Source organism: Oenanthe melanoleuca, chromosome 2 (genome assembly GCF_029582105.1).
Source record: "Oenanthe melanoleuca isolate GR-GAL-2019-014 chromosome 2, OMel1.0, whole genome shotgun sequence".
Classification (NCBI taxonomy): Eukaryota; Metazoa; Chordata; class Aves; order Passeriformes; family Muscicapidae; genus Oenanthe; species Oenanthe melanoleuca.
Window position 1 is genome coordinate 72,663,921 of NC_079335.1, and position 144,179 is coordinate 72,808,099.

General features: G+C 40.6%; 1 protein-coding gene and 1 long non-coding RNA gene across 2 annotated transcripts; both read right to left on the bottom strand.

Annotated features, from left to right (window-relative positions):
* Positions 1-467: 467 nt before the first annotated feature.
* ANKH (ANKH inorganic pyrophosphate transport regulator) lies at positions 468-96,800 on the bottom strand. Its single transcript, XM_056483256.1, has 12 exons — positions 96,202-96,800; positions 40,945-41,161; positions 32,922-33,040; positions 31,730-31,813; positions 29,168-29,338; positions 28,464-28,598; positions 25,677-25,769; positions 22,100-22,195; positions 4,875-5,004; positions 4,117-4,240; positions 3,422-3,521; positions 468-1,122 (listed from the first exon to the last, which is right to left on the bottom strand). The coding sequence occupies exons 1-12, from the start codon at positions 96,295-96,297 to the stop codon at positions 1,006-1,008; spliced, it is 1,482 nt and encodes a 493-aa protein (XP_056339231.1). The 5' UTR covers positions 96,298-96,800; the 3' UTR covers positions 468-1,005.
* LOC130248996 (uncharacterized) lies at positions 37,525-40,922 on the bottom strand. The gene is made up of 2 exons (XR_008839722.1): positions 40,038-40,922; positions 37,525-38,655 (listed from the first exon to the last, which is right to left on the bottom strand). It is a non-coding gene; the product is annotated as an uncharacterized LOC130248996 (long non-coding RNA).
* Positions 96,801-144,179: the final 47,379 nt, after the last annotated feature.

Sequence of the window (144,179 nt, forward strand, 5' to 3'; positions counted from 1 at the left end):
TTAAAGTTAGATCAGTGGACAAGAACTTTGGTAAAGCTTGTCAATATTTATTTTCGTTTTATTCAAATACAGTCAAAGTCTATCAGTTGCCATTACCCTCTTCACAAGAGGAAAGTGCATGTTTTTTTTTCTAAAGAAAATTATATGTAAGGTGGGACTTAATGATTCAAGAAAATTCTGAATTAAATGTTTATATTTTTCAAAAGATTACTATCTTTCAGATGGAATGAAAGTTAAATAGTTCTTGTCCTGTGTGCATTTTATTTATTATATGCATATATATATAAATATATATATATATGTGTATGTCTCTGTTCATGTACCTGTGTGTGTATATACACATCCACACACTTTCAACATGAGAGAGGAACCTGTTTTTCTCCACTTTTTATGGGGAGACTCCCACATTCCTCCCTGTCTTGTACCCTGTGCAGTATAAGCTCTAGTGATGAGGCCAAACAAAAAGATAAAGTTCACCATAGTATATTAGTTTATGTAGCAAAGTCATTTTCAAGCAAGTAAAATAAAGCTCTGTATTCCAAACTTCTTTTCCATTTCTCATAAAGAAAGGGAAGGAAAAGGAGGGAGGGGAGGAGTGGGGTTATGGCAGTAGCGTTGAGCCAGTGGCACTGGCGGTGTGCGTGTGCGAGGTCTGCACACACACAGGAGCACAGGAGCAGGGCTTTGGTTGACAAATGCAGATTGTCCAGAGAAGGTGGATGCATAAGTAAGGAAGACTCTACAGTGATGCAATTGTATCTTTTATGCTTGCATGGAGTGAGAAAAAAAAATTCAATTGAAAAAAAAAGAAGAAGCAAAGACCTCTTTTTAGGTCCCTCATCAGTGAGAGCATACTCAGTATGCTAGAGAATTTATCTGAAACCTTTTAAATCAAGGCCTCTTTATTACAAAAATAAAAACGAACAAACAAAAAAGTATGAGAGACGACGAGATGCTGAAGCGTCACTCCAATCGTCCCTGCAGAGAACAATTGCATCCCATTCATTATTCATTCTCTTCTCTCATTTCTACGATGTCTGTCATCTCCTCCGTGTGAGGCATGTCGGTCATTGCAGAGTCTTCACCTTCTGCAGCTGTCTCATTCTCATTCCTCTTCTTTTTCTAGATTGAAACAAGCAACCACAAACCTATCAGTAAGTTGTGCATGAACACACTCCTACCAACTCTGGACACTGGGAGAAGTGAGGTGAGAAAACTGCTTGTTTAGAGTAGGTTATTAAAAACTAGAGTATTTTTGTCATATTTGTGGCTTGCCTCTAATAACTTGGCTTAATTGAGGAGATTTCCATAGCTTTCTGGAGCTCAAGTTTTCTCCTTTCTAACATAAATGCAATCAGGCATTTCTTATGCTAAGCAACATCCAAAACAGGCTTCAGCATGACTGGAGGGAAGAGAGCATCTGGAATCTTTTACATCACAGACTTTTTATTTAAAAAAAAATATAAGGAAAACAAGATGTGAGAGAATAAAAGCTTCTCTAGGGAGGGAGGCGAGGTGGCAACCTAATTTCTCAAAGGTCAAACTTCAGGAATTTTACAGGATGTGAGCATTCTGGCCTTTCTTAATGCTGCTGATCCACTGTGATCCCTTGCCTCACCAAGGCCAAGTAATATTAGAGTATTTTTGGCTAGCAGGAGCAGGAGGTCATTCAAGAGTCCTATGATTCATCCAGGATGTCCTGGATTAGTAAAGCTAAGAAGAGTTCAGCTCTCTACAAAACAAGTTGAAGCATCTGTTCCTTATTACCCACTTCTCAGCAGGCTGACTAGTTTTACTGAAAACAATTGTACAGCTGACAAAATATCCCCCACAGGTATTATTGATTCAGCTAAGATGAGTGAATCAGAGATCCAAAATTTCAGAGGTATCTACACAACATTTGATCTGCAGCTCTCCAGCTGCAGGTGAGAATAACCTGGTGCTTAGAGCTACTGGTTGGCTCTGTCACTGTCACAATGAATAAAGAATAAATCAGGTTGGCACAGTTATTACTCCTACTACCTGCACTCCACTGAGGAAAATTAAGCACAATGTCCCTGGTCAGAAAGATTCTGTGAGCTACTATGGTAACAAACTTGCAATGAGGATGTGAAACCACAGGTCAAGACAAGCCATTTCAGTGTCTAGAAGTTTTACTCTTTGGTTCTCAAGGCAAACATGACAAATTAATCATGACAGAGATTATGATGCTTCTATTGTCTTATTCACTTTGTATACTTTGATCTCTTGCCATGGCCTGCACTGTCATGTCAACACGTATCAAAACTGATTCAGGTTGCTCCAATATAAGGCTTTTAGATATTCCATTTTATTTTCTTTTAGTTTTTGTTTTCTTTTTTTTTCTTTTCAAATACAGAAGTGGTGGGTATTTCCACTGTTCACTTAGTAAATGGTCTAATTAAAAAAAAAAAAAAAAAAGTCACTGCATAGATCATATTTTCTGTTCCCATCCACCAGATCCTTCTGTACTACAGAATGAGGTACACACCTTGCTGGATCTGCTTGGAGTTGGACCTAGTGCCCTACACAGTGCCTTGAACACATAACTGAAGGGAACAACACAGAGGTACTGCAATGTACCCAGTCACCCAGCCAATACTTATCCTGTTTTTGACTTAATTTAGTGGAATCTTCTTCAGCATCCATGTATCACTACTACTCCACACATGCAGGATTGTAGTGTTTAAATATGTTAAAATGCACCTGTTTAATTATTTATAAGCTCTTGTCAACTGCTGCAGGATTATGTCTTCTTTTAAAGCACTCCTCTAGTGTTCAGCAGAAAATCGACAAAAAGTACAAGTGCTTATGGTTTTATACAGAAATAAAAGTAGTTTCTGGTTTTATACAGAAATAAAAGTATATATACAGAGAGATATATATTACATATTGTATACATACAGATATAAATGTTTACACTATATAACCTACATAACACATTCCATGGGAGGGAGCTCCTTGTAACTTTAAGGTTTCTTCCAACCCAAACCATTCTATCACTCTGTGATTTTATGATTCTATATACATATAGATACGCATATTGTAAGCTTGGATGAGTAGCTCCTATGCCTACATAAAGATGCTACATTGTACTGCAGTAGCAAAGTACAGCACAAAACTGCTGGTGGTAAGGACAGGATATCCATGACACGTGTTTTGAGAAGCAAGAGGCTCTCTGACTGCAGACCAGCATGTCCCATGGCCTAGATGCCCATTAGCACCTTTTGGTTTTATTTCAAACCAAAGACTTTCCAAGATGCACACTCCTGAGACTCAACAAGGAAGCAAAATGAAGTGAGGATTCTGGGGAGTTACACTCCTAAAGTATAACTTAATCTGAACTAAAATCCCCTCTATTAATCACCTGCTTTCACCAGACCCCACAGAGACTAGCTCTTACCTGTTTCCTATAGACGTAACAGGCTGCTATTGCAACCATGGTGGATTCTCCTACAAAACCAGCAAGCAGGGATCCTACTCCAAGAGTGGCTCCATGAACTCTGTTGGAGGCACAGAAAGAAAGCAGTCATTGTTGTGTGAGAATGCATGATGCATGGTTACATTTTCACTGGCATATATAACCAATCTGCTGATAGAAATATTTTCTTCAAAGACACAATACACTGCCTAAGAGAATAACTGGTATTTTAAAGGACTCGCTTGTTTTTAATGGCTACACTGTTTAGTAAAAGAAGGATGCTGAATCAAATTATGGACTAAGAATTTAAAGTCTTGTACTTTCTACTTGTCAGAGTGCTGTAGAATAGATTATTAAACTTATAAACAAGATATTCTTCCATTAGCTTTCTTAACAGTGCGTTTAATCATATGGAAATAAACTCCCCTTAGGACACGTTTTTGCCTCTTTGACAATTGTGTATTTTTTCCAAAGGGACATCACTATTGTGCCTGTCTAGAGCAGTCACACTTGTAAATTTGTAAATGCTTCTTTTCCAGATAGTGACACTATTTAGGCTTTGTATCATGGTTAGTATTTGGAGAAAATGTTCTGATGCAAATTCAGCTATCAAGTGACAGGGAAGAGGAATGAAGAGGAAAGCAAACCCATGGGCTTTGTGAGGAATAATGATTTACCCTAAGTAAGGCAGCACGATGAGACTGGTGATGAGGACGATAATCCGCAGCACTGAGCTGGGTGCCAACACAAATGTCTTCTTCAGAGTCATCAGCCAGCCAGTCAAGTGTGCTCTGACAGTCACTGTTCATGAACAAGGGAGAAAAAGAGGCATAATATTAAAAAAAAAAAAAAAAATCAGTTGTCTCATAGGCAACTTTTCCATGCAGAGAGAACTGTTCAGAAATAACCACTGTGAAACTTACTGCTGGTAACTTTGCACCCTACTAGAAAGGAAGTGCATCTTATGTTCAAATTGCTTTAATATACTGATTTGGGAAAATGAGGAAACAAAAAAATTATAGGCAGCACTTGTTCCTAAGAGCTGCTCACTTAAAACCAATTTATTAGACAGTCCATTCTGTTTTCTTCATTAAAAACCCCCAAACTTAAAGAGAACCCTTCCTTAAAGAGAAGTTCTATCAAGGAAAATGTTCCATCTGGCTCCTGTGTGGCACATGGTCTAACAGTGAGGCACAAAAAAAGGTATTTACATGTACCTATTTTTGTATTTGTAGTTTACATTTATTAGGAAACTGTGTTGTCATATAAGCAGAAAATACTAAAAGATGTTGCATAGAAATTTGAAACATTTTGGTTACTGCTGTCCAGCTTGACTTGCTCTTTGATAGAAGTATTAACTTTTATTACATAATTCTTACGCTCTGAAAGAGCCACTGAGGTTACAGAACTTTTATTTTCCTTTAATTTTTTTTACCTGGAAGTGGAAAAAAGGAGAAGATGCGCAAAGGAACGACACACAGCTCTGCAAAAGCGAAGTCTACTCCAATTATGTCAACTAAAATCTTCTCTGACACGTTTGGTGTCCAAAACATCACAAAACAGAGCTAGAAAGAACAAAATTAAAAAAAAATATATATATATTTCAGAAGGGAAGCACAACAAAAGGTAGGCCCTCCTGGACCTACAAAATATTTTTTTACTGATGCGTAGATAAATCTACTAATGGTAAATAGACATACTATTTATATTTACATTTATATTTAGCTTGCATTCAAATACACATGTACATAAGAGAGATACTTTAACTTCAGAAGCAATTACTACTCTTAATTTTCCTCACATACCATGTGTGATGCATAAAGAAAGAATATTTATTTAGGTTTCTGTAAGTAGTTGTACTTGAATGTTCTGTTGTTACACAAACAGTAAAACCCCAGATTTTTACAGCACTTGATCTGGTTAAAACACTTATACTCCTGAACAGATTATCAAATGTTTTAGTAACTAAAGATTTGAAGTCCTCCAAGACCCAGAGATCTGACCTGAATCTAAGACCAGGGGTTTAAATTTTCTGCTGGAAAGAGTACTGCTGGTATGCAGTAAGTCTGATAGCAAGGCAAAAGTGTTTAGCACAGTCCTGCAGACCTGGCACTCTCAGGCTAAGTCATGTTATTTTCATTAAAGAGTTTGCTGTTTAGTCCATACAGGAAAGGAAGATTTCCATGAAAAACCCATGACAATTGGTACAGTGGTAGGACATGCTGTTTAATTCTTTGGTCAGTCCTGAGGCTTCCATCTGAGCTGAAGGGGCTGCTGGCAGCTGCAGGTCTGGATTCAGTTCAAGACACTCACTGAAGGACAGTCCTGACAGCAGCTAGCTCTTTTCTTTTTATCCAGCTGTCACACCCCTACATGCTCAGATGGCTTTCAAACTAGTCTTTGAAGTCCTACCACCTCTAAGACAGTTGGGATTTCACTCTCATTCTTTGGTAGGGTGTCAGGAATTGTCCTTTCTGTTTAGCCAGCACTCAGATGGCAGAAGCTTCCCAAAGCCTCTCACTGAGTGGCCTGTGGGAGATCCTGAGTTCTGACCCTCTGTGTGGTGAACAGAACATTTCACATTCCATCTTCAGTTTTCTTCTCCACTTCTTAGGGCAGGAATTACTATTTATTTGTTACAATTGCATCTTTTACTTGACTACTTTGATGGTGTCTTGCAGTGTATCTCCATTACCTCTACAGAGAATGGAAAGTGGAGGAAGGTAAGAGCAGAAGACAAAAGAACTGAGCACTTCTTGTGCCAATCTACTTGTACAGGGTATGACTGAAGCAGAGGGGACAATCTAGAGCAGAGGAGGTTGTGTGGTTGAAAATCAGTTATTAAAAAGCTACTGTACAACAACAGAGGGATTTTTTTTGTTGCTGGAGACACCCTAGGGCAGACTGCAGTCATTTGTATTCTCACTGCAAAAAGGAGAATAAAGCAGTCATACAGGGAATATTTTGTCAAATCTTTTTTCAAAGTCCAATAAATAAAGTAAGATACAAAGATGCCCACTCTCATTTATAATTTGCTGTTTTCATGAAAGCAAGGACCTTTACACTGCTTTCACTGCTCAGTGCCCTTTAGTGTCCTAGTGAGCAGTATAGCTGCTGCTGCTGCTGCCAGATTCCACACGTGTATGCCAACAGCAGAGCCTGCCCACTGCCAGCAAAAGGCAAAGAGAGCAGTCTTCCCCTCTTCAACAGCCACTTGAAAAAGTGTTGAACATGGTTAGACAGGCAAGCTAATGAGTGACCAAAGGCACTGTATTCAATTCTGCTCTGTAAAGGTTTCCTCCTGGCCCTAATAAGAATAGACTCAATCTCCTCCCAGCTCCCAGGAGTAAGGTCAGTTTGGCAGTCAGGGATAATGACTGACACCCAGGAGGTATGTGCTCCTTCCTCCTCAGCTGCTGCAAACTGCAGTCTTCCCCACCCCTGAGCAGCAGAGAGCTGTGCTGGTAAATGCCTTCAAAGAGCACTTCTACAGCAGCTGCTGGGTAAAGACTGCTAAGCTCAAGAATAAGCAGATTGAGGAGGTGAGGCACGGCAGCAGAAGGATCTTCTATTTCTGTCTCAGCATCCTTCCATCTTTTTGGCGGCAATACTGATAACTGGTTTCATTTTGCTAAGAGAGCCCTCTCCATCATCTTAAGAGATGATATCCTCAATGCCCACAGGGAACAAAGCCTCAGGAAAATAAATTAATGCTTTGCATCATTCAATTTAAATCTCAATTTAAATCTCTGCAATTTAAATCCTAGAGTGCTTGCAACTTTACTATTTCAAAGGCAAAATGTAGTGGAAAAAACCCAGGCTCTACTTCAGGCAAAGAATAACACTGAACATGCAAAGCAGGAAGGTATTTCAGCTGCTGATTTTGTTACAGATAGTGTATTCTGAAAATAGGATGAAGTTAGCTTTTTGTGATTCTAAGGAGTCTTTAGGATGTTTATCATTACCTTGGTAAAAGGTGATGCCTGACAGAAGACTGGAGAAGATGGTAACAGTAGTCCAGGAAAACATGGCACAGAATAAAATTAGAGATTGGCTCTACTGGAATAAGCAGTGCTAACTTCCTGCAACTCAGATCAGGAAAGATTTTAGGAAGTAGATTTACCCATAGAATGTTTCCTATCTTTCTCCGAATTTAACACTGTTTTCTCCCCTCACTTGCATTTCTATGCATGTCTGCAAGGTTAAAAACAGAATAAATGGCTTGGTTAGAGTTACAGGTATACCTTCATTTAATCTAATCAAGAGATGAAGACTGAACAGTGAAAGCTTCTGCAGAGGCAAGCAATGTGCATGCAGAGTGGCACTGCAGCTTCAGGCTGCAATTGCAGCTGGCTGTTGAGTGTTGTACTGGCAACTCTGCTGAGCCCAAAGCATTTCAGTGTTTTGGGAGTAAGGATTTGTATTGTAGAATTCTAGCAACAGAGCTTATTTGATTTTCTGTTGTCTTATGGTATGAGTGCAGCAAGATATGAAAGGATAGTTTTGATAAAGCCCTTGATCATTTAACTGGAACTGACCAGTGATGAGTGCTTTAAAAATACAGGAAGAAATGAAGGTGTAAACAGCAGAGTGGGATGCTACAGAGAATAAGCAGTTCTGCATAAAGACAGTAGTATGTATTATTAATTGTAGTATCAACAACAGTAACTTAAGCATTTCTGAAGATGTTTTTAGAAATTTCAATTGACCTGAAGGGTTTTGGGTTTTGGTATTGTGCCTTTAATTGTTGTACACTAGTAAAAATTGAAAAAACCTTTACAAAATATGTCAACAACTCACAGCACCATAAGAAAACTACTGTAGCCGTACTAGCTCAGATCAAAGCTCCAGCTAGATTAGTACTGTCTCCCTGCTAAAGGTCACTGGGAGTTGCCAAAGGGATGGGCATAAAAAAGCAGGGCAAGTGCAGTGTAAGAGATGCCTTTCCCAGTCTTCAGGCTTCAGAAGTTCAGTAATCCTGGTCCACCTTCATCCCATGCAGGTTATGCTCTGTTATCTAATATTAGTGATTTTTTTCTTCAATACAGTTGTGCATTAAAAGTAAGTAAAAAGTGCTCTCACTTGTGGCTTAGACACTCTCCTCAAAGAGGTGTGCCTATTGTGATGTGGAACCTGGCTATTTTCAGCTAACAAATTCACTGTCTAAGCATATTCAAAAGTTAAAATTAAAAACTTCTGAGAGAATGCACCAATTTTTTTTTTTCAATAGGGAAAGTACAGAACTGCTGGTGTTCAGTTCAATTTCTCTTTATTCTCTTAAGTACAATTATGGCATTTGACTTTCACAAATGATTGTGATGAAAGATTGTTCATGAGATTTTGTTTCAAAGGCTGCATGTGTGAGCCTGAATGCTTCTAGTTCTTGAAAAATAACAGTCTTTTCATAGGCCTTGCATCTCCTGGAAGCTATTTCCATTTATTCTGGTTGCTGACAGGGATTACTAAACCTCAGAGACCCACTACATAATGCATTATAATACATTATGCTAACAAAGGCTATTGTCATGTGTAGAGTAATCTGCAGGGTGCCAGACTGATTTGCTTTTCGGCACTTGTAGAAAACTGCCTGTCTTTTGAGATGTTCATTGATAAATATAAAGCACAAAATATTTTATTCCAGTGAGCTATGAACAACAGCACAGCTTTTCTAGACTTCATGCAGTCTTCTGTAAGAATAAACACTGGCAGATGACAGAGACATGGAATGGCTCTATGTTCCTCAGAAAGAAATCCAAAGGAATCCAAAATGGATGTTTTAAAAAATAGTTATACATATGCCAACCTGGAATGAGTCTGGAATAATAGATTTTATTGTGGAAGATGGTTAACTTGGTAAAGGTTATTCTGTGATGAAATGCAGTTCCTATTTTTCTCCTGCAAAAAACCTCTCAGCAGATGTTTTGTATCATTTGTTGAACCTGATACAATTGCAGAAGTATGTCTGTGCAAGATACTAAAGATACTAAAGATACTGTTCTATGTATGTATTGAGGATTGTACCTTAATTTAACCCATGCCTTGTTCGTTTCATACTACCATTTATGCTACATGGTGCCCAGTGAGGGAAGAGGAAACTGACTTTGAAAATCATTACACATCTCAGCTTTGAATAGCACCTCGGGTCCTTGGGATAGTATCAGCTAAGTTTATAACTTTTATTACTATGGAAGAATATAAATCACATGATTTAGCCTTTTGAACTGTGCAATAAACAAATCAAAATGTAGCGTCTCCATGGTCTCTCTCTCTCTGACATAAACAGAACTTCCACAATTGTCTCCTTTCAGAGCTTGTATCACACAAGATAAGCAGATTTCACAGCTATATTTTTGAAGTCAAGATAATATCTTGTTCTAACTAGCATCCATGTCAACTACTGGATTTCTCTCCTCTGTTCAATAATCTATTTTGTAAGATGTTGGAAAAAAAGTTGTTTAATTTGTTAGTGCTATTTTTAGGGCTATTTCAAATCCATACTTCCAACGACCTTCAAAATTTAGTTCTCCAAATGACTACACAGTACTGGAGCTTTTCACTCAAAATCTTACTCTAGCATGTTATTGTTAAAAGAAACAGCATTTCTGTATTTTTATGAAGAATAAAAGTAATGACAGCTTGTAACTATTAACTGCTTACTCTACTGAGACAACAGAAAAGTTAATAGTTACCCCTCTTTTCAGATTCCTGTTGAGGTGTGCTTCCGTGTTGAATAGAGGTGTGGCATAGAATACAAAGTCCTAATACCTCCTGAAGCTACCATGCACCTCTCAGGTAGTTGAAAAATGCAGAAAGAATTTAACAGAGCTCTTATGAAGGAGGGCGGTGCAGCTACTCATTCATTTACACAAAGAAGGGCTTTTGTGTTTTATTGTGGGCCAAGAAATTCTAGGTTTTATCATAAAGGCATTATTCTCTGTTGATGGGAAGTTGTATTTAACTTATCATGAAAATAGTCAAGTAAAAACCTTGTTGTCTTTGAAGACTTTAGGGCTTTGTTTTTTTTTTTTTTTTTCCAGTTAGGCTGGTTGTTGTTTTCTTTTCTTTTCTTTTCTTGAAGCACAGTTCTATAAACAATCATAAAGTTCTTTGGAATCTGTGGAGGAATTACTGGGTTTCATACAACACTAGAGACCAGCATCAGTGCCTGGCTACAGAAGCTTGCTGCATACCTTAACCTGGTCCTTGCCAGAACAAGCCTGCAGACTCCTGCTCTCTCTTCTGTATTTCATGCCAGGGAGCAGTCTTTGCAGAGCCACACCTGCAGTTTTGGCAGTTCTGAGGAATTTTTGATATACAGCAAATAACCTAAATTCATCATCCCAAATTGTTTGAGACTCTGAGGTGTTGTCACAGATCACAGAACATTCTGAGTTGTAAGGGACCCACAAGGATTATCAAGTCCAACTCTTACGTGAATGGCTCACACAGGGATTGACCCCACAACCTTAGTGTCATCAGCACTGTACTCTGACCAACTGAGCAAATCTCAGGGTCAAGGTTGCTGCAGTCTGATGCTCTGTTGAGACAAATTATGATGTGTGTCTACATGCCCTGTAACTCAGAAGAGGTCAGCAATTGGGTCCTTTTCCTGTGTGGGAAATGTGAAGTTTTCAGGAATAGACTGTCCAAAGCCCCAGGGAACTGTTCTGACTTCACAGCAGACAGTGCTTTGTGCAAAGGCTGGACCTGATGAACTCCTGAGGCTTTTCCAACCTAACAATTGTGAGGTGCCATGAAACAAGAAACCCTGGATATGTTAGCAGTAAAAATGTCAGACCGCATTCACATTTAAAACTGATTTATGATAACGCTGATGACTTGAATCACAAGGACATACTCTTACAATGATGCTCCCTCAGGCACATGCAAGGTAGTATAGATTTCTGTGAACTTTGTATTCTGTGCAGGGGGTGTAAAGCTGGAATCAGCCATCACAATGTTTTTCAAGCAGTGGGGGAACCAGAGCTTGTTTGTGGGAACACCCCCTAACTTTGCACATCCTCCTGAAATAATTGGTTTATACACATCTAAATGTCCCCCCACCTCCCCCAGCTTTCCAGAGTGACAGAGCACCACGTTCTTTAGAAATAAAGCCACGTCCAGGAGCTGCACAATTCACTGATGCTCTGATAGCATTAACACAATGCCACATCTGCTTTCTCCCCAGCTGCTGCTGAAAGTACTTAGGTGGTATTTTCCAGGCTGGGTTGGGTCACTCCATTGTTTAAGGTAGTCATTATATCTTCCCAACAAATTATGCTGCTTATATTCTTTTACAGAAAGAACATTTTGCTTCACTTCTACAAAGCTTCAATAATCCAAAGATGGCAGATATCTAGTCTCTTTTTGAAAACTGTCCATCTTTCAGCTCAGTAACTTTCTTCTGTCCCAAGTTTTCTGTGCCCCTTGCTGCTCTTCCTACTGTGAACACAGAGTATGAGCAGAAACTGCTGCAGGGACAATTTTTGATGCTTCCTCTTCTGCCTGCTCCAGCCACTCATGCAGAACAGACCCTTTGTGTGAAACCTGAACAATCATGAAGGAGACATTAATCTCCACCTCACTGGAGCAAACAAAAAAACCTCTGTTCCAGGACAAAGGCTCAATGCAGTACCATGGACAGGACAAGGCCCTCATGAGGATTTTATAGTCTGCCTCTGGTGGTCCTGTGCAGGCAGAAATGCTTCCATTTGTGTCTGAAACAATTTTTACTGAAATGGGAATTAATCCTGACCTTGAAAAGGTGAAGATCTTCTCAAGGAACTATCTGCCAATATGCCATTTCCCAATTGCTATTTTTTGTGCCAGTACCCTGAAGATTAAAAAAACAGTCTTGGATTTAAGAGATGGGCGAAATGAACGCAGTCAAAACAAATTGCTCCACTGGATGAGTGGTATTACTCTAAAAGTTGTCCTTGACCTTCATATGGTCTGCAACTTTAAAGTCAAAATAAAATGGATTTAGTCTTAAAAGTTAATGCTGCATTTTTAAAGTATGGATATTCTAGATAAGACTCGTGTGATCTTTTTAATACAATAAGGCTGTAATGAGACATTGGTGAAGTAAGATTTGAGAAAGTTGGGGAAGTTTGGAGAGTTCTACGTGTTTTTTACATTCTTTCTTTGTAAATTCACAAGAGATAAGGACACTGAACTCTGTCACCCACGGAATTTCAAATACTGGCATGGTCAGAAGCTGGGGTTGTGTCCTCTGAGAAGAACCAGATTCTTGTTGTGATTTTTATTCTTGTGGATTACTGTCACTCAGTCCAAATTTGCCATGACTTTAGTAGTAAAGCTGGGTTGTAACCTTGATAATAAAGCAAGGCAGAGATGCAAAACAAAGACAGCCAATAAAAGATAGGAAAAAAACGAACACAAATCCAATTGCCTCTGCAATGGCTTCAACTTCTGACACTGAATGTCACAGAATATATATATATATATATATATACACATATATATGGTGTATATATGATATGTGGTGATATTCTTAGTTGGAAGGGGCCCACAAGGATCATTGGGTCAGCAGTTAAGTGAATGACCCATACAGGGATTTAACCCACAACCTTGACATGATTAGCACTCAGACCAACTGAGTTCATTTTCTTTCATTTATCTTTAAACTCAGGAGGAAGAACTACAGAGAAAGCTAAATAAAGGTATACAGGACTTCAGTTCTGAAGAAAATATGGTTTGTACTGTTCCTTAAAGCCAGTTGCTAGCCATGACTAAGCTCTTCTTTGTTATAAATAGGTATTCCTGAAAGTAAGCAACAAGTACCAGGAATGGAGATACACCGCAGTAGCTACTCTGAGCTGGAAGGTCTTCAGGGGTAATTGATCATTCTCACAAGCAGAAAAGGAGGTATTCAGGAAAATTTCTAGCTCAGGAGAGCTGTAAGCATGACCTTGAACAGGGGAGGACTACTACTGCTTTAACCTGGATGAACTAGACAATATACTATAAAGTTTGACTGCTGTAAACTAGGTGAAAGGGGAATGAGGATTGGCAGTATTAATCTGCAATTTGATATTGTGGGATGCATTAAAAAAAACAATTATTATTAAAACTCCAAAGTTCTGCAGTGAGACTTAACTTCCACAGATTCCATCCCCCATCCCCCCCAAAAAATCATATAACCTTGGTCAACCTTAAAAAGCAGCAAAGGCTCACCCTCTTAATGCAGTAACACAAGCTGCTTTAAGAAAGCTGGCTCTTATGTAACCTTCCATTTATAACTTCTAGTGCAGTGCTTGGTAACTGACCTTCTGGAACTATGACACCACAAAACATAGTCCCAGGCCATGTTTATTAAAACACAAGCATTTCAAACACTGAAAGCATTATTGCCATCAGAAACTTTCTGCTCCAGAATTAAAATTTATAATTTCTACAGGGCAACTTTGTTACTGTGCAATGTTTTAGTTTGAGCACATGAACACTGATAAATCCACAGATTTCCTTGTTCACACGAAAGAATCATCATGATCCTGTTTTCCATGGTGTGGCAGAGCTATTTTTTCTGGTAAGGCAGAAATGCTACAGCAGCCAAATCCTCAAGACAGAACAGATTAATGAGGTTTCTAACTGGACACCATATTGCATTCCCCATTTGCAGGGAAGATGTTCAGTATCTGCAAAATGCCAAGCAACTTACATGTACAACTTGTCTTCTTCAGACAGTGATGGTATTCCCTGGATCATGAGTCAAAAATTTGTAAAAAAATGAGGCTTTGTGAACTTCAGTTCATTTTTACCTAGGTGTTCAGCCGCTCTTCTGCACCATCAATGCACAAAGACTACATCTTTGGCTCTCTCTTTGAAATATGCTCATATTTCACCACACACCCCTCCAGTACTGCCCCTTTTCTGAATTCAGACTTTGGTTCTTGTGGGCCATCTTCAGAATGCCTGTGATCTGTCATTTCTGTCTTATAAGAGCTGACAAGGAGAAGTGAGGAGGTTTCAGCATTGCACGCAGATTAGATGAAAAGCACAGAGAAGAAGGCCTAAGTTAAGGATCTCAGAAATCCCCACTTTGTTCAGATTTCAGCTTGTGAACTAAGAACCAGTATTAGCAGCCTGGAATGTTTATAGCTGCCAAAGCTATCCAAGTTGCAATTACTGGATGATATTTTCTGGTAGCAACCCTCTCAATACACTGAGGGAATACATGGCATCAGTCACAGGGAAACAGAAGCAGTTTTTTTTTTTTTGGGTTCCCTTTTTCAGCATCTGGGTCATTTACAAGTAAGGGGATGAGGCAGCAGGTACTTGGCTAAAGGACTTGTGAGAGTATAAGAGGAATACTGGAGTAAAAGCCCCAACAGTTTCTTGCATGGGTCAGAATTGCAAATCACTTTGCTCCTCTAGGCTGATCCTTACTAAACTTAATCAAACGAGCACACAAAATCCTTCTCCCCTGTTTGCTCAAATGCATGAAGGTGAGGGGATAAATAAAAGTATTTCTACATTTTCCTGCTACCTGAGAGTGTAATACTGATTTCACAGTAGTAGTGGTAACTGACCTTATTTTCTTTGGGAAAGGAGAAAAACAACTATGTCTTTGTGAAAACGTTCACATGTACTGCTTGTGGCAAGCCCTATTTTAAAACACTCCTTTGCATACCCTCTGGCTTCAGTGAAGCCGCCTAAGGCACCTAAAAATTAATCTTGGGTCAGGCCCTGAATACAATTTTTTGTCTCTTGGCCTTGCAGGTATTTCATTCCAAAGTTCTAAAGAAAGCAGAGTGTGTGATACTCCTCTAGCTGCTGCAGCTCAGGAAGTGCATTCATAGTGGCTAAATGCCATGGGACTGCTGGGAGCCAGGGGGAGCTGTCACTGCAGGGACCTGCCATGCAGTTATTTCATGCTATGGACACTCCTCCTCTACCTTCAAAAGATTTCAGTGAAATGGGAACATGCTCCTTGGCATTTTTCAACATGCAAGCCTAATTCATGTTATCCTGAGTGCAAACTAAGGGTACCTAGTAGGCCAGCAGTCAGGCTTGCTGCAGAGATACAATGAATTCTTTAACTTTTCTTCTTTAACTTCTTCCTTTAACTTCTGTCAAGAGTTGCTTTATGTCTCATAATTTAGCAGACAGCATAGTTGTAAACATCAAATACATCACTCTAATGCATGTAAGAGCTTCACACAGGACAGTTTATTAGGTGGAAAATGAACTTACTTGTAAGTGCAGAAAGGGATATGAAATTGTATAATTATTATACTACAGACTGAATATTTGAGAGCAAATGGGCCTATGAAAACTGTACAGTCTTTGGTGTCCCTCATGGGAAAAATCAGCTGCCAGACTTAAGGCTGGAAAATATGATTTGCTGAGTTCAACTGGAAATTAAACAACTATTGAGTATAGAGTGTTCACACAGCATCAGGGAATAAGTCAATAAGGCAATGCTATTGCAGTAATACACTGAGTTGGTATGAGTATCCTGTCTTTATTCATTCTGACTCTGATATTATCTGCCAGTGCTACATTTCACTGGCTGGTGGAGCCTTGCTGATCAACTGCACAGGAAAGTCAGCAGCCAGTACCCACTTGGCAGTTCCTAGCCTGGCATAACCAAATCCAAAGCAGAGAGCTAAAGCTCAGGCATCCCAAGTTGTCTTTTAAACAGACAAGGCTTTTCAGCCTGGATGAAACACAGCTGCTACTCTTCCACACTGTTTGACTCTTGCTCTGACAGAATTAAGCAGGAAGCAGCAACTACTGAGTCTTGTCTTCTGTGCTTCTCATTTTTTTGTGTAGGAAATTTTCCCTGTTACACTGGCTTCCTTGGTCTTGATCAAACTTTTCTTATCTCCTAGGTCCTTGATGATTAATTACAGAACTTAACCAAGCAGATGATGACTGAGAATTAGGAAAATGATGGGATTGCTTGCAGTAAACTGCTGTCAAATGGAACAAAGACTTTCCTCCTCCCCTCTTCAGTCTGAAACTGATCCCACCACAGGGATCCAGCAAGAGAAACCTTGTGACTCTGAACCTCACCCTGCTGTTCTCAGATGGAGATGGGGTCTCTCTATCCAATCTCGCAAGTCTATGGTTCCCAGCATCTGTCCCTCCTTTTTGCCCATGGTTGGGGGGAAATAAAAGATACACAAGCAAACATGTTAAATGCTGCAGCTTAAACCTTCTGATGGTTATAAGTTCCTAGGGGACTGATAACTACCAGCAAATGAAAAAACAACACCTCAAACTACAGATGCTCATCAGCAGGAGTCCACAGAGATCACTATTTTTTAATCCTCTGTCAAAAGCACAAGTTATGAATCTAGTACTACATTATATTTACAAAAAAAAGTAGCTTTTTATTTATAGAATCTAAGTGATTACTCAAAAAATAAAATAGAAAATAATTTTGCTAGTACTAGAAACATTTTAAAGTTATCATTAGACTCCTCAATTATAAGCAACATAATTGAGGAGTCAATAAACCAACCCTAACTGTAAAGTAGGTGACATTTTGAATTGTATTGACACACACACACTCAACTCTCAGGCTTAAACATATAAGCCAGTAAACTGACTAGGTGTCTGCAGAACTGAACATCTGGATTTTGTTTCTTAAGCAGTGTTTACTAATTAAGTATAAACCAGCATTCTATACAATCAGCTTCTCCCCTTAATCAGTTTATTCATGAAAACTGCTACCTTCCCCAATTGTCCACAACCATGTGTTCATTTAAAAAAAAAGCAAAGCAGCACTAAAATTCCTTTTAAATAGCTGGAATGAGCTTTGAGCTGTTTCTAATAGAACACATGTTAAAACTTAGAGGTAACTGTGCAGCTCTTCTGCTGTACATAAGCTTGGTGACAGATGGATGAACATGGTGTGCTGCACACAGCATGTCACCCTGGCACCTTGAATTATGGGGAAAGGAAAACCTGTTGTAATACACAGAACACTAGAGAACATGAAGGTAACTGGCCATGTGTCTTGCTGACACTTCAGCTAACATGAACGATGCACCAACAGGAGCTGGTGTTTGGAGCTGTATCCCAAAGACACTGTGGCCTGTCCCCGCTGAGGCTGCTGGAAGACAAAGCTGAACCAAATTGCACAGTCCTCAAACTCCTGCTGTAAGAACTGATTGCTCCTTCCCCGCTATAGATGAACAAGTAAGTACAGACTATTCAGGGTCACTTTCAGTGATGGGAGTTTTCACTGTGCAATCTGAGAAGTTCCTTCTCTGACCAGCATCCTGCATGTTCCTCAAGCAGTGATCTGGTGTGAGCCATGCTGAGCTGGCCATGCTTTTATCCCAGCAGCAGCTACTTAAACCAGGGTGCTCAGACCTCACGTTAACTTGCCTTCCAGTATGATTCTGAGATGTGAATGCTACTACTGCCAGTCCCCTGAGTGAGCTGACTGTGCCACCTTCCCTTGTGCTGCCTGCACAATCCATGGCTGCTCTCAGCTCAGGGCACACAGCCTCAGCAGCTGACCAGGGTTTGCACACAGACACAGAGCAGGCTGCAGTGGCTGCAGCACAGCAGCCTGAACAAAGGAGGCATCTCTTACTTTTACACAGCAGCACTAACAAATGATGTGGAACCAGCCTGCAAAGCCTTGCAGTTCAGTGGCAGATGACCAAACACTAACCACGTGGCTGCCAGCAGCTAACATTAGCCAGGGAAAAGGATCTTAACTGACTGCAGTTTCTGTGTCATCACAGAAGACTTAAAAAAGAGCTCAGCTGGGAAATGGAGAGAAAATGGAGGGGAAAAAAAAAAAAAAAAAAAAAAAAAAAAAAAAAAAAAAAGAAAGAGAGAAAGGTAATTTGGCAGTATCTGCACCTCATCACAGGCTGCTTGGAAAAATCCCTGAATTTTGCCCTCTGGTATCCAGGCTCAGAGACACTATTCCAAGAAAACCCCTTGCTAAAGCACAGCCTGTTTGCTATTATTCCTCCTGTATAGGGCAGGGTTCCTATGAGCAGCTTGCTCCTCACAGAGCCTGCCCCTCTATGCACAGCTCATATGTGAAGGAGTGCTCTCCCACAACAGAGCAAACCTTTGTTGCAGTTGAGGAATGCAGTAAATTAGCACCCAGACAAATTATTTTGGGATTTCCGCAGTGTACTGAGGCTGACACATCCCACAACCAAAGGGATATGGGCTACAGATGTACGGTTTTCTCTTGAGTCTGTGTCTTCCCTTAGTTTACAACTGTGCAGCAACCTCAGGGCTGATCTCCAGGGCCATCTAAACAGGTCTAGCATTGAAACAAAATGTTTATCTTTTCAACAGCCTGATCTGCAATGGCAGCAGCATTGGCATTTGGAGCAGTATCTCTGCTTCAGGAAGGAAGCATTTTTCCTAAAGTGCCTAATAGCAGTAAAGTAATAGATAATAGCAAACAGCATTATGGACACCCTTTAAATTGCATGTAAATTAGCAAGCATGACTTACTTTTTAAAGTTAGAATGGTCCTTTATTTGTATAGGAAAAAATCTACACCTGAGTCCCTTCCCTCTGCTATACAAATTTTACATTCAGTTGTACAGTCACAAAACATGGCTTTGGAAGGAATCCCCACTTATGACAAAAATCACATCAATGGGTCTAATAACAACAGCTGTCTTACCTATCAGGAGTTTAATGGCTTCCACTTACAGCCTTTAAATAAAACAGCTTGTCTACACACTTTTTACTGAGCAATACAACTAATTCCCATTTTTTGAAGAAGCATCTTTAATTCCCACCTGTTACTTCAAAGCCATGAGGCAGTACTTACAATCATACTTGACAGAACACATGTGCATGCTGCAGTTAGCCTGGAGAGGCTCAGGTGTAGCCTTTCAGATCCCATGAAGATTTAAACAAACCATGAAGTTATGATTCTTAACAAAACTATGCCTTTTTTTCTACTCTGACCTAATACTGCCACTACCAACAACAATGAAAAGGTGTTTCTGTTGCAGTAGTAGTATTGTAGTACTTCTTGTGCAGGCATGACTGGTCTGTGGAAGGTGGTAGGACATTTTTCTCCCACTTCTATTGAAATAGTATGTCTTTGATGACTGAAAGTTTCCCCAGGTTTTACATTGGGAAGGTACTTCCCTGCATGGCTGCTGCTTGTACTTAAAGATTCAGTTATTTTTTCAAGTGGTTAATGGACTGGATTTGTTTTGCCTTATCAGCCTGGGAGCCTTTCCCTCTGACCTGAAAGAACAAGATGTTACCAATTGTGATGCCACTAGTCTGCCTGCCATTTGCTGAAGTAGAGCCCCTGAATCACACCAATGGCCACAGGAGATCACCAGGCAACAACAGGGCAAATGTGTACTGTACAAAGGAACTATATTGTATTTGCACTGTACTTTTGTATTTGTATTGTACAAAGGAACTATATCTAGCTCCTTAGAGACTGTGGCACACATTAATGTGAGTCATCCCCACATCTGCTGAGTTTGTGTGCTGAAGCATTTGCAGGCTCATGTCTTTGAATCCAACTGAATCTTTAGAGCTCATGTCTATTTTTCTGTTCTGTCTGTTGACAAGCAATCCTAAGAATCTGTCACTAGAAGGCAAAAATAGAAATGGGACAGGAAAAGCTATGGACCTCAAAAGGTTTCTGGAATTTCAGTGCAGGCAAATCTCTCATGATGATCTCATGAAAGAACTGCCCTTGAAAGTAAAATGGAGAACTTTTGGATACAAAGTTCTAGAAAGTCACAAAACAAAAGTCTATTGAGGGGATTAAAAATTACTCTGCAGAAGATAGTGATGATAATGTGAAAAGCTCATAATCTGTCAAAACCAGAGTAACCTGATAAATACCATAGGGGATTAAGAATACAGTCAGTTCAGAGAAAAATCTGAGACTCAAATAGTATTTTCAGAACAATTTATGACAAGGAAATCTTTCCCTTTTGTGAGTCTGCAACAACACTGACAGACTTTGAGGGAGGCTCCAACTGTAGAGAACACAACTTTGGTCTAGAACAGGACACCAAAGAAAACCTCAAAGAGTGTGATGGTAGATAACATGAGAGCCAGGGTCTCATGGGAATCTCCAGACAATGGCCAATTCAGTGTTTCATGCTGTAGGAAATATAAGTTAGAGCAAGAGCTGTTGGTCTCTAAGCCACATGAAAAAAAGTCAAGCTTAAGGAAATTAAAAGACGGAAGAGATGTCACATTGTTTCTTGCAATTCTGTCTTTGATGGTAGCCAATTGTAGCTGTTTAGGGAAAAAGTATAGGAAACAAAGAGCAGAAGAAATGTAATTCAGCTAGGGATGGATTGAACTGCTTCATTTTCAACTGAAATAACACAGAGTTCTGTATCCCACATTCTCAGGTTGTGGCAAGGGCGTGGGGATGGTTACAATACTTCTGGCTTGTGTGCTGTAACATTTCCTTTGACATATATTAGCTTCTCTTCACACATAAGACATTTGCAACTCAGACATAAAGGTCCTACACTAAAATGAAAAGGAGAGAAATTCTGTCAGCATTCCTATACTCAATAGTAAATTTGTGAATGTAGGGAGAAGAGAGTTTCAAAGCAGCCAGCTACCCCATGGGAAGCATGCAATGCTGAAGGTAAACAGCAAACCTGTCTGGGGTAGGAGTAGATTTAATTGCAGGACTTTGAGCATTGTATCCTAAAATAATTGCCACATTTCCCAAGTACTTTTCTAGCATGATGAAGGACTTCTATGAAAATCCTATTTTCTAGATTCTCCTTTTCTTTTGTCCTTCTAGTGCAGGTACTGTGTAGAGATGATGTCCTAGCCCCAAGCACTAATATAAATCCATCCTTTATATAAAGAGATGTTGGATTTATCCTGGTCATCTACTCCATTATTTGCCAAGATCCCCACCAGCTGCAGTTTTCTTTCACAACTGCCTGTTTATTGCTAAGAAGACTGCAGAAACAGTGTTCTTGGGGAAAATGCACTGTATTTATGTGTGCAAATTGGTCATTTTGAAGCATGCAGGCTCAGCAAAATTTTTCCTTGAACGTCATCCCCATGCAATGCTTCCCAGCATGGACGCAGATTTAAATCCTTTAGACAGTGTCAGCACCATCTCCAAGATTGCTCTTTTTAGTCAATTTTGTGAGCAAACAAAACAAATGTGCATCAAAGTACTCCCATATGAAAACCCAGTGCCAGGAGAGGCAGCAAGGCACAGCTACTGAAGGGTCAACCCGTGCTGCCTTTCTCATCATTCACAGTAAGTGAAAGATGCTCAGGGACAGGCTCCCATCCCACTGCAGGTGACACAAATGCATTCTTTTGTTTTCTTGACACACTGGTTAACTGGAGTTCTGTTTATTTAAAAGAAGAAACAAAAAGAGATGAAAAGAAAAGACGGTGTCTGATATATTTTTGCATGGGAGGCTGATTTGAAATGAAAAGTAGTGAAAATAAAATGGTGTAACTCCAGCCTTTTAGATATCTAGCCTGGGCTAATGACAGCTGATTTCTTGATCAGCTATATACTATGATCAGACCCCCCTTCTCCAGATAAAAGCAATAGAGCTTCACAAGACAAGACAACTCACCTTTCTTGAACTGCTAGTGCTTTTAGCATTAGGTAGAGGAGACAGTTTTCTGGTTGAGAGGAAAACCACTGAATTGAACAAAGGTTCTTACCGTTAAGGACAATGCCATGCAAACAAAAGTGAACTTCTTGATATGTGTCGCTGTGACGGTGCTGTTGGTGTTCACCAGTTTATTGCTGGGGTTATTCTAGGGCAAGAGAAAGAGATAGTGAGCATTAGCCTGGCTCCAGACTACTGGGAACTGCTGGCACCAGGGTCATGTGCTGGACCTGGCTGTCTGTGCCTGTCCCTGTCTGACTTGGCTTGTTTGCTTTATAACCTAGAGCTTTCTGAGTACTCTGTACCACTACAGAACATTTTCTGCTTAAACTGGCAGCAATTGCTGCTATGATCACTGAGAGCTGAGTAATCTTCCTACTTTTCCAAGGAATAAGTCTTATTTAACAAATTCAACTTTGAAAAAGGTTGGTAGCTCCTTCTAAGAAAACACCACATGATTTTTTAAACCTTAGTCGGAAGTTTGTAGCATGTTTCCACAGGAAAAACAGGATCTTATTCCCTTTTACCACAAATTGGTACCAAATCAGCAATGCAAGCATCCTTACTGATCCAATTAGACAGGCAGGTAATATAAACAAAGCTTCTGGAACAGCTGGCTCCATTAATGCAGTTTAATGAACAGAACATAATTAGGACTATTAAATGTTCCACCTTGAACATGGTCTCTGTAGTCACATGGCAGCAAAGTTTTATTTAAAACAACAAAAGCCTTCTTCCAAATGTCTAATATAGCAAATGAAGCTGAAGATTTAAAATCGCCCTTGGGAAACACATAAAACCAAACTAAATGATCTGTGATAAGAGAGGAGGGGAAATCAAAGCAGGGTATCATTAGGATCCCTTAAGCAAGAGGCTCTTAGGTCACCTATTGCTTTACACTGGGACTATCTGAGATACACAAGTTTGTGTACCTGCTGATAAAACCTGTACCATGAGATGTTCATTTATGCACCCTTGATGTAACTTGGGTAGAGCAGGAGTACCTGTCACAGAGTTAGCCTCCTTTACTGGAGTTACTTGTAGAAGAAATAGAACTATTGCAGACACATTTGGGGAGTGGAGCACTGTGAAGAACACATCATTCCACACACATTCAGGTTCTTGAAGGAATTTTGCAATTTAAGGTTTTTGTTCTGATCAGTGCAGCAATTGCACCTAGACGGCCCCATGCTCCTGCCTAAATATCTGTTTGGAAGTTTGAGTGCTTGAAAATGTAGGCAAGCCAGACCCTAAAGCAGGAAGCCACTCCATCTGACCTTTTGGGGAACAGGTTATGAAAACTCTCTGTAAACACTTTATCATGCATCTATTACTATCAATTGTGTTTCTAAAGAAATACTTTGCTACTGTTAGTTTTACAGATGTGAGGATAAGCTTTGCTTACATCACTCACCAGTGTTTAAATGAACTTTTTGCTGCATGGCTCAACTTTCTAACAAGCCTAAAATAACAAAGAGGAAATAAAACACATCCAAACCAAGCCATCCAAAAGGGCTGCTAAGAAAAAGCTTTCTCATTCATTCCTACCCCACTGCTGCTATCCCTCCCCTTGCCATACTCTGTCCTTTGCTCCAACTCTTGACCACATACTCTTTGTTTGTAACTCTTACACACTATAACAAAACACTGTGGAGCAAAAAGAATTGCCATCTAGTCATCAGATAAATAGCATTCACAAATCTCACAATTGGTGTTGCTCTGAGCCAGGTGGCAGAGTCCATTAAGAGCAATGGCATTAGCACCATCTAAAACAGCACACAGAGCACAGAACTAGCATATGCCTGCTCTCTTCCAAAATGTCAGTAGTAACCCTTAACCTGAATGTAACTGCTAGACCATGGGGTTGCTTTGGACAGAAAGTCTCATAAAAGACTGAAGACCCTGCACCTCTCTTACAAATGGGAAGAGAGAAAATTATTTCCCTGTGAAGACAAGAATCTGACTTCTCCAGTGGAACCACTGAAGAAGGGCATCTCAAATCCCATCAGTTAGTGTGCTCCTGGTGGCCATTGAAAATGGGAGCTGGCATACAAACATACTGGTTTGACTTCTGAAAATCACAATGGACATCTTACAGGGCCCAAAAATAAGAAAGTGTTTCAATCTGGACTCTTCTGAGAAAGACTTAGCTTAAGGAAACAAAGCTTTTGAAAAGCACAAAGTTATACAAGGTGATGCATGACCAAGGGAAAAGCAATTCTCACAGCAATCTTAAAAACTCACTGTGGGTTTCAGTTTTGATATTTATTATCTGGAAAGTACAGTGAAGGCATTTACACACATGGTTGCCAGGATGAGATACCCTTTACACTGCTGCTACCTCATTTTTGCACATTTTATTACAAATTGCTCTTCAGACATGGAACTAAAATTCCCATTAGTACTTTTCCAGCAGTTATATAAACTGTACCTATCTGTGCCTTGCCCTAGCATTTTCTTCCTCGCATTGTCCCACAAGAGCCCTGTGAGAAGCCTTTAAACTGAAATAAACAAATGGACAAATCACAGTCTAATCCTGTCACCACTGCAGTTGTCAGCATATCTTTCACCAGCTAAATGAGACCTGAATTTAGGAGTCTTAATTGCTGCTACTATTGCTTGGCAATAGTGCATTTGATTGTGGCTTGCATCAAATGAGGTTAGCAGCTCCTGAGTTTCCTGTCCCAAACTATTTTTATCTTGCAGTTCACTGGGTTTGCATCTGCAGTTCCTTTTCAGCAGCATGGCCTCTAAGAAAGCCTACATGGGGTATTTTATCTGACAGGTCCATTTAGCTGTACACAGGCAGGTTAGGAGATTATGACTGATTTGACTTTGTGGGGGTTTTAAATTCTCCTTGGGAATATAGTGGGTGATATTAAACAGGGCTTGCTCAAGTTAAATGCATTCCAGAGAAAACAAACATTTTTTCATAAGTATTTGGAACCAGAAAGTTCAGTTACTGATTGGTAAATAAAGACAAGCAGAGGATCTGGCATTTGAATTCCAGTCACAGCACAGGACTGTTCTTTGCATAACATATGGACTAGTGAGTACCAGTTATAAATCAGAGCAAAAAGGAGACTAAACAAAATTAATTTTTGCTCTGTGCTCAGTTCCAGGAGCAGTCCTTGCATTCTTACAAAATAACATGGTTTACCAACAAAAATGTACATAGCCTTGGTCAGCTAAGTCAGTATTACTAAAACAATGTCTGTTATCTGTGTTAGTGTCAGTCTATGTACCCTTTGCAAAATATTAACATAAGCAAATGAACTCAGACCCACTTGAGAGATAAAATGCAAAGCAGAGACATGAGCTTGCTCATTCAGTGGTGACACTTTGTGAGAAATCTCTTCATTACCTAAGTAGCTACCTCATAGCGAGGACTTTTTTCAGTTCTTAAAAATACACCACCTATCTATTCAAAAGGCAGCTTAATACCTTCTTACACAGAGCTAAGGTAAAAATCAAAAGTCAGACAACAGCTTGAAGCCACTAAAACCCAATTAATTTTGACTAGATTTTAAGAAAACTTACCAGTGGAACAACAAACAGAGAGAACTAGGAGGACCACACAAGCAAAACCCCAGAGAGGTATTTATAACAGCCCTAACAGGGACACTCACCTTGTCAAAAGCAGGGTATACAGCTCTGATCTCTGTCAGCCAGCCATAAGGCATGTGTCCCACAGGATATGTAGCTGTCAAAATTGCCACTGCCTATGAACAGAGACAGAGAAACATGAACTTCAGGTCTTCAAACACAATAGTTAAACTAATGTAGGGAGCTACTGCCCACCACTCACCACACTGACCTTGACACAATGTGAAACCAGACAAGGGACTGGAAGCTTTTTGTTCCATGAAGACCATCAAAATGGCTGTCATCTGGCCTGGCACTTTAAGCTTATGAATTTTTTTTTGTGCCATGAAGTTACCTAAGGCAGCTTTGTCGTTTCACCACCACTCTGAAACTCTGAGATAATAGCTGAGCTGTGGTGCACCCCATACAAGCCCATATTGCTCCTGAGTTATTTTACCTACAGACACCTGAGCAGCAGAATGCCTTGCAGCTCACAGTAATTTTGGATCATACCCCATAATTTCAATCTATATACATTTTACTCAGTTATTCATAAATAAAGCAAGACAGACGGACTATAAATCATTGGACATCAGTGGCTGACTCAGTTTGGACATCAATCTGACTGCTTGGGGGCACAAGGCATTCATGAGACAAAATATCCACCTCTCTCCACTCTGGTGCTCATCAGTGAGCACCAGACAAAAATAATTCCAGATGAACATTTGTATGGGAAGAAACAATTCACTGCCTGAAGTTTTAAGACTTTTTAGGCCCTTTTACACTCCCACAAGTACAGACCAAGAGGTTTATTAAAGACAGGATCCTGCTCACACATTAATTTAGAATGCTTGGGTGCTTATTGTCTGCAGGTTCAGATCTGTTACAATCCACACATTTCTGATTCATTTTACATCCAGCAGGAGTAGTGTCAAGAAAGACCTTTTTTAATGACTGCTGTTTCTATTTCACCCCCAAACTTTCAAAATACATTTTCTTGATTGTCTGAGCCCATTTTCCCATTATAAATGTAACTGCTGTCTTTGCTTGGTTAAAACATCTATACAAACATGGGACCATGTGGCAAGCTAATTTGTTCCCTGTGCTGTTTAAAATGAGAGTGAAATGTAGTGATATCCATAGAGAGGAAGAGACTGGTATAGATCCTTCCCTGCTAATAATAGCTTTAATAATGTTTAATGTACCTTTAAAAAGTAATTGGTGCAAATAAAACTAATTGGAATTTTAAGATAGTACCCTTTTAAATTACACATCCTCCCATTATTGTATTTTCATCAGAATTTCTATCTGTATGAAACCTGACTGGGTTAAATTGAGTAAGGAATATAAAAGCTATTTTGCTTATTTTCATAGTTAAATCCAAAAAGACTGCAAAGACACAGTACCTGTTAAAGGAAAAAGAATTTCACTACCACATTTTGTATGCTAGATTCCACTTGGATGAAAATATTAAGTTTTTAGCAGTGGTTTTTTTCCCTGTATTTTTCCTCAATTAGTGTTATTCCAACATACATGCATGAAAGATTTCCCAAATGCCTAACACCTGTGTTTTACAGGTGAAAAAGGCCCTTATGAAAGCCACTATCAAAGAGGGAGCCCAATCACCACAACTGTGCTGGCAGTCCAAACAAAAGCCTAGTCCTTCAGAGAGACACAGTGAAAGCTGCTGCTATTATTGAACAGGGGACCTGTAAAACTCCTGTGGATACTGGAGTATGCTCCAGACACTGATGTTATCTGTGCTGCTAGCACCTCCCTTTTCAGAGGCAATTATTTCAGAAATCAGAGAAAGTTAGAATGTGACCATTACTGTTAGTGTAAAACTGCTAGTAAATCACCAGCTGTGACATGTATTTGGAGTCATCCTAATAGCAACAAAATGGAACTGGCTAGCCATGAAATGTGATGCATCTGAAATCAAAAGTCACCAAGAAATACAAAACTGATCTTTTCTAACCTCTGGCTCCCCTTGTACATATAGACTGATCCCTGAATCACACATGTAAAAGCATTAAGTTTCTTAAGCTCTCACAGCTGTTTATTTGCAGTCTCTGGCACCTCCTGAGTGAGTGGAATACACAGTATCATGTATGACAAAATTAACAGCAGTTCTTTGAATTATTTTTTTTTCATTTAGTAACTTACAGCTTTGCCTATCCTATGACAATATGCATCTAGATATCCTCGCACAAAGCTGACTGCAGAAGTCCCCCAGACTTCTTAAGAGAATGGGTCAGCTTGTGGTGAGCACTGGTAAAGGCTCTACAATACAATCAGAAATCTGTCTCCCAACAGCTGTAGGAGACTTACTGGAGTAATCTGAAAGTCCTCAAAAGAAACAGGGTGCATTTCATATCTCAACCAGGAGACAGATTTTTTTGTAATTATGTGCTTTTTTATGTCTCTACACTGTTCTGTGTGATGCACTGACTCCTAACAGTAGTTTCACTTCAGTTTGTACAGCCATGAAAGATACATGACAGGAAAGAGTAGGACATAGGACTACTGTCAACTGTCCTGAAATGTCTGGGATCTAAATGCTCCAGACTATATGTACCTATGTGTATAGCATGAAAACCTGGGATGCAGGCACTATTCAATGAAAAATTTCTACTAGTGTTGTTGAGGATGAGGTCCCATCAGACCTGGCAGAAGGGCTCATGGTGAGAGTCCAAGCAATCTTCTTATCAAGCATAAAAAGAGCACTAAAGAGAAATGTACTTAAGACAATTTTTTTCTTGCCAGCTTGACTGAGAGGTAATGCCATGGAAATGATCATTTGCAGTAATGGAGAGCACTGCCTTTCTTACCTCTGTGGCTGCAGAACTGCCACCAAGATCCCGGGAGACAAAGAGGTTGACAATGGGCCTACTTATTCGCTGAGTTGCCAAAATTAATGCCAAAGGCCACCAGAAACTCAGCATCTTCCTTATTGTAGCTTCTCCCTGCAACACAGAGTAAAAAAAATGAAGTGTGTTTGGAAAAAAATGTGCAGCACAGGACCAAAATCATGGAGAAAGGTTTTCTGCTTTTCCCATCCATTGTCAGTTTGGTACACACATTTCAATAATTTTCAATATGAGGAGCCTAAAATATTTTCACTCATGGTAGCAATACACTGATTCAAAAGAAGATGTGCCATGGATCTCAATAAATAATGCATAAGGTATCTATCTGCATAATGTGTTCTGACTATCAGACAAAGCTACATGAAAAACAATATTACATTTAAAGAAAAAGAGAAATTTTGATATCTTCTTCCATATGAACTAAGGTGTTCACTTAGCTCATGCTGTGCTGTCCTTACTGAGGTCCTTACTGACCATGGAAGGCAATGTGTCACATGTGCTGCTGCTGGAATAATTTCTACCATTCCTCCTTAACTGAAAATGTTTTTTCCTTCAGGACAGAGAGAAGGCCTTTCATGCACAGTGGTTTAATGCAGTATTGTAACACAAAAAACCCCAAGTAAAATGTTTACTGAGTTTGAAAAAGCACAAGTATGAAGACATACCCCCATTTCAGGCCCACTTCTGTCAGGAATAACATCATGTATGTTCCTGTAGTATCCGAGGCAGAGCGTGGTACATCGGACAAGTGCTCCCATGTATAAGGACAAGATTGGGATCAAGAGAGGCTCCCTGCACTCCAAGTGACTATGAAGCAAAATGGCTACAAAAACAACCTGCAGAGAAAACAAACAGATGATCAACAATTTGTCTGTGTGCTTCTCCAGGGCCAATGCATCTCCTGTCTGATTCCTACTAAGTCCATCTGAACCAACAACTTGCATGGCTACAGTATCTGTAGAAACTTTAGCCAGGATTTCTCAGTATTTGGTCATGTGCATGAGAAGAACAAGACTTAACTTCATACTATGTGAAACAGGACTTGAAGGTTGGGCAGGTGTCAGACTAGAACCCATAAATAGGAGAAGGTTGGCATGAGAGTCTGGCAAGGTCTGGCAGCAAGCATGTGGGTGAGAGTCACCCTTCCCAGGAGAATGTGCTATTCTGATACACACTGAGGCTGGAGACATGCTTCCAGGGTCAGCTTCTAAGCCCTACCATTCTTTTTTAAATTTTTTTTTTTTTGGCAGTGAGTAGGGTAGTGGCAATTGAAAAGCCAGATGTTTTAAAATATTCACTTCAACATTTAGGAGCAGGAAGTCTTATGTCAACCTAATTTTCAACTTTTTCAAGTGAAATTTCACTATTTAATTATTTGCTTTTCAGCTGAGTGCCACATTAATGTAAATTAAATGGAAACTTTCGGGCTAATGAACAGTTCATGATTCATCCTCTTACCACTAAATGCTCAATCCATAAAATGTAAAGGAACTGATTAGTATGATATTATTCTCTTTGTTAAGTACAGAGTGGATGAAATGCCTGATAAATTCCAAATGACTCTGGATAGGGGGCACAACTGGAATGCCAACTGTGTTTGGTGCTGTGAAGAGCAAAACCAAGACAATCCTGCCAGGACATGCTGGCATTCAATGAGTTACAAGAAATAAAATATACTCTGTTCAGGTGCAGGTTCTCTCCCTCATGTAAAAGTACTTAAACACCACTCACTCTCTGCAAATGTTCCTGAGGCAGACCCCAGTGCTTATGAGGGTTTTCAAACCCACAAAAACATGACTTTTCAGAAAACAGAAGCAAAGTCAGACACAAAGGATGCACACATGAAGCTACTGCCGTGCCCCTACTCCCTGTGTAGGGCACAGACGTAGGCGTGGAGCTCTGGGCTTTGACAGCCACAACTTTTTGTGTTCTGGATTTGCTCTTGCTCTGTGCAGTGTTCTGTTGAGAGAAGATGACAGGTGTCTTATTCTTCACAGCCCTGGCACCCCACTCACTGACTGCTGCGGAAAGGGCATGGCCAAAATAAGAATTTGTTTCTGTATTTAGCTGCGCGTGACCTGACACGCACCCAGGGTCAGGAAACTTTGTAGGTCACATCAGAACAAGAGCAGACCCTGAGGGTTAAGGTCATTTACAGTAATTGGTATTATCTCTGGGGATTTAGTGCAGCACTGTAATGGAGCAGACCTGACAAACAGAGAGTAGCAACTGATTGCATGGTTCAACCTGATTTATGGATTCCTTATGTTTAGTGGGAGGAAAATGCTATGAAAAATTGAACTGAGTGCCATTGACTTCATATTTCCTTTGATGTTGTACTGTTTTATTCTCTTTCTTATCCAGTCATTACACCATTCAGCTGATAATGGGGCAGTACAGCAACTGTTCACAGTTGCTGGGACTCTTCAATTCCTGATATTTTTATATGTTTTCCAAAGAGGGCTGTATATTGGTTCCTAAATGCTACAACACTGGTCATCATCAGTGTGTTTGGATGTTGTTTTTAGAGTGTGCCTAATACAAAGCAAAAGGACAGTTAACACCTCTCTTCTGAAAGTTCAAAAAACATTTGGCTTCTCTGAATCACCCACGGGTTATCATCACAGACCCCTTCTGGAGCACTTCTGAGCCTTCACCTTTTGGAACAGTAACAAGTACTCAGAAGGCAGCTTACACTGCATTTCCTTGGATTAGATACCAGGTGCAAAACTGACAGGCCAGCTGGAGAATCATGCCTTCACCTCCAGCTCAGGGTTTCCCTGGAAGTGCATGAAGTGCTAGGGAGAATGCACATTGAGAGAGAGATCTTTTTCAAAGTACTCTCTCAGCCTCAGGATTGGTAGCAGCCAGTGGTCTCTTTGCCTGACCTTTCTTTTCTCCAAATGTACACGTGTATATACAGAACTTGTTTCTCAGCCATTATGAAACAGGGCTGTAGAAGTTCTTCAGGACATGACCTTAAGCCAAACAGACCTGGGAACTGACTTGATCTAGTCAAGTGAGACTGTCCTAAGCCACAACGGCCTGCAAATAGCCTTCACACGATGAACAGTCAGAGGGCAGCACACAACATTTCTTCCTCTGGTGTCTTGCTCATGGAAGAGAGAGAAGGCACAGAGAGACTCTCTGGACAAGAGAATTCCTGTTTAGGAAAGCATCTGATCCATAACACAATGGGAACAGTGACTTCTCTGAGGAGCCTTTACCTGAGCTATGACATCTGAGATGGAGGCACATCCCACTAGGAAACTGTACTTGTGTTTCAGCAGAATCCCAGCATGGGTCCATGCCTGAAAAAGAGCCAGAGAAAAGTTTGGGAAGTGATTATATTGTGAATGATTTCAGGTCCAAAAATGCTGTTTTCTGGTTGTAACGTACACAAAAAATCTGCAGCAGTACTTGGTGTGAACCTGGGTCAGCATTAAGCCATAAATACAGAGAAAGCACTGTTGCACTTAGTTTCTCATTGCCAGGGTGGCAGGGAGAAAGGGCATAAATTTACAGATTGTATAGAAATTTCTGAGCACAACTAGTAAGAAAACAGCCCTTCACAAATCAGATGCTGCACAGGATAAATATGATAGTAAATAATCTAATAAATAATCATTCACCAGCTGGATGCACCTCTGCAGTGTAGTATTCATTGGTCCACTGAGTTATACTAAGTCCTGTCTGGAAAAGAAAACCAACTTCCTTTTAATGATCCAACTTCTTTTTATTGTCAGCGACTGTTTCAAACAGACACAGGGATGGGAGGGTGGTGGAGGCATTGGCATGAGAAGGTTCTCCTTTTCCAGTTTTACACAGAGGTAGAGGCATTAAAGAGAGTTGCCACATTTTCGTGTGCAGGCCTGGTGATGACAAGCAATGAGCCTGGTGATCTGGGAAGCAGCAGCTCTTCTCATGTGTGGCTCTCTTGCTCAACCAATTTGAGATATACTGGAGCTAGCTGCACTTGCAAAAACTGATTGTAAGAAACATCTTTTTGACAAATTTGCTTTGAGAAAATATTGATTTTATTCCTTGTGAGCTCTGCAGGTGATTTGGGAATGCATGGCAAATCTAAATCTTTCACCACAAATTAGAATGAGGTCACATACAGACAAGCAGTGCAGCTTATCACAGGATATCACACTGCTTTCTAACATGCATGTACTGTAACTTTGACAAGGCAGCTGAGGTTTTTGACATCTGTCATGATCTCTGGATGTTTGAAGTCACTCAGGTGCTTTCTCCATGTAGCAGGAGATGAGTCTAGGTATATACAGAATTACTGACTGCAAAGGACACACCTTACTTCTGCATACTTCAGTTTCCCATCAGGCAACAAAGTTTGTGAACTAAGCTCGCAAAAATATAACATTAACATTGAATTTCAGTTCTGAATCAGGCACTCACCATGGCATCCATAAAAGGGAAGGCAGCAAGATAAAGGAAGGCCCTCCGAGTTTTACTTCCCACTGATTCATCCACATGGTGCAGCTTATTAATAATGTAATACCCCAAATCACTATATGCTGTAGAGAAACAAGATAAGAATGAAAAACAAATATTGCATTTGGACTCTTGGGTGAGACATTCAGAAGTACCTGAAAGGCTGTGATGCTTTGGAGCTCAGACACACATCCACTTAGCAAACAGCTGCAAGGGCTTCAGATATTGCAGTCTCACCAGCTGCTGTTTATGACTAAGAAGTGCTCTCATGGTTCTTTTTAAAGTAACCTTTGGCAGAGGCGTGATAACAAATGGCTGGACTGGGAGATGAGTGTAGTGAGTGCCACATCTGTTTGCTAAACGAACACACTGGTACTCCAGATAATCTACTGCTCCTTCATAAAATCAAGGCTCTTTGTTAGAAAAGCTGTTTTCACCAGGCATTGTGTATTTCATGGGATACAGTGCCTTTTAAATGTTGAAACCATCTATTTTCATTGCATTCTCATGACATTACCTGTAAACCTGCCCGAAGCTGTAACAGGATATTGTGATTTGTGGGGCATGCAACAATCACACTTATTAAGCCTCTCCCTCACTCTGCCTAATGACCACCTCTGCCAGGACCTGTCAGGACACTCTGTGCTTTGCTGTGCAGTCCCTGGGCAGCCTTGGCCAGCCCCAGTTTCCTTCCTTTTCTAGACCCAGCACCTGCAGAGTCACAAGTCAGAACAGGGCACCTCTGGAAATCAGGGGATTCCCCCTTTTGACTGCCAGCATGTTACTTCACTGTCCTGCTTCAACCCAAGACAACTTCTATCTTGGACCACACTCTCTTTCCAGGCCTCTCTTCACAAAGGGTTGGGTTGAAGGCTGCACAGACAGAGGAAGTCTCCACACAGCTCTCTGCTTGCAGAATTGCTTGCAGTTCTGTTTGTACCCATGTCATCTAGCTGTTTTAAGAACCCCAGAGTCTTCCCAACAACCAGGGATAACAAAGGCTGTGACTGGAGTCTGAACTACAGAGACAAATACAATATGCAGAGGTAAATAATCCAGAGCAGTATTAACCTTTAATAAACTATGTTCAGGACCTGCACATCATTACTTGATTTCCTCTATACACTTGCAATAGTTATTAAAAGAATGATTAGGCTGTTAGACTGAAGTCCCCCGAAAGGCAAGTAATGGCAGAATTATTTGTGTCTGGGGAACCTTATTTCAGTTCTCTTCTACTTGTGTATTTTCTAAGTTAACTAGTTCAAATGTGAACATCTATCCAATCTTCCATTTATAACAACCCTATTATCTTTGTACAGATCTTTATATAGGGTATTTCAGGAAAGTGATCCTTTTCATGCATGAAGGTCTCATAACTGGATTGACAAATGCTAACATTAGTCATCAAATTAATTCTTCTTAGTCTAAAAGTGCCTCTCATAACTCGTAAACAGTATTTGGAAACAGTTAAAGAGGAGTTTAAGCTGTCATTGTTTCTTGATGGCTTAGAGATACAGCAGTTAAATTATTAACAGAACTGAAAGGGCTATTTGAGTCCAAATAAGGCAGAGTAAACAAGATAGTAAAATAAAAGAAGGTGGTATGACAGCACTATGAACAAGCACAAGCCTCATTCCAGATAACCAGGACTGCCCAAAACACACTAGAAATGTTAAAAACACCCCCCTTCCCTACGCTGGTCCCTATCTACATGTCTTTCCCTTGAACTATGACTGTTGGACTCAGCCTCCAAATTCACTCAGTAAATCCCAAGTTGTTTAGGAATTTTCCTGAGGCACTCCCAGCCTCATTTCCTTTGGAAGAGGGTCGAGGAAGAAATTTAAATCAGGACTCCAATGTTTCTTCATTTTGAAGAAGGAGGTTTAGTCCTTTAAGTGTTCAGGTGCTTGTTGCTGTTTAATCAAACATCAAGCACAGCCTCTTAATATTTTTGCATGAATAGCCATGCATCAATCTTGACACAGTGTTTCGAGAATTCTCTGCTATGAAGGGGTTTTTATGTGTTAAGTCCTTGTGGAAAGCTGCTTTTATGGCAGAGCATTTATGGATGGTCCTGAATCAACTTATTTCAATGAAGGAAAGAAATCTGGAAGTTTGTGAGGCAAACCATGTGTGAAGGTCAGATTCACTGAACTTTGTCTTAGGTTCCACTGACTGTGCTTTACACTTCTGCACAAAAACGTAAAAACCAGTGCAGGAAACACACCACCTTATCACGTAAGGACTGAGAATCATAGTCCATGCTGAGGAACCTGCTTCTGTGGAGGGGCCACCTCCAGCAGTGCAGTGCTAGAAGCACAGCATGCTGCAGAAGTCACCCCTCCCTGCTCTCCTGCCCTTCATCTGTTTGAAATGAGACTTTTTTAAAGTGTTTAGAATGTCAGTAAGAAGTAACATTTTTTGTCTCTAAAAGGCCATAACGGTTTTTTTTTTGTTTCTGTGGGGTTTTTTTTGTTTTGTTTTGTTTTGTTTTGTTTTTTTCCCCCTAAAGTTTACTACCACAGAAAAATTGACAGAATTAGAGGGTCAGAGGCTGAACTACTCCCACTTCTAAGAAAAGGACTGTAGATTGGCAGAGCACTCTCAAGGCACTTATACCATTACAACTCCTAACACCACATTTTTAAGATTTCTAGGGATATCACCACTGAGCTCTGGAAGCTTCAAAGATTTTGTTTTACCTCTCACCCATCAAAAAAAAAGTTTAACTGCACTTTTTAACGTGATTTTCATTTTAAATTTGCAATGGTTAAAGTTAAAACATTATTTTCAAAACAGTCAACTCTTTCATATGTCAGTGAAAGCACACAATCATTTTTGCTGATGTCCATGAATGTTTCCAACCTCACAAAGGACTCAGCAAGCTGAGGTTCACTGACAAACATACAGGCATGTGTCACTGAGCTGTGAATCCAGCAACTGCTGATGCAATTAGAGCTTAACCTTGGCCAACGTTACAAACCTATTATGAAGAATGGTACAAAATTAATAACATAGACCAAGCCAAAGAGTATTACATGAATCTGAAGCAGATGGTGCTTCCCACTTCTTGCATCATTTCAACTAAAACAGAGAAATCCAAGTCCAAGATGAGCTGCTTGTTTGCTCTTCTCTAATACCTCATTTGTTTTGCTATGTCTAAGGATCAGATTTGCTACAAAAGTTAAGCATTTTCTTCTTAACGTAAGTCAAGAATTCTTGCTTTTGGTTTTTCAGTTCAGTTTTAAGACCCAGAAGGTCAAGAAATGACAGTGAAAACTGTACACCTAATTGGATCTCCTAGTCCCTACACTGATTTCTCTAGCAAGCCAATTACTACCACACAAACTTCAGACACCCTTAAAACAACACACTCTTAATGATGCCAGCAGTCTCAGACAAATAGCTGTACTGCAGTTAGTTTGGAGCTGACTACTACTGTGCATGTCACACTTAAATCATAAAGAAAAAACTCCCAGAGGAAGTTTTCCCCATGTGAAAGCTCAGATGACCAGAGTGTTTAAGGTGGTGTGATTTCTTTTTCTTTGCTTATAGCAACACATGAATTAAAGAAAACCAAAACAGCTTAGAAGTATCTCAGTGAAGACTAATTACTGCAATCATATTTTTCTGTGCTGGAATCTAGTCCCAAAATTGCATTAGCTGATTTTCCCAGATCTATGAATGACTTTTAGTATCTGAAATATCTTCATATAAGCCAATGTTTCATAAGTTTCAACATTATCCTGTTTAAACTGAAATACAATTGCTGCTATCCAAAAGTGCTTTAGTCATAGGCTTTCTTCCTTTTTCCTGAGTACCTTGTTGAAAATAAACCACCCTCATGTGGGAAAAGGGTTGGGGTAGCCACAGAAGCATGTTACTGATTTGGCAATGACCATGCTGAAGTAGGACAAATTTTTAATGAATAACATTTTATTTTTATCTGGGGGAGGAGAGGGAAAGCAGCAATCCCAGATTATATTCTGATTTGTGTTCCTGTGCTGTCCCTTTTTTTCAGGGCAAAATGTTTCGTATACACCAGAACAGCAGTCTTGTCAGAACAAGACTGACTTTAAAAAAACCCCTTAGCTTGTCATACCCACTCTGTAACTTCTAGTCTCTGGAAAATCCCAGTAGTGTTACACTGGAATTGGTGGGTTACACCTATATCTCACTTCCTGTGGAGATTTTTAATGTGCATGCAGTGATCATGCATGTGGGAAGTTTAAAAGTATCAGTGGAATTGCTGGGAACTGCTGAAGTTCTCCCCTGTGCAATCTGTGGTCCACGCTCATCAGCCTGACAGAAATAAATGGACACAAAACAAATCACTTGCACGTCTTTGCCATCTAATCTGCTATAGATTACTGCAAAAGTTAACCTGCACTTAAGTTTACTGGTTACTAAAGTTCCATCCTTTTTCTCCTGGTGATGATAAAGACCTGTCATGTAGTTTTTAATCAGTAAAAAGCAAAGAGGATGTTTCCTCAAAGTAACTGCTGTCCTATCATTTCTAGAACTACTGAAATTATTCTAAAGGACACAAATTTTCTCAGTAAACTAGTGAAAAGTTGAACAAAGCTGTTTTATTGCCAAAGAAAATGTGCATACTCTTCATGAAACTGATGTTAAAAGATTCACTTAGTATGTAAGACTTACCAGCAACACTAAGAAATGCATTATGTTAGCATAATGTTATATAAATGACTTTTCTCCTCTGTCAAACTGGCAATTTAGTAAGATGTCAAAAATATGCAGACAGGCTTAGCATCTTGAATCCACCAAAAAGCCAATCTCTGAAATAATAAGACACTTTAGACGCTGGCTCCACAGTGAACTTCCCACCAGGGAAACTAATCGGTGGCAGTAGCTGCCCTCAAATTAGCCCACAGGAAGGAAGGCAGAATACTATACTCTATTTCCAGAGCACAACAGCCAATCCAGGAATACTGCACTGACAAGGTTTAGAGCAGCGTTGGAAGTGGGATGAGAATATGGTTTTGAATCCCTTTGGCCAACTTGGATCTCAGTTGTTACTGCTACCTGTAAAGGGAGTGACAGGAGATGCTTTGGACTTTGCAGACCTTCATAAGGATGTGGCTGGGTGCTGACTGAGGGACCCAGAGCTTGCAGCTGTGAGTTCAAGTGGTTTAGCTCAGCCAGTCACTGGCACAGAGGACTGTGTGAGCCCTGGTGGGGAAGCAGCAGTGGGGAGCTGGTGCTGAGGCAATGAAGCATGAGTCAGGTGTGTGAAACAGTCTGGTTTGATATTTCCCATGAGTAGAGGCCACTGTTTGTGAGGAGCTGTGTGTGTAGACTGCAAATAGTCTCTATCACAGTTGGAAATGTGGTGATTCATTGTGGTCACTGTGTTTCTACCATCACTTGTTTTCTTCCATTTGGTATTCCTTATTTCACTGGGCTTTTTGTTTTCTGTCTCTTCCTGGGATTTGACAATCCATGGCAGATAGACATGTCATCTTCCTTAGCCCTATATTTATGGCAGGTGGAAAAAATTCAGTCCCCTAAGTGTTATTTGCTTCTCTTTTTCATCCACCAAGCATCATTGACCTGTATTTGTGTCTCTTGTAGCTGGCTTGTGATAGGCTTGCAGCTGCTGAGGAGTACTCTCAGGTCCTAGGAGGCTGCCTGCCACTGGAATCCTTCTCTTCTTCCTGCTAGGCAGGCTGTGTATCTGTGGGTCAGAGCAAATTAATCAGGACTTGAAATAGGTTCAAAGGAAACTTGGAACATAAAATTTGGCAACATCATCCAGGCAATTGGTGCTAGAATCTGACTAACTCCATTCCCTCAGGCGCTCTGCCAGTCTCTGCTGTGGCCTTTGCATATTTTCAGGCATAGACAAGTTAAAATACCAAAAAATATTTTGCAGTCTGTCACCATAAAAAGATGAAAGATTGTGTGCAGTCCTTTAATTCAGGACTTTCAAGTATGGTAAGCACAGCCTCCTTTTTTTCCCAGTATCTGCAGAGTGCATTTCAGAGGTTCTGAACTCAGCAGGGCTCTATTTCCAGGCAAAGGCAAGAAATTTAGCAGACAGGTTTTCCAACCGTTTTTCCAAACACCTCCTTTCAATAAGAAGTCCCACATGGAAAGTCCAGTTATGTCTTTCACCTGGAAATCTGATAGTTATATTTAAAACTTTCTTAAAATCTATCCTAGCTTAAAATAAAACACTGTATGACTAGAAAATAACTTTTTATCCAGCTGGCAAAGGCAAAAACTTTGACCAGCATTGGCGGAAAAGCAAGTGAGCAACTAGAAGAGCAGCTCTGGGGGCTGAAGAAACATTCCAAGCAAAGAAATATGAGAGCCACATGTACAAATGGGCCAAAATTTATAACACTGACTCAATAAAATAGCCTCAAATGTAAACATGTTTAGGAAGTGACCAATGGAAATCAGCAAATTAAATTAACTTGTATGCATGGATTCAGCTTATAAAATCAGTGACATCTTATCCCTGGAACACAGTTGCCCTGGTTAGTGAGCCATTACTGTAAGCATTTTTTAATGACTGTAACATGGAGCAAAACTAAATAGCACAGGGCTCATGTACCAGTGGTAGAATATGATGGTCAAAACAAACTGTAGTGCTTGGGAGGCACATAGAGCTGGTGAATACAGCTGGCAGCCTGTTAAAGGGTAAGAGCTGGGGGCATTTGTATTCACCACATGGATCTTGTACCTACTCAGACAGGAACTGAAATAGCTCTATTCTATTCTATTCTATTCTATTCTATTCTATTCTATTCTATTCTATTCTATTCTATTCTATTCTATTCTATTCTATTCTATTCTATTCTATTCTATTCTAATGATGAACTGCAGCACGTGTTGTCCTTGAGATACTAACAGCCTGATAATAAATGCTGCCTCCCTTCAAGTCCACTCTCATATTTCACAGCAATTCAGGATACTGCCATTACACTTGCATTTCCCATTTTTTGTGATGGAATGACACCCTACTGGTGTGGATCTAATCCATCACATGCCTCCATAGGCTGTCACTCCTCCCTCCCACCCCTTACAACTCTCAGCTTTTTAGGATTTTACCTGTTCAATGCAGTGCACTCTGCTTCTTCCTCCAGCATCTCCTATTCCTTGTTGCTATGGTCCAGAGGTTTCAGCTCTGTAGAATGAGCCAGAAGGTGCAGAGAATCTCCTGGAGTTCTTGGAGAGGATGAAGTTTAAAGTCTTCCAAGTCAAACGGCTTCTATTGCTGTGGTTGATGCTTGAGTCGATATCCCATTTTTCTAGGCTCTCAAGAACTGGCAAATCCTGTGGCTGCCTTTTTTTTTTAATGTTCAGTTTGTATCTGCTTGTGTATTTTCTTTGTTTCAGAGTACACTCAGTGAGCTGGTCTCTGCTTGGTATAAATTGCTCTTGCTAACCTCTTCCTCACAGATTAATTATTCAACAGAAGTGGATGATGCCTAGCAGCAGTAGAGAGTTACTACCTGATATTTTAACAAGGATGCTGGCACCTGCCTGCTGAGACTTTTGTACTGTGAGATAAGTAGAAAAGGAAGTACATAGGGAGTACACCAACAATGCCACCAAGAACTGACAAGCAGCTCTACCAAGCACACCTTAAGTCCTGCCAAACCAACCCAGCAGATATTGCTAGCTGATCATCACTACCTAACAGTAACACTGTGCTATCAGCTTCAGGCAACCCGTCAACCTTAGCAAAGTTCTGCTCACACACCTGACTGAAAGAGATCAGTAGCATGTTTTGTTTCCAGGCAGGAGAGCCCTGTGCTTGGAATCTGCTCCATAGTAACCTGTTTAAAAAGCAATAAAACTTGTGTGGATGGGCATGATACCAGCCCAAGAGAGCTCATCTCCTCCTCATCTCCTGCTGTACTTACAAATAAAATATTAAGCCTACAGCTTAAGAACTTTGAAGAATGGGTGAGGGAAGCAAATTAAAAGTCATATTAACTAGATGTGACCTTACCTATTAAAGTATGAAATACAGCAGCTACAGCGCCAGCCACAACCATGCACAAAACTGCTTTGGTCCTGTCTCTCTTGCTGTTCACAAACACCAGACCTACATTTTTGAAGTCACTCATGGGACCCGTGAAGAACTTCATCAGGGAGTATGCCAGCCCATAGCTGGCCAACATTTCCACAGCATCTTCCTTGACAGCAGCAATGCCCCTATTCAAGGCCTGTGGAAACACAGAAAGAGCACATGATGTAGCACACGTGGAAGGGTACCAAACACAATCTCCTGCGTTAGGTTTATGAAGGAGCAAGCAAATTTAGCTGTCATTGCTTTCACCCCAAGCTGGACTTTATTTCAGCAGCAGTAACTTATGACACCAGCAAAATAATTTAATGCAGACTAAATTCAAGTCAAGTAAACTTGAAGATAAGGTATCTATTTCTGAAGTACATAATGGAACTTCTGCCATACCAGATGTCAGTCTCCATCTTTTTTAGAGTAATTTTATGACCTGCTAATAGTCATGGATAATACAAAACCACTGAAATACTGCTTTGAGGTTCCAGCCAAGATTTCAACACAACATAGTCCTTGTAGGTCATCTTTACAGGTAAAAGCTGTGACATATGCTCAAAGTCGAGGAGTGAAAAAATTTTTTCTGTGTAACAAGCTGTTCACAACACCCCATGTAATTGTGAATAGCTGATATTAGCCCGTGACTTTCACTATGAAATGTGAAATAATGCATGCAATTAAACATAACTGATCTCCTTTCATGTAGCTGACATAAACATATTTGTGTATATACATATTTGTGTGTTTGCATTTGATACCATATTAATTTCTATCCCCCTGTAGGAAATTCAAAAAGAACTACAGCACATATCTTTCAAGACACATTCAGGTACAACTACCTTACTAATTTATTCTAGGCCTATGTTTAGAAAATGTCTACTAATTAATCACAGAGAGCTAGATGGATTATTTTTACAACTAAGATGAGCTGTAAAAAAGATGTGTAACATTCCTTCAGATTCCAACTTGAACCAAAATGCTTCTAAAATATTGAATAAAAATGACAGAATGATAAATTTTATCTGCAGCGTGACAGCATCAATCATCTGGTACACCCAGCAAATGGCTAAAACAATATTAATTCAAAAAGCATGAAGGATGAAATACCACTTGTTTTAACAAGTATTTAGTTCCCATGGGTTACAGCTGATGTGTGCTGACAGGGCTGCAGCAATGAGGCCAACCAGGAACGTCTCACCAAGCCACCACATACTTATACCTCACTCACACTTATACAGTTCTAATACCACTTTATCTGAATGAACAAACCAGCTAGAGGTAATTGTGGTGAAGTCTTTCCATTTCAAGTGTAAGCATAAGCTTTTTGTTGCAGTTATTTGACTTTATTTTCCGTTCCAAAGATCATACAAGCAAGCAACTCCTTTTGACTTGAAAAGAACCTGCATCCCTGAAGTAGAAATGAGCAATTTTCCTACTGTTACTTTCCACTCTTTCTATAAGACATTCTTAATTATTGAAAATTAAGCTGCACTGTCAACATAGCAAAAATCTGTAGAAAATATCAACTTCTCCACCTTTGATGTCTGCCAAATCTCTCTTTTAATGTGCTCTGACCTCAATGCCTGAGACTCCAAATGTTTTCATCTGTCTTGCTCCAGTTTGTTTCTTCATGAAAACACCATACAGCACCATAATGCTAGATATGGAATAACTGCAGCAGCTAAGTGTAACTTTTCCTGGGATATAGATTATTCCATCTATTGCACTGATATCAGTTCAAATTATATTAAATCTGCTGATGCCAAAAGCACTAGTGTATGCACAAAATTGTATTCAAACAATCTGTGAAAGACTGTTGCCTCTGAAATAAATAGTCAAGTGTAGTTGACTTTTCTGATGGTACTTGTGATGGTAAAGAAATCAGTTTCAAGGTGTATAGAGTTACAACCTTCTAATTTAAACTTGCCAGAAATACACCAAATCTCCCAATTGCTGTTGCCAGTAATAGACAAATAGCCTCAAATTATGCCAAATAAAAGGTTCCTTGATCATGGCTCTTCCCCTCTTTTTTCTTCTGTCAAGAATGAAATATTTCTGGCAGCTTCAATTTAAAGAGAAACAGCTAGCTAATATCAGGCAGGCTAGTTTAAAAACTTCTCATCACATGTAAACAGCTGAATTATTTCCAGCAGTTTCACAAGCACAAGTGCTTCCTTCCTGCTTTGTACAACTACAGAATACCAGAGTGTGTGGAGGATGGTAATTTCTGACAAGGTCATGGGATAAACATGGCTTTAAGAAATAAATTTTTTGTCAAAAGGCATGGCACTATGATCCCTCTGCAGAGAGAGAAATCTTTGCCTAGCACAGACCTCGTGCCAGTGAAAACAGCTCCATATGACTCTGGCCCTGGGCTAAGTAAGTTTTTCCATCTAAGTAGGACAGACAGAAAGACTTGAGCACTCCTCTTTCTCTCCCTCTCTGGTTTTACTGATCCCTTTCAAATGAACAAATGACAGCCAAGTAGATAACTGTCTTCCCTAGAGACACACCCAGGAAAGGTAAACAGGCAAAATCCAAAAGGACTTTTGTAAGAGATATGCTGCCATTAATTTTTACTCCTGTGGAACGCGTGGCTGACAGGATGAAATACTCTGGAGGTTAGCTCTGAAAAAGCAATCCTTCTGAATGCTTTTTTGGAAAGATCCTTAGGAAAGGAACAGTCAATAGGGCTGTTTTTAGGGATGGTTTAAGCTTCTGTAGCCTTTTACTTTTTCACTTTAAGATGACAATATAAAAGACTCTTCATCCTCAATTTTCAAAGTCCTATGAAATCTTGCACAGCTTTTCAACCCTATGAAATTCCAAATATTTTTGCTGCTGAAGCTGTTGATGTCATATTTGATATCTTAAATTCACAAAAAATCCCAGATAACTGATAAAGCCGCTTTGGTGTGCAGTATGAAAGACACAGACACTTGATCTTTCATAGCATGCCAGCCATGCAGCTGGCAATTTTCCAGTCTAATTTCCTGTTAGATTTCCAATTAAATCTGTCATAAAGGAAGCAATATAAACCAGGGCAAGGCATCCATTTTTTAATCTGACTCTATTTTGAACATCTTTTGTGTGAACAGAAATCAATAATGAAAGTTCACCAGCAGCATCACAAGGAAGCATACTTTACAAAGATTTGTGTAGCTTGTGAGTGAAGTCACACACAACTAGGCAGCAATAATACCAATGGCAATATTTAACACATTTCACATTTCACACACATTTCAGGTGTCATCCTACTTTGAACTGGCTTATTCATACCATGTTTGATGGGATCACTAGGCAATCCAGATGCTGGAAGACACTGTTGGTGACATCACCTTCGCCTGAGTTCTTAATGTACCACTAATCTCACACAGTAGTAGGTGAAAATGTCACAGTACAGTGCAATTCACCAAATGTGATTAATACAAAGCCATAAACATAGCTGACCCTTCTTCTAGAAATAATAGAAAAAAGCCCACAGATCACTTCCAGGCAGAGCAGAGTCTAGTAGACACATGGACAGGTTAGCTGAAGGAAGTCATATTCCTAAAATACTTCTCAAAAAGGCAGGCACCAAGATACACAGTTACTTCTAGCAATTTCTTCTATAACACATTTGTTACCACTAGGAAAACGAAACCTTTACTAGAGTACCTGCTAACAACCTTTTGAACTCTTTTTTTAATGAATAATTGTGTGCTGTCTTTAATGTTCACTAAAATGAGAGAGGACTAGCATTTTTAATTTCCCATCCAAAATATTAAAGTCAGAGGGATATCAAATACATTTAACAACATTGCAAGTCAGTAACCACATCTTTACAATTGGGTACTGCAGCTGGCTCTAGCCTCTTCGAAGGAACCTATGAGACCTCTATCAAATTTCCAGGACATGCATAATGGATGAATCCAAAACAAATGTTTGCATGCAAAAGCAGTGATTTGAAAAGAAACAGTTGTGAGAAAAATGTCAAAGGTCTAACTTGTCCTATTTTGCATGAACTTTTAGCACTATTCACTAATGTTGGCAGAAAAGGTTTGGTTCCAGTCTAGGGCTACACACCTCTGTTGCCAAAAATTCAAAGGCTGTCTCTTAAGCTGGCTCAATAGTTTGACCATTATGCACATAATCCTCCCTTCCCAGAGACTACTGGATGACTGATATTTTACTTTGTACTGGTTTGGAGGTATAAAAAAACTTTAAAAATCCACCAAGACAGCAACATGTATTGTACAAGTTTTCTTCTGCTTTTAAAACTGATTATTACCTACACACTACCTACATTTCACAGTCTGTATCTAACTGTGCAACATTTTCTATTTAATTTGAAGTTAAATACTGATTCTCCAGTTACTACTTGACTCCAATGCTTGTGTTTTAAACAGGAGGACATAAAAGCCAAGAAATGTAATTTTTGTCAATGCTCAGTTTCGCTTATCCCAGAAAAGCAGAATGTGACATACTGAAAGCTGGCATGTTCCTATGGCTTGTCTGAAACAGGGATTCTGCCTGAGATGTTTTCAAATCTGTTCAGGCTAGTTATCTATTTACAGATGACATCAAAAACCTGCTCAATTTGGCAGTATCTTGACCAAATGTATGTTTGATTCAGCGAACATTTGTAATCTGTTACCCTTCTCTGCACATACCCTTCTTCCTACGTGGTATTCCCTAAGAGAAAGGAAGAGAACCAAAGTATCCAGTTAAAGAGCAAGCTAATATAGGGGGCAATCTATCTCCTGTGTCAAATAATTTCTCTCCTGATGACTCTTGGCTGAGTTTTCATTTACTAAACTCTGTCACATTGAAATCTTCAGCATTAAAAGTTCCAGCTGGCTCTGGCTGTTCTGCTCCCGTGGTCACTGCTGCGGGATCTGTGCTGCCAGAAGGACAGACACCTGACAGATCTGCTGCTCTGAAAGCATGGCAGAATTGCATCACTGTGTAGGTGCTACCTGAGAGCACTGCAGCTGCATCTCTGCTTCTAGATGGGTTTCTCATAAACACAGGAGCCCCCATAGGCAATCTGAGATAAACAGGCAGTGCTTTGACACAGGCCTGTGTAAGACTTCCATGGACACAGGTACAGAAGTGAGAGAAAACTGGGGAAAAATAGCACACACACATTTATTTGAGCTCAAGAAGATTGTCCAAAAAATACTGTATGAAGAGAGCCCTGCAAGAGTACAGGGAGTCAGACCTTGTGTCTTGAAAATTACGACTGAAGAGTATTCATTCTTTTTGGTCTTTTGGGGGGAGTTGATGTTTGCTGTGTTTTGCTCTGCAATGCTTTTACCCTAATTCAGTATCTCTAATTTTTGGGTCAGCATCTGTTGTACCTCATGTGTCAGATGTCTGAAATACCATCTGAGGCCAATTCCTATTAGCCTTTTATTAAAACACTTTACTTTCCTCCTGCTTCATTACTAAAGCTGGCTATGGGAGAACAGCCAGTCACCCCCATCCACATTGCTCTAAGTGCTGACATTGGCTCAACCCACAGAAACAAACCCAGTCCTCAGCAAGAGACCAGAGCTCTGAACCCCACCTGAAGGAAGACAAAATGCCTGTCCTGAGAGAGGAACACCTCAACATCCCTATGGTATGTGGGCTGTCCCTGGAGAGGATGTCCTTGGAAGAGCATTAGACTGACCTATAAAATGAGATATAAAATGAAATTCTTCTGTTGCTTGCTGCTTTTTAATTCATAGTGCAGGGCACGTGTCACATTTTATCTTTAAAAAAAGTTAGCATACAAAAAAACGTCAATTTGATTTACTCTGCCTGCTTACGTAATGAGAATATGGCCTAAAAGAAGAAAGCCCATATACCCTGTGAAACAAAAAACAAACCATGAAAACAAGAACACCATCAGTTTCAACAGAAACTAGAACACCATTGGTTGCAACTTTTCCCCCATTCCCCTTCCTGAGAAGCAAAGAAAAGCAAGAATGAACATTTTTGCAAGGTTCTTACTCTAACAGAAATGCCTGTTACTCTGTGACCATGATGAGGATCTCAGTTTTACTGAGATTTTTTTTTTTTTTTTACTTGTTGACATTAGCCATTTGCTGTCCAATGTCTAGGCTTTGTGTTGTGGGAGAAGTTTAAATAAATACCCTAAATCCAAAATAACATAGTTCTAGGGCACTTGCAGCTCTCACTTGACCTGGGATGCATCAGGGAACTGCACCTTTAAACAGGCACAGCCAGGAATTGCAGGAATAACTAGAGCAGCCGTGGCAAGAGTCACCTCAGTGACAATGGAAAATCCTTCCCACTGCAAAAATTAAGGCAGAGGAGGACATGTCTGTGAGCTGGAGGAGCAGCTATGGCACACTGCCCTAGGGCACCTACTGCCTGTGTGCAGATTAATGAACAACAGGTTACAGCACAATGAGGCAGAGAATAATACACAAACCACAGATGACAGTGGTGCAGGACCACAGGAAAGAAACCAGACTCAGTGAAGCTAAAAAGTGGCTCTTTTCAAATTACATTTGACAGAGTTCCAGAATATTTATGACAGGGAGCAATCCTGGAGAGGTGAATCAGCTGCTGCAGATGGTTGCCTCCCTGTGGGGTGTGGAGAACACCGATCCTGAAGCCAAGAGAGCTTTGAGCCATGACTGTGGGAAGCCCTTCAGGACACACACCCTTGTGGGGAACAGGGATGCCTGACACCAGCATGAATGAGACCTAAACCACTGCCATTTCCAATGATGTCTGCAGAGAAACCTGACTCCTGAGGTGAGACCATGAGCCTTAACTCTACTTGGCCTTTTTTTAGGGGAACAGGACAAAAGCAACATCAGAGATATTCCTCTGCACTGTGACTTTCCTGGTAGCCTCTGACTGATGCTAATCAATTGTCCAAAATGTATTCAAGGGGAAACATGCAAGGGAATGCTTTGTTCCAAAGCAATGTGCCAGCTTTTCATTCAGGTTTCCCTGGAGCTAGTCTGCAAAGGTGAGAAGCATTTGGGATTATGTTGCATAAGCATGGCAAACTCTAGGCTGAGGTTATTTGTCTTCAGATCTTCTTCATGCCAAAGACTCATTTTCCTCACAAAAGCCGTTTCTGTTTCTAAGTCTAGGAGTAGAGACAAATAAAATTGAGACATAAATTGAGATCCAGAAAACTAGGAGAAGGCTGGTTCCCTGTCTCTTCAGATTGCCCAGTGAAATAGCTTTTTTTTCTTCACCAAATTCCATTTTGATTACTTTTAAGTGCTAGAAAACACTGGGGAGGATATAAATGCATATCACATTTATCTACACACAAAGAATATTTGCCTTAATCACAAGAGATACAGTGATACAGCAGTGCTCCTTCTTTTGTTTTTAATTTCCCACAGAAATAGGCTCTGTTCACTTCCACACATTATATCCCCAAAGTGAAATGTAAGCTGATTTCCTATCGGTTGCACATTTCATAAAATCCCTTTTTCTCATGTTTATAAATTAAATCTCTGCAAGGATTATGACAAGACTTGTGTGCATGCCCATGGCAAATCTAATCCTCACAGGTCCCGCACCTGCCAGTCCCTCACACCTCTGGCATATTGCCTTTTTACCAGCACTGAGTCTGTGCTGAAATACTGCTCATGGCTCCCATCCTGAAATGGAGAGTGCCACCTTCTCCATGATTGCCCCTCACTAGGCTCCAGAGTGTATGGACAGGTTGGAAGGGGCCCTGGGGGCCAGCTCAGAGTGCTGGGAGATGTCCTGGAGACCCCACCCCTTCCCTAGACAGCCACCTGAGAGGCCACTCAGCCTGAACTTTATCATGTCACTAAAACTGGCATCTGAAGGCCCACATCGGCCCCCTTGCACATTCAGGTTTGCAAGCATCAGCCTAACTCCACTTCCCATGTGTTCCTGTCTTCTCCTGAAAGATCTTTTTTTTTCTTCATTTCTTACCTATGTTTCCACCTCATGGCAAGAAATTATTTAGCTCTACTTGTCTTCAAATTTTCACCTTCCCTGTTCAGTATTTTTCAGTAATTCAGATGTTGCGTTTCTTTCTTTTGTATTTCTATGTTCATACCCTGCATATGAAGCCAGCCCTCTGTTTTCACATGTTTTCACATAAACAGCTTTCTTGAGTCATATTTTTTCATACAAGGTCACCTGAAACTCACAATTACAAGATCGTGTATGTAGTGTAAATCTATTAAAAAAAAAACTCAAACAGGTAAAAAAAAATCCAAGCAAACAATTCAACATACCTGCAAGAGTACTTCTGCCAACTGAAGGATTATGGAAAATTAATGAGGTTTGTCCCTGGCTTAGTAGATCTTTTAAAACATTTTCCTTATATTTTTCAAGTTATAAAAAATCTTGATGCATAAAGCATTTGGTGAAAATTTCTGAAATCTAGCAAAAGCTATCAAAAATACCAAAACTTGGCCAAGAACCTGCAAAATATGAGTTCAGTACACAGGTTCAGTAAAACTTGTTAGACTACTTTAACTATGCAGAAATCTTGCCTGTGTTTCAGCTGTGCTGTGTGCTCCTGGCATCAAGCTTAGAGCAGTGAAAGTCAAGCATCAAGACCCAGCAGAGACCACACAGGAACCAGGAGACAAGAACACTACCTATATTTGCTTAAAGCAAAAGGCAAAGAATTTCTCTTTCCACAGACTGAAGCTGCAGTACCCTACTATAAATTCATTCTCTCAGGAATTGTGGGGTGATTGATTCTCCAATTTTGCCTCTTTTGCAAAGGACCCTAGAAGAAAGATCAGTAAAATTTACTTTTGTTGTTTAAATTCTTTTATTTCTATACACTTTCCCCTCTTTATTAATAATTCAAAGCCTATGTCCTCCTGTGTGGAAGACAAATAATTGACATATCCTCTCAATCTCCCTTCTGCATGGATTTTAAGGGATGTATTAATTACACCCAGCAAACTGTGAAAGCCAACAATCAAATTCAAGGCCATCAATACTACAACAAAACTTTTTATTATCACCACATGTACTATCCTACCAATTCATGGCTGCTCTAGAGATTATCCTACTGCTGCTGGTGTTTCAAATTACTGATTTTGCCAGAACTGGTAGTCATCTGGGAGAGCTGGATTGCTTCACTGGAATATGGTCATGCAAACACATATTTCGGGGTTTTGTGTAAAGAAGAATAAATTTGTTACTCAGAAGATGAAAGTGTGAGAATTAGGGGGAGCTATTTTTGTTACCTGCTCTTTGCTCCTTCCATCCCCTAATGTGGTTCAAATTCATCAGTAGCCAGCAGCAGACCAAAGTAAGTGTACCTCACAAACTGCTACTCCTCTGCTGTCAGTGGAGCTAGGCAAAATATGTAAAGCAACTGAGTTTCTGCTATTTAATGAACATTTCCTGCACATGTTGAAAGGGTAAAGCAAAACAAAGCAAGTCTGCAGGTTTTGCTCATTCAGCATGAGTAAATGTTCTCTCTCCCTGCCGACAGGAGAGGTAAGGAGCCTGCTGAGTAAATGCATAAATTCTTGTCTTGTCCAATGACTGAGCTTAGGAAGAAGCCTAAGTACTGCAGTATGACAAAAACCCTTGAACAATCCGTAAAATACACATCAAAGCTACTGTGATTACAAAAAAATACACATAACCATCAAACAAGGCTTCTGTGCCTGACTTTGGAAGCTGGAGCTTGACCAGCTGTTCCCAAACATGTCGTACAGCCCCACCTTTTCTGGTACTTAGTGCACCACGCAATTATCTGCTGTCCATTAGCTTACTCCTGAAGCATTTATCTGCCCATGTGGCCCAGCACAGACTCGTTACTTATGTTCCAGGGCTTTGCCCATCTTCAGCCATGCAGAGCATATCTGAGGTCTGATATTTTCCTCAGCTGTTGTGTCAGGAGTGGGGAGCACGGCTGGTTAAGGGCTGTCATTAAGCAGCTGCTCCCTCCAGCACACTCTCAGCTGGGCAAAGCACAGTTTGGGCTACACAAAGCTTATTTGTTAGGTGTGAGAGCCTGTGACTGCAAGTGTAGAACTGCCAGAATAGCTCATGTCTTAATTGCTTAGAAGCGACAAATAGAGGGTACCCAGACCACCAGGCTAAATACAAACTTGGTGTTTCCTCTGCTGGAAACACCCATCATAAATAAACTCCACAACAACAGAAGGAAAACCTTTCATTTGTATCTGTTTGGGTTTTTTTCCCCTTCCATTCTTATTCTTTATAACAGCTTTATTAGGATGAGATTAAAATTACAGTGGACTTAAAAACAAATTGTGGATAGTGGCTGTGGATTCATTTGTAAAGCTAGTGCAAAACACTAAAGTTCTTACAGAACTTTCCAATACTTCAGTATCTGCAGAAAGAGACAGTCTCATTAAACTCATTAAATTCTGCCACTAGAATTTAACTTAATGTATCCATTTAAAATAAATGGAAAGGAGGTGGTAAAGACATGCAGTGGAGGAAGACAGAAAGGAGAAGAGGCAGTCTTTCCCTAAAGTAAAATTTTCCCTCAGAAAAATCTATCCTTCTCTGTCCCCAGCCTAAGTTTTGAGGACCTTGGACTCCTTGCCCGGTTCCCGCAGGTGTTGTTGACAGCATTGGCCAACATTTCCTTTTAAAAATAGCTCGGCTGGTTCTCTCAGTGTCCAATGACACGAAGTCAACAAGTGAACCCACAATGAAATTACTGCACATGGGTTTTTCCAGACGGTGGCTATATGGAGCACAAGTAACAAACAAGTTTCTCTAGAAATCATGCACTCTTTTTAAAACACCCTGCCTTTCACAAGGGGAAGCAATAATAATATTTCTATACAAGCAAGGCTGAAATACCCTTCTGACCTAGAAGAGTGGGGTGTCATGGGAAAGCCTGATTACTGCTGCTTATGCTATCTCATGGCAGCTGGGAGCCAAATTGCTGCTCTTATAATAAATGGCTTTCTGTGACAATGGAAATAAGGTGAAATACCAGTTCATTTGAAATGCAATCAGGCTAGATATGCTCTGTCCTTACTTGATTCAGTGAAAAAGAGGAGAGGTGGAAAATGTATCAATGCTTCAAACTTTTCCTCTGTACTTCTTGGTAACATGAAAGTTTATAAAGGGAGTCAAAAAAGCATTCTTTCTGAATATACTGGGACACAGACCACAGAGACAGGGGTCCACTGGAGTAATCTTTAAATTCCTGGCAGTAATTAATTGCCTAATACCTTCAGCGTATCCCTGGCTAGTGCTTCTACTCAGCCTTAAGCAGTATTTAGTCAGTCTTCTCCACAGAGAAAGAGAGCCTTGGAAGCACCCATGGAGTTGTAGCAAGTCTCTTTAATTTCTATGTGTCCAGGAGGGCTGAGTCTTAATCAGAAGTGAAGTCAAAAGTCAGTTTGTAAGTGTTATTGATTATGCCAAATACATGCTATAGTTTATGCTTAATCTAATTTCAAAATTGTGACCAGACATGCTATGCTGCCACAATAATTCTTAAATTGGGTTTTGCTAACAGCATTTCTACAGACTCCTTCAGAATATTCACCACCATGACACCCCTGACAAACTCAATGCTCTTTTAGCCACCAAACTTAACTCCAAGTTTAAAACTATCTTTACCGACATCCTTTCTCATTCTTATATTCCTGATGCAGTGATCCTTTCTTGCTAGAAGTGATTTTTTCAATTGCAATGAACATTTTTCCACCACTCCGCTTAACTCCTCGACTTGAATTGCACAGGTAAAACTTACTCATTTTCATTTGTTTTATTCAGGCACTAGAGTCTGACTTTTTAAGTTCAGGAAAAACACTGAGAGATTCTCAAAGCTTAATTGAAACTGATCCTGCTACACCATAGTGCAACAAGTCATTTTGCCTAACAGCTTTTCTGTCTGAATCACTGGTTTTAAATAATGGGTGTCTTTACTCAGGGATTTCAAAAGTGGTAAGAAATGCAGTGAAGATAGACTATCTACCATGCTTTCACAGCACTACCCTACATTGTGCTGAGGTTTCATCAGAACACCTCCATTACAGCCCCCTGGCCCCCAGACCAGCCTTGTTCTACTTTCTGAGTCATTTACACACAAAGTCAAATGAGATACAATCTCTTTTCTATCTTCTTCATACGTGAGGTGTTTTGTCCTCTTGCTGATGAGCAGGGAAGTACAGAGGATGTAAAACATTAATTCAGAACTGCTATAATTTATCTCCGAGTTGCTCCAATTCAAAATACAAAATTGGCTTTGGATGGGCATCCTGCCAAGATTCTTAGGCAGGGAGAGAGAGCTAAGTGTCACACTATTGCCGTTATGGGGATTGAAAAATTGAGCTGGCTTGCTTTGATAGCATAGCACAGCCTGTAACCTGAGCGAATACTTCACTACATTTCTCTGTCTACAAGAAAAACAGGTTACTATTTATCCTTTCTGAATCTTGAATACCAAAAGATAAAATACAGCTGTTGGGCTTGCTTAGTCAAGGGCTGCAGGGCAGTTGGGCAAAAACATTAAATGCTCCCAAAACAGCTTCTGAAATGTGATGATGCTAAGGCCACCAACTTGCACTGCATACACCCTAGGGGTAAATAAAATGCTGAAGCTTTTGTAGGGGTGGTGTGTACTAGCAGAATCCAAACACTGCAGACACATGAATGAAGCCAGCAGCACACAGCAAACCCCACAGAACTCTGCTTTTCTACCTGCATGGCAGAAAAATTGAAATTGGGATACGCACAGCCCCTGGTGGAGCACTTCTGGGACCTAAGTGCCAGGAAGGCACTAAGACTACCAAATCTTCAAGTGCAGGTCAGGAATAAATTAGTCCATGCTGATCTTGACAAATAAATTCTTTCTAGCATCAGGGAAATGAGGTCCTGAAACAGACCTTGTAGAGTTGTAGCAGGAGCAAGCATCTGAAATATTTTGAAGCAGTCAATACTGGTTGTGTCTTACAACAAAAACTAGAAGGTATACTTGCAAAGAAAATGAAAATCTCTTTGAGATAGTGCCACATGATGGTTTTAGTAGCTACTCCCTTTGGTCATGTTCTTGCTTATAATCTATTATGTTTCTTCTGAGCAGTCTAGAAGAAACTTGCTCATACTAGTCACAGGTCCCAAAGGAAAACTTAAAACTGGATGAAATTTAAAACTAAATGAGGTTACAGTCAGCTGGAATTCAAGAAATGATCTAGCTTAGGAACTGCAGTTTAAGAGCTGTAGAAGTATTGTGGGATGATCCTCCAAAGGACTGTCATTTGGTGATTGTGATCCTAAAGAGGTGGATCTTCAAAACCAGCCTACTACAACTGTAAAAGCATAGTTTTCCACACAGTACTTACAGACTTTAGTGGTGCTGCACAGCATACATATTTTCTGAACTCTCTGTTTGGAACTCTTTGGCCCAAAGAGTCAAAACTATGACTGTGACAAGAGTAAAGTGAATGCAGGTGTCATGACACCTCTCTTGAATAGTCGAACTTGGGGTTCAGATGATCCAAAAAGGAGACTTTCTCTCAGATCACCCCAGATTTACCACAGGCAGTGAATTCTCTGAAATTGGTGACTCTACCGTGATGACAACGTAGGGCAGGACTCCTAACCCCAGTGAGCTCTGGGGCCCAATCCCCAGGAACACAGATGTCTCTGCCTGCCCTGGTGAGTAACCTACAAACCACAAGGGGTTTGTCGCTGGTGGCTCAATCTAACAGCAACTTCAGCCTCCTTTAGGTCCTCATGCACTTTTATAAAGAGCTCTAAATGGCATCACAGAAAACAGCTTTCACTGCTGCTCACTGTCACAGATGCTTCAGATCTTCACACTTCCCTCCTCTCACCTTCTCCATCCTCGGATGCATCCCTGGCAGCTCTCTCTCTCAGGCCTGGGGCAGGTCTGTACACACTCCCTGTCTGCCATCTGAGCCAGAACGTGGTGGATTCCAGCTGTCCTCACATCTTGGGTCTTATCACAGATAGCTGAACTGGCTTTAAAAGCCCAGAAAATTGCCTCCCGTGGGGTAAGACCAAATTGCCTTAAACATAAGGACTGTATTTTCATAAACTTAGAAGTAGAGGCAATTATTGTATCTCTTTGTACATATTTCACTGTCTATGAGGCAACTGCTTTACAACTACTGTGTTCTCTTTTTGGAAGACCTGATTTTATGTTTTAAATTCCTTTTATAAGTGTTTGATATTGGAGAAAAACCTTTGTTGAGGTTACACTGGAGCAGAACTGTTGCCATCACTGCAAATTTAAGCAACAGTGTGACTGATTTCTCAACTTCAGGCAAGTGTGCCAAACCCCCTCTTTTATAGTAGGAACTAATACGCAATAATTCCGTAACTCAACAATCTCTTCAACAAATACAGCTCAAATCTGGGTGACGAATTTGATTTCTTTTGTTAGCTATATGACTTATTTCACTTTGAAAAAAAGACCAGCCCACTCAACTACATCATCAAATACTGTAATTTCTTTTTTTTGCAGTCTGTAATACATCTGCTGCTGTTGATCAGAAGACTTTTAAGAAAAATAAGGTATTTCTTTCAATTACAGACCTTTTGTGAAATCTTTCCCCTCAGAGACTATCTTGATTCATTTTAATAAAGATGTCTTTGAGGAAGCAGATGCTTGTCACAGTGGTATCTAGTGGATTAAGCCTTTTCTCCTTGAAACTGGTGGGATTTATAACCAAAGAGCATTGAATAATAGCCATTGTAAAATTAAAAGACAATTCTACTCTGAAGCTCTGTGGCATGCTTATCTTGAAACCCAAACAACATAGGACAAAGAAGAATAGTTTGAAACTCTTTCAGTCATGGCATTTATTTCACCCCCAATTTGGGGATCGACTCTTGAGCCCCAGTTTGGGCTAGCACAATTGTGCTCCCTTTGGCTCTCAGGCTCTGGACAAAGATTTACAGCACTAATGGATGTCCTGTCACCAGCAGTAAAACCCAACACTTTCTGCTGAACCCCAGCTGGCTGTGGCAGGATGGAGTGGCACGCTGCTCGTGCTTGTGTCACGAGACTCAGTGCAAACACTCAGCCCAGAGCAGGTCCCTGTCCTGCACCAGGCACCCCGGTGACAGGCCACCCCTCCTAACCTGGTGGAGGGACAGCCTTTAGCTGGAACTGGCACTGGAGCTGAGGTGCAGCAGTCAGCAGTGATTTCTTGGGAAAGGAAGCAGTAGGGCAGTCACTCAGCCAGGCCCATCCCTGCTGCCTGCACTGGGAAAGCACTCTTGCAGCCAGCATCAGAACAGCTGCCAACATCTCTGGGAAAGAAACAAGGGCATAAAGTACAAAATAAAGAGAAAAGCCTCTGAAAAAGGCCATTGTGTTTTTTGGTTAGAATTTTATAAAGCATCACAGGCCCTTTTAAGATAGAGCTTCAACCAGTACTGTGGCAACATAAGCTTTTTCCAAACTCATATTTCACGAATGGTAAGTAAATGTATTTAATGTGCTATTATATGCAAGTGGTAGGAGCTGATCCACTAGACTCTAAAATCAGTGCAAATCAGAAAGTGCACTTTCCTTGAGGAATGGCTTTCTTACAGTGCTTCTGCTCTTCCAGGTATATTACCAGAAGACATGGAAGGATGCAGCAAGTGTCAAGACTTCTCTCATTTTGTCCACCTTCACAAACTTAAACAGGTGAAATTATAACAACAATGGAAAGAAGGAACGGTACAGCTCTACACGAAGTGATTCAATTAAGCTTGGCTTTGTTCAATTTAATATTGCTTTTACTATTCCAAAGATAGTATCTTTTAAAGGGTGCTAACAACCCTCAACCCTGATACCTGTGGTCATGACAGAAGTCACATGTCCTGTTTTGTACAATTTGGGCATGTTTCTCTTAGATGAAATAGTATTGAAGTTTCAATCAACTAATACTCTTTGCTTTCTGTCCTATGTTGGATATTTGAGGGCACAAATGTGCTGTAACCTTCCGTGGAAATTTACATTTCAGGGCAATGTTTATTTGCAGTATTTCACATTGTGCTATGATCAAAGAATTGTATAAATTATATTTATTTATCTGCTTGCTTATTTCTTTTTTAAAATATTGATTAAGAGTAGGATTACTGTTCTTCTCTAGAGGCTGGGAGAACTGAAGCACCTTAAAGCACCCATTAGGTCAAAAATGTTTTGTACTGTTTGACTGCAACAAATGAAGCAAGCCAAAGTGCCACAGCTAGAGTGAGGGGCTGTGCAGAGGCTGGTGAGTGACCCACTGTCTCTGAGACCCTGGAAACCCTTGCCTAGGGCCTTTCCAGCTTTCTGATTTCAGGTTGGGTTGTCTGCCTACAGCAAACTAAAACTGCAAAGCAAGCCTATGGTGGACCTTAACCAAAATACCAAAACCTCCTGCTCCTAAATAAACTGATGTAATTATTATGCATTTGTTGGTTGTTTCAGTGCCAGTATCCTGTCATGCCACAGATCAAGGTTTTCCACCAAGACAAAGTAGTTGGGAATAAATAGATTTTGAAAGAGGAAAGAGAAGTCCAGGTCAGAGAAAGAAGAGATACTATGTTTTGAGCACTATGTACAGTCTAAATTCTTATGCTTCAGAACATTTGAAATACTTTTGGACACTAAGGTGTCCAAACTTATTTGGTGATAAGTCAGTAAATTCTTTGGGATGCCCAGCACTGTGAAGTTGGCATGCTTACCAAACTTGACTGTGACAGAGAGGAGCAATTTGCTGGTAGCAGGAAGGCAGCAAACCACAGAGAAATATACAGGCAACTGTGCCTGCAGTGGCAGATGTGGAAAAGCAGGAGAGGGCAGGTTTGAAAGATCCTATGAGAAAAGGCTCATCAGGCTTAGAGAGGAAGCGACTTGAAGATGTCAGTCCAAAAAAGAGTTGCAATATATGGCTCAGAGACTCATCATCTTCCTCTTTTCCATTAGGACATATCTCTGCTTCTGCATCTCCTCTAAGAGTATTAATCACAGAGGAGATTGTGAAGTCACCTGGGAGAAACAAAGCTGCTAGCCTATTGCAAATGTTCTTCTGATAAGCCTGTTTGGCTGCACACACACATTTTATTCTCAAGGCGATGGAGGATCTCCTGGTGGAATGCTACCAAGTCAGTGGGAAGCAGTAGTGTTGGTTTCAGCTCACAGAAGTCCCAGTCTGTTGCAGATGCCTTTGCACGGGTGTGTGGGAGTACTGCTGGCACTGCTACTCCAGTGCATTCTGACCACATCACGTACTTTGCCCTCACCAAGTAAACAACCAAACTTGCATACTGCAGCAGTAAAAACAAAACAAAAAAGAAAAAAACAAAAAAGAAAAAAAAAAGAAAAAAAAAAAAAAAAAAGAAGAGAGGAAATCTTCAAGCAATGCTAACATAGGAGAGAAAGTAATGATGAACACTTCAGAAAACAGCCAATGAAGTAGAATATTCTCCTCCTCCTACTATTACTTAAAATGGTTCAAACTGGAATAAACATTATCGAAAATCAAAAGAATACTTCCCACTGTATTTTCATAAAATGCAACAAGAGTGAACACAAGCAAAGCTGAGGACTGAAGCCACACTCAGTAAGCTCTTTGCAGGGTCCAGACAACAACAGCTAGACAGTCTAAACTGCAAATCTTTGAAAGAAGCAGTGCATGAAATTGCAGGGGCTTTAATTAATTTGTCATGCTGGTGTTTGTACAATCTGATTAGGTAACAGCATCTGATATGGTATCACATAGGAGAGGATTCATCAGACTGAATAATTACATGGATTAGAAGAGGACCTCTGAAAAGCTCACAGGGCTGGCTCCAAGAGAAATACAAGCAGCAATGCTGAAAGGAGATGCACGGGCCTCAAAGGAATTTACTGGTGGGGCGCTGAAGATCAAGCTGATATTCTTTAGCATTTTCATTAATTTTTATTCACCACATCACAAACACTGAGAATATGCAGATTATATATGCTAGGGATGCAAATCTAGCAAGCACCACAGGCACAGATAGCTTTGAGAATTGTGTAATAAAAAGTTGAAAATGCCAAGCCAAATACTGGAGACTAACAACAAGAATTTCTGGCATGAGCCAGGAACTTGTCAGTTAGACTAGGTGTAGGAACACACTTACAAATGACTGACTGGCAGGGTGATGCAGACATGGAAAAAGGCAAATGCACTTGGAGAACTGGGGAGGCATTTCTGGTAGACACTGAGAAATATTTTTCTCATTTTTTCTCCACAGGATCAAGGAGGCTTTCAGAGCATCCCCAATTCAGTGGAAGATTACTAAATTGATCCACAGGTACAGAGAAACCTGATCAAGCAAGTGGAAACCAGAAGAGGTTGTTTTCCATAGCAAAGGGAAGGTTGAGAGGCTGCTCTGTTTCAACATAACCATGATGGAAAAAACAGGGAAGAAGTATCATTTAATTCAGAGGACAGTGCTGGCCTTAGAGCAAATGGGTATAAACAGGGCTTGCATAAAATCTAGCTGAAGTTTAGAAAATGGGTCTCTAACTGAATCAGAACTGAATCACAAAACCACTTTTCTTCCAAAGGTAACAAGGGCAAAAAGATATGTGGCATGATTCCTTTCAGCAATATATATGCATCTTGTTTACTTGAAGGTAGGAAAGCACAGTCTGGAAAACAAAGGAGTGCCTACATTTTATTTTAAAATTATTATCACAGGTACTAAATCTGCTCGGTTTGCTTGTCCCATTTCACTCCTGTTTCAGTACAACATGCAGCATGAGGATGAGAGAACACCCCCAAAACCAGATTTAAAAAAAAAAGGCTTCACCTCTTTTTGCAAGGGATGTGCCAAATAACAACCTCAGCAGAGGGCTCTAGCTTAAGTCCTCCAGGTCACATCTCAGAGGTGTTTTCCCTTAGGTCTCCAGCTGTTCTCTAACACCAAACAGCTGGGGCAGCCTCTGAGGCAGTGTGCTTCAGTGCTGCTGAAAGCCTGAATGTGTGTGCAACAGCTCTGTTATGTAAGGGAAGGTTTTGGACATGGTTGCTGGGGTTTTTATTAGTCCTGTTTTTTTCACACCACATTATGATTACAGCTTCCTCTTTGCCTCCCCATATCCCCTTCCTCTAACAAGTAACAGGGCAAATGTATAGCCTTTCACAAAAGCCTGTAAGGGAGGGATTGGTCACAACCATATTACCCCTACTTTCCTGTGCTCTCAATCACCATAGCACTCGGCTCTTTTTCTCTGCTCTTACATGGCACCAGTCAGAACCATTCAATATTATTATGTTTACAGGTCTTCTTTTTCTCTTTTAATCATGCTGCCTTCACCTTTTATTAGCCATGCCCAAGTTATCTCCTTTAGCATCAGTTAAATCAATATTTTATTAATATCACTGTCATACTTGACTACAAGTCCAAAGAGAACAGATGAATATATATTAAAAGATACAATGATGATAACTGTATGTGCACTTCAAGTCAAGATAATGAGAAATTTGATTAAGGACTTTCTGTTGTTGTTGGGGTTTTTTTTGTTGTTCTTTATTTAACATGAGCTATCTTGAAAACTTTGCATTTAATAATGCAAGGCTTGTATGGGGGCAGAGTCTGAAGACTGCTTTAGTAAGAATGTGTGACAGGATCTGTGTTCTTCACCTGCTTACACTCAGAAAGATGGGAAAGGCATGAGACCTCCTACACCAGCTAGGTGTAGGAGCCAAGTGCTGTGCCTCCACATGGTTTGAGCCTTGCTCAAAAACTAGGCTAGGAATGAAAAAGACCCTAGTTAGTTTGATACCTCAGCCCACTGGAAAGAAAGACTTCTTTTATGTAACACCACCCTCCTTGTGTTTTCATTACTCAGTTTTGCTTGACTTTCTTTTGTTTGCATTACACTTTTTGATCTTCCAGGGCTACAGAGCCTCACCACATCAGATCACAGTCCGTTCAAAAGCATTTACCTGCTCTAAAGCATGAGTTTTAGAAAACATATATACTGAGACAAACTTAGCTAAAATGCCTGATCATAAAAATGGCTGCATTTATTTTCCACAGCAGCTGCAGATGCTTCAGAGGTGAATCCCAAGCATCCTCTCTGACTCTAGAAATCTTTTCCAACAAGCTTGTTTGTGAAAAATGCAGCAGGAAGAAACTTCAGGAAGAATTCTTCACTGCCTTGTACTTTCTACAGGTATTCACATCTGGATACTCTGAAAAGAAGGAAGCTCTCCTCATGAGGTTATAAGATGGAGGAAAACTGAAATGGAAAATTGAATAAATCTTGCTGTTTTGACTTGTGAGTAATAACTGCTGAAGCCAACTTTTCCATACAAAATGCTCCACTGGTTTATGTGGCCAGGATGTTTTGCCACCAAAATCTAGGTGGAGTCAATTGAAATCTGTCCTGTGGGTTTTGCGGTACACTAATATGTTTTCTAAATTTAATATACTTCAGGGCAGAAGGTTTGAATTCCTGAAGATAGCAACTCATGTATTTTTTTCCTTCTTCTTTCGTGCCAAATAGACCTAGATGGAAAGGTTTCTTACAGTTTTCTGTTCTTCCTACCACAGACCAGTCAATGAACCAAAGTTTATTCACTTTGCCCCTCTGGGAGTGGTATTCATCTGCATGTCTGAGAGCAAATGACTGCTAAAGTAAGGATAAACATCCTGTAAATATCTGGAGGAAGGAGAAGTAAATAGGACCTCTTCTGAGTAATTATAAACTATCTCCTCCATTTTTTTTGGTCTTTTGAAAAAGCGTACATGGTCAGCAGTTCACTGAGGAATCATTAACTTTATTCCCCTGTATTTGCTGCTGAAAAACTCATCAGCACATGAATAGTTCAAAGAATGGTACTAAAAAGTGACAACAGGAAAGGCAGAGCTATGATTTGTCTGGCAGTGAACTTCCCGATGACTAAGTACTCACAGCACACGAGTGGAAAAATCTGATACTACACTTGAAGGCCAGAGGCCATAGTCCAAAAAAACAATCTCCTCTAACAAGGAAAAGGTCATCAAGACTAAGATTTCATTTAATCTATCAAAGCGTCTTCAGTTTTTAATGGGCACAAGGGCAGTCATAACTTCAAATGCCAGACCTGAAGTCCTGATACAGCCAATTTGGCAGATGATGAATGAAAACCAACGATTCTACTCCCCAGAGACATAGAACATAAACAGCTTTAGAAGGTATCTGAGAGAGAGAAAGGAGTATTCACTCCTTCTGAGTGAAGACAATATAATGCTCTAAGCAGTCACATGGATTCCACAGAGAGAAATTGCTTTTGCCTTTGGCTAGAGAAGTCCAGTGCTTCTTGTCTTCTGTTCAGAGTTGGCACTGTAATGTACTAGAGGCCAAGAGGCAAAGGATGGCATTGATTTCAAAAAATCAAATCAAATCAAATCCATCCACATATAAGAAAACACAATTCTCTTATGGATTTTAACAACACTTTTGAATCTGGGAGCCAAACCAGACAGTGGTGATTAAAACCACTACTCCAAAGTTCTATTTAACTAAGGCTGAAATTCAACTAAACAATTTGAGCTGATCTAAAATGGAAAATGAGGTGGTTTGCCTCCTTCTGTTGTGAACAGTCCTACCTTTACAAACCTTCCTGTTAGAGGTTAACCTCTCAAACCTCTCTCCCTTATTTGCCAGAGAGTGAGGATACAAGCAATTCCCTAGAAAGCTAGTAACTTTTTTTGGTGAAGAGAAAATAATGCACATTCACCATATAAGTCCAAGGAACTGGAAGTCAGACCACAGACTTATTTGCAAATACTGCAGGAATGTTTTCTTCTAATCTCCTTGCTCCTCAAGGACCGACTTTCAGCTTAGACAGTGCCTCCTGTATTTGCTTGGCAGTGCTACACATATTTAGTTTTAATTAAGACATTATGATAACCAAAAATACTGTTTCCAGTCTTTTCTGATGATAGAAAGAGTAAAAATAAATTAAGGGCTGTAACACACTGACTGAAATTTGAGTGCATACCATGATGATCCTATAACCAGAGATTTATCTTTATAGTTCTGTGTGCATCAAAAGTTCTTTTCAAGTGCTATATTTAAAGTAGGTTCAACCCCAATCATGACTTTTTCAGCATGTATTATTTCCCCCGTCTTAAAATAGGAACAAAAAGCCCTCATGTAAAAAACCCCAAAGTGGGACATTATAGCTTTGAAAGGTATCACCATGAACTTTTTCAAAAGAGCTTATCTATCACTTGTCCATTGTCCTCTTCTACACTGACGTGCAACAGATAACCTAATGCTTCTTCAAGACAGCAGTGAATGACTGAGGTCACTTTATTTCTCCACTGCTTCATGGTTAAAACAAAGCACAAATAGTTGCTGTGTTTAAAGTTTGCACACTGTGAGGGAGCAGTGCTTGTGGTTTGATCCCAGACCATCAGCTGGGGTCACGCCCACGCAGCCACTGGATCACTCCACATCCCCCACTGTGAAAGGGGAGAGAATGGGAAGGGTAAGGTGAGAGAACCCAGGGGCTGAGATAACAACAATTTATTCCCAAAAGCAAAAGACACACACAAGCAAAGCAGAACAAGTAATTAATTCACCACTTTCCATGGGCCGGAAGGTGCTCAGCCATTCCCAGGAAATCAGGGCTCCATTGAGCATAAAGGAAACTTGGGAAGACAGATGACATCACTCCAAATGTCCCCTCTTCTTCTTTCCTCAGACCTTTGTATGCTGAGCATGATGGCATTTGGCCTGGAATACCCCTTGTGTCAGCTGGGGTCACTCATCCTGACTGTGTCCCCTCCCAGCTTCTTGTGCACCCCTAGACCCCTGGCTGGTGGGGTAAGGAATAGAAAAGGCCTTAACTGGGCAAGCACTGGTCAGCAATAACTAAAACTTCCTTGAATTATCCACATTGCTTTCAGCACAAATCCAAAACATGGCCCCAAACCAGCTACTACGAAGAAATTTAGCTCCATCCCAGCCAAAACCAGCACATGCAGATATCAAAACCTTCCATGTAAATGACTTTAATTGTATTATCAGGCACTCTGTCCAATGAAGAAAAGAAAGCACTTGCCAACAAAACTACCTATTTATTCACTCATCATTTTTCTCCTGCATAGCTCTGGAAAAACACTGGAGGCAGAGAAAGGGGAAATGAGGACTTCTTTATCAACAATGTCAGCCATACATAGAAGAAATGTTTTTGCTAAGTTTTCTTTCACCTTATCTTTAAAATCCTTCAATGAGGATTGAAAAACTTGCCACGCACCAATTAAAGAAAAAAAGGCAACACAACAGCCCTAGTGCTTTAGAATTCTTGGAGCAATAAGATAAAAAAAATCTGTATCTTATCTAAAAATATGTTTATTAGCTTAAAAAAATAAAGGTTTGTATTTTTTAAGTCTTTGAAGCCCATGTTTTCAATTTTTGAATCTGGAAGTTTTTCAACTCTGAAAAACCTGAACTAATATTCAAGAATTAGCATGACAAATACAATAAAATTTAATTACACTGGATGCTCTAGAATTTTTTTATTGTTTACTTTACTATTGTTTACTTACAAGCCTAAGTATGGCATATGCCTGCTTGCATTTATTAGTTTAATCAAATTATTTCACTATATTACTTCTCTGAAAGGCTTAAGTCCAGAGCTAGAATAATTTTAGACCTTCTTACTGTGCAAAGACATTTCACTTCTGTATTCATATTTAACTAAACTGGCTCATGTGTTCTAAGCCAAGTCCTCTCATTTAATCTGCACATCAAAGGTAAAAGAAAGCCTGTGCTCTGATGCTGTTATTAATTCAGCAACTGGACACAGGCCTGGAAGGACACTTTTCTTCTTCAGAGCCTTCTCATTCAGATGGCTTCTTACACTGGTTCTCAGACATTTTAGATTTCAAAGCTGCCTAGCAGAGTTTAGGAAATCTGACAGTGCATTTTAAGCCTACTCTTTTGATGTGTTTCTTAGCAATGTGCTCAGCTTGGATTTCCTAGTAAGAAAATAATTACTTTTTTTCCTCCTGCTTATAGCTGAGATGCTTGTCAGAGGCAGATCATTAGTAGCTAACTTGGCAGTATCATTACTTTCAGCTGCTGGCTCACTAGGTGAATCACCTACCTTAGTAGAAGCAGCAAAACCCAAAGATATAATGACGTGATGTTAATTCCCTTCAGCAAGACAGGTAAAATGCAGAGGTTGCAGGCAAGCAGCTTTGGAGAGTGGCAGCTATCCAAACAGCTACCACTGCTGCCTTTTTCAGACTTCTTTAAAATGACTGCCTTGGCAGAAGGCAATGCCCTGAGCAATCCCTCCAAAGCTATTGTACACGCTCCACGAGGTATTGTGCAACCCACGTCTGTATGGTGGATATAAATTTTCCTCCTGAAAGGAATAAATCTTTCACAAGTAAGGGGAAGGAGAAGATATGGTTTCTAAATGAATGATTCATTGTTTGAGGGTGCAGCCTTGATTTGCTGGAGTTGCTACGATACCGCAGCAGCAATGCCAACTTATCATAGCCCTTAACGCTCTCTGGAAGCTCAGCAAGCTGAAAAGAGAAATTGCTTATTTTTAAACAGATCTGTATTTACCATAAAACTGTTTTCAATCTTGCACCTTTCTCCATAGCTGGCTTCAAATTATGCATAATCCCCACCCCCCAGGGGTTCTGGGGGAGTGAAGGGCATAAACAGGAAGGCAGTGTACACTGAGAAAGATGGCAGGATGCCCCCAAAATGGTAATTTAAACAACTTTCTTGCTGAAAAGCAACTTGGGTTTGGGCCTTTTTCTGATTTAAATAAAAAATACTGTCAACAAGTTTCTGCTGTATTGATGGCATATGTGGCTTTGCTAATTCATGTTTATCCAGTAAAAGCCTGAAACTTATAGTGCATATTCTTTGGGGAAAAGCACAACAGGGATAGATAAGAATAAAGTCATAATTTCTTGGGAATTCTCACATTCAAATCTATAACTGTAGTAACACCAAATCTCTCTTTTGGCAGCAGAAAAACTGCATGTTATCAAGTTGATAACCAGGTGTCTGCAGCAGGTTAACAGTACAAAACAGAGATCTGGAACCAACTAAACACCAGAGCCTCTTAGACACTACCTAAAGTGATGGGTGAAGATAGGAGTGAGGTTAAAGCCAGGGGGAAAGAAACCTCAGCATGCAAATTTTTGATGCAGAAAACTGAAGGGAAAATGGGGAACTGAATTGCTACAGCTGCTGAGGGAAACTTGGCTCCTACTGCAGAAGAGCCTGTGACTGTCTTAGGAAGAGGAAACACATATGCCATGTCCTTCCTATGGGCTGCAGGCTTTCAGACAATGCAAAACAACAAAAATAATTTAATAAGTAAATAATGCCAGTGTGCCATTGCAAAAGGATCATGATGGTAAAAACATGGCAGCCTCCAGGTAAAGATTACCTAAGTCCACCCATCTCTTCTGTTGCAGAATCAACTAAATTTTCTGCAAAGAGTTGTAGCACATGTAGAGATGTTGCCATCTCTTTTCTTTCAATGTTCTCATTAGTCCTCCTAAATTCAGAAAACAGAGAGCACTACAAAAATAGGAAGTCAGAGAGGACTGCTGATTGCTATCAAAAACTTTTCTGCTCCTATATCTTGTCCCTGCAAGGCACAAAGTGCAAATAAAACAAGCAGGATGGAAATCAAAATAGGAAAATTGATTGTAAAGAAGACACTAGATGGGGAAATGGATACCCAGCCTCTAATAACAAAATGAACTCTGATGATTTTTAGCTTACCTTTTTTTTTTTTCTGTAACCCTGAATATTTTTTTTACTTTTGAAAATTTACAAATTTCTTCCCAATCTCATGACTGAACTGGCATGAGAGTTATCTTTGGGTGGTTCCTGACCAAACTGAGTACATTGTGCTTAGACACTTAGGAGCATCTCTCTTTCCTGATGAAGTCCGGTAAATGATGTTTGCTTTCCAAGTGGTTGTGCTCCCTAACTGACAAGTCCATCGTTTTTCGCTTTCAGTGCATGCTGAGAAATGACCCAGATTGGTTTTGTAGGACAAAGCCCCATTTTAGTAATGGTTTTTCTTAAATGAAATCTTACTCAAAATTGCCATTAAAGAAGCATTGTCTTTCTTCTTAATATCACAATTAAAATAGTCTCACTAAGTTACAGTACTGAGACATGAATGACATACATCAGCTTATATATCAGAGGATATTTACTGGTATCTGAAGTGTGATTTGAGATGACTTCTATGCACAAAAGATATTTGCAAAATAACTCTGTGGACCGTTTTGGAGCCCAAATCTTAACGACCCAGCTTTAACATACCACTGGCATTACACTGAACACATATGCTTCAAAAGATACAGCTTTAATATAAATACATAGAACCTGAGGGTAATTTGGCTCATCATTTGGCAGTTTGCTTAAAAGGCTGAATAATTAGATGCTTCATCTTTGGACTGAAGAAGGATATTCTTTCTAAGTCCTATTACTTTTTAGTTTTTCTCCCTTGGTACTGTGATGTCAGAAGAAACTGCTGAGACTTCCTATTCCTTTGGTCCTTGATAGTAGCAGGAAAACAAGGAGGTTAAAAGAGCAATAAGGGAATTAAAAGGATTCTTAAAAGAACTTGAAAGGAAGTACAAGCAGTGTCAGGAGGAAAGCACACTCTCTGAATGAACACACTGCTTCCTGACAGTATCTCCAGCCTTTGATTAGGCTCAGCCCCTGGAGACTCCTGGAAGAATCCTAACGGCTAATTAGAAAAATGACATGAAGTGATGAGAGTCTCCCCAGCTGGTCTTTATTCTTTGCTCTCCTTCTGAGGAGGGGAAAAAAGAAAAAGGAGAAGATACACACCAGTAACATCAGAAATTCAGCCATATTCATTATGGTGGTTATTCTGTTGGATTTGTGTTGCAGTTGCAGAGATTGAGCTGCATGAAAGGAGGCCACAGGATTTAGAAAAAGGTCATCCCTTAGAAGCCATCCCTTAGAGTGTGTGTGAAAGGCTGTAGGAATAAAATGACTCTCAGGCGAGGCTGTGCTCTTGCTGTACCTTTTTAAATACAGCCAGGGGTGGAAATGGCATGAATAATTCACCCAAGAGACCTGCTAGATTGAAGTGGAAGAAAAAGTGAATGTCATTCCTTTGCTACCAGTATTTACAAACTGTACCTTGCTTTAATCTTTTCTGTTGGTAATTCTTACTGCTCTCAGGACACTGGATTAAATTCTAGTTTGGCACATTGTCTGAAAAACAGAGAGCAGTGACATAGCAAAAACAAAGAAAAAGATAAAAGAAAATCAGGAGCCAAAATTGATCTGCCTGCACCAGCAGAACAAATACAAATTATAATGGAAAAAAACAACCTTCCATGCAAGCTTCTCAGACTGTAGTTTATATGTAAAGGTAGCTCTACCTAGAAATAGCTACTGATGCAATTTATTATGTTACAGCTTAGTTTTAGCAGGAACATCCTTTGGCAACTCTGGGGATAAGAATTAATTCTCCTTGGTCTGGCATTTCGGTGCAGACAGATCACGGCTGTTAGGTAACTAAGCCTCATTACTGGGTGTGTGACAAAGGAGAGAAAATAAATAACAACCGTGACACAGCTGTCCTGGAGGAAGGAGCTGCACCTCTCAGCCAAACTGAACCACCTCCAAGTACACCACAACAGCTTCGAAGCATAATGTTATATGAAAGGCAGTGAGGTGCTAGTGGTGCCTGTCACAACCAAAAGCTTAACACCATGTGGATCCAAGTCCCAAATATCCCAGGGGGAACCATCACATAAACCAATTAGGCCCCATGTGCAAAAGAAGAGCTCTGTATGTAAGGGCTGATCTCCACCAGAAAATGACATTTGCTTCTCTTTCATTTAAATACTGTTTTAATAGGTGAAGGACTCTGGGGCTCTTTCACTGCTGAGAAAAACCCAAGTCTCAATTACAGGCCACAACCAATATGGGTGTAATAGACAGAGACATGTAGGGATGCCCGCATTCCCCATCAGTGGTAAAAAGATAAGACTATTAAAAAGAAAGTGACAGTACTTTGCTAAAGGATGTTTAACAGAGACAAAACATGGCCTGGAGTTCTTAAGGATGTGGTCTGAAGTGAAGGAAGTGGGTCTTGTTTCTTGCCTGGCTGTGGACTAATATGACCTCAATTGTAACAGCATCTTTGCAATGTGCTTTGAGAGTTTAAGTGTATAGAAACCACATAATGGGAAATGCAGTAGTAGCACAGAAATAAAGAACACCCCATGCTGACCTTCACTGTGTGGATTTAGATATCCAGTTTCTATATATATTTTCAGAGGATGATTGGAGGCTTTTCACCCTGGCAGGAGGAATACAGAACCATCATGAGGAAAGACAACTGAGTGCAGTCTATAAAAAAGAGATCTGTGCACGCTTCTGCATAATACAGGTTTAGCAAAACTGTAGTTCATCAAATCTAAATACTGAATTGCCTTTTTTTAAATTATTTTACTGAATAAAAGGAAGCTTTTGTTAAGCAGTATAAGAGTTTTAAACAAATAGGATGATCCTCCTGGCCAATATGGGAGCATGTGATCTGCCATGTCCACTGCAGTTTCACTACTGAAGACAGACAAAACCTCCACAGTGGACAAGTCATTCCACAAAAATCCCTCAGCAACAGCTGTCCAAAGGACTAGACAGACATCTAAGTGGACACTGATGGACAACTAGCAGGATACTCCAGTACCCTGATCTGGTGTTGATAACATAAATTTAATCCTTATTCAGACTATTTGAAATATTACCACTCTACCCCAGGAAATAGTTACTGATATCTGAGGTATGCTTTGAGATAAGAGTCCTATGCACAAAACATGCACCTAAATTTATGGGAAGTAATCTGTTTTCTGTGATGGTATTTAAAAGAAGAAAACTGTATCTGGAACTATAACTGCTTGAAAACAATGCTGACAAGAAAAATAACAAGCCCATATCATTCAGCATCTGCAGGGTTAATTTGTTTTGCTAAAAATGACATTGAGTCACACTCTTATATCTATAAGCTTTCAGACACCTTCTGAGTGGGTAAATCAAAGAATTTCTACCAAATAACAAAATGCATATAGAAATTATTAAAATTTACATCAAATAAATCAAACTAATTTATCTGGTTTTGTAGTGCATAGTCAAGCTAACACTCCAGTTTTCCTCAGTGCAATTAGGAGAGAGATTTTTTTCCAAAAACTCTCCCAAGAATGAGGCACCCAGCTGCTATGGACTCTCAGCAGCAGCAGCAGGCAGCCTAAATCCCCCACATGATGCCAGGTCAGGGTGTTTATTACCTTCCCAACCTTCTCCTTCTCCTTGCACTGCTGAACCCAGGCATGGTGGGTTGCTCTCCATCAGCAGGCAGGAGCACCAAGCTTGTTCTGGTCTCTCCTATAGAGTTTGCTTCTCACCTCAGGTGTATTTTGTCATTCAGCATCAGGAAACATCCCAGAAAGGTGTCCATCACTACTTCTGCTCACCTCTCCCTTCAGTTCATAGTGTAAAACCTTAAGCAATTTCCTGCAGAAGACCAACAGGCACACATACTGAAAATACTGCATGGACAAGTAGTCCAGACAGTTCAGGACAAAGAACTACCTGACAGGAGGAAGCTTAAAAACAACCCAGGTCCTGAGAGAAGAAGAGACATCACACAGTGTCTCTGTCCCAAAAGAGAGGCCTTTACCAGTGGATTATGTTTTGATGTGCCCCTTATTAAAACAGAGATAGAGTGTGACAAGAAATCTCACAGTAAAATAAATGTCATGTCTTGCACAATAGTTTTGTTTTTGCAAATTGCAACACTGCACATGAGCAACCATTGCTCTTTCCTTAAAAATGGAGACAGATGACCCCAGCACTGGTGGTGGAGATGCTGGAAGCTGCCCAGCAGAAGGCTGGCCTCCCTGGCCGTCCTCCATCACTGAGTGAACTTGTTTGGTTTCTTCTGGAGCGGCTTCCACATTTGCAGAAAAAGTAATCACGATAAACCTAAATTCAGGTGGAAAAAGTAAGAGGCAGCATGCATGGCACTCATGCCCCCATGATGTTGTGGCTACAGGGAGCTGCCTTCCCCAGCACCACAGGCATAGAACTGAGGGGAGATGCTGGTCCTCTGTACCTCTCAAGCCCCTGCAAGAGGCAGCCAAGCACAACAACCTCGAATATGTGGAGGAGGGAAGGAAGCAGGCTGGGACAGAACACCAGAAATGTGGACATTGTAATCAGTTTTCATCCAAACCAAGTCACTTGTATGGGGGTTAAAGAGCAAGACTGGAAAAACACATTGCAGAGCAATGCTGTAAAGAATTTGTACTAAATCAAGCACAAATCTTAAGCACTTCTTAAAAATAGTAACTCAAGAGAACTTATTTTGACTGGAGAAATATGCATAAACACATATATCTCTGAATGAAGAAATGAAAAATGCTCTCAAAGGCATTCCAATAAGCTTTCTTTATTTTAAAGTTGCTCATGTTTTCCTAAATGTAATGGACACGTAGTTGCCTATTAAGACGGTTGCACGTTCCTATGGCACTTCATGAAAGCTTTTTTTAAAAAATATTTTTGAAGCATTTTCATTAATAGAAACATCAGAATGTTTCAGGTCCTCCAGGGAGAACGTATGACTTGTCATTATGCAGCTTTAATAATTTAAATGCCAATGTAACAATCCAGGAATGGAAAGAGTATGTTCCAGGAATGCTGCAGTGAATTAGTAATTGTGATCTGCTTGTAATTGCAGATTATCCCCATGAATTCTACCCAGATCCAGTAGAGTGAATGTTTTTTTACTGACAAAAAGAAACTTGGGAATAGTATTAACTTAAAAAAATTTCAATCAACAGCAGCCTGCTCTGTTTTCAACTCTTTGTATCCTTGATCTAAGTAATTGCAGAGGCTCAGCGTGTGGAGCAAGAGACCCCACTGGAGAGCAGGGCCGGGGCAGGAGTAGTGTCCTGCAGTACATGTAAATAGCAGATCTGTTACCAGGCACTGCCACTGCAGTGTCAACACAAACACTGTCGCTAGGGCAAGGAGTGCAGCCAGCGGCTTCAGAGGCAGGCAGCTGGGCAGAAGGCAAGGCAGAGCCCTGTGTCCTGGGCACTGTTTGCATATGCCAAGAGGTATTGAAATGAGACGTGGGATATGCTGCAAAATAATGTATGTTCATTTGGATGTGTTGTTTCTACCAACTGTCCCACTCGCTCTCATTTCTCTTTCGACAATATTTGTTTCGAGGAAAAATTTTGTGGTTTGGAGGGAGTAATAAACACAGCATTGGCACAGATTTGCATGAGCAGATGCTGGGTTTCTTCTGTAGCAGGCTGAGAGATCAGAAGCACAGTCATCAGGCAGTATGAATAAGAAAGCCTGTGAAACAGGTATGATTACAAAGGAAAATGTTAAGAGAAGTCCATGATAACAGATGGTTATGATAAAGCAGAACATGAATCAACAAAAGTTGGGAAGGAGACTATCAAGGGACAGGATATGCAGTAAAGAGCAGTGAAACGCAATACAGACTCAAGGAAAAAAGAAGGCAAGAGGAAAGCCAAGACTTAAAGCTTTGCCAGGCAGTATTCACTGTAAATGAAATTAATTGCACTGAAAGGAAACTGATGTCAGTAGAGAATTCAAAAGATTATTCATGAATTGAAGTCATTAGACAAATCAGCCCTTGCAAATTAGCAGTTCAGAGGACTGTCAGGCCAGCAGCTTGTTGAATAGTTGGTATACAGTGGTCATCAGAAAGTGGGAGAGAGTCAGAAGGTACCAAAGGAAAGAGCAGAGAAGCACAGATGAGTAGGAAGTACTGTGGAAAGGGCTGCACAGAAAAACAAGAAAGATAATTTCAGTAAAAACAGATCATGTTGGAAAAAATATCCATTTTGGCCTCCCAGGCTGTGACACAAGAAAGTGCTCACCTGAGACTGGATCCGTAAACCATGCTCAGTGTTTTTGCATTTTACCCCTGAGCCACATTCAACACTTGATTGTTACCAAGTTTTTTCAAGCCTGACCATGAAATAATTTCTCGAGGCACAAAGCTGATATGAAGTCAGTAGAGCACCACAAGCATCAGCTCACATGCATCCTACCAGGACCACACTGACACTGACTATGATTACTTTGAAGAATTCTTGTAAGATGCCACTCAAGCACATAGAAAGCCTTTGTGCTTTCTATTTTTAAAAGACAAATCTAAACTATTTCTGAAATTTATGGTTCTTGCATGGTATGGAAAAAGTAATGGACTTGATGGTTTTAGTTATCCCGTTAGAAATATTTTTGATACTTGGGAGTTAAAGGAAGAAATTTCACATAACTTATTGGCTTAAACTTCATTGGCAAAGGTTGTAGCTTAATATTGTTATATTTCTATGATTTCCAGTGTTTTTCTTCACTTGAATGGAGATGCCCAAAGGTATCAAACATGCAGGCTCTGAGGTGGGAATCAAAACACTTCACAAGTGAGAAAGCTTCCACATTCTTGGAGCTGAAACTCTTCAGTTTATGCTGAGTGACCGAGTTTTCAGAGTCCTAATATAATATGTAACATCACATAACCTTGCCTGACAGACACTAATTTTACCTGTAGGTTGTCCAAAGAGGCAAACACAAACCAGGGTCTTATGAAAATCAGGTTAAGCCAAGATGGAATAAGAATTTAGGTAAAATGAAAGAAATATTCAGACAATGTCTCTACCTCCTGAAAAAAAACTTCACAAGAGGGAGTAGAGCACATTATCCTTAAATGATGTTAACATTGCACATATCACACCATGGTAGTAATTATTTAACTGTTAAGAATTACTTATTTGAACATGTAGGTTTACATATTAATAAATACTAGCCTAAAATCTGACTCTGAAGTCATTGCTGATAACATCAACATGTAAAAGAGAAAAATTAATAAATCAGCTTTCAAATTTGGATCTGCTTGCTGCTACCCCAGAGTTCCTGTGTGCCCAGTCAACTTTTGTGTATAATTTTTTTTATTAGAAGATGATACAGACTTATAAAGATTTCAGAGTTTTATGCCTGCCACCAGAAAACTGAGTATGTATATAGACCTGTAGTTCTTTATTTTCCCTTGGTCTAAGGTAGGTTTAAGGATGAACCTTTTTCCCTGTTTCCAGCAGCCCCAAGATGTATTTCTTTCACACAAAAATTCAGTCTGTTAACATGTAAGGGAGTAGAACCTTGTGGTCCAAGTGTCTAGTCAGAGCAATTCCTATCCCTGTGCAATCCTACATGTCTGCCTTTACCTACACGCACATACACAACCATCTTCATTTGTTCAAGCACTGCACTTTCCATTTTGATTGCATTTGGTGGTGTGTAAATGCAGTAGGTACAACTGAGACACAGGGCAGAGATTTTGCAGAAGTTTCTGTTACAGTTGCACAAGTAATGAACAGAATTAGACAAAACAAAAAAATGCTGTTTGTCTTACCCAGCTTTGGAAATTTTTCCTTTTGATCACTGTTTGCCAGGGAATTTGGGGGCTTTTAAAGTATTCAGGGACCTTCATTACACAGCTTTGTCTCCTGCATCTCTTCTTCTCTTGCAAACAGCTGGCAAGATAAACTCTTCCCGATAACCAAGGGTCATCAAGGTTTAGTAACCTTCTATGGACACCCTTGCAACATCACTGCTTGCAGCTGCAGCCAAATGTGGAATGTGGAGGCAATTAAGATAGCAGAAGGAGAGACCGGGCTTACAAACAAAATGGGAGCCTGGTGGACATTAAAGGTGCTTACACAGAGCTCACAGTGTCCTCAGTGCAGCTCAGAAGTTGCACTGTCCCCAGGCAGGTGCAGGTGAGATGCTGTCTGCAGCCTGCCGCATTCCCACTCGCTGTGAAGAGAGCACAGCAACAGCAATGGTGCAACAGCCACAGCCAGCCTCAGCCTCGGCTAACCCTGCTTTCCTTTGGCTGTGGCGGGGAAAGGAGGTGTTCTAACTTCCTGTGTTACTTGGAGTTTTAATCTCAATGAACCCCTCAGCAGTATGATCAGGTGCAGGATGACAGCTTCAGAGCGAGCTACCTCACTGGACCAGGTCTGGGGTAACACTTCTCAGGGATCTCCAGAGCTCAGTGCAGCTCCAGGCTCTGCAGGAGCCACCACTACCCCTGACAGCACACAACACTCAGGATCAAGCCCCTGCTACTGAACTGCTGCTTTCACAGCAGGAAATCTGTTTTCAAGGTGGCACATTTTCTCATTTGCTTTGTTTCTTCAGTTCAAAAACACTAACTTGAGTTTTGGCAAATTTTCAGTGAAGAGCAGAACTGACTGTTGTTGCAAAAAGGAAGATGCGAGACTCGTCTCCTTGGGCACGTTCCAAATATTTATATTTTGCCTTTTAAAGTTCACTTCTGTTGTCAGATACAGCCTCATTGTTCTAGCAGCAGCCAGAAATACAAGATGGCCTAGAGTTCAAAGCAGGGGAAAAATCAATGCACAGATTTCATTTTATCACACATACACAATGGTTGGCTGAATTTGCTTCTACCTAACAGCCTGCAGCCCAAACATAGTATTTACAGACTAATTCACATTTATTTTTAGATTGGCTAACTATTCATTGAACAGGGAGGAAATAACTGAGCAAAGGAGCAAGTGACTTGCATCACAGAACTGCACCTATTAGATAGGGCAGGTGAAATGCTGACAGTCACTAACAGTGAAGAAGAATCCAAACACAGAGTTTTTAACTGGGACAAACATTCAAGCAATTCAAACACATAAGCAGTGAACTATAATTATCATATTATTTGTTTACAGTACTTCTGTTCTAACTGTTACTTCTTCAGCTGATGATTCAACAGTAAATCAATCACTTTAGGCAAAACTTAGCTTTAACACTAATGAGCTTTTTCCTAAAAGGAACTAGCTGCAGGGGACTGTGGTGTCACTAAGTTCTCTTGTTGCCCCTGCTCTAGTTCACCAGCGCATTTCTGCCAAGCTTAGCTGCACTCTTATGCTGAAGTTGCCAGAGATAGCTTTGGGAATCATGTGAAAGCAAGACAGTCAGCACTGTAAATAATCCCCAGGGGATCCTGGCTGTGGAAGGGAAGAAACTAGGTGCTGATTGAGTAAGAAAGGCTGAGACCTGGAAACGGAATGGGGAAGTATTTTTGGTGGAAGAAAGGGAGTTTCCTTAAGATTGTGATGTTCTCTAAAGAACATATTTTTATCATTTTTTGTCTTAAATGCTATTACCCATTGGGCTATGAACAACCCCACTGCTGACATTTAAGCTGAGTGCACAGCAGCACTGCTGTACCCCAGAAGAGGAAGCAGCAAATAAGTGGCCATTCAGTACATCAGGTCGGCTCGATATTTGGAGAATTCATTGCCTATGTTTCCAGAAGAAAAATGACTCAGATACATGTGATCAAGAGCATCTGCATAGAAATTGGAGGCAGATGTTTGCTAGCAGGCAAAGCACACACTTTAGAAGCAAATGAGCTCTATTGAAAAGGTGGATCTTTGGGTTTCTGAAGGAAACAATCTTTTTTGACTACTGATGTAACAGCAAATATGGAATTACAGTTGAAGTGTCACGCAAACTAGAAAGAACATTAGAAGAAAACAAACTGTACTTTCTGTGGTTCTTTTTAAACAGAGTATGCTGGCTGTTCAGAATACTAAGTAACTGCAGTGTAGATGATCTAGAATGAAACGTGGTGTTAAAATACAGAATGCTGTAACAGAACTTCTTTGTTATTTGCTTGTTTGAAACATAGAAACTGTCCTTTCTTCAAGTCTAAACTCTCTGGTCACAGACACAGTAAGCCAAGACATTACAGTGAAAAATTCCCTTTCAGTCTATAAGCACACTTAATTTTCATCTTAAGCTTTGCTCTGGTATCCCTAAGTCTGCATGTGGACTACCTATGAAATACTGAAATTCTATAGTAAAAGGCTGAAGTAAAAACCTATTGAAATGTAGATAAATCAAGTAAACCATTTGTGGGGAATTTTTTCTTTTCTAGTCTAATTGTAATTTGTGCAGGGTTAAATCATTTTAGAATCTGTAACTTTTTTTCTCTAATTTTTTCCCTGAAACATAATACTACAAATGCTACAAATGATGTTCCTTACTCTCTACAGCTCTTGTATAGCCTCCACAGTTTTGAGCTGTCTGAGCTTGTTCACTACCTGTTAGTGGATTTAGCTAGACTAATGCTTTTATTTCCATTCCTGCTATTAGTTTAATAAATACAATAGACAATACAATATTGAAACATTAGTTCTTTACATATTTTTAAAATAGGAAGATAAAATGTAGCTGTAGTTTCAGAGCAGCCTGTTTCATGGCCTTAACTAGCCCACCTCCTTGAATTGTGTTAAGAATGGGTATAGTCAGCTATATGTATTGTTATTCTTCTGCAGGTAATATGAACATTTGTCACTAGAGAAAACAGTGCAAAATAGAACTATTCATGGAGAATAGTTCTCAATTTCATTTCAAAGAGAAGCTTGCCTGAATCACTGTCTTAAATTTCATTTTCATGGGATTAATGTTATGAGGGATCAGCTTGATCTGAGCTTTATTCCCAGAAAACATCTCACACATCTGTATAGTGAAAACTGTCTTTTTGCTTCTTCAGGTCTGAGCTTGTTCTTCCCAGCAGTAGCCTCTTGTCAGTGGGAAAAAATTATGTCCAGTGGAGGCATCAAAGACAGCACTCCAGTGAAGGCAAATGCAGTAGTTTCCTTATCTCTCCTGGGAGCTCTGCATCCTATAACAATACCAATACTTCTTCACAGAAGTACCCTTCAGTTACAAATAAAGACCAGGCTATCGGATCATTAAAAGAAAAGAACACTCCTTGCTTTATTTTGTTAAGTTTCATGAAAATCTGTGAGATTCAGCTGCTGCTTTCTACAACTGACATCTTACAGCCTCATTAGGATTATCTGGTATTAGTTCTGGTATAAGTATTTTTACTTTACTTTTTTCACACAGTCTCCTCTTTTGTCAGTGATGAGTGCCTTCATTCCTGACATCTCTGCCTATGGCAAACAAGTGATACAGAAATACTGTTGAGGCAGTTAACACAATAACAAGTATTTCAACTGCTAACTTCTCTATTCTTTCTCTTCTGAAACATCACTAGTATTATGGAACAGGCACTCAGCAGTGATTTCAACATTACTGGAAGCAAAAGAAGCTGAATCATGTTATATGAGTAAGCAGATACCCCTCACTTTTACAACAGCACTAACTTCTGATGACAGTTGTGGAATCTTTGGCTTAGATGTCACAAGAGAACTCCAAAGGGCACAGATGGTGCCATTTCCTGTAGGTGAAAAGGTGGATCTCCATCTCAAACCCACATTGGTCTGACAGGTTAACAGGCTGCTGTTTGAAGTCTTGCATTTAGCCCTCTCTCCTGATCTGTTTTTTTACTGCCTGAGTAAAGGGAGATTTGCTTACTGGCATATCCCAGGCTCTTGAGTTTTATTCTGCTTTTTACATAATAAGTTCTTTGTCCAGAAAGCAAAGAAATGTGATGACTATAGCTTTTGTTCCAATATCTAGGCTGAATTTTGGGCCATTAAGACTCCTTCCAATTGTAGGATCTTGTTCCCTCAAGTTTTTTTTTTATGTAACATGTGATAAAGGAGTTGGAAAGCAAATTTATTGCCTCTTTTTCTTAAAGGCTTTCCTTTTCATCCTTGACAGTGCTAACGGACCCTTTACTTCTGAAGCTATTGGATTTCTCTTGAGTGTCTTATTCCTTGGTGTCATTAACAAGATAAGTTATCCTTTCCTAAATCTTCTCCTCCTGTCCACTTTTAAGGTCATGTTTTTGCATGGTTTCAATGTTAATGTGGAGAAAGTTCCCACTAAGCATAGGGAAACAGGCCATCCTGGATTAAGAGTGCAGTTACTGGTCATGGATCTTCATGTATCTTTTCTGTGGATATCAGATATTACAGACAGCCAAACACTTCCAGTGAGCCAAAGAGAACTGGAGCTGCTTTTATGTCATGTGATACTCCTTTCTTTAACCCTGGTTTCTGTCTCTCTGTTTTCAGTTTGGAAACCCAGCATTGTGCCCAGTATTCACGTTCCCTGTGGGGCTATTTCTGATGACTCCACAGTTTCACAATGACATTGAGCAACAGCTGACATCTATCTGCACAGACTGAAGCCATTTCTATTTCCAGACTGTCTTTATTTTGCTTAGTTAACAATGATACAGCAAATTCCTAATTCACTACCAAGAGTGAATTAAAAACACCAGTCTTTTTAAAAGACTGGGGAAGAAAGAAAATCCGTTTTCTACTTTTTAAGGGCATTGCTACCTTCTGTTTACAGGGATCATCATGACTATTCAAGGAGTGAAGATATTTAGGGAGATACCAAATCTACACCCATTTTCCCATGCATTATTCTAGCAATGAAGAGTGATCATTGAGATGAAAAGGGAATAGCTATGCTGCAGGGAGATTTCAACCTTCCTAAGTCCAGGATGTAAGTATCAAGTAAACAGATCTGCCACTTTATTTGTGGAAAAAAAAAATCAACAGCCTTTATAAATCCGAGAGGATTCACCTCTTAGCACGTACAGCAGCGACAGAGTGAGACAAACCTTCTGCCTCCCCTCTCTCCTCCTCAGCAAGGCTGAAGAAGGTGTAGGGCCAGATGATGGCCACAGGTCTGAGCAGGTAGACACACCTCATGGTCTGGCCTTTTGCTTCCACTTGCTGTCAGCAGAGTAACAGGACTGTGCTTTGTCAGTGCTGAAACACTTGCATGTATTGGTACGTATTGCATGTCTGTGGTGAAACTAGAAAGAATCCCAAAGCCCCCAAGTCAAATGAAAGTCCCTCTTCTCTCAGCCTCAACTCACCCAAATGAAAATGCAGAATCTCTCAAACACAGAATTAAGGCTCTCGTGTTTCAGCCTTTGCTCTTATATCATGCATTGTTCTAGTGACAGTACAATAACCATTTTAAAATCACATTTTAACTTCCTAGACCAACACCAATACGGCTTCTTTGTAGCCTAATCATGCAGAGGCCAACAAATTTAGTGCCCACGCTTCTAAAATGCCACATTTTTGAAAGTACTGTGTCTTGTAAAACTTGTAATAGATTTTTTTTTCACTACGGTAATAATGGTTGCTTTGCTTTCAGAAGGACCAAAAAACTTGATTCAAATGGATGGAAATATACAGACTGAGACTTTCAAAGTGGTCAACAGAGGACAAGCATGTCTCTTCCAGTGCTCTCAATACAGTTTGGATGCTTCAGTCTTTAAAAGGACTTGCTATTATATATAAAAGCAGCAGCTTGCTATTTGGAATTCTGGGAGGAGATACAAGCAATGAGAAAAAGGGAAGGTATTTTATGTTTTTAGATTTTCCTAAATCCGGGTCAATGGCAATGACAAGATTATCACCTTTGATTTATTATTAGCATGCAAAACAGAAAAAATGAACAGATAAGCTGTCCTGTGAACACAATAAAAGGGCATTAGCAAACCCTTCCAAATTTTGTTTAACATGTATAATTGAATCATTTTTTTCATGAAACTGAATATACATTGTCTTCTCTCATTATGTTTTTCTCATTCTATTGAGCAATCTCCATCCCCGAGCTCATCTTCTTCTTTCCCATTCCCCGCCCCCTGCTCGTTCTGCTGGAGCAGAAAATGAACAGAGCTCTGTTTGTTCACCAGTGCCAGCAGCAGAGGCACCAATGTCAGCCCTGCAGAAGCAGCCCCCTGCCTCTGTGTCCCTGGCTGAGGGGACACCTTCCATTTTTGGGAATCATTCCTATGGGAGAACAGGGTTTGTGAAGGTCTCAAGTAAGCAATGACCTGTTTTAAAAACCCAGTTTTAAAAAAGGTAGAAATATTGAAAAGCAAGCATTTTAGAACCACAGAATATTCAGATTAAGAAGTTTTTACTACCTTCCCTTCACAAAGGGAATGGAAACTACTTGCAGGGGTGTAGGCTTCAGTTCTTTGTGCTGCTCCAGGCACACCTGCAATAGTGTGACTTTCATTAATGCAATGCTCAAAACAAGTTGTTCAGCTTTCCTGACCCTGCTCTTTCTAGAGTCTCATTCCTCTGGTAGCTGGGAGCCCTCCTCATTTCCAGTTTAAAAGAACTCATTGTCTGTTCACAGTCATATGTTGCTACTCAATTTCCTCTTGTTTGCAGGTAGGCTACCATCTTCCCACCAGAAAACATGATCCCATCTCCCTCACAGACAAACACCTCTATCATGCTTTACCTTTCTTTGCTGGGCTACAGAAACCAAAACCTTTCCATTTCACCTTCTCTGATAAGATAATGGGAAAAAAAAAAAAAAAAAAAAAAAAAAAAGGAGAAATTAATGGCTGGAGTTGCTTTTTCCTAATCTTTTGAACAAGTTTGAACTGACCTGCCTTAAGTATGTATGGCCATAACTGTGCAAAGTATCCCAGGTGAAATCTTACTTAGAGCATGCATTACCTCTACTGGAGGACAGGTCATCAGATAAATCCTCCAAGACCTTCTATCATCTGATCTTTATGTTACCCTCATAACTCCTCTTCCCCCCCACCCAAGAAAACAAGGAGCCCTTTTGTGGCTATACTTCAGGCAGCTTGCAATGCCTACGTAGGGAAACATCCATCTATATTAATTAGGAGACAACTCTGCTTTAGCAACATTAGAGGTTTGCAATTTGTACTTTTAAGAGCGCTAGGCAAGCCAAAACCTATATGCTACTGAAGCTGTTATTTCATTAACTTGTTTATTCAGAATGCTTTCTCTTAGTTGCATGTTTTGAGTCCTCCCAATATACAGTTGTTCTCCATGTTTCTGATTTATATTTTTCTTCATTATCAACCTCTGTAGCAACACTATCAGCAATATCTGTAAGGCAGAGAGATTTTCAGAAAGAGTCTTAAGATCAATGTTGGCTCAGCACAAGTTTAATTTAGAACATATGATGGGTCTGACTGTGCTATTCATGCTATCCATCCCTAAATTGGAACAAGCCTAGTAGTTTAGTTATGACCTGAAAATGTCTGAAGACAAATTATATATAGCATTTTAAAAATATTTATAATGTTAAAAATGGTCACGAACATCAAAGTCCCTGAAGGGATGCACAGGTTCACAATGGGGACGTTTCTGTCTGTAGCCTACAGTGAGCATTTTCACAACACCTGGATCTCTCTGCACGTTATAATCATGCCCATGTACAACTGACTGAGCTTGACATGCTTCTCCCAGGCTTCTTCAAAGGATTGTCTTTGAAAGAATACACCCAAGAGCAGAAGTGCCCTCTGATCCAAAAGGGGCTTTGCTGAGATTAGATTCTCTTAGCACTCCAACGGCTTTATCTCTGGCCATGCAGGTAAGAAAACATTCCTGTTTTCAGGAGCAATGAGACCTAACCACAGCCATGAGACCTAACAACAGGATGAATAGGCATGTGGGGAATGCAGGCAATGTTATTCTTGTCTGTGATCCAGAAATTGGCTTTAAGACTTAGTGAGAATAATCACTCTGACCTTGGTTTGTAGGTTCTTTGAAAAAAGCCACCAATGAGGACACCAGGCATTTATCATGTGTCATCAGACATCAGCATGCAGGGACAAAAAACTTCACTGCTTCCCCTACATAGCATCATGTTGAGCAGGAATTCAAAACATACCACTTGGGTGAGGAGGAAAGGGAGCCACAGGTCAAGTGGTGAAGTAGTCACAGCCATGCCTCGCCAGCTCTGCACCATGCCAGTCCTAGAGAAAAAGTATCTGAACCAGACTGACCTGGACCTGGCTCTGGCATGGTGGGATGTGAAAGGGGGAACACATACAGCTGGGGAGCACAGTGCCTGGTACAACTGTATGTCTGAAGGAAGAAGCAGCAAGCACTGATCCTTTGCTAGATAAAAGTCTCATAGCTTTACAAAGCTCACATTCTTCATTTGAAGTCTGGCTGTCTCACATGAGATAAATTCCTGTACACCAGCTGAAGTGAGGCCTACATTTAAATACTACAAACATAAAGAATATTTCTAATTAAGCATTTCTTTTGCTGAGCCAGGCCTCTTGTTTTCAAGGAAGGAATCTGTTGGGGAAGGCAGGGGGCACCTTGCTGCTGTACTTACCGTGGGCTGCTTGTCTGCAAACAGCAATGGGATGTGCCTTGGAGGCAGCCTGGGGACAGGCACAGAAAAGGAAAAGCATAGGAGACAGAACAGGAGCAGGTATTTGAAGCTTACAGACTACTGTGGACTAAAAAAAAGGGCAGTAAAAAGGAGGCAGGATGACAAGGTGAAGGGACAGGAGCTGTCCAGGGCCACCAACCACAGCAGTGCACGGGAGGCCCCAGCCAAGGGCTGAAACAAAAAAATCCCCTGTCTTAAATAAATATGTATAAACAAAGAGCCAAAAACAGACAGTAAAAGATGAGATTGATGATGCTTGATCCTTCAGGGTTCAGCTTGGCAGGCTGCAGATGCCAGACTGTTGGTTATGGTGCTGCATCACTGCACTGCCACGCAGGGATTCAGTGGAAGACAAAAAAAGAATTGAATTTCAGTGGAAGACAAAAAAAGAATTGAATTGAGGGCAGCTCCCTATTTTTATATCCTGTTTCTCTCTTTCTCAATGGTTGTTTTCTTTCTTTCACAAAGGAATTGCAAAACAAAGGGATATACGCAGAAGACTTGAGGTTATAGAATCTTATCAAGCTGAAACAGAAAGAAGGAATGTGTAGAGGTATTTGATTCTAAATGTCAAGAGACTATAGAGGCATGATTCTTCATGGAAAGCAAATGAGGGACACTCATGCTTGCTGTTGCCTTTGAAACCAACTCCCAGAAGCTGCAATAGCAACCTCTTGCAAAACAGCTGCTAATCCTTTCTTGTAATTGTTCCAACCTCTCTGTGCATCCCTCACCCCTATGCTGTGTCAACAGCAAAGCAGAACAGTGCTTAGGGCTCTCTAATGCTGTAATTGTGGTAAGAGTGAAAAATCCCCAAAAAAACAAACTCAAGTATTCTTTGTTGTTCTGGCTGCAGACAGAACCACTTCCCTGTCCAGCCAATTTGCTTCTTCTTGTCATAGCACTCCATAATCAGAGTTCTCAAGAGACTGTGTTCATATCTAATGGTTTCATGTGCTGCTACTATTCTCTTTTCTTGAAAAAAGGTCAAGGATATTAGTGAGTCATATTTTTTCCTCTATTTTTACAGTTAAGCACAGGTTATCCTTTATCACCAGTTGGACAAGTATTGATTTAACATTCTTCTCAATGCTGGTCTCAATACAGAACTTGACACTTTCTCATTAAGCTAAACTTGCACTGGGCATGCCTCCTTTGTCTACTTGGGACTTCCAGCAGAATGACAGAGGAAAAAGTTTCTAGTTTGTTATTCAGCAAGATATTAGTGATGAAATTATGGCCCTGCAGTAGCTTTGACTGGAGCATTTCAGCCCTTCTAGTGCAGTGGAAAGGTTTCATAACCCAGGACTTCTGGGATGTGGTGGTGTTTCTAAAGCCGAGGATGTCAGGCCTTTCCCTTTCAGCTTGATCTAAGCCCCTTTCTTACCACTCATTTCTCCTTTCAAGTATCTGGATGCACACAGAACACAACAGACCCCACATCTGCAAGCGTGACCAAACCCTTGGAGCTCAAAGTAACAAAAATGTAGCTTCACATGAGGTTTCCTTGGCAAGTCCTGAGGCAATGACTGTGCCTTCTTTAGCTATTTTCTCCTCAGTGATGCAACCACCCACAAAGTGGTAGAAGCTTGCAGCTGACAAAAACAGCATGCTGTGATTTGGAAAAGCTAGCCCACAACGACACTGGCTTTTTCTGGACAGCGACTCAAAGCTCACTGACAGGTCAAGCCTAGAATTAAAAAATGCCAAACAGGATACCTGCTGTGATTTATTATGAATTTACTTAAAGAGAGAAACACTGGCCTCTGCACAGCTTTAACAGAAAAAACCCACACTACTTATATACTAGATCCAGAAGGCACTGCTGACGAAAGCTCTTCCCAAGACTCTTACAATGCTGGAGCATGTCCTGACCAGCAGACCGTAGACTGCATCTCAGAAAGCTCATAAGAACAAGACTCTGAATGCTGAAAGGTCGTCATGCTTTCATGCTTTGAAATAAAACACTCTGAAGCAAAATGACTGCCCACAAGTATATAAAGAACAGTGGTGCAGTGATCAGGACTGCTCTCAAGGTCACATTTTGAAAAGGTAAAATCCATATACAAAACCATGGATTCAAAAACAAAACAGCATTTGCACATGCAGCAGGTAACCAGAGATGGCTCAAACTATAAGCCACAAATCAGGTACATGAGCAGTTACAGCCCATCTCCTTATTTCTTTGACCATTTAGTCTTGCATACAAGTCAGCAGCAACCAAGACAGTACTTTAGCACCACTCGGTGTATAATTCTCCCATAAAGGCAGTCTCCTGCTCACAACACACCACGTACATGTGCATGTGTGTCTTAAAGAAGCATATGAAAAATGTGTTTACCTGTGTCAAAAAAAAGCTTTCAGTGGATCACTGCCTTTGGTGTTTTAATGTGCTGGAAAATGTTGTGCAGTTTGGATTTTCATCCTCTTTTAAAGTGAATGCTTAAGGCTGCAAAATCGTTATAACCCAACATAACTACAGGGGAAGCTGACAGTGCTGTCACACTAAATTTGGAGGCGCACATTACCAGTTGTTATGTGCTACTAAGTGCAGAGAAAAATGACCAGAGATGTCAAGTACATCACCTGGCATTTTCCCTTCTGTTGGGCAGAGTTGGTGGCTGATTTGAGCTCATCTTCTTAGCTGGCCTCTTGGGCTGAGTGGGTTGCAAATAATTCTAATGTTCAAAGTCATGTCCAAAATGCCACAGTGGAGGAGGAAGGGGGATGGACTGATGGAATGAATTACCCAAGCCAGTAGCAGGATGAGGGCAAAATGGATGGGGTCTCTGGTAGCAATCAGGAAGAGGTGCTGCACTGCAGCTGCAGTCTGGTAACAAAGCCACAGAGACGTCTGTGTAACTAATACACTCCAGCACCCATGGAACAACCAAGCACAGGACCCAAAGAACTGAACTGGAAAGGCAGTAAGAAAGGGTGAGAAAGGTCAAAAAAGGGTACAGGGCTGTGGGCATACACCATATGGGACCACAGGACTGAAACCTCTGCTGTGCTTGCCAATACTTGTCTCACCACAGCTTATGCCTTTAAAAACCTCAGCAAGCCTCCAGCTAAAAAGCAGAGTTAAGATCTCCCTTACGTCCACACTGAGGACATCTCAACACTCTACTTCCCTCATATTGGAAAGGTTCCTGCATTTTGATAAGCTCATTTTGTTTGGATTTTTCCCCCTCAGCTCTTCCAGGAAGACCCTAACACAGCATACTGCTCACTCAGGTAGCAAAGGGCACACTGCCTCCAGTGAATGCTTCTAGAAGAAACAAGACAAGGATTCACAGTCAATACTTCTACTAGCTAGGTAGATCTGACTTCTCCCCTAGCAAGTGCTCTCTGTATGATGAATCTGGGAGGCAGCACGTGAAAAACAGGATGCTGTGAGAAAATTGTATCATGACCACCCATTATTAATAAATTCCTCACCTCTGAGTTGCAGGTTTTTCACACTTTACCTTAGTAACAGCCCATAACTGTAGTGCCCTTCTAGAGTGCACTGAATGCCTTTGAGGAGGATGTGGTTCTCAAGCTCAGAAAATGTGGTCTTCAGGTTTGACCCATTGTGTACAGCACTTTACAGTGATCTCAACACTCTTTTTCTGGTAACTCACTGAATTCAAGCCTGTGGAAGACACCACCACCACCACCACCACCACCACCACCACCACCACCACCACCACCACCACCACCACCACCACCACCACCACCACCACCACCACCTAATAGCTGTCTAAAGGTCAGCACTCTTTGTGCCACATTTTAGAGGGAAGTAAATGTGAGAGATAAAAACTTCTGCTTTTTAACTGGAAAATCATCTGGAAGTATTTTCAGTTTAAACTGTGCTTACCACCCCAATTTCTCTCACTGCTCCTGCCCATATTCTTCTCCACAGCAGTGACCTAGCCAAACTCATCTGCCCTTTCCTCTCCTTCATGACCACACCACACACAGTTCATATAACTGCAGATGGTTATCAAACTCCCTTTTCCATCCAAGCTATAAATGCTTCACTTCTATAATCTTTCCTCTTGCATAACTGGCATTTTTTCCCCTCTCAACAGAACCAAAAATGTGAAGTGTCTTCCCACCCCTGTAATGCTGCTAACAATTCATTTTCTTTTCAAATGGCCTAAAGGTTTTTAAATTGGTGAGATGCTGACAGAGGAAATGGCAATTATGGACTTGTTCAAGTATCTGCCTTCCATCTGCAGGACAGCAGATTTGAGATCAAAGGCTGCCAAATTCTAGGAGAACACTGATATGCTGTGGCAAGGAAAGCCTTTGCCTTGAGGAACGAAGATGCCGGGGTAGATCAGAGGCTCCTTAACTACCCATAGGTACAGGAACAGCAGACACTGTATACTAACACAGAGGTGACAAAAATAAGATATTGGTCATTGGTATGCAGCAGAAGGAAGGAGAGGTGAGTAGGGAGTGAACAGGAAAAAGAGCCCAATAACTCTGCATTTTCAGGAAATTAGATGTCAAGCACCGTCTCTAAAACAATAAGGGAAGAACATTGGGTGATGTGGTTGCACCCCTTATACCTACAAGCTGCACATCTGACTTGATGAAGAAATAAAACCAATCCTGGCTGATAGGCACCACTGCACTCTTCAGCAGTACGGGCGAGAATCATGCCAGCACATTAAAGCTCAAGTGCAGCCTGCATCTGACTTCATTCACTAATTTATGTGCAAAGCACAGGTAAGAAGGCCAGAAGACAGACCATCTCCTAGCCAAAAGCCTTTCAAATATATTTGTAGAAAACAGACTGGCACAGTTCTCAGCTTTGGTTCAGTGAGCTTTCAGCCCCATGGAACCCCGTACCTTTGCAAATGTTTACAAGGTGTTGGAAACAGGTAATGAAGAAATATAAAACCATGTATGCTCTCCAGCTCCTATGCATGTGAATTTTCTCTGCACTCCACTGAAAATTTTTTGGACTATAAAAATTGAAAAAGGTTGAAAAAACCTGCCTTAACAATGCAGAAATATAAACACTTGAAAATAAGTACTGTCTTGCAGTTGATTCACTTCCCACATTGAAAGCTGAACTCTTGCTGAACCACTACATCAGTAAAGCAAACTGGACGTGTTGGGCAACAGTGACCACCCTTTCTCCAGCAGGAACACTCCAGCCAAGCAGGAACAGGGAATTTTTTACATCATCTCTGGGAAAATAATTATAATGGCACTTGAGATTTCACGCCCTTCTGACACTTATTTTCAACAAACTTCTCCTTACTCTCCAGTATTTTTCCTTTGTCCTTTTTTAGAATGCTCTTACAAAGGCTGTGGAAATCAACTGTGCTGTTGCAAGTAACAATGCTCTACTTCAGCCCTCTTTGGAACAAAATGCATATTTACACCTGGAATTATTCTTAGCTAATGTTTCACACAGGCTCTTTTATTCTGCATTACACTGGGAGGGAACTCATCAAGAAAAAGTGCACATGTAAAAAAACTCTATAGCAAGGTAGTGACATCCTGTGGAAAATCTGAAAGAGAGGTGATACCAATAAAGGAGACAGAATATGGGAAAACTGCAGAGCTCTGCTGTTTCAGACACTGAAGTGCACAGGTCCTTTACATCTCTTATGGTGGTTCTTTTTTAATGTTCTATCTAATGGTTATCTGGAAAGACAGTGGTGATGTCTAAACCATAGATACAGCAATATCATGTCAGTAGAAAATCAAGCAAGCAGAAAGAAGTGCAATCTGATTATCTAATTGCATATTAACATTCCTTTTCCATCACCCCAAGATTTCCAAGTACAAAGAGCATGAGGTAGCAATGGCTGATTAAATTAGCTCGTTAAAATAAAAGATAGTTACAAATTACCCATATATTTTTAAGAGAGACTTGTTCTGATACGTCATTTAAACTGGAATTGAGCTCAGCAGTAATATCTGTTATTTAAAAACATTACAGATTTCTCAAAGTAGCTGCAAAGCAAAATCTGTTTGGAATTGCTCAGTTTTATGCATGGAGTTTTCTGCATGAGCTGGCAGATATATTTAAATTTTCTATTTATACAGCAACTTACATCCATGTTTTACAAATATGAAGGAATATACTTTGTAACTGCCTTGTGAAACGCATCACTATTTTAGAACTGATGAAACTCACACAAAGAGAAATGTCTTGTCTAGGATCAATCTGCACTTTCAGAGCTGGAGTCTTGAGTGTACGCCTTCTTTAAATATAAAAAGACACTTTAGTCATAATATTGGTCATATAAGCTTTTGTATACTACCAAGGTCTTCAGGCAGCAGCAAAATGAGCAATGATTAAAAAGAAATCACTTCAGACCAAAGCAAATGTGACGAGAAATCAGCTTTCTTGGTTTTGGAAAAAGGCAACAAAAAGAAATAAACAAGAAAAGGCCTGAAACAAAGCAAATGGTCAGTTCACTTTACAAACAGAAGTATCAATTCAGGGATTTCTCAACATGATGCAGAATACAGTGGTTCAAGCCCCTTTCAAAATTCCAGTTTTGAACCTATATTTTAAAATTAGACTTGGGGTATTTTGAACTCCTGGTTTCAATTCATGATGCTTAGTCTTCTAGATTTTCACTGGCACAGGGAGGAGAAGACAATTTCCCTATTTCTGAAATAAGCATGAGAAGTATTTGCTTACCCCATGCACCTTTTTCAGTGGATACCAAATGATATTATGACTGGAGTATCTCCAGTGAGGGCCCTCCAGCCTGGAGACTGGGAACTGGAACTTCTTGGCAAAGTTGTAAATGTTCCTTGTCTCCCACTGCATGAGTTAGTCTTCTGGCAGGAAGAATCATTTCAACCCCACAGACCTCAACGTTTTATTTTCCAGCAGCCTGGTGGGAAAATATCATCTGAACTTACAGTTTTGAGATTAATTAAATTACATCATGTAAAAGTGGCTGGTTGGTGCTGCATGGAAGTTGTTTTCCCCGCCTCCCTCCAACCTGCCCTGGGGCTATATATATATATATATCTATATATATCTATAGTTCTACAGATAGCAAATTCCTTTCAGATGTGCTTAATGGCTATCACCAAGTACAAAACCTGCCCGTTCTTAACAGGGAAGCATAAGAAAATCCAGAGAAGTCCTTGGAGCATAACCAACACAGCCATGGGAGGTGGGAGGCAGGGAACAAGGAGAGAGCAGGATAAAAAAAAGGGAAGGTACTGACAAGACAGGTCCTAGCTCAAGATTATGTATTGTACACTATGGAAACATGGAGCACTGCAGGGAATGGGCACCTCATTAATAGTGCAGGTTCATTCTCAAAATTTCTAGTACCATGTGAAATCTCCAGTGGTGATAGCCCCAGTGCTCTTCCTAACCTGTTTATTTTGTACCCTGCATGCTATAAAATGCAAATAGATATTGGTTTAGCTGCCAGGAGTAAGTCTTTGTCACCTTTAAGAACATTAGCGCTTTGTTGAGATTTGGCTTTTATCTGCAAATGTTTTATGAGATCTTTGACTTCTTCCCAGATCTCAGCATGATGCACTGCTTGCTGTGAAATGCCAGCAAAAAATGCTCTGTGTGAGTGGTGAATGCAATGCCTGGTGTGTAACAACCGCTGCAGTAACACAGACTTATAAGCCTAATTAATCTCTTGGGCAGTTGCAAGAGCTGCCCACGTGGCCTAGAGCCCACCTAGCACTGGTGTGAAAACCCCCAGGGCTTGGCAGATGACCATTTAGGAGCCAGGGCTGCAGGGCTCAGGCTGGCACGCATGGCAAAGTAAAGCTGCTCTGCTTACAAAAAAATCTCTGGAGACGGCAACGAGGTATATACCCTGAAAGTTACTACTTCAGGTGTGTGTGGTTGGGTTTTTAATCCTTCACAGAGGGTCTCACTAGGATTTGCTCACTCTAAACAGGAAAGTTAGATGTATTTCAATGGTCATTGCTAGCTATTTCCCCGGCTATTTGGCTTGGGAATTCTGCAAGAGAAATGACTTCAAAACAATGCCATGGAAAATAATAACAACAACAACAACAAATTCTGTTAATAGTATACTCTGTATATGTTTCCTTCTTCAACATGAGTTAATCTAAATTTAATTTAAAATGCTGTGTAGTTCACATTCATTTAAAATAAATAGGACATTTCCATCATTAGTGATGCAGTTGTGGTAATAACATACAGTCATGTTGTACACCAATTACAGGACGTTGTTAGCTTTCATGTTTATATGGTACTGAAGTCCTACACAATTTAAATGAGTCCCTGACCTCTTACAACATCAATAACAGGAGTACTTTGCACTCATACATCACCTCTCATCTCAGAGTGCTTCTGACACATGAATTTTCATTACATCTACATACAGGTAGGTGTCTAGGCACACTTCAAAGGCAGGGAAACTGTGCCATGGAAAGGTTACACAACTTGGCAGAAATCCCTGGTGAACAGCTGGGAATGTGAACTCTCCCATTACTTGTTTTGAATGTCCAGACAATAATGCTTACCCCAAAACCAAGCTTCAGAAGGCATTAATCAAAATGTTTAACCCCCTACCAAGTTTTCAAATGGCATGGGCAGACAATAAGCTCACTAATTCTTTTTGATACATTATTCATGACTTGTTCTCCTTTTCTGGCAACTTTCTTTTTTTAAGTTAAAAAAAAACAGACCAAAAAACACCGATCAAATACAAGAAAGAAAACAGGAATTATTGCAAAATATTTTGGACTCCAAAACACTTAGCATTTTCTTTATGGCTCATCTGTTGGATATCAAACACTACAATATGTGCAATGTATGGTTATGTATCCAGGGACCAGAGCACCTTAGTGACCTTCGGAGAAAGCGGCAGCAGGGCTGTGCCTGCTCAGTTTTAGTTTCCAAGGGGGCCAAGCCACTGGGCACCTTGTCTGCATACCTAAGTTATGCTGGCAGGCCCAACTGCCCAGCCAACAGCTACTGACAGGACAATCTAATGATCCGGGGGCTGGCTACATGATAGTTACAGAGTTAAACAAACTCCAAACAAAAAAACCCTCCTAGGGTTCCCATTGATAATTAAGGGATCACTGCAAACAGGCCTTGAGATCCAAACACTGCTCTCTGCCTGGCCTTTGCCACCCCATGAGCATCAGAGAGTGTCACCAGCCACCCTTGCAAACGGTATTTAGCACTGCCTAGGGTTGAGTCCATGCTTCCGACAAAGTTAGGGAATTCATGCATGCCTCAGCTTTCCCCCTTTGTAAAAATGCTGATGCAAGTGCACACTTACAAGTCAGGCCACCAGAATATATGTGAGCAGCTCTGGAACTGTGTTAAAAGGAAAACTAGTGTGGGTGGTGATGGAGTTCTGAGCTGACAGGGTAGCAATGATGTTATTTGCTGGTTGAGTTGTTTGAGGATGTGTTGCCCTCCATCACATGGGAGGCATTTATTTATTTATTTATTTATTTATTTATTTATTTATTTATTTATTTATTTATTTCTAAGCAAGTACATCCAACGTTTTTCAAGGGAGCAAGAATTTTTAATGCAAACATAGCTCTCCAACAACTGAGCTCTATGTACAACAGTAATTATTGTGAATCTCAGGGTAAGATGTTGAGATTTGAAAGCTCCACTCAACAGCAGAATAAAAGAGACCACCTCTCTTCTGGCAGTGCCAAGCTCTTGGGATGAAAATGCTCTGTTATGTACATTTGTGTGTGCATGCTTATACCTGGAGGAAAAAAATGTGTGCACATGAACACACACAGTACTGACACACATAGACAGATTTGAGTGGAGAAAGAACATTTAGCCAAAGTATTTGAGACTATTTTCCTGAATGCTGTACTCTTAGGAAGGAAGGTATGTAGTATTTAATTTCATAAAAGCCATGTAGCACTGTAAATAAACTGGAAACGGGTTGCAGAAGGAAATCAAGAAAGTAAGCTAGAAATGGTTGATCTCTCTAATATTCTCGTAATTTACCTGGTCATGCATCAGGACTACATTTTTCAGTAGAGGAAGAAGAATCAGGTATTTGTCTGAGAGACTTTATGAGGTGAAGAAATGAGGTCAGCTCACTAGATTGGAGTAACTCTGTAATACAGCCTTGTCCTAAGGCATTGTTGGATTAGAGTCCAGGATCAACAGGAGGCTCTTCACTGGCTGTAGCGGTTCTGGAAGTGACTTCAGGAGCTGAGCTTATTAGTTCTTAAGCACTGCGCCAGCATTTTTTACTTCCTGGAAACTAAACAGACTTGTCATCCCAAGGGCAATGGTGACAGCCTTAACCTATGTTCTGCAAACAATCTTCAGCCTTACTGTAAATTTCCCTTAATGTAGCAAGAAACCTAGAGGCAGCTGCATACCAAGGATCTGGTAATTTTCTAGTGATGTTTGCTATTGACTACAACAACTTAACACACAGAAAAGCCTCTCAAGGTAATAGGAAAAAAAAAAAAAAAGATGTCATTCTGTTTCTCACTTTTCAATCTGAGATATCTAACAGTATAAGGTTTTGCTAAGAAGGCTCTCCAAATACTCTCCTCACTTGAGGGAGCAATGTATGAATACCATAATCAAAAGGGTTTATGACTTACAGCATTTCTTACACATCTCTTCTTCCATGGAAGGCAAGGTCCATTCTCTCTTTAATTTTTTTACAGTCTTCTCTTACTTCTGACCTGCAGTTCTCCTGTCTCTTTTACAGTATTGTCCAGAGCAAGAAATATTCCTTCATGCAAATTTTACTTCCCTTATCATTCTTAGAAATCTGCGTTATCTGCACGATACATTCACATGAGGGGGTAACGCAGCCTTTGCAGAGTTATGTGTTGGCACACCCATTCTTCTATGCTGCTTCCATTCATCCCTCACATTAAAATTATTACATTTCTTGAAAATGTAAAGCAGAAAGGTCACTGGCTCAGCAAGTCAATGTACTTTCAGCCTCCAAAGTCCAACAGTAATATCGTACAAGTGCAAAAAGTAACTTCATGTATTACATAGAGACAAATAAAATCACTGTCCTTTTGTCTGTAAGAGAGACCCTTCAGACCTGGAGTAGCTTTGTTACTGCTTCAGTTTCCTGATTTCCATGTAGGTAAGGCTGGTACAAAAACTATCTTTCCAGTTTCTGCTCCTAAGAGAAGCTAGAGTTCCAGCAGGCTGGATTTCTCTCTTTTCAATTAAATATCTCCCCAGGCAGCCATCTGAGACCCAACTCTCCTAAAAGGCCAATCCTATGACTTGGCTATCAAACAAAACACATTTTCTAAGATATTTTTGTCCCTAACACTGTCAAAGTTAAGTGTTTACATGTATCATTCACAGACTAACATCCCTCCTGTCATTGGTACCCAGCCAGACAGGACGACCCTCACTTATAAAACTACTTGCAAATTTTTAAAATCCTGGTTCAAAGAACACTGAAGCCATAGAGATGTTTTTTTAATAGGCTGACATTTACCTTGAATTGAGCTGACCTTGTATGAAGCAAACTGTATGAATGCACCTGTCATACTCAGTTTGCTGAGTGCACTGCTTTCAATTTAACTTCTACTGTATGTAATTAACATGGCATAGTTATTAGCACTTAAATCTCCTTTTCCTTTGTCATTTCTATATTTAGATTTCCTTTCCCTCTCCCCTCCATCCCCAGTTCGTTTTAAAGAAGACTGACTTAGTAGGAAAGCACATAGTTGTTAGTCAAAGATGGAATTGTATTTTTTAGTATCGTGGTTTATTCAAAGGACTAGGAATCAAAACGCAATTGACACAGCCATGACAAACATATGATTAATGTCAGCTATTTTTTCCCACTGTAGTATTTTTCCTTTCACTTTCTTCTTCACAAAAAAGTACCCCCTAATTATCTGGTATCTTTGCTCAAGAAGCGCAGGAGCAAATGTCTATTCTTCTTAGCCAAACTTTGTGACTTAGGACAAGGATAAAGCTATTTGGGGTACAATATCTAGTGTGGCTGCCCAGCTTAACACTTGCGAATAAGTAGTAGTGTATACCTTCCTACTAAAAATGCAATGACAGGTCCTATGTAGTGCAGCCTAACACAAGACGGGGCCTGGATTGTCAAAATACCGAAACGTGAGAGCAGAGATTCCCCCACGCCCCAGTGCAGAGGCAAACGAGCACCAGCTCGGGCAGAGGAGTGGGCACGTCGAGCACTGAACCTGTTCTCGGTGCAAAGGCAGCAAGCGGGGATTGGGAGGACGAAGTGGGATGGCTGCATGTCAGGGAGACAGGCTGATGGGCTCGGATACATCGCGTTATCCGCTCGGTGCCCATGCCAGGGGACAGCCTTAGGTCACCAACTCCGCTACAGAACCGCAGCAGTGCTGAGGCGCACCGAACACCGGCGGGGGCAGGCGTGCAGCCGCAGGCTCACCTGCCGGAGCCCCGCCGGGAAGCGTCCCCGTCCCCGCGGGGTGCGGAGCGGCTCCCCGGGGATGCCCGGCGGGGCTCCCGGCGGCGGGGCCGAGCGCTGCGGCAGCAGCAGCGGCAGCGGCAGCGGCTGGGGCGGAGGGGCCGGGGCTGCCCTGGGCAGAGGCGGCAGCAGCCGTGCCGCCCGCCCCGCGCCGCTCCAGCCGCCGGGAGCCGCGCTGCACTGCGCTAGGGGCTGCTGCACCTGAGCGGCCGTGTCAGCGCGGGGACAAACCACCGCCAGCCCCCGGACAGTGCATTATGTAATTTCACATTATATAATCCTGAAATGCCAGGGGGGGAAATTCCCCAAAACAACGCAAACCCCGCCGTCCTTCCCCGCGCATCTCCCGGGGGCGCGGCGCAGCCCGTGCTCCCGGGCAGCCGCCGGGGCAGGCACACCGGCACCGGCCGCCCGTGCCCCGGCGGCGCAGGGGCCGCAGACCCCGCCCGGCGCGATGAGCCGGGGCAGGACGGCGGGGCACGGCTCGGCTCGGCTCGGCTCTGTTCTCCGTCCCTTCCCTTCCCGGCGAAGACGCGCCAGCCCGGCGCTGCGGGAGGGCGGGCGGGAGGGAGAGGGTCGCTCCCCGGAGAGGCGCTGCCTTACCTGCTCCCCGAAGTCGATGGCGATGTTGGTGATGCCGAGAGGGACCAGGAACCGGATCAGGGGCCAGTAGTTAGTGAGCGCTGGAAATTTCACCATAGTCCCAGCTGCGCGGTGACCCGCGGCGCATCTGCCGCGGCAGAAGACGGCGCGGGAGGACGGCGGGGGGGAAGGATGAAAGGGCACCGGAGGAGGGTGCGTGCGTGTCCCTGTGCGTGTGTGCGGGCGGGGAGGGGGTGGGGGGAGATAAGGGAGAGGGAGAGGAGCAGCAGAGCCCCCTAAAAATAAAGAGCCGGGGAGCGGGCGGGGGGCCGGGCCGGTCCCTCCCTGCCCGGCGCGGCGCTGGCTGGGCGGCGGGGCGCGCTGTGCTGTCGCCTTAGCAGGAGACCCGAGAGATCAAGTCCATCCCCGCCGCCCTCCTCCCACACAACAATGATCCGCCGCCGCTGCCGCCGCCGCCGCCGCTGCCGGAAAAAAAAAGAGGAGGGACACCGCCGCCAGCCACTCGTGCGGGCAGCGCTGCCATCCTCGGGGCGCGGGGGCCAGGGGAAGGGCCGGGCCGGGCCCCCCCCCGCCTGACGCTCGCCGGCGGCGGGGCGACGGCCGCGGCGCCGCGCAGGAAAACACCGCCCTCCTCCTCCTCCTTCTCCTCCTCCCCTCCGCCGCCGCCGCCGCGGGGACGGCGCAGGCCGCGGTGCTGGCGGCCGCCGGCGGAGCTGCCCGTGCGGGGCCAGCGGCGGTGCGGGCCCGGCCGTGGGGCGCCGCGCGGGCCGGCGCAGCACGTGGGTTTGACACACGCTCGCAGACGGGCGGCGGCGGCGGCGGCGGCGGCGGCGGCGGCGGCGGGGGAAAGAGCGGCACCGAGCGGCTCCTCCCGGCGCCGGAGCGGCCGCTGCGCCCCCCGCCCGGGGCCGTGAGGGGCCGGGGCGGGCTCGGCACCTGCCCGCGCCCCTTCACCCCGATGGGCGCCCTGGGCTTCCCCCATCGGCGCGGCCGGCGCCCTCCCGTGCGGCCCGGGCGAGGAAGGCGCTCCCTGGCCATGGGCTTCGGGCTTCGGGCCTCGGGCAGCTGCAGGAGAGGTGGAGGTCCTGAACGAGGCGTCAACCAGGGTGTCTGACCCACAGCTCTTCTGGTCAAAAACCTGAAATAAATAAATCCTGAGCGTTTGGCAACGTAACATGATGATGATGTTTCAAGATCTCTGCCCGAGCTCTGGGCAAGGGGATGAGCTTGCGGCCCAAGGCAGCTTGCAGGAGGGCCCTCGCTGGCTGGGGCTCCGGCTGCCTTCTCAGACGGGGCCGTGGCAAACCACGAGGTTTTGCCAGCCTGAGGGTGGGAGAAAGACGAGAAGGCAAACCCCTTGTGAACAACTTGCTGAAATTTCTCAGCATTTTGAAAATTGCAGGATGGTTTCAAGGTTTTGTTGTAATTGACTTTCGCTGGGGCATTTAGGTTCATGGTGTTACCTTCAACTTGCCCCCTTTAAGGAGAGCTGGTAAATGTTTTGTGAAGGTGGGAGCCCTATGAGGAGTCACTGATCCTCAGAGGAGCAGTGCCCAGCAGAGGAGTGCTGCAAAGCCTCCCTCTCCCAAAGACAACAGTATTAAATATTCCTGTGACCAAGCATCATTCCACATATTTGGAGAGTCAATGGGGGGGAGCTCTGAAAATCCCTGGTAGGCAGATGACAGGCTGTGGGGCTGGGCTGGCGTGAAGGAGCCCCTGACTCCTGAGATGTTTTGGAAAAGTCAGCCCCAGTTGTGCTGGAAGTTTCTTTCCTCTTACAGCTGGAATTTGTCTCCGCTAGCAACCCTTGAGCTGGAGCAGCCATCGTTGTGAGCACAGAGGAGCAAACTCAAATGCCTACAAGAGAGCAAAACTGCCTTCATCCTGTAGATCACTTACAATGCCACAGGAGTGAAGCAGAGAAAAACAGGAGAGGATGATTAACTGAGAAGAGGGAAGCAGAATTTGTTTGTGATTGCCTAAGAGTGTCTTTGGATTAGCAGCACCAAATTTTCATCATCCTGAGGGAGACTTAATCATCTCCAGATGGACCAGTGGTTCATCCATCGGACATCTTCGATGTCCAGTGAGAGGGAACATTCAATCTCCAGCCAACCTGACTAAAGCTGGACTTGAAGTAGAAACTCTTAGACATGCAGGGGCCTTATGCCAGCTGCCTTGTTTTACTTGTTTGCTTGCACTGAGCCAAATTCCCTGCCAATTCAGACATAGCCTTTGTGTACACTTAGGTGTAAGTTGCAGGTCCATTTCTTTGAAACAAGCCTTGTGCCTTTTGAACTCGAGGCTGGGTATGTATTGAAGCATTAATTCAATATTACATTCTTTCTTCCTGAGAATGCGTATGGTATGGTTTTAGATAACTGTATTGCTAGTAACTAATTTCTTTCTGTCAGGGCTAGACTTTATTGGCATTGAGCTCATTCTTCCCTGCCTTGGATCTGAGAACAACTTGTAGATAAATTATGGAAGAATATTTTTTTAAACAACATATTTTAAAATGCTTTCTTTGCAAAGTGTTCCTCTTTTGTTTCAGTTTAGAGAGATTCTTTATTTAAGGGAAAGAAACCTTTAGTGCTGGTTTTGAATCAGAGAAAAGTAAAAGGGAATCCCCAAAGCCACTTGTAAATATATAAATTTAACTTGCCATTTGAAAATTCCAGATGAGTTGATGTTTGAGAACTGCCTCCTCTAGTTCCTGGCAAAAACAAGCCACCTTAAAATTAAAACTTCATGAATCAAAATGTTTGAACATTGTGTGTCTCACAGTGCAAACTATAAAAAATACATAGTGATTATTTGTCCCCAGGTCATGTTCAGTCCTGGAAATACTGAGAAACCCATGCAGTTTAATGTAGTATAAGAGAAGTGTATCCAATTGGAGTTTTTTTATGTGTTCATACGGTAGTTGATACTTCTTCATTCCACCAGATAATGAATCCTGCCCCTTACATCTTTAATTAATTTCCATCTGATTGGTCACTTGAGGGCTGTGGTTAACGTTTTACCTTCCTGCTGCTCAAAGCAGTACAGTTTTATTTTAAGAGTAGTTTTACATTTTACCTCCTCATATGTACTAGAATGTCCTGGACAGGTGTTAACGTAACTGATGCTTTGTTGAGTTCTATATTTTAAAATCATTAAACCTACTTAATAAACCCTCAGACAATGTTTTAGGTTTCTCTCTTCTGCTTCCCATTCATGTCTTCTTTTTCTGGGCTGGCTGTAGTTTTTGTGTGCTTCTCTCTCAGCCCAGGTCATATTTGCTCCTAGGATTCATTGCAGAAACAAAATTGTGTTTGCAACCAAAGAACAAGGATGGTTTCTTACATCTTGAAGTCAGTAGTTTGCTCAGCTGATGAGCTGAGGAAATAGGTCATTTTTGCTGTATTGGGCAAAAGCAGTGATTAGTAATCATTTCCTTTCTAACATATTTTCTGTTACACTACATTTCTTACTCATATACCAAACACTGTCTGTTTGTTTAATGGAATAAAAAAGACAGAGAGGACAGCAGGAAGTAATTAGCCATAATCTCACTGTTTTTTACAGAAAAATCATCTGGGCTGGTTGTATCTCAAATGGAGCCATTTCACTGGAGAAGTCCATATGAGCAGAGTACAGTGCTGCAACGTGTTAAAGTGTATAAATGATGGAAGGTATCACAAAACTCCCTCGTGGCTGGCAATGAAGTGTGTTTGTAATCGCTGCTTAAGCAACGGGGGCAAAGTCTGAAGGTGTCCCCAGTAGCAGACTGAATCAGGATACTGCACTTTACTTTTACTCATACACTCAGAAATCCAGATCAGCACATGAGCTTTAATGTGTTAGAGTCCCTGTCCTGTCCTGAGCTTAAAGGAGGCCTCTTACCACAAATACATGATGGGAATCTTGAAAGGACCCCGCTGTGGTATTGCCTTGCTTCAGAATGGTGCCTATTTTTTCCTTGCTGAGGCTACAGGTCTTAGGTTTGTTTTTTAAAGCACTGTGCTTGGCCTTTCCATCTATAGTTGGTTGTTTAGCTGTTACCCCTGTTTTTTGGAGCTACTGGGTCTCTTTCATATCTTGTCTTCTATAAAGGATTTTTTTTTTCTTATGATCTGGTGATTTAAAATCACTTATTGTATAAGAACCACAAACCAGCAGATAACAAAATTTGTCAGCTAGTCATCCCATCAGAGGACAAATGAGCTGGATTTCCCAGCCTCAAGAATTGCCAGTGATTGTGGCCTCTGAATGGCCTTGGGCTTGGAGAGAGCAAATGATGACTGTCTTTTCCTATCTGTTATCAGATAATGTGGAAGGACATCTCTGCAGTCATATTCTGCTTCTGTCTTGAGCTATTCCTCCCCCAGCAACAGCCTCTTGCAAATTTAACTTTTAAGTTGGAACTGAGTCTGATGCATATTTGCAGCTCTTTACACCACAGTAGTTAAAACAATAAGATAGTTATTTTAAAATCTTGTCAAACTTTGACTGGGTGTTACTGAAGGAAAGCTCAGAATGTGGGTCTTGTGCACAACATGGAAAAAAACCTCCCATTTAGTGCTGACGAATAAAAATAAAGAAATTCTTATATGCACTAATTTTTATGTGGGCTGACTAGACATGCAGCTGTAAGGAATCTTCAGGACCCACTTGAAGATCCCCTTCTTTCTCTGGACCTTAGTTCTGCAGAAAGCCTGTTTCTAGTGAAATGTATGCTCAGCCTCTTGTCCTGCAAGAATGAAGGAGAGCTAGAGGCTGACACTTTCTCTTACCAGGGGTCTGCAAAGCCTGAATCACTACAGACACTGAATTGTGCAGAAGGTCTTTACCTCAAAGGGTTAGTGGAAGTCTCCTTGTTTCACTCCTTGTGCATCAGCCTTAGGATCAAAGGGAACAAGGTTCTTGGATTATGTGTCTGGCCATGGCTTCTAGGCTGTTGCAGTTCATGACTGGAAAGACTACAGAAATGCTGCAGGAAAAATCTGAATATTTATGTATTATTTTATTTTATGAATTGGTAGGGTTGAATTGAAAGATCAGGAAACAGCCAAAGGAGTTGGGTTGTCAGTCAGACAAGTGTCTGATTAATACAGTTCTGATTTAGTTGCTTCTCTGTGTGAAGAATAAAAATTGTCTTTACAACTAACCTATGCCAATTCCCTGAGACCAGTCTGCTGTGGGAGCAGCTGGCTTGTCAAGTTAGATGATAAGGATGATGCCCCTGCAGGAAACCCATGTCTTTCTTTTTTGGCTGGCACAAGTGCCCTGGCAGCAGCTTCAGGCAAAATTGTTTCCTAGTTGATGCAGCAGAAGAAGCTTCCTCTTAATGCTTGGTAGACCAATACAAAAATTATGTTGGGTTTCAGTGTCACAAGGAGACCTGGGTTGCTCAGAAGTGCCTGACTTATTTTTCAGATGAGACTCAAAGTGCTGTCTCTGGTGACCTGCAGTGGGGGACTGGTTCAGAACCTTCCTTCTCTCACAGGGCACCTGTGAGTCTTGGCTCTGTATCCCCATCTTTACAGTGGCGTCTGTTCCATGGCTTGCACAGGCTCCTGGCCTGGGGTAATCCCAGCTGTATGCATCTTGTGGCACTGGCCTTAAGAGTGTTCTTTGTTCATTGGGTGTGTGTTCTGAGTCCAAAACTGTGTCTTCTTCTGATGCAGCCTGGGGCACGTGACTCTGCAGCAGCTCTGACACAGGAGAGCTGGTGGGAGCAGCTGGGCTCAGGCTGCCAGTGGGGATGCTCAGGGATGCCCAGCTGCAGCCCTGCTCACTGAGGCAACAATGCTGTGCCATTTCGTAGCTGATTAATCCAAGCAGCTCCTTCTTTGGTGTTGGAGTGGTATTCATGTAAATTCATTGCAGACTAACTGGACCAGGTGCTGCCCAAGTTAAAGGTTTCTGTCTCTCATAAACCTTGCATGCTATAGATGGAGTTGCATTGTGCTCACATCAGGCCTGAGGCTGTAGCATTGTTTTGTTATTAGAGGGAGAGAAACTTTCTCCTTGTCGAAGCAAATGTGTACAAGTTGCATTTTCTCAGCACAGATGAAATTAAATCCTTAAACACAGGGTTCTTTGTGTCTTTTGTGTAGGTTTTTACCTTGCCTAATTTCTAAATTACAGTTTATTTAATGGTTATAACTTGGGTATCCAAACATTTTGAAAAAAAAAAAAAAAGCAATTAATAATTTAAAATATTTTATAAAACTTATTTCTAGTTAATAAATAAAAATGCATTTATGTGGATTTGCCTGGAATTCAGTACCCATTTTAAATTTATATTTGGCATCTTTGCTTCAAGCATTAAGATGTACGTTTTTGCAGCCTGTTTGATTCTCACTAAAACGTCTGCATGTAATATCACTTGCTGTACTCTTTATGAAATTTAATAACATGCAATGCTGCCAACAACATACTGTTGCAATAGTCAACCTTTATGGCTTTTATGTTTTATTAAAACAGTAATCTATACTGGACTTGAGCTGTTTAGAGATTATTGATGCAGTTGAATGCCATTTAACTAAAACTTGTGGGAGGAGGTGGTGATTTTGCATTCTGAACTCTTGCATTCAATGTTCTTTTGTTTAAGCTCAGTTGTAAGATTAATTGTTGAGACTATGTTTAAACATTTCAGAAATATTCCCTTATAAGCTTGCAATATTTCACCTTCTCCAGTTTTATTTAGAAGTGCCTCAGTCCATACTGAATATGTATCTTGCCAAAGATGGCTTTTGTGTTACCACAGAAAACCATAAAATAGCCTATGCAGAGCCTGTAGTAAACTAATGAGTAATCAATGTATCTGTGAGAATGCAATAATATGCAAATGCATATCCATTATTTATTAGTCCATGTAGTGCTATAGTATATGCATGCCTAAAGCCAGTATTTCCTGAGTATAAATTTCAGTAGAAGTCCTCCAGTGATAGATTTTGTATTTATCAAATGCGATAGTACAAGGGATAATAGTTTTAAACTACAAGAGGGTCAATTTAGATTAGGTATAAAGAATAATTTTTTTTACAATAAGGGTGATAAAGCAGATTGCCCAGAGAGGTGGTAGATGCCACCCTTTCCCACTAGTCATGGTCAGGCCAGATGGGTCTCTGAGCAACCTAATCTTGTTGGAGATGTCCCTGCTCATTGCGGGTGGGCTGGAATAGGTGACCTTTAAAGGTCTCTTCCAACCCAACTTATTCTGTGATTCTTTGAATCTATGATACAAAGATGAGTTTGAGATTTGTATGATGTTCAAGTACTTTCTTGCACTTCCTTTCAAGTCTGCTATGAGAGTACCTGTAAACCTGTTAATGAAGTGTAGAAGTATTTTATTTCATGAAGGATAATGAATGACATAGCTATTGGCATTTTCCCTTCTCCCACCAGTTTGCTGTCAATTTTTTCTCTAGTTTCAAAGCAGTATTATGAAGAGACAGAAGAAATTAGGCACAGCACTAGATGTCATTTTCATGTAGACATGGAATATCTTAGGCAGGATTCTCTCAAAATCCCTCTACCTTCCATTCTGGATATTTCATTCATAGGATTCACATTCTTCCTAGGACAAGGAAAACTAAATATTTTGAGTTATCAAACATTTCCATTGTTTGTTGGTTTTTTTGGGGTGCAGTGCAATGAGTTTGTCAAGCCCTTTAGACTCCAACTCACTATCTAAACCGGGTATATATTTATCTGGATAAAGTCAAAGAAGTGTTTCTTGCATGTGGGTGAGATGAAACTCTTTGTTAGCTGAACCCCATTGTGCTAAGATAAGCCTAAAAAGAGACCACTGTACCACAGTCTTTCATGCCTATGGTAATTCAGATTAATATGTTATTACCTTAAATTGCAAAAAAAATGTGTCAAATTCAATGGAATAAAACAGAATTTATTTTCTCATTTACTACTGAAAGTAAAAATTTTAGGAAAAAATGGATTTCTTACTAAAAGTAGCAAGTATGTTGTCTCAGTTGGTCATGAACCGCAAAGAATTTGGTGTAGACAAGCTCCAGACCCACCAATGTATTCAGCAGCTAATTGCCATGTTTTCCTTTCCTTTCCTTTCTAGCAAAAATGCCTTCTCCATCCTCCATCCAGAGGCCATGCTATGGACTGGAGGGAAGAGCAGAGAGTAGTAGAGAAACCACATGTGACAGGGTGGGCTTGGTGTGTTTGGGAAAACTTTTAAGGTTAACAGGTTTAAACCTGTTAAGGAAAGAAGCTGGGAATGCTCCTCTCTTGAAGCTTGGCCGCTGGGTCAAGCTGGCCAGATGCATCCCAACATCAGAGACATCTCATGGACACCAGAGAGCTGCACAGAGAGCATCACTGTGCTCTGGGTGCAAGGGAATGAAGGTCTGCTAGAAGTGGCGGTGAGGGAGAATGGGGAAATCAAAACTAGCCTCACTCTTGGAGCAGTGGCAATGACAACAATAACCTGATCTTCTGCCTGCATGGGTTGAGCTCAGTGGTAAAACCAGTGATGCAGTGCTTTGTTGCTTCTGCTGTGAATTTATGTCATGACACCAGGATAAATAATTGATTTTCCCCAAAAGATCTTTCCTTTGCTGGATGTAATGGCATTGCCTCCCTGGGTCTGGGAGCTGAACTTGAATAAGTGGTGAGGTTAAAGTCCTGAAGCCTGGTGTAGGACAGGGGAGCAGCAGCATCTAATGGGAGCACAGTAATTTTAGGGCATCAGTCCAAGAGTATGTGAAAGCATCTGCAGTGGGTCAGGATTGATGGTGGGCAATGCCTTGGTACCTTGCTGTTTAAGATTAGCCCTGCTGAGAAGAGTAGATGTAAGTTTGCTGAAGGATGCTGTGTACTCATATTTTACTATGGTATTTTTGTTGGTGGTGTGAAGGTTTTTTCCTTGTTTGCTAAAGGAGAGGAAGAGGTACTATATAAAAGTTACCTATTTTGAAATACAGATTCTGTGAGGATGGTATCTGCCCTCAATCTCTCAGTGAGAGACCTGCCTGGCACTGAAGCCATTGCTGTAACAGCCAGCAATGAATGCAGTCAGCAAGGACAGGTGTTGATCCATACAGGTAGCAGATGTCACAGGCACCATGGTCTAGTGCCTGAATCGTATGGACATCTCTCTTTCTGGATGGATTAGAAAGTGCAATCCTCAAAACTAAATATCTATCATGTTTACTTCCCATTCACCTGATATCCACTGGGTCTGCTCTTCCTTACTGTAGACAGTAACAGGCTGGATCAGGACTTTCACCAGTGAAAGAATGTCACTCTCATCTTCTGCTATTTTTCCAGGTTTGTTCAAGTTTGTATTTTCCCACTAAAATCTGTTTTTCTTTCAAGCAGGAAGCTATCTCTGGTTTTTGAATGCCCAGAAAATAAAATTTAGTTTATTCTGTGCTCTTGCAATTCCCAAATGCTTAACTGCTAATCCCTGAAGAACTCAGAAGATTTTCTGAGGCTTTTTCTCCTCTAGCAAAAAATAGTTGAAGGTGGTCGGATGGCTTAAAGAATGTCAGGCAAGGACAAATGGATGAACTGGCAAACAGCAGAGTATCAGACTGCCTCCCGTGCCTATGAAACACCTAATCAGCTAAACATGACCTATAACAACTCAGCCTGAAAAATTTTATTGTTCAATAAACTGAAAAAAAAGTGTCTTTTTTTCTCCATTTTTATCAGATGTTTTCTGCCTGCTTACTAGCTTATGAGAAAACCATGGAAAAATTCAAATTTGGTTTTCATAAAAGTGTAATGGATCCCTATGAGCTTTAGTGCAGATAAAAGGCATATAGACAAATCCATGAGCATTGTTTGACTGACATGAAGCCCTGGGAATACGAAGTTAGAATCAATGCTATTTGCCTAAAGATGAATCTCCCTGTAAAGTTTAAGCATTCTTTGATTCACAGCATGTCAACTGCCTAAACAATTTCTTTTAACTCAGAGCTTTGATAGTGGAAGATGTTACAAGTACCATGAGATAATTTTCTAGCCCCAGGTTCCTGCCATTTGATCTTCCAGCTCTGAGCTGAGCTCCTCAGGGTTCAGAAATCCTTTGGATAAAATGATGAGGTTTCAATACGTGCACTGAGCTGAAACTTCTTACATGGTACAGAGTCTTTAATTTTGTAGAGTGTTGTGCTTATATATTTTGGCAAATTTAGTTGAATCTTAATTATTTATATAGCTCCAGAATGTAAAGTGATTCGTCCTAGCAAAAATAATTGCTTTAGTTGTGTGAGAGCAAACACATCACTGCCCTGCCTGCAAGTCTCTGTGACAAATTAAGGCTGTCACCAGCAAGCCAGCAATTGCTGCTTGTTCCCACTTGGGGGTACCTCAGTCTTTATCCTTACAAGTTTCAGTATAGAAAAATAACTCTTTTAATCTTATTTTATGGCATAATGCATGCGACATTTCAGCTATTCACTTCATAGCTACCATGCTACAGTCGTCTCTCTGTGTGAGAATTGGCACCACTAGAGGAAAGCAATGCAGTGCTGTGGAAATTCTCTGTCACTGAGTGTTCATGTTCCACTGCTGGTGGCTTCTTTGGAAGGATTAGCAGAGCTCGTGCTCCTTCTGGTGCTTTTTTTGCACAGTTTAGCTGCGTTTTGAGTCTTTCTCCTCGGCATGAAATTATGGACTAAACTGGGCAAGGGAGTTCAGCACTGTGGAATGGCAGTTCCTTACTATGTCTGAGAGTGTGACAGGAGTCCCTCTGGAAGCTTTGTGCTGAACTTCGAGGTTGAGGAGAAGTAGTTATGTGTAACATTAAATTTGGGGCTGGTTACTTGCTCGTAATGATCAGATTCCCAAAATGTGATGATGCTGATGATACTGATCTGTGTAGGCTAGATTAGCTATTGAGAGGGAAATCCATAATTATGAAACTTTGGTATTTATGTGTGTATACGTGTTCCTCAAACAGACTTGCTGCTTGATAACAGAGCATGACATTAACTTTTATTATTTTATTTATTTTTTGAATGGTTGACCCTGAGTTCTCTATGTACAGAACATGCTATCAATGAGGTAGCTGGAGATACAGGTATACAGCTGCCCTGAGGAGATGGAGTTGAGATTTATTTCCCAGTTTTTTGCTATTTATAGTCCCCCTTACCACACTAATCAGAGCATCCTTCTGAAATTAATCTCTCTTTTGCTACTCTATCAAGCAGTACTTTAGCATAAAAAAAAAGGTGTTTTAACATTTGCTTTTCAAGAGCAAACCACCTGAAGCTGATAACCAGTTCTCTACTGAATGACTGGAAATTCTTGGGTTTATTTTGAGTGCAGAAATATTTACTAACATATACCAAACTCCTCCATCTGATTCTCTCTTTTTCCAGATATGGATGAAGAACTGGCTAGGTCATTCAGAGGTGCCAGATTTCATTAAAATCTTTATTAATGCTCCATGTGAAACTTAAGTAAATTTTTGTATATTTTTCAATAGGTCTGACACTTCTATCAAAATTCACTGAACAAAGCTTGATATTTCTTCTAGAAATTTCATTATCCCTCATACACATCTGGGCATCTCTGGAACGAAGCATAAGTGAAACAAACCCGGAATATTTTGGTTTTATTTTTATGCATGTATGAATTAAATTTCTTCATGTGCTTCTGGTATATAAGCAATAATACAGATAAACTGTGTTAAACTGTGTTTTCTGTTTGGTTGCTAAATGAAATAAATGTAAATGAAGATGTTTGCTAGTTTCCCCCCAAGGGATGGTTTTGTTAACATTAAGGTTTTGTTCTGCTCTGATCAGCTGTTACCTTGATTGTTTTGTCCAGGTTTTTACTGCATGACCAGGAACAAAATATCTTAAAATTAGCTTCACTTTTCATTATGAAGTTTGTCTCATGTCTACAGCAAGTTTCCTTTGTTGAAGAAGAAACGCATTCTTCAGTTTGCTAATGCAGCATATGGGAAATTCTGTGATAGCTGTTCTTGGTAGTAATTTTCCAATTTTGGTTGTATCCCTCCTATGACTGGAGGCTTGACCTCCTGTGGCTGTCTGGAGCAGAGATGATAATCTTCCCAGGATATGGGTGAACATGAGAAGTGTGGTCTTTCTAGTCCCTGAAATTGTTCATTCATGCAGGAAACACCATGGGCTGTTAGAACTGCCGTGAGGACATTTGACCTGGAGCTGTCCTTCAAGTGCTGAAGCTGTTCCAAATTTTTCTTCCATCTAGAGGTTGCCAGCAAAATGTCAGAAAGCACTGCATTTTTGGGCACTTGTGCAGTAAAGCAAGCAAAACCTTTTGTTTAAAGGCAGTGGAGTCCAGGGACACAGAGGTGCTCCACCTAGGTGAGGGGATTCTTTCTCATTTCTGAAAATAGAAGTTCTTCTTCACAGTCACAAAAGGGGCCCCTAAAATTCATGAGTTACTGGAAACTTGTTCCAAGTGAAGTCTGTTAATGTTTTGTGCTGTACAAAGAGAGTCCATTGGTTTGATTGCCCACCATTTCCCAGGGCAGGCTTGTCTTCTTTCCAAAGCAAACAGATTTGGGAAAGTGTATACAATACTCAGGTGGGGCTTAATGCAGATAGGAGCACTACAACCTTAGATACACAGCAAAAGGATAGAAGCAGCTAAATTCAGGGTGGGTGGGTAAGTGCAGCTGCATACTGAATACCTGGTTTACTTCAGCCCAAGGCCATCCTATGTGCACACAGCTTCAGCTACTGGGTCATGGTGTTTGCCCACTGGCTGCACTGTGTGCAGCAGCAGCATTTTAGGTTTCTTATTTGACTTGGGAGGATATTAGTCTCCCACCTGATTCTGGTTTGGCATATCCCTTGTTGCCAGGCAGCATCTGCTGAGAGTAATTTATTTATTTCACATCTCAGGATAAGTGACAATACTAATTCTTCTAGGTGCAGTGCTAAATGTAAATGCATTCATTAGTGATGGACAGCCCACATTGGCCCTCAGCCTCAGGGAGCCAGGCCTTCAGAAGGGGCCCCAGCAGAGGGCTCTCCCCTTGGTACCTCTTTATCAAAGGTAAATAGTCCAAGATTTGCTAGTTACTGAACATGCTTTGTAAATATTAATTAATCGAACAGCGATTTAAATGTGATCCCCATTTTTAATCTTTTGCAAATCGCTATTAATCCATCCTGTTTACATTTCCATGTTCTAAACAGGAAGAGTTCTTCTTAATCAATACACACATTTGCTGTTTTACCGTGGAGGGAAGCAAGGTTTTGCTGCCTGTGTGCTTTAGTCATGGGGATACCACTACTGGGATCCCATGAGTCTGCATCAGGAGGAGTCTGGAAGCTAAAGGAGCCTCACAGTTAAGCAGATTAACAGTGATTTCTTCAGTCTGGCAGCAGGTGCTTGTAACTGACTCTATGCTGTGCAAGATGATACTTCATCAAATAAATGCACTGTCAAAGTTAATTAGTTACATTTTCATTTTGCAATTTACCTCCATGATGACATCCTGCTGGTATTGAAAAGTGCTCCAAAAATGATCACTTGTGCTGTAGCTGGTGGATTTTATGAAAACGTGAAAATGAGCTCTTGGAAAGCGAATATGAAGACTAAATGTTTTATTTTACTTTATTGGTAGGTGCTGACAATATAAATGCTATTTAAAGCTTCTGGAGATTTTGGCCAAGCTGGCAAGTTTTAGGAATCTGTCAGCTGTCTTCGCTTAATAATGTGTCCTGCTCTTGCAGTGAAGACATGAATGCATGGAAACCTCTGAACTGTGATTATTAGAAAAATGACCATTGTTTCACATATTGCTTGTGATGTTCTGTTATGCTCTGTTCTTCAGAGTGCTTATCTCTTATTCTGAGAACTTATATAAAAACATTTGAGCTGAAGCAGTGTCAGAGAATGAAGTTCAGATCCTTATCTGTCTGTCATATATGTTTCCATCAAAAACAACACACTGAGCATTTATTTCATAGCTGCCAAAATGCTTGGCAAGGATTTCAGCAGAAACATCTGCATATTTACAACACTTTAGGCCATCTTTCTAGAGATGGCAACCCTATCAGCTCAGGGAATGAGACAGATAGATAATGTCTATCTATACAAAAATCCTCACCAATGAAACAGGGTGATTTTTTACTTTCTGCCCTAAATACTAGAGAGCCTTCATTGCAACACTTAACAACAATGAAAATATATGGCAGTAATTATAGCACAACTGTAGCATTATAAGACTGCACTGTATGTTGTTTGTCTCTCAGCAACCATAGAAAATATTTTTTAAAAAAATAAAAAATATTTAGAAATGCCTTCTTTTTAGATGGAGGAGATAGTACAAATCTGCAGAGACAGGATAATAGGTTCATTTTCTTTAGAAGTCTGAAAGCTTATACTAATAATAAAAGCTTATACTAATAATCAGCAGCAGCTGAATTGTTGAAGAATTGTATTGTGCTTTTATCTGCAGCTAAAATCAGATGTGCCATTTTACCATTGTGAAATCTGAATTTTGTGAGCCAAAAAAGGCTCTGATGCTGCCAGGCTGAGAGGTTATTCCTTGACAAAATAACATCATTTTGATGCAGTTAATGTCAAATGTTAATAGATTTTAGCATCTCTTATATGCTTCCCCCCCACCCCACCCACTTTGTTCTGGAGGCAGGAAAGAGCTACACTAATAAATGCCTTACTAACAGAATAAGAGAACTCATTGAAAGTTGGGTCCTGAGCTCTCTCAGGATTATTCAAATATTCAGGGCAGAAAACTTCAGCATTATTGAGGTAGGGTTTTTTTAGACGGTACTGTTCTGGAAGGCATCTATGCCAAAGTATCTCATGTGTCACTGGCATTCTCACTCAAGAGCAATAACTGGGACAAGAACAGGGCCTGGCTGTGACATCAGTGTGGTAGATCAGTTTCTGCCCTGCAAAATGAGAGGCATGACTTCAGATGAAAATTGTTGTACCCCTCTCCTCAGATGGTGGAAAGAGATAGGCAGTTCCAAAATGTGGCTGAGAGTGGCTGAATCACCTTTTTGAATTTCATGCTTGGCCCTGATGATTATCTAGAGATAAGGGAATCTAGCCATGTTAATTATCAAGGATGCAGTCACACCTTTCTGTTTGCAGTGAGGCATTACACTTGCATTCAAAATCTGGACTTTCTTTTTATTTCCGTTCTTGATCAGCAAGATCTCACTGTACCTGGGAGGAAATATTGGCTGGGGAGAGGGTGAGGATGGCACTGAATATCTACCAGTTCCATGAGAGAAATAAACTGGCTCAATGGTGAATCTCAGCAGCTTGTCTCTTATTCTGAGAAGCATCCTCAGTCAGGTGGACAGCTTCCCTCTGCTGTGTTTTTTAATGGGGTGACCACATCCTCCCCATTTACCCCCCACTGCCTTCATCCCTTGCAAAACTACTGTGACAGGGTAAACCACAATTACCAGAAGCACAGACCCATCATTACATTTCCATGAGACCGTGCAAATAGTAATTTTAAAACAGGAAGTCCGTGTGTTGTTGCCTAACTGCATTCTTTTGGAAGGAAACAAACAGGCAGGGGTTAAAATCTAGGTGACTGATGGGACCATCTTGACAAGCTTTGTTTCTGTGCCAGTAAATTTCAAAACACTTTATGATAGTGTACTCCTGCTTTTCCTGAGACAGTGAGGTAACTGTCATGAAGGTAAACAATTAGTAAGAAATAATGGGGCTTTTCCAAAACAAGCTGCAAATTTTGTTTTGTAGTTTCAGTATTAAAGATTTTAAAAAATCATTTTTATGTCAATTTCTTTGGTTATGATTGTTATCTCCACATACCATTTCTGTTCAGTATTAAAATACTGAGTCAACAGCTTACAATAAAACTGAATGCTTTCTCAGTGAAATTGAGCATTTATTTATCCAATAATTTTATTTTTTTTTTCAAAAGTCCTCCTTTACAGAACTGTCACTCATCATTATATGGCTATAATTAGCTGTTTATTTAGTTGGATTGAGGGATGGCTTCAGCCAAGCTTCAGCCTTGTAACAAGGGACAGAATCTGGGTGGATATGTGGCTATTATAAGATGCATACATTTGTAGAAATCTTATTGTGGGTTAAACATGCAAGCACAAAACATGCATGTTTCACCTTCTGTCCCACAGTGGCCAGAAACAGGAATTCCCAAAGATGCTGATCTTCATGCATTGGAGTATTCAAACTGAAAAAGCAAAGCATATGTTTTAAATTGATTATTTTCTACCAGAGGAAGTGATTTTTTTTTTCTTTCTTCTACATTATATTAAAAGTATTTAGGAATGCCATGCATCCTATCAAGTCTGTGTGATACTCAGATACTCTAGTGCCTGTGTATGCATGCTCCATACCAAATTGCTCCATAATTTGCAGTAGTAATTAAAGGAAAATTATGTAAGGGGACTCATGAAGGGACCAGGTGGGACAGACTAGTCTTTTCTGAGCTTGCCATCTGAGAAGATGCTGTATTAAACTATAATCATGGATCTAAACTTCCTATTGGCCTAAGCATATATGTTCTTTGAACCTAAGTGAAAGAGAACGTTTTTCATGGTTTTTTTTTCAGTGATGAATTTTCTCCAAGACTAAAACCCAGCAAGGAAAGCAATCCAGAGTAGAACAATAGAATGGTTTGACCAACTGGCAGAGCTCTGTGATCAGTAGGTAGAATATTATTTTCCTTTGGAGTGTGGGTGTGGAAAAGGGTAAACTACTTTGTTTTTCCATTGTGATAAATTTTCGGGAAGACCTGAGCTCCTGGAACTTCTGTTTTTCACAGTTACTTTTTGGGATTTATGGTAAATTTGGCAATCGGGAAGTGGAGTCATCCTTCCTGACTTATGATGATGAAGTGCAAATATCAGCTCAGTCGTATGACTTGCTGTGAATTGCTGTGAATGCTGGCTTCTCAGGCCAAAAAGAATAAACAGAGTGTTTCCAACTGAAAGGCCACTAGGTTCACAGGATATTTAAGCTCATTACAGAGTAAAAACTGCTGCAGTCATGTCATGTCTCTTCCCAACTGTATGCCTCATGTGGTCTCTTAATACTTTGAACACTTATTATCAGTTCTGAGAGGCATGACGATATTTATTTTTCTCTTATTAGTATAGGCATCATAATTCCTTAGTCCCACTTATCTTCTGGTTAATTTCTTAGGTTCAAACAGAGTTTCTAACTTCAAGAAAAATGGAGGAAGCCTGAAATGATGATTTGCTATCCACGCAGGGTACGAGAGAGTCACAGTCAATCCTGGTAAGCCAGTATGAAACAGCCATCAAGGAGTCCTCATTTATGACTCCTTCAGTTGTTCCTGATGCTTGGAATGAGAAATAAAGGCATCATATCAGCCAAGATCTGCAAGATAAACGTGGAGTTCTTAATGGTTACTAACACACAGCTCAAAACCTGACAACCAAATCTCTTGTACAAAACTCAAATATAGAGCTCTCTTTAGTGGAGGGCAGAGAGGTTGAGTGGTAGCTTGATCACTGTGTAAGTGTCTGGCATTTCCTTCTATTCAAGGAAAATTGCATGGTACATATTTACTCTTGAGAATCCATCAAGAGGCTTGTGTAAGCCAAGAGTGTATGTTCATGTCAAATATTTCATCCATAATTCTTATTTTTTCATTCCAAAGCTTGCTTAAGAGTTGCATGAAGTGGATATGTGTGGGTGTGTAGGCGAGAGGAAGGTTTTCCTAGCTGAGACCCACACATCTGGAATTCTGTCTCCATAGTCATCATCTGGCCAGTAAATATCCTGTGTGGGATCCTTCAGAGAAGACACAAAGATCTCTTCCTTTTCTCTTTGTCATGGCTTGCCTATAATTGCTGTCTTGTGTGGTTTTGATGTAAGGGGAAGAGGGGACAGTGTTTTGCCTTTGGAGTGCCTTTCAGGTGCCACTCTGAAGTCTGCTGACATAATTATTTTTGTACTAGACAGTTTAGTTGTTTATTTAGTTCTAACCAATAGTTACTGAAGAAAGAGGAGTTTAAGAAGAAAGGTTGCTGCTAACTATTTGAAGGAAACTATAATAGTCTGAATCTTCACTAAGTGTTTCACGGCCATCTCAGCATCGTCTCTCCCATTCTGGCTCCCTGAAAATGTCTGGAGAGTGTCAGCTGGTCTCATGCCGTCCCCCACTTCTGCTGGCACAAACCTGGAGTCCTGTGGCTGAAGTCACTGCATGTTTGTGCAGTCTGTACTGCTTAGATTCTTTTTCTTAACCCCACCTTCTGTGTATATTTGTTTGTAATAGGAATACAATGAGAATAAAACCTTATTCTCCTAATGTTTTCCAGACTATTTGGCAAATTACTTGGGGTCCAACTACTGACCTGGGGGTGTCTAGGTTGTTTTCCCTCTTGTGATTAAGTGACAAGGTGAGTTCACGTTGCCGGAAGCATAGCTGCGACACAGGGAAAGGGCTGAGACAGACTAAGAGTTTTGTTTTGCAGACAGGCCAGACTTATTTTTGGTGGCTTTGGCTTGGTCATGTTTCAGAAAACCTCATTCCATAAGGCTTTTTCCTGCCTTCAAAACCTCAGTTGTTTTAACAATAACAATAACAAATTATAAATGTCTCCATCTGTAAGAGGAGTAACTCCATCGAATTGAAAGGCTCATGTTACCCAAGACATAGGGAACAGTGTGCTTGAGTGCTTTGCAAACATTGTCCAGAAACATTGCCTTAGGCCCTGTGGAGATTTCTGGACTGCAGATACCTGTGGGTACAGAGTTTCACAAAATAGCTGTCTTTGCAAGTAATGCTAGAAGTAGGATTGATTCTAGGCTGGTTTTTAGGCTGCTGTTCTTGGTTGTCTTGCAGGTGGATAGATAGCTTAAATATAAACCTGTCACCTGGCACTGCAGAAAGGCTGAACATTTGACAGTACCACCATTTAGAGTTTGCTTCCAAAACCAGTCCACAACTAGTTCTATAGTTCTATAGTTCTATAGTTCTTTAGTTCTGTAGTTTATTTCTTCCATATTGTTGTCTGGCTAGTCCCTATTGGATCCCAAGTTACATGGTATAGAGTGATTTAAGGCTTTAACAGTTTATTCTCTCTGCTTTACTTTAGCCTGCACTGAAACCCCATTTGTATATGAGGCAGGAAGATACAGACATCTCCCCCACTGCTGATTTGCTGCATGTGACTCACATACCTTAATGAATAGAACCCTTCCAGTGGCTTTAAAAACAAAGGTATACAGGCTTAAAACCTGTCAATATGATATTCCTTTAAAATGAAAAAAACAACTTGATTTTGGCTATGATCATTGTAGAAATGATAAATACAAGAAAGTAGTTGGTAGGGAAGGAAGAGAAAAAAGGTATATTTCATTATAGAATACTTTAAAAAATACAGCAAAAGCTGCTTAAATTTGGACCTCTGTTTTAATTGTCTAATGAATCAGAAATAAAATGTGTAATTTTATTGAAAATATAAAGTAAATCCAGATGTTTACATTCAGTAGTGTCACCAGTGTCTACAAGGAGCATGTTATCCTATTGGATTTATTCCTCTGAACAAAACCAAACAGCTCATGCTGAGTAAGGCTGGAGCTTCCGTTCAAACAGTGGTGGTAAGACTGTGGGACTGGAATCTCCTGTATGAAGGGAAAATTTTAACACTAATACACATAAAGTCTGTGGAAACATAATACACTGGGCTCTTTGTAGTCTAGAAATATGCAATGATTCTTTTTTTATTTATTTTTTTTTTACTTTGAGAATTTTGGTGCACTAAAAATTTTTATAATAACTCTATCTAAAAAGGCACTAAAACATTGCCTAGAGAAAGTTTTTACTTGTGACTCTATTTGGATGGGGTTAATTTTTGGTTTTTACCTTGATGAGAGTCCTCAAAGCTGGAGACATCTGCTAAAAGGAAGTGGGTTCCTTACTTCTAGGGGAGACTGAGATGATTGAATCTGGAGCTTCGCTACATAAATTGTCCCCACTGTCTTTTGTGGGCCAGACTTTCATTCTGTGGAAGAATATGCACCCAGAGCATGTTTGCAGTGACTGAGTTCTTTCTGTGACGTATCCTGGCCATAGGCCTGACACTGAGGAGTGGCTCTCTGGTTAGTCTAGCCAGTTCTGAAAGGGAGAAATGAGAGTTCTGCTTCTTTGAGAGTCCCCAGCTGGGGAGAGCACTGGCAGGGAAATCTGAGACAGCCTACCATGAGTCTAAGTCTTACTGAAAATGTAGTGCTTTATGTTTAAACAAACTAAGCACCATGTATTAAAGGAGGAATTTATCACTAAAAGAAGCTTCATAGTCCTGGGCCTCTGGGATAGCTAAGTGAAGACATCCAGTATAATCCAGTATTTGTAACTTTTGCTTCCTCTGACTCTGATTATGTTTTTGGGGGTGTGTGTGTGAAAGTCTGTGGCAGTTAAACTGCTTGAAACATTACAGTAAGTGAGGTCATTGGGGCAGGAATAGAGGTGTGGGGATTGTTCAGACAGTCTTTTTCCATTCCTGTCAACAATTTTAGTTTGGTCCCTTGATTGTGGGCATTGATGCAAGCTTTATTTAGATCATCATATCCTATTTTTCATTCTGAGGCAAAACTGAGAATCAGCCCTCCCAAGACTGCTGTGATCCCAGAGTGGCTAAATACTGCTGTGTCTGATGCAGTAATGAAAACTGTGTATATTTATCCTGTATTATCAACCAAATAAATATTTTTTCATACACATTGATACATAATATCCACAGTAAAACACTTTTCACACAGAAGAATGCCAGTAAATTCCCCCCACCCCCCTAAAATGTAAATTCCCTCATTCAGGCAAGAAGTTCTTCAATAACCAGACAAATTAAAATAACCTTGTAACAGAGGAAATAACCCTGTAAGGTATCTGAGTGTCTTGAAAGACTTTGCAAGCTCTTCTCCTGCTGTTCCTGATGGGGCCTGAGTGAGGAGCTGGCACGGTGGGGAGAAAGGAGACAGCTGTGTCCCCCATGAGCAGATAGAAGGGTTGAGATGCTGAGGTGTGTCTGGATGACTCAGGACTCACGGGAAGTTGTTGCAAAGCTGCCAGAGGTTCTCTTATTCCCATTCCCTTCATAAATCTAGACCCCATTTACAGCAGTGTACCACATCTGCTGGCAGGATTTTTGTGAACATTTCTTTTGTGTATTGTGAATAGTGTTGCATGAAAATTTACTCTCATAGATAGTTGCATTAGTTGTGTAAAGGGTATTACCCTAACTTTAAAGATGATAATCAAAACACAGAAAAACGGAAGTCAAAGTTCTTGGGTAACTTGAAATATCTGATCTGAAAAGCCTTTAAAATCTGAATGTTAAAAGCCCACATATACTATATGACATGTTCAAAGCAAGCCTCCTTCTCCTCTCCCTCTTCATTTGCACCTCAGTATGTTGAGAACTTTTAAGCTGGACTGATGGGTGTCCTGAAAGTGTCTGGAATTTGCACTTTCAAAATTTCTGTCTTGCTTGAATGTCCCACATCCCAAGGAAGCTGTGTCAGAGATGGGCACATCCTTTCCTTTTCCAGCACCAGTATTCAGTTGCCCAAAGGAAGATCACTCAGCCTCAGCATGATTTTCCCTGCAGCTGCATCTTCTGACTCATCATTCTTATTCCAGGGAACAAGTAGAATCACTAGGTATGTCTGTGAAAGGTCCACTGTACATAGTACAGATAAAATCTTTGAGGAGATATCAGCTTTGCAGTTAAGTGGTCTGCTCTGAATGCATAGATTATGACTAGTAGAAAGGCTTGTGTTCTGCCTGGGTTTCACAGTGATTGTGCATTCCTTTTACTCCTGTGACTGTAATCCCATCACAGCAGACCTTAAATATTTCTGGAAAGCACTGAGTATGATTTTCAAAAAAGAGTAGTTTTCTTTTTCTTGTTAAATCAGGAAGAAAGGCTCCTCCCACTTGTTAGGAATTATAGAATTGATTTTGAGTCAATCTGAGCTGCAAAAATGTGCAGGTCAAGGAAAAACTGAATAATGGAGATGTAGCTTGTCTTTTGGTAACTGAGGAAAGATGCTGGTTATAGAGAGATGCTGGCTAAATTGCTAGCTATGCAGCATGGCTGTTTGCCTTACAGTATCACACAGAACTTGTCCCTGTTTAGCATCTAGAAAATGCTGTAGTCAAGTCAAGAACATCAAAAGGTATTTCTCATACTGCACCAGCTGAAGTATGAAAAGATAGAATTAAGTGATAGCAGAACAGAAGGAGGCAGAAAACTTACAGGGGTCCAGAGTCTGAACAAGAGCTCCAGGTTTATTGTAGAGATAAAGTGGATTAAGAAGTGTGTCCTAAAGATGTGCTTCTTGCAGTTTAATTACTTTCAGTTCTTTTGGTAGTGTGATGAACAAAACATCAGTGTTTTGATGTTTAGAGACATATGGTCCCTTCTTTTCAGGTATTTTTGTACAAAAAGTAATAATAATCTCATTCCAAGTTTAGTCTAGGTCTACATGTAAGGTGATTTGGTACTGGTCAGTAACACTTTTTTTTCTTCTGCTGCTGGCTTTTGCCCAAATCAAACATTTCTTACTTGACAGATTACACAAGAAAAAGATGACTCTCTCCTTCACTGGTAAACAGAAGCCTCATTTCTTTCACTCAACATGCACTTCACTACCCCTGTTTTTCTTGCAGTATTTAAAGGACTGATAATGTTGTTTCCCCTGTGCCTCCTACATCCCAAGATTCTTTCTGCTGTGGTCAGGTCTTTCCTGCCTTCTTTTGGAAAACAGGCCTGTGACTTCATCATATTGTGAAATGAAGTGCAGGAAGAGATTGTACAAAATAATATTTTTTAAAAATTCTGTAATAAGCTTCATAATCTGAGAATAAAAATAAATAGAAGTTATTGATCTAAAAATTTGCAAAAGAATCTACATAATTTTTATTTTAAAGTTAAATATCTTTACCCTAAAATTAATAGTTTGGTATATAGATTTGTTGCATATAGCATTTTTCTTTCAGATGGATTTTTGTATTCTTGTGGAATAGTTCGAAGTATGTAGTGAAAAATCTATGTTTGCATATGTCATCTGGGTAGATGTTTTTGTTTTGGTTGGTTGGGGTTTTTTGTTTGTTTCTCATAGAAGGAAGGCCTTTGTATTGTAGTGAACAATAAATTGCATTTGTCCAACTCTCATGCAAATAGTGACCAACACTTTCTTAAGTTGTCTAACAAGGCCCACTATAAAGTTAAACAATCTGCTCTTAGGAAAAGGTGAACAATTTAAAAAATTATTTAGAATTCCCTTTATGTCAGTGCACCCCAAGTCAGCCTACTTCTTAAATGCAGCCTGAAGCATACTTCTAAAATATTAAAATTATTTTCTTTTTCAAGAATCCATTATAGCTCTTAATGTACAAATAAATTTTCCTTAATTTAGGAAAATATTATAGTTGGCAGATGTATGTCCCCTATATAAAACTCTCATATGGTCATTTGTACAAGTCAAGGTCTCCTGGTGGTTTTACTAGTAGGACAGTGACTAAAGATCTGACATACCAAAATCTTATTCCTGGTTGTAACAAATGATCCCTGAAGTCTGTAAAAGTAACTCTCCTTTTGATGCTTTGGAATAAATTGTTAATTGAATCTACTTTAAAGTGATAAACTATTAATTGCATATAAATTCTGTTTATTTCCATTCTTGTACTGCTATCCTCTTCCCTTGTTGGGGAGATGTATCTCCCTAATTAGTTATGTGCTTTTGCAGCAATAGGAGTGAAGAGCAGCTAGTACCATGACTTCTTCTAAAACCAACTGCATACCTATATATATATATATATATATATATATATATATATATATATATATATATATATATGTATGTATATATACACTTCAGCTCCTCCAAGTTAAGTTAAATTCTAGGTAATTCTCAACCATTGACTTTCTTTCCCAGTGGAGTAGTTAGTAAGAATTTGTTTTAATCATGGTGCAGGACAGAAAGGTCTAATTCCAGGAATGGGTCAGCCAAAAGTATGCCAGGTAAGCTACAGCAAGTTGCCTTTATTTCACTACAGGTAATACTGTCTGTGACTAAACCAGAGCTTGGGCATTGAACTCCACATGAATGAGTGTGACTTTTGGTGCCATGAGCTTCTGACGTTCATTTTACTTAGTATTTCTGATGGTTGTTGTCTTCAAATAATTAAACCAAGCATGTCTAATACACACAAAGATTAGACGTGTGATGAACCAAGGAAATGATGAACTTAAAGAAGCAAGGCAGGCAAAGGACTCAGCCTCTGTGTTTTGCTCTCCCAGAAGAGAGTATTCTGGCAGCAAATAATCTTTTGATTGCATTTCTAAAAGCAGGCTTTGTGCCTATTGATTGTACTGTGTTGTGTACACAAACTGTCAAGATCAGGGCTGCTCCCTAAGGGATGGGGCATGGAAGTCAATGGTGATCAAGGGCCTCTAGTCCAGCCCATAATAGCCAAGTAGGACAAATCTGCAGGTGGTGACCAAGTAATACCAAGAGTTGGGGTCATCATACAATATCGTGGCCATAGGCAGATTGAAAGCCAGCTAATCCATAGGTTGGGTTAGGATTAGGTCCAGGGATCACCCAGCAGGATTGTAGCAATAAGGCTTGACTTAGGCTGAGTCAGGAAAACAGTCTGTGGGTCAGAGCCTGAATTAAGGATCTTCAATGACCAGCCATGGCCATGGAGAGCAGCACTCCTCTGTCATGGCCCAGGCAAGGAGTGACGGCCCAGGGCTTGAATAGACCTCCTGTGTTCAGGGGTGTGGGGTGGCCTCAGGTGAAGCTTGTTACAGCTATTTATGGTGTGTTAGTGCACTCAGGGTCTGGCAGATCAGGCCTATGTTGTGATGCACCCCAAAATATTTAAAGGAAATGGATTCACATTTTTTCTTTTTTATCTCGTATGCCTCTTTCTCCATAATGGTTACACCAGTATATGAAAATAGCAAAAGTAAGACATTCTTTTAATGTACTGAATTCTTAACAAAGGCCCTTCTCCCCAGGAGCTATGTTTCAGAGATCTTTGTGGTGCATTTTCATTAAAATCTCCTTTCTGCATGCTGCTAACATACTCCTTGAACATCACAAGTATGAAAAAAGAGATGTATAGATAAGGTGTTTCATTATGAGTTGAAGATAGCTTATGAAAGCAAATTTCTACGGTATGCAGAGCACCAGCTGAGCAAAGGCCAAATTTCTTGTTTAGTTTGGATATTTCTTGTTTCTTAAGAACCCCTTAAAATTCACGAGGAAGGTGTGTGTGCAGAGTAAAAGGTAGAGTTCCTGTTAGAAGTTAGAAGTTCCTGTTAGAGTTCCTGTTTAGAGTGTGCTGGTAGAAGGAAAGAGGATGAGTCTGGATTCCTATATCTGAAGATATCCTGGCAAAAATGCAGGGGAGCGTGTTCTATGCCATAAAGCTAAGACACTGAAGGTTATCCTGAGCTGCTGCAATATGTCACAGAGGGGATGAGAGAAATTCCTGTCTCTTGGTAAGAAGCTGGAAGTTGAGTTGTGAGCAGCTGAATTGGAAAAACCTGGGCTCACTAATGGATAAGTTCTCTCCATGAGTCAGATCAAAAGCTTCTGTAAATAGGTTCACATTTCTATAGATGTGAGCTAAGCAGTTTTATGGGTTATTTTTTTGTTCTTAAAATCTTAGCTTTGTAAGAAACTCTATGTGATATGTTCTCATCTTTTTGCTGTTTGACTTGCTTTTCATTGTGTAGTCAAAGCTGCACAATGAGGTTAAAATTACATTGGTGTTTAACTGATTTGCAGGAATTTTCATCTTGCATTCAGGATGCTGTAAAGTCATGAGCTTAATAGAAACCTGTGAGTAAGCCCTTAGAATGGAACTGGTATATAAAAAGCAGTGTGGAGTTGGAAAAAGATGGCTGGAAGAAGTACTGAGCAGCTCTTGGGGAAGAGAAAAAAATCTTACCAATTTGTCAGGAGTCAAGTTTCCAACTCAATGAGGTATTTCAGTGTGTATCTTGTATGATAGCTTATGTCCCTGAAATTAATAGAGAACCTACACAAAAGTCTGGATTCTTTACTGACTGAAAGTTAGAATGGTCTCTTTTCCATGCTGATAAATGTTAAAACACAATTATTCATCTTTTTACATCTGTGAAGTTTTGCTAGTTTATTACTTCAGGTGGGTACACTCTACAGTTTGATCAGTACCTGACTGGTAATGAGTTGTGCAACATCTTGTGTTCATTTTTTCCCAACTTGCCATTTTTTTTCTCCCTTGAATTGTGAAATTCTTAAAGCACAGTTGTCAAAAGACAAAAGTGTCAAAAGTGCTGAGAACACGAATTGCCAATCAAGAAACTCTCTTTAACAAATTGTAACATTGCCATTTATCCTCTGAACAGGAAATCTTACAGAAACTTACTCTGTTCCTTTCTTAACTGTGGTTTCCAAGGGCCCTGTGATATTTGTTGTTCTTGTAGGGGCAGACAGAACAGCTATCTTCTCTCACCTTGGGTACCTTAAAGATGGTGCCAGCTGTCTCATTGCAAGGAGACAGAAAGTTGCTGTGCAGAAATAGTGCTGTAATTAGCCTGCTGTCCTGCACTATCACCAATGACTAACTGTCTGAAACTGCTTCCCTGGAAAATACTGTTGTGCTGACATCAAAAGACCCACACTATATAATGGTGATTTCACTCCTCCTGATTTGACTCCAGTAGTTTCCAGACCGCCCCCCCCTCAGAGGAAAAGCAACAGGAAAAGCCTGTGCTGTAAACACTTCAAGTGCAGAACAACCTCCCCGATTCTGGGAGGTCTGTGTGGCATGAGGAGTGTGCAGTGGCACAGACAGTGCATGGTTTAATGCTTGCTTGTGTCTTTGTTCTACTGGCTTTTATCTTGAGATGATCTGACTGGGTGCTTCTTCAGAAACAAGCCCTGCTCCCAGTGATGTCTGTTTCTCATCCTACCCTCTTTCTGTGTTTTGTTTTAACCTGTGTAGCATCCTTTTTTCCTGATGGCTCTGGGCATCTGGCCCTGCATGTCAGGTGGCTCAACAGAGTTAAAGTCACCTGTGTGTTGTAGAGCAAACAGCTTCAAAGAGTGAAGTGTCAGTTTGGTGAACAGTCTCCGTAGAGGAAAGTCAAATACTTAATGCTCTTACATTTGTTCTCCTGGAGAGTAAAAGTTTTTGCTTGAAGTGTTATGATAAAACTCTTGAAGTTAAAAACAATTGCTTCATTCTGAAAAACACTTATAAAGAATGAGTTGTCAGAAAAATTGGAAAACTTTTCACTGGCCTGCATCTAATCTCTTTTTCTTGCATTAAAAATGTAGTCTAAAATAATTCTAATGGGTATTCTGAAAGCACAGTCACATTTTCCAAATCTTCCATCTTATTATCTACAGGGCATTCCAATTCATTGCAAATAGAATAATTGTAGCAGGGAATGGCAGAGGATCTTTCTTCAAATGGCCTTTGGTTTTTCTTTCTTATTCAACATTTAGAATTGAGTGACTCTGCTATTTTGTTAAGCTTCTTGAACAGATTTGCATGTTTAAGAAAAAGTTACTTGTAGCTATATGCTTTTTTCTGCTTAATAAGTTCCTTCTCCTCCCCTCTTAACTATGGCTTCAGTTTCATTTAAAATAAGCTGTCTCTCTTCCAGTCACACTCCTGGACTGTGAAGTGAGTACATGCAGAAGTATTTCAGCCAGAAGCCACAGAATACACAAATATGTTTTGTTTTACTCAGGTTCAGTGCATGTTTGTGTCTGAATAAAGGCCTAGAACCTTAAAATTGTATTAGTTAAAACTTTCCTTTTGACTCCATATCAGTAATTTGGAAATATTGGTCAAGTGTTGCTTACTATTGCAGAGTTAAATAACTCACTTTGGGATTTTCTGTTTGTAAAAACTCTTTCCATGATATGAAGCAATCCATTTTGTAGCTCTCTAGCTCTCTCATCACAGTGTTTTTCTGTGTGACTGCAACCTTTTAAACTGTCATTCACTGAAGTTGGATGGGAGTAATGAAATATAGTAAATCCCAGATGTACACATTGCTGGCTGCTTTGTGTTGAAGCATTGCCCTCCAGATTTGCACTAGCAGTGTTACAGGCAAGAATGAAAGCTGTGAAAAGACCTGCTCTTGGTGCATGTGATTGATAGGCACAATAGAGTTAGACAGCACATAACCTCCATGCATGTGCTCCTCAGGGAGAAAAGAATCAGTTTGGATCTTTTTTTACTGTGCTCTTATGGGATTAGCTGACATTTGGAACTGACAGCACTGTTTTCTGTTGTATGGTTTCTGTGTAAATGTATATACCAATGTCTGTAAGAATGTAGGTGTCTCTGTGCCTTATGAAAGGAGATAACCTGTAAACCATGTGGGTTATTTAAAGAATTTCTTTTCCTTGAAATCCAAAGGATGACTTCTTGGTGTGGCACTTATGCTAGGTGAGTAAGCGATGTTCCTTTCTGTTGCTTCAGTTTGTGATGAAACACAGAAACAGTACTTAGCATATTCACAAATTATATTTGTCCACAGCATAGCCTAAAGGAATGCTAATTTAACTGCAAAAGATGTCTAGTTCAGAATGATAAACTGCAAAAGTCTGGCTTAAAATGGCAGATATCTTCAGAGAGAGAATAAAACTCTTCCTCTGATTTATTTTTGACATTCCATTTGTTTATCTTTAGACATAAAGGAGCAGGTTTTTTCTGTATCAAACTTTATCATGCTGAAAAAAACTTGATTTCTATGGTATCTGACTCACAGATGATGATGTATGGGACTGTGTATTCAAGTGTGATAACCTGAGCTTTTTCTTCTCTTGGCACTTGAATCCAGCTGATCCCTTAAATGATGATCAACTGGATTATCAAAATAATGCTATTTTGTGCTGCTTGATATTAAAAATGGTGTATTTTGCTTTCTTAACAATCTCTTTACATTAAAAAAGGTAACTTCAGTTTTAAGGTTTCTTTAATCGCACAGGCTGATACTCCTCATTAGGATGAAAACCAGACCCAGCCATTTTGAAAAGAAAACCACACCTTTGATAAATTGATTTCAGTAGAAGTGTAGGAACCATTAAACTGTGTTCTGCAGTCTCAGCAGAGGGTGAGGAGCACTTAAGTGCTTGAATAGCTGCTTTGTAATTGCAGCTGTTAAATCTGTGTAACCTTTACCTGAGCTATGCATCAATGCCTTGCCCACACATCTGTGCTCTGCATATTGCTTGCAAGTACTGAAGTGTGTGTCCTCTCAGCACAGGTGAACAGTAATTCAATTCTGTTTTGAAATTTCTCCAACTGAGCATTCACGGGGCAAATTGATACCACGCGAATCCCCCTCCATCTGTTAACTTGGTGGTGCCTCTGTCCTGACAGGGCTGATTGATTGCAGCACCATGCTCTGGTCAGGTGAGTGGCAATTGAGCTGACAAAGCAGTGGCTTACCCCTGCTGACAAGGAGGTTTATTAGTCAGAATCATAATGAGCTCCAGTGATGAAAAAGGATGGCAGTAAATAGCAATTTTTTGTGCTGTACCTTTCTGTTCAGAGCTATCTCAATACTCAGTCCACATGTAAAAGAAAATAGGTTGTTTGTCTTAGTCACATTTCAGATCACCTTTATTGTTAGGGTGCTTTTCAGCTTCACTGTGGGCATTATCATGTTGATCACCTTTGCTTTTTTCCTGTGGCATTACAAACTACGTGCAAAAAAGCATTTTATTTTTATGCAAGTAGTTCATGCAAGGGCCTTTTGTTTTTAGTGCAGTGGCACTATTTTTTGTTTATGACAGTAATGTGTATTCTGTCAGTTTGGAGTCTTGTTGGAAGCTGGTCTAACAATTAGCACTTGAAAGACAAAAGAGGGAAATATCAGTATTTGTGGCTGAAAACAGGAGTCTCTGAGTTTAACTACTTTAGCATGTATTCCGGTTATCGTTACTTATATCCAGACTAAAAATGAACATAAGGGGCTAATGAAATCCCTGTAAACTAACTTTTGTAAGATCTGAATCTGTACAGGCACTCCATTTGCCTAGGAAGAACAGCCAAGGCCTTGACTTAAACTACATTTAGAAATGCAAAATATGAGTTTTATGGTGCAAGTGTTCTTATTTCCCTGCCATGCTAGGTGCAACAGAAGAACTGAGGAGAATCCCTAGGCCAGCTAATGTTGGGTATTTTCATGGAGTGTTCCCTCTATGTACAAGAATACTAGAAAGGATCAAAATGTTCAGACTGAACCTGTATGTTTTTCAGAGCTTTTTCTGGTAGCTAATGTAATGTTCAATTCAATTTGCCTCGGTATGATTCTGATTTGTGAGGATGTACGAAAAATAAGGAGTCAAAAATAATAATATTTCAGATCCTGAAGTTAAGAATGCAGGAGATTAGTTTCCTTTCTCTCTGAGGGCTCTAATTAGAGCAGCCAGTAATAGAAGCAGTGCTGCTTCTTCACTGAGACAGTCAAGTTGTGCTGCTGGTCAAGGCAGCAGAGTAACTTTGTCAGCTCAGAGTGTGGTCAGATGCCATTCAGAGAGGATTTTCTGACCTGCCTAGCAGGTTTGAGAATGTGTGTTGAGAGATGAGGTTGCTGGTGTTTTAAGCCTAGTGATTTAGAGGCTGGTAAGGCTGAAATATGACTGAACATCACCTTGCTTTTCACTTCTTCAGGAGCCAGTTATGAATCTAATAACCCTTGGACTAAAAAGGGGTGGAAAACAACCTGAAAAACCCAGAAAAACAGCCTTGGAAAAGCAATTTCTGAAGTGGGAATGAGAGAAAACAGACAGATGCACTTTGTTGACCCTTCATTCTCTTCCCCCACGCTCTCCTCCCACAACAGCTTAGATCATTAAACTCCTGTATAATTAAAACTTGGTCCAAGTCTCACTAGTTCTGTTTACTGGCCACAGTGAAGGATATAAATACCTAATCACTTCCTTACACAGAGGCTGCTTCCTGCTGGTGGTTTGCAGTGGTGGAGGACTCGGTCCCTCAGCAAGCTCCCTGTACAGCTGCTTGCCCTGTGTGAAGGAGACTCACTCCAAAGTGGTCCCCTGCCACAGCACATTTATTTCCACAGATTCCTCCCCCTGTTTTTTTTAAAGGGAGTAGTGTCACTTTCTATAAACAAACAGCATAGAAAGGCTATTGTCAATGCACACAATAACTGGAATTAAATTTATGGAATGAAGTTTAAAAGGGAAGAAGAGACTGTCTTTTGAGGTTTTCTGAAGGGACTGCTGTTCATATGGTCAGCTGAAAGCACAGCAGAGAAGTCCTTACAGATGAAAAGGTCCTGAGCATATATCCACTGGTCATGGCAATGGTTAATTGACAGCATCATAATTAATACAAAGTGTTCTCAGCATGGAATTCAAAATGTCCATCAGTCACCCTCAGAGCATGCAGAAATTATACTACTGCAGGCAGCACATTTTGGATCCACCCAATACCCTTCTCTCTCTGCAGGAAGGAATTACTGCCTGAAGGGAAAGCAGGGAAGGAGGAGAGCCTTCCTAATTCACATCACCATGTTCTTGTGAAGCTGTCATAAGTGGCAGCTTGAAATGAGTAGCTACTCTTGAGCTCCAGTAGGGTAGGCATGGCTCTGACTCATTGAGGCGGGAGAGATGTACTAACAGCCATACAGCATGCTTGGACACTGCATGTGCAAGTCTCAAAATTAGATGGAGGGTTTCCTCAAGACACTGAGAATCCAGACCTGTTATTCTTCATGGCCTTGGGCTCAGCAACTCCAAGAAGTTACTACATGACCTACTGCTTCTTCTGTAAAAGGAGAAAATTCAGAATCACAAATCAAGTGAAACTAAATGAATGCACTGCAATCACAGCCCTTTGACTTCACTTAGTTTCAGAAATACCCCCTGTTCTGCTGAGGGTTTAGAGCAACTTATTTCTGTCTTTTCCCTCTCCTTATTTTTGAAAGCTGAGTGCTGCTGTAATCAAATAAGGTTGGACTATATTTTGCTTATGTTTTATCTGTGCAACTGCATAAAGTACCTAATCGTGAAAGATGCTAGATGAAGAACTTTAAAACTCTCTAATAAAATAATTTCAAAGTGGTAGTGACTTTGTGGTATTGTTTAAGGTATAATCAAAGAGTGACACAAAAGACATCAGTCCAGTCAGGATGGACAGGGCTTGTTGTGCTTTGGTGTTTGAAGTGAGTCTATTTTAATACTTTTTAAACCCATGTGGGGGAGAGGGTAATAGTTATACACTTAGTCTACAGCCTTTTAATATGTACTGACGCTCCCACTGAATCTTCTGTAAAGCAGTTTGAGTTACATGGGTTATTAGCACAAAAGTAACTTTAAAGTAGTGGCCATATTAATAACACCTTGAAATTTATAAAAAAACTTATCTAGGATACAAGCTAAAGACAGATTTATTTGAACCAAACCAGTGTCAAGTAGAAGCAATTTAACAGATATGAATTTAAAACATGTATTTTTTTTTTTTTTGCTTTACTTATTTTCTACATCAGATTTTTACCATACAGGTCCCGATGCATTTAATGTCTGGCTAATGTTGCTTTGTTGTAGAACTCAAATAATTTTATTTGGATGTGGTCCGCTTAGTGAGCATTTAAATTAATTTGTCTCATTCTGTATTCTATGCATGTTGCTTTGCATATTTCTTTATTACCTAATATCTAACATGATTTTTCTTCCCATCTTGTTGAGGCAGAAGTGCAGTGGGATTGCCTTGTGTGTGGCTTTTCCCATTTATTTTTAATTACAACATGCAGTTTTATAGAGGAAACAAAGCAAAGAATTGCGGATGAGGTTTGTGTCGGATATTTATTTAACAGACTAAATGTGGGACTTTGTCTTTTACACCACCAGCACTTCTTCCTCCTTGGCCCCCTCCTTCCTCTCCCCAGGAGATGCTCATGGCAGTCAGAAAGGAAGGGTGATCTATTCCAGCTGTCAGCCAGAGGCTGTGGATGTTTTTTTTTATATAAGGCTCTGCTGAGGGTGTGACTGTCATTTCACCTACCTCAGCTTTGGTTTCAACCAGCCTTCTCTCATCCTGTAATTGGTCTTCTCCAAATACTGAATTACTGGGTGTAGCAGTAATGCTCTCTCAACAAAGAGCTGCCTGTCATCTGAGTGTTGATATGCATTATCTGGTCAATTTATCTCAGTGTTTAGTGTAGGAAAATGCATGTTTGCAGGGTGCAGTGGATCTAAGGCAAAGAATTCATTAGCATAAGACAGAGTTTAAGCCCTCTAGTATGTTTCCACAGGACCCTGTTGGATGGGAAAAAAACTGCTGCTTAGTAGATAGAGTATGATGATGCAGAATAGGCCAGAAGACAGAAATTTTGCCTTGTTTTCTATCCAGCATGGTGAGAAATTACCACTGAACAAAATCTCTAAGACAATGAAACTTCCAGACAGGTTCCTTTATTTATATATATATGTATGTATGTATGTATGTATAAATGTATGATGTAGGAAGGATTGCTTATATATGGCATATTATAACTTCATGTAAAAAAATTCACCTTTTTGAAGGTTTTTTTATTTGGCGTGTTGTCACCACTGTTATCTCCATAATTAATCATTGCATAACAGCTGTCTTTGTAATGACAGTCATTAGCTTTCTTGGTGCTTTTCCTTCTCATTTCACAACTTTCACATTCTACATTTAGTTGTCTTAATGTCTTGTTTAGTGGAAATGGTTGTATATGAATAACAAGATTTTTCAAGCTTCATGCAAAGAATGAGAAAGGAAGAGATTAAAATAATGAAAGCATAAATTTTTACATATTCAGGAAATAATTTAAGGTAGCATGCAAAACCTCAAAGAAAATGGATAAATGATGTTTCTGAGGCCTTAACAGCATAATAGGTTCAGTATAAAATTCAGAGACTCAAAGAGAAATTTCTAGAGAAGATATGGAGACTTTGTGGGCTTAGAATGAAACTAAAATCCTTCTCTCATTTTATTTAGCTTCTCTGGTAATTTAGAGCACCCTGCACATATAATGCAGGTTGAAAATGAGGACATGCTTATAGAGATAGTTTTTTAAAAAGCTGATTAAGTTTTAATTATATTTATTAGCAAAATAAGAAATTCATTCTGAAGATGCAAGTGTGAACTCCAGCCTGGAAACTTAGCACTGGGAACTATCTGGCATGTTTCTTTGGGTATTTTACTTGTTGACTGTGTAATTATCTGGGATTTATATGCTGCACATACAGAGGTCACTGAAACTTCTGAATTCTGCAAACTGCACAGGTACTTCAGTTGGGCTAGTGATCCAGTTGTTACAGGTGCCATTATCCAAATGGATCAGGCTAGCATGGTTATGATATGATGCAAAGCCATGGCAGGCATTGCAATATTCTTTGCTCATCCCTCTTGCCAAGTCTGAATGATTTAGTTTGCAGGTCACCCTATTGCTCTTGGCTAACTTTCAAACTCAGTATTATCTAACCTACAAATCACTGCTGTTCCAGCAGTTCAACTCAAACAAACAAATGAGCAAGAGGGAAAAAAAAAAAAAAAAAGCACAATTGAATTAATAATTGAAGATGGAGTTTGGTCCAGAGAGAGAGGTATTTCAATCTGGAGAATAAAGAGCAGAAGAATTAATGGCAGTGCATAAATAATTGATAAAGTCTCAGCACCCATTCTTTTGTTGCTGAGACTGAGGGAAATAAGGATGCAGTGCTTTTTCCCTCACTCCTCATATGGACTGCAGTGATTTATCCTTTAGGCAGCTCCCTGCATAACTATGACATGAGAGGAGAAATCCCTGAAGGTGGCTGCAACAGAAAGACAGCGCTTGGCTTATCTGGCTTTTTTGTTTTTGAAGACAAGTGATGTTCACTGGGTCTGTTGCAGAGAGGGGAGTGTGTGTTTTCACCATATTTCTTTAGGAAGGTTAATCTCTGACCTTCATATTAGAAGTAATGTGGATTGTTCAATAAAATTCTAAGTGTTGTCTCTGCTGCTCTTTCCTGGGAGGACAGAGGTGATTGATCTTGTGAAGCCACCACTATATAGCAGCTACTACTGTCCATATTTCTATTGCAAGATCTTCCTTAAGATGACCAAAGGAGTAATGCTAAGAAATTGTTTCTGCTCAATGTATCTGAGACTGACAGTTCAGGTATGATCTAATGAGCAGGGTTTTTGAGCTGCCACTTAAGTCATGCAGTTAGACATTCAAAAGCTGTTGCTGTCAGTTTGATTATGGGTTATTCCATTAGGTCTGAAAATAGAAGTAACTTTGACTCCCTTATGTCTGGTCTCTTAAAGAAGAGGTATGAAGAAGTAAATCCTGGTATTTCCTAGAGGTGTCCACATGCATTAAGATAGTCTTTTGTTTCCTTAGGCAGGAAAATTTGCTGTTCAAACCCCCTAAGATACAAAGTTAATTTATTTAACAGCCATTTGTAGCTATGTCTAGTATGTGCCACATGGCAATAAAGTCACCTATGGCTACAATTATTTTGATTCAGGTAGGTAGCATCATTTTCTCCCACCTCATATGTATAAGAAACAGTTTTATTTGTTCAGAAAAATATTGTACATGAAATTCTGGTGGACCCTTGATTTTACAATGGTGCAACTAAAGAAGACCAAACCTAACAGATGACTGGAAAAAAATGGGGGAGTAAGGAGTGTAGCATAGTGGCTAATAAGTCATGCAACAACACCATGATTGTTGACTTTCCCAGCTGTTTGTGGCCCATTTTTAGAAATACCTTTTAATATGGAACATGCTAGAACATTAATTTTCAGCTGACTTCACTTTTAATAGTAAACTTCTGAAGGTCAATTCAAAGGTCAAAAGTAGAGTCAGAGTATGCATGAAAATGCCTATGATACTATTCAGTTCCATTCTTTTCAGAAAATATGTAGGAAGACAACATCATTGTCATAAAAAGCATTGATTTTTAGCTCTAACAGGTTAGGTAGTGGAGAGATCCTTTGGTGTGTATATAGAGGTGTTCATATACCTGTCTTGCACCTGAAGAAGTGTCCATGAGATTATTGCCATCAAATTGCTTAAGAAAACCTTTTCAAATGAATCAGTGTGTGAAAGTTAAAATATTTGTCATTGGGGTAGCACTGTCTAGTGGTCAAAAACCTGCCTGCAGATTTAAGGCTTACCATAAGGCAGGGAAGGCTAGTTATGTTGGACTGAGGTATAAGAGCTAATGTTTCCTGTGTGAGGATTAGATAGCTTAAATCAGCTCATTAACTCACAGTGAAGGTCTGCTATATAAAATTTCTCTCCGTGATGGAATAATGACAACTTTTTTGAGTTATCACAGCATGTTTCCAGGGCTCTGTCCCAGCAGGACTCCACTGTGTAGGATGTTAGCTTTGCATTTGTAGGGGTCCATATACTCATTAGAATTTTAAACTTACCTTCTTTATTACTGGCTGAAAATATATATTTAAAAACCCAGTTTTCTTGGCTCTGTGGCTTTCTAAGACAAGTCAGTGTGCAGTGATAGCCATAAACCAGCCATCTTGCAAATTCATCTTGGAGAAGTTAATGTGGTAACAATCACTGTTTGTATGGCTCTATTCATACCTCAGTGATGCATACAACAGTGGTGTTTAGACTGGAAAAAAAAATTAGTCAGCATCTAAAGTGCTGTCTATGTCTTATGGAAAGAAAGGGGAATAAAACCCTTGAGTCAAAGCCTCTTTGTTTCTGTGGAAATGAGCATGAACACAAGCTGGCACAGCATTTCTTCCTCTTCAATACTCTTAAAAATTTAGAAGTGGTCAGGAGACCAGAACTGTTTAATTAGGCTTCTTGTATGTATCTGGGGTTGAGGATACTTGAAAGTAAGTAGAATGACACCCAGACTATTGATAAGTACCACTATTGTGTAAAAAGCTACTCTTAATTGTTTTGTTGTTGATACCTTGGTGTTCAGGATGCAATAGCCAAGGCAGGCTGTAAAGACTTGATGATACTGATCATGATACTCATGATACTGAGCAGTTATTGAAATTCTGTGTGGACAGATAAGAAGTGATGCTCAAGGGATGTATGAAGGGAACAATTCGCCTCTTGCACACAAGGCATTGTTTGTCCTCCCATATTTCTGAGAAAAGACACATAGAAAAGACCAGGCTGGATGGAGCCCTGAGCAACCTGCTCTAGGGAAAGGTGTCCCTACCCATGGCAGGGGGGTTGGAATTAGATGATAAGGTCCCTTCCAACTCAAACCATCCTGTGATTCTATGGTTTTGCCATAGTCACTTTTACTGTAGCTCAATGCACAGTAATGGTAGAGCCCAGAACAGACAGCCCTGGACCACTACACAAATTCAGAGTATACCTGTATCTGGCACATTTTGTACTCTTACATCATTGTGTACTTCTCTTTCCACTTAATCCTCCACCAAGCCTACTTCCAAAAGAGATCATAAAATGGAAGGAAAAAAGGTCAGAGATATGCAATGACTTAAGGATGAAAACTCAGCTCAACAGATCTCTTCAGGATGGAAGGGAGAGAAGCAGATGCCACATATAATACTTGAAATGTCACAGGTAATGTAGTGGAGTTAGACAGCTTAGTGACTCTTCCAATGCAGAAATAGGGAATATGCAATGAAACTGCCAGAGCTCAGGTTTGAAGCTTCTTGTTAAGTGGTAGAAAAGCCTATCACAGGATGTTATTTTGATATATGCTTTTATATATGTATCAAATTATAATTTGTTATATATGAACATACTGTGTTTTATGTGTGTTCAAGGGGAAACTGGACAAACTTGTGGAAGAGAATGATACCCTCTATTATTAAATATTAGTTATCAGTTGTTTGGGAAGTCTGCCTGAGCTGGGTCATTGGAGAGTGCATTTGTGTTACAGGAAAAATTGCTCCTCTCTCATTCTCATTGTTCACTTTCTCCTAGCTGTGTGCCTTTTGTGACTGTCAATGGCAAGTACTGGGACAGGTCCTGGCTTCTGAGAGGCCTCTGCACCTCAGCCTTGTCTTATCAGGTGCTCTTTCCAAAAGCAGGTGACATTATTAGAGAAGCCAGGTAAGAGGAATCACCAATAAACCTAAGTGATGATTTGGCACATCTGCTGCTGAGCTAGCAGATGTATGTGGTATTTTGAGTTGGCTTCCTGCTGGAGAAGTAACAAGTGATGTAATCCACTGTGCTCTGTCCCTCTCTGTCCTTTCTTAGCTAGACTGCAGCCTTCAAAGCAAATCATTGCAGCAGATGTACAGATCATTGTTTTATTCTTTCAGTAATCCAAGCAACACCCACTGCTTTGCAATAGGCAAGGTATGCAAGTGTGCCCCTAGGGTTGGGTACACACACACACACAGAATTTATGTACTGAAAGGTTACAGAACCACCTCTTGAGTCAAAGAGTCTTAATTAAGAACTCCTTTTAAAACTTCACATTTTGTCATCTTCCAAGAAAATACCTTCAAGTGTTTTAATTCAGCCTGTCTGTCTTGCAGGCACAGCCAGTTCCACTAAGACATAAAAGCTTTTGGTGAGGTTCTAAGTTAAATTTATGCAACCTGCTGTACAGGGACATCTATATGTGAAGACTGGTCCTCTCCTCAGCACCTTTGGTATACTCAGTAGTGGATTTGAAATGTCAGACCATCCATTGCCTGTGTGGTGGGTATTTAGGCTCAAAGCTGGGCACATTGCTGCAAACACTCTTCCCCAGTGGCTGCAGCAGTAGGTGAAGTCTGCAGTCCTCTGGGATCAGCAATGTGGGGCTTGGCATTAAAATGTGCCTCAGGATTCATCAGATAGTCAAGGAATTTTTCAGATTGTTTTGTTTCCAGAGAAATATGGTGTATCTGTAAAGGAGGTATTTCACAAATGCACTCTGTAAAGTGCATTTGCAGTAGGGAATAAGATATTAGATACTTCAGTCCCATCATTGAGGTGACACAGTGCTTTATGTAGTGTGTGGGCTGCATGGATTCAAATTAAACAAATTTCTGTTGAAATAATTTGGATTTCACACTTAAGTACCATAAATATATAGCTAGTATTTAATTATTTTTCCCTTTAAAAATGCTTAACTCATTTTCCATTGCAATTTTGAGCAAGTAGAGAAATCTTGTGTCATAAAACACAAATGCTATTTTTTATGAGCTTTGAGTATGAAAAAAGTCATTTAATTAACAAAACCAAGTTTTGCATTAATATGCATAAGTACCTAAATTCCATCACAGGTAAAACAAAGTAATGAATTATTTTCTTAAAGTTTATATTGCTTGTTGAATTGTCATTGTCAAACCCAGTAAATAATTTTTTGTGCCCTCATGTGATCAACAAATGAAGTAATTGGTGTAGAGATTGCATTTTTGTCCTAATGATCTGCCACAAACTGTGCCAAAGCCTTAAAGGGCAAGTTTTTCATTGTCAGTAAAATGTTTCAGTAAGAGGTGCCAGAGCAAAGAGAAGGTTAAAGGATCATTGAGTGAATTCTGCTAGGGTGGCACCACCCCTCAAGAAGAGAATTATGTGGTGGGAATTACCTTCTAGTCAAACTGCCAGAGGTTTCTCTCCCATCCTTCCTTGCTTTCTAGGCAGCTTAAATATGTACACAATGCTTCATTTCTTCCAATTTCCCCCCCCCCCAATTTTCCTGCTTCAAATAAAGCATTAAATCCCACATACCCTACCAAATACCTAAGTTTTTAATGAGGAAGTTGCTTTCAAGTTCTCTCACAGTTATCTCTATATCTTTGTTTTCTGCATAGCACAATAGTACTATTTTATAACACAGGGGAGATTTCTTAACTGCCCTTCCCATCCTCTGTAGCAGTCAGGAAAAGAAAAATTAAGCTCCTAAATGTTTTTCCTTTACCCTTCCAGCATGTGGGTGAAGCTTTTTTTAACCTCAGCCATCATGTCACCTGGGCCTTTTCATGCACTGTGTTTAGGCTGGGTCACTGCTCTTTTACCCTTTCTTACAGAAAATCTGCCCTATCACTGTTTGTTTAAGATGCTAGGTTCTGTAAAGTACTCTTCAGTTTCTGATGTACAAACTTAGAGTCCTTTGAAGTTTAGAGGAAACAGTGTCTTTCTGCAGAAATGTCACAGCTAACTTTCTGGATGCTTCTAGGTCTCTGTGCTAGTGCTTCTCACTGAGAAGAGAAAGAAGCTGCTTTCCTGGGGATCCTTTTTTGCAGCTGCTTGCCGTGGCTTGGAAGGCCAACATCTGCAGTCCTGAAATAGCCATGTGGTAGCAAGTGCTGTGGCTGCTGCCTTTGCAGCTGGTCTATATAAAATAGCCATAATGATTCTCTTTTCCTTACAGCTAATGTGGCATAATACTTAGAAGCTATGATTTCTGTCTTCCTCTGGCATATCATAAACTTCCAGATTTTGAGCTGGCTGGAGGAGGTTTTTCTTTGGAAAGATAAGTATAGGCTAGTCAGCTTCATATAGTTGGGGGAAAAAAATAGTGCTAAATATATATTTGATAGAAAAAAAAAAAGGAGAACCAGCAATTTGGTTTTTATCTTGATGAAAGAGAACCACTATGTGTGCTTGAACTGCTGAAATTGGGGTGAGGTTTCTGTAACCTCCATGGCAAAGGCCCAGAGCTCAGCATGAAGGTGTTAATTCCAAGGGACAGACAGGTTGCTAATGAGCACTGCAAGCAAAGCAGATGCCTGGCTGGTCTTTGTGCCATCCAGTGGAAAACCAGGTGTTTGAAATTGACCCATCCAGAGTCATATTTAATTACATCCTTCTACAGTAATTTCTACCCAAGTTTGATGTTATCTGCTTGGCCTTTTCCTTGCGATAGGAGCACGTGAAAAGGGAAAAGTTTTTTAATAATTTTTTCCCCCAGAATCTCAAAAGGAGTTTTGAAAATGGCATTAATGTCAGGTGACTTTGTGCGTTTCACCTCAGAGGCTGCAGGATGATGGTTCCTTCATTCATGAGGCTCATTTTGACTCTACAGGTTTTTTTGGGACTGAGAATCCTCAGTGGCTTTAAGCACATCATGGGGTGATCCATGATCTCAGTTTCAGTTCATGTCCAGATCTGCTGGAGCTACTCTACAAGAGTCTGTCACACTCCCTGGTCATGGTCAGTGCTGTTCCTGGCCTGGGCACAATGTGCTGCTCTAGCCTTGACCTGTGCCCAGCCTGAATCCCAGAGCCAGGGCTGCCCACTAGCCTGCCCTGTGTCCGGCCATAAGGTGGCCCTGCTCTCAGTGTGCTCCAAAACACTTTGTGAGTAGGAAACAAAAAGTTTTAGGCTGATCAGCATTCTGATAACAGGAGGTTTTGGTAGCAAATCACTACCCACTTCCTCTTGTACAGGTCAGGTTGTTGCTTCATTAGTGTCGATGTGTGCATTGTGAATAATGAGCTGTAAAATTAAAAAAAAAAAAAGCTTCAGAGAATAAAAGTTAATTACATAGTTCAAATTCACTGTGTTTGCTTATATATGTGTGTATGAAGATTAGTAAATCTGGAGAGAAGATCATCAGGCTGTAACAAGTAATCATAGGTATTTGGGACTCAGACTCCTTTAGATTGATAGCTGCTCTGTAAAGACCACACAATATTCAGGGTGCAGAGGGCAAGAAACACTGAACTGAGGGTTATGTCTGCCTTTCTCTGAGTTTCAGCATGATAAGTTAGAGTGCCTGTCCTGGAGTTTAGGGTTGCCTTTGATTTTCAGGGCCTGCCTTCCAAAAGGATTTTGGAAGTCTGAGATCTAATTTTCTTATATTCCAGAAATTTTTCCTGCAGGTCAGAATCCAGTGTTGCATTGACACTGCTTTGTTAAAGTCATGTTGGTGCCTGGGATCCTTAATTTCAAAGGAGAGCCTACTGCTGCACTGCAGTCTAGTTTTCATCTGAAAGAGTCTTCAGCTTTGCAGCCTCTGCTCCCAACACTGGATCATAAACAGAATAATCATCATAACAGCAGTAATAGTGATCTGGAAGTCCCCTTGTTGGTTCATGACTGGAGGTAGAGTTTGGGGCTGGGTTTTAGCAGGATGACCTCAAGGTGTGATGATACCCAAGGCTGCAGCTGTATGTTTATAAACTCGTGGTTCAAATCTGTGTGTGTATGTGACTCTACAGCTCTTGCTTTGAGAATGGTTCCCTTACAGCAGCAGGGATCAGTGTCTGGGCTGGCTTGCAAGGCTTGATTGGGCTTTGTAACTGGCTTTTCTCTTAGTAGCATTTTGCCTTGGTATGAGCCTTCTGTAGATGAAGTTTGGGTTAATTCTCTAACTGTATACTTTACATATTTCTGCTATCTTATTCAAGTGGCATTTCCCAATAAAAATGAAACAAACCACTTGAGTGCTGCTGAGTTTCAGATAAGGGGATGCTGGTGCCTGTCTGCTCACTGGAGGTGCTTGAGGCATGAGGCAGGTGCCAGGCAGGGCACAGCCTCTGTAGGCAGGGGCTGAGGCTCAGGCCAGCCTCCTCCATCCTCTCCTGTGTTTGCACTCACTGGAACAGCACACAAATGTCACCAAAGCCCAGGGCTTGCTGGACACTCGAGCAGCTTTTCTTTGTGAAAAACAGGTGTTTCTATTTGGTGTTATCAACAATTATTGTTCTATTCTGTATCCCTGGTACTGCTGTTTCTGTCAGTCACTGCAGTAGCTAAAATGCCTGACAGGCTGATATGGTAGTTAATATTATTGTAATTGTAGTGTGCAGGTAGTTTCTCTCCTCCATAATCTTGCTGTACATAGTGGAAGATAATCAAGAGAAGCTTTTTGGTTTTGTTGTTTTGGTTTAAGTTTTTAATCATTTATCATTGATATGACTTAAGAAACAAGTTACTCATCTCTGCTACTTTCCAGCAGTACTGACTTGTCCTAAAATAAGCTGCAACCATAAAATATCACTGAATGGGCTGCTTCCCTGGACTTGTTTTCCTCTTAAATACTGTTTCACTTTATTTTTTTTACCTTTCTGAGTAATTGACTTTCAGAGAAAAAATAAAAATTGATGTTTACTTTTCTGTTACCATCATTTTTGGTGTGTTTTAATTTTTTATTTATTTTTTTTTTAAATGAACCTACATCAAGCACTATTGAGTAAAAAAACACTTTGGATCATAAACAGCCATAGTGACCAGTGCTACTCATTTCTTGGTTTTTTCCAGAATTTTATTTGGCAGGCAGGATCAGTGTCTGTGGGAGGAAATAAACTGACTTAAATTTGGGGAAATACAGGATGGAGCTTGAAAGGGTGTGTCCTCAGAGATGTGTGCACATGTGTCACACTTGCAAATTGGGTAATTGCAGATTTAGTTTCCTGTCTGTATACATGTGTGGGAGCAAATGTAAGGTTTGTCTGCCATAAGGGAGATCCATGCACTGAAGCCATCACCATTTTCAGGCTGTTTTGAACTCGGTGCACTGGAAGAACTTACAGGGTGGTGTGAGCCACGGCAGTGACTCAGAAATTCAGTCCCAGTTTTGTGTCTGTCGACCAAATCCTGGTAATAATTGTGATGTTAAATATGGTTTGGCATATACTCATGTCAATTAAACAAGACTATGCTGGTGGCTCTTAAGGGCCTGCAATCCTCAGGAGAGCTGGGCTAACAGCAGCCTTATTCCACTTGAGTTTTAAATACCAGTACATCCTTGGTGCTACCTGTGTCCTTCTTGTGGAAAAATACCCCTTTCAGCTATATTTTAGTTGTTGATACTGCCACATGGATAGCTTTCTATAAAGCTTCCAGCGTAGGAGCAAAATGGAAAAAGGAGAGGGCACATACAGGTCAACATTGAGTGACAGTGGTGAAAGACATAGAAAGATGATGAGGTTTTCTTGTAAACAGTTTGTGTTGGTAGCTAACGAAAGGAATAAATTTGATGCTGGTTTTTTTGTTTCTATTCTGTATCCCCAGCTTCCCACATGGTGATGCTCAGCTTCCATTTGGAGTTCTTCTGATTATAACTATGAAAAATAAGCTATTTCTGATAGACCAATAAATATGCTTTCTCAATAGTCCTGGAAAACAACTCCTTGCAATTATGATTGTGGTGACTGCACATAATGAATGACAGAGTTACTCATAAAAAGTTTTGCTGTCATAACCAACCTTTAAAAATATGTAAAATTTCAAAACAAGCACCGCACTGTTGACAGTTTGCATTTCAGATACTTCAAAACACGTAATACAAGTTAAAACTTATTTCTGCCATGAATATGCATGATATGGCCACCCAGGCATGTGTTGTCCTTCATTTTTCCCATTGTAATGAAAGTCTAGAAATGAATATTTTTATTATAAGGTACAAATTTCCTTTCCTGTAAGTTATGGAATTAATTAATTATACGGTAAACACCCTGATAGTCCTCTGAGAGATGTGAAATCTTTAAAAAGCTTGGGACTACATAAAACTACAGAGGTGGAATGACTGACTTTCTGGAGGGGTTTCCAAGCTTCTTGCAGAAGTTTTGGCAAGATAATAGTCTGACTCCAGTATTGTAATTTTTAATAGGAATTAAGGATTAATTTCTTTAAGGATTGGTGTGTGGCACTAGAATGGTATACAAGAATTGCAATTGTCACTAGTTCAGGTATGTCTGTTGTTGCATGCTGGTGAGGTTTGGTATGGGCCCTGGAGGGTTTGGCTTTGGGTTGGATCTCTGTTCAGGCTCAGGACATCTGTCTAGGACTCTGCCATGCAAGGACTTAGGCCCTGCTCTTCAAGACTTAAACACACACTGAAGGAGGTCTAGTCCTAAGAACTGATGCTTTGTTTCCCATAGGAAGTGATAGACAAGTGATAGCAAGGAGGATAGGGAATGGGGGTGCTTCTTGTGTGTTTGGGGGCTTTTTTTTTTCTCAATTAGTTTAAGCCTTCAAGAAAGAGTTGAGAAGTTACCATGCCCAAGGCCTGGCTCAGTTCTATCACTGTTATTCTTGAGTATGCTCAATTCAGAGCTCTGCCTCTTAGGTCATCCAGAACAAGGACAGTCGAGATTTGAGACAGCAAAATTTGAGTTGGAAGGGACCTTAAAGATGATTTAGTTCCATGTACAGAGACACCTTCCACTGCACCGTGCTGCTCATGCATGAGGAGCCTCTGCTTCCTGCTTAGGGGACCTGCAGCTCTTGGAGTGTGCTAAAACTGAAGGAAGGTGACTGTAAGGACTGTTTGCTAGTCCTTCCTCATTCCTCTTCACAAGTACCTAGCACTCTTTTTCTGCTTCTATGAAAATGTAGTGGTAGCAGTCTGGTGACTAAATTCAGTTTCTGGTCTGCTTCCTCTGAGCCTTACAATCACCTTATCAATATGGGTTGAGCTCCCTCTTAACCAAAAACTGCCTGTGATACTGTCCCTGGTCTTGCTGAGGCACAAGGATATCCTTATGAAGGATCATGAAATGACAGAGGAGGCAAAAGTTACCTAAAATAATCAGTCTGCCTACACTGTATGTTGTATTCAAATTATCTCTGTGCAGAAGTGAGTGTGTTGCTCTATAGTGGGCACTGTTTGAAATTATGGATGGGATCAAAGGAAATGGGTCTTGCTGGGCTCAAAAATGTTCTTCTGGCTAGGTTACTGTGCTTTTCAGCTGAGCAAGAGAAAGGAAGAAAGATGAAGCAATCACTCTGGGAATGAAACCTAAGGATCTGGTCCTGATCCATGTGGATGGTCCTAGGCCTGCCCAGAGCTGAACCACTTCCTCTTACACTTGAAACTCCTTTAGGATTTATTGGTTTCAGAAGTGGGAGATCTAAGCCTCATCTTGTCAGGAAAGATTCTGTGACATCTGAAAATGCAACTGCTCAATCAATGTGTGATGCTTGCAATGTGTGATGCAAGCTGGCTTACTGTATGTGTGATGACCCTGGCTTACTCCCTGAACTAAAACCTGCTTTCCCAGTGGATCAAAACTTCAGTGTAGCCAGTGCTTTAGGCTGGGTGTTAGTTGTCTCTGTTGCAAGTCCTCAGGCTTAAAAGTATTTGTAAGGCAATTTCTGTATTAAGGCACAGTTTAAAATTGATTTAAGCCTTAAATAAATTGTCTGCTTTTTCCTTAAATTCACTGTAGTGCAATGGTGACAAAAAAGTAACAGTGAGTGAGTCTGCTTGTAGTTCTAAGCATGCATATATACATATATATATTCACATACATACATACATGACTTGAATATGTGCATGTACACATATGCATGTATATGTGTTTTGAAGTGTCAGTGTGCAGATTTTTCTGATTTAAAATCAGACAGGCTTAAATTTCTGTTTGGGGAACTGGTAACAGGAGAACAGATATGTAAAAGAGTCCAGTGAAACTCTAATATTTAATAGATAAAATCACAGAATAACCTGATCTGGAAGGGACCCACAAGGATCATTGACTGCAGCTCCTAGACCAGTGCAGGACAGCCCCAAGATGTCACACCATGTGCCTTAGAAAGTTCTTGTACTTTTTTGGGCTTGGTGCTGTGACCAAGTCTCTGGGGAGCCTCAACCACCTTCTGGGTGAAAAACCTTTTTCTAATCTATCCTAAGCCTCAACCAACTCAGCTTCAGGCCATTTCCTTGAGCCCTGTCACTGGTCACAAGAAAGAAGAGATCAGTACCTGCCCCTCTGCTTTTCCTAATGAGGATGTTGAAGACTCAGTGAGGTCTCCCCTCAGTCTCTTTTCCAGGCTGAACACACCAAGTGACTTCAGCTGCTCCTCGTACAGCTTCCCCTCCAGACCCTTCACTATCCTCACAGCTCTCTGAACACTCTGACAGCTCAGTGTTTTCAATATTGGGGCACTGAAACTGCACACAGTGCTTGAGATCAGCCTTCAGCAGAGCAGAGCAGGACAATCCCCTCCCTTGCTGTGCCTGATGCCCCCAGGACAGGGTTGGCCCTCCTGGCTGCCAGGGCACTGCTGGCTCATGGTCAACTTGCCATGGACCTCCAGGTCCCTTTCCACAGTGTACTCTCCAGCATCTCATTCCCTGTCTGTACACACATCCAGGGTTGCTTCATCCCAGGTGCAGAATCCAGCACTTGATCTTATTAAACTTCATACAGTTGGTGATTCTCATCTATCTAATTTGTTGAGGTCTCTCTGCCCTTGAGAGAGTTGACATCTCTTCCCGATTTAGTGTCATTAGCAAACTTAGTGTTCCTTCCAGTCCTTCCCAGTCATTAATGAAGATGTAGAAAAGGACAGTACTGAGGACAGAGCCCTGCAGAACCCCACTAGTGTCCAGATGTCACCCCATTCACTATTATCCTTTGTGCCCCATCCATAAGCCAGTTGCTCACCCATTTCATGTGTTTTTCCAGCTGAATGCTGAAGGGTGCAGAAGGATCCTGTGAGAGAGAGTATCAAACCTTTGCTCAAGTCCAAAAACATTACATCTACTGGCTGAAATACACAGAGACCAGCCCCTTGACACTGTTCTCTTGCAGCTCTAGAGAATCTGTTGTGCTGGGGCAGTGTAACAGCATGCTCTTTGGGAATCTAGCTTTAGCTCACACTGGCAGTGTCTTTAATGGAACCAAATCTCTTGGCTAGAAAAACAAAATGTCACCTAAAATGTTGAGTTTTGTTTTTTCTCTCTCTTTTTTTTTTTTTTTTTTTTTTTTTTTTCCCCCTCTCTCTCTGTGACAGAATTTTCCATTCTCTTTAAGCCTTTCAATACTTATGGAAAGTTTTTCCTAATCTCTTTCTCAAGCCTGATGAAAGATAGGTGGAAATCTGATCAGTGGATGAAAGAGTCAGGAGAAAAAATACTTCTTACTAGAGAAGGCAAGTAATGAGACTTAACAAGTGTCTACTGTCTGGACTTTGTGAGGGAGGAGATTGTCTCAGGCAGTGGCAGACTCTGAGTTTGGGCCAAAAGTTTCTTGAAAGAAAAACTATTAAATGCAAATGACTGACTGGTATGCATCAGATGGCTATACTGCACACACTCTCACCATACATCCCTGAGTGGAAAAATGGCAATGGAAT

Bases quoted from the DNA above. Each gene is read 5' to 3' on its own strand.
- ANKH (XM_056483256.1), bottom strand. From the start codon at position 96,297: ATGGTGAAATTTCCAGCGCTCACTAACTACTGGCCCCTGATCCGGTTC. The intron at 33,041-40,944 runs GTAAGGTCACAT...GTTTCTCTACAG, and splicing joins TGTATTTCATACTTTAATAG to CATATAGTGATTTGGGGTAT. The intron at 5,005-22,099 runs GTAAGAACCTTT...TGTTCTTTCTAG, and splicing joins GCATGGCATTGTCCTTAACG to CTCTGTTTTGTGATGTTTTG.